The sequence below is a fragment of the Macaca fascicularis genome, chromosome 14, assembly GCF_037993035.2.
Source record: "Macaca fascicularis isolate 582-1 chromosome 14, T2T-MFA8v1.1".
Lineage (NCBI taxonomy): Eukaryota > Metazoa > Chordata > Mammalia > Primates > Cercopithecidae > Macaca > Macaca fascicularis.
Window position 1 is genome coordinate 118615667 of NC_088388.1, and position 142779 is coordinate 118758445.

Sequence of the window (142779 nt, forward strand, 5' to 3'; positions counted from 1 at the left end):
ATGGAGCTCCAGTGGGGGCTTGTGGCCCAGGGTTCTGGATTGGGCCCAGGTAGAGGAGGAGAAAGGTGGGTGCCCTATACCTTGCAGGACCTGGCTGGGCCACATCGGAGCCTGCAGGGGCTGACTCACCAGGCTGACTGTGCCTGCCCATCCATCACAATGGGGAATGAGCCCTCCGTGAGCCTGAGACCTGCAAATCATAGAAATTAAGAGCAATTAGAGAGGGAAGCAGCAGCCCCTGGCAGCACTTCCGGCCACAGAGGCAGCTTGGCAACTTTATGGGATGTTTCCTCCCATTTTGTGGTCCAGCTGGGAGACAGAAACAAGCCAGCTCAGCACAAGGCCCCCTCAAGGTGCTTCAGTGCAGCTTGAAGGTGGGACCTACAGCCCCTCCACAACCAGCCGTCTGCCCTGCCTTCCCATCCTGGGGCCTTTTCCCAGCCTCGCCCTGAGGGTTCCTTTCTGTCTGTGCACTCGCTCTGTCCTCTACACTAGACCTCTGGAGAGCTGTGTCTGGGGACCTGCAGGAGGGAGAGAAACAGCCAGGGTCACCTTGATGGGTTGTGGCAGGTGCTGCCTCCACTCCCGTGTTCTCTCCCTCCGCTCTACCTTGCCTAGCCCAGCTGGAGGGGTCTTTCCACTTCCCGGCCAGGGGCAGCTCTTGAACAAACCTTCTTCTTATTCCCCCTCCCTGCTAGGGAAGAGGTGGCTAAGCTCATAGAAAGCATGCAGGCCAAAGCGGCGGAGACCCCCATGGGTTTCAGGTGGCGGTGCCAGGATGGTGCCATTGGTTAAAAGACAAAAGCCAGAGGAATTCTCTAGTTTCCCAAGTACTTTGCTGCCTTGAATCCTTACCCCTTGCCCGTGTCCTTCACCCCACGCCCTTTCCTGAGCTGTGGTGAGAAGGACAGAGAAGGGCCTGGGAGAGGGACTGGCTCTGAGAAGGGCAGAGGTGTCTCTGGAGTTGGGGTGGGGGAGGGGGAGTGGTATCTGGGACAAGGGAGAGTCGTGGTCTGCACCCTTCTCTGGGTGGAAGCTATGATATTGCAAGGGTGCCCTTTGCCCCGCTCTGGGGCCCGGTATTTTAGGATAGGCCCACTGTGCCGGATCAAGGTCCCCTGGAGAGAGAGACCCGAGTGGAGTGGAGGGGCTTCTCTGCTGCTCTCCACCACCCTTCCTGAGGCCTCTGAGCTGGCCATGAGCCAACCCTTCTCCTTCTCCTCTTCCGCCACTGTAGGTGGGGCAGCCTTGGACTCTCAGCCAGACCTGAGTCTGCTGCAGAGGGCTGTCTCCTGATGGGGGCAACAGGGCTGGGTGAAGGGAGACGGAGTGGGACAAGGCTGTGCCCGTGCCCTCACTAGTGTGGGCAAACTGAAGGGGGAGGGGTTGGCAGACTCCAAGGGCAACCTAGACCCCTGTATCCTTGGAGATGGATGGTCAGTGAGGCAGCGCGTGGAGCAGCAGGCGCCACCGGGGGTGCAGGGTTGCTCCACCACAGGCTCGAGTCCGTCCTGTCCTCCCCTTGGGCCTCTGACTGAGGGCTGCTAAGGCCGTTCCCAGTGCCACCATTCTCTGACTCTCCTCATGGTGACTCTGCCTCACGTCTCATCTAACTGGCCTTGGGTAGGTGGCTTAGCCTCTCCGTGCCTCAGTTTCCTCAACTGTAAAATGAGAATAACAATAGCACCTACCTCATAGGGTTATTATGAGGATGAAATGATTTAAATATATAAAGTTTATAGACTGATATCTGTCACGTAGAAAGTGCTGTAGAAGGATTAGCTATTATTATAGTCACTCATGTTATTTCAAAGACCACAATCAAGCAGACGTGGGTTGGAGTCCTAGCTGTTCCACTTAAAAGCTCTGTGACCTTGGGAAAGTGACTTATCCTTTCTGAGTCTGTTTTTTCACCTGTAAAATAGGTGTAGTAATAATCACAACACTGCATGAAGTTGTGGTGATAGAATGAGACACCTGGAAACATTTGCTGAACGAACTGTAAGGCACCTTGGACAATCCATTGCTTCATCTTCCTGGCTGGGGGTCAGATTGAGCACAGTCTCTACAGGAGGTAGTGGGACTCCTGAGGGGGAGCTGGGATCTTCAGGGTGGCCAGATTGTGCCAGGAAATCCCACAGGGACAGTGCCTGCTCTTGATTGGATAACGTGAGGACTTGGAGCAGGAATCCTGGTTCTGTTCCCAGGCCACCTTGGGACCCAGAGGTGGGGCAGTGGCAGGTGGCAGATAGCATGTAGGAGTGTTGGTGTTGCCTGGGCTTCTCACACTGAGGGTGTGAGCAGACACATGCTGTGGCCAGGCCTGTGAAGGGCACAGGCTGGGCTTTGTCCCCACTGGGTGCCTGCTGATGCTGATGGCACCCTCAGGATAGTCAGACCTGGCAGGGACATGCGTCACCCCCAAGAGCTCCTCCCTGACCTGCAAATCTCAGTTAGTGCCCTACAGGTCCTCAGGGCTCTGCATCCTGGTTTTTGTAGCTCTCGTCACGGTTTGTTATTTTTACACGATTAGTGAATGTTTGTCTCTCCCACAAAAATGTAAGCTCCATGAGAGCAGAGGCTGCATCTGGATGGTTCCTTATGGGATCTGGAGCCTGGAATTGACCCTGACATACGTGCTCAATACTTTCTTGATGACCGAGTATATGACAATAGCAGCTAGCACTTGCTTAGTTTTTGTTACATGTCAGCCATTGTTCTGAGCACTTGACATACACATATAAACCTCACAATACCCCTATGAGGTAGCTATTGATATTGTCGCTATTTTACAGATGAGGAAACTGAGCTACACAGAGGTTAAGTAAATTGCCCAAGGTAATACAGCCATCAGTTGGTGGAGCTGGGATTTAAGCCAGGCAGTTTGGCTCCAGAGTCCATGCTTTTAGCCGTTGTGCTCTACTGCCTCCTTAGAGGAATGAAGGAACGAATAAAACACTTTATTTATTTATTTATTTATTTTGAGATGGAGTCTTGCTCTGTCACCCAGGCTGGAGTGCAGTGGGTGATCTCGGCTTACTGCAATTTTCACCTCCCGAGTTTAAGTGATCTTTCTGCCTCAGCCTCCTGAGTAGCTGGGATTACAGGTGCGTACCACCACACCTGGCTAATTTTTGTATTTTTAGTAGAGCCAGGGTTTCACCATGTTTGCCAGGCTGGTCTTGAACTCCTGACCTCAAGTGATCTACCCTCCTCAGCCTCCCAAAGTGCTGGGATTACAGGCGTGAGCCACCGCACCTGGCCCACATTATATATTTATCATGTATGCTGCTTTCGACAAATGAGTTTTGGGGAGGGAGCGAATGGTGTAGCTCCTCTGCATTAGACCACATGGTGGTGATGAGCAGGACACCCCTGGCTCTTGATCGTCTAAACAGGGAAAGGAAGCCCATGAGGAGCCCTTTGGAGAAAGTCTCCTTCCCATTCCCGTCTCCTCCCAGTCAGGTGCTGAGCAGTATGGGGTGACTGTGCACTCAGATATGTCTAATCTGGGGCTGGTTGTTGGCTCTCTCTTTTCGGAATTAAGGAAGTGCAAGGGGACGGGGCATGGGCACACCATCCCCTGAATTCCCTTCCTGACCTCTGCCTCCTGTGTCCCTGGAGGTGCTGCTGATAGGGCAGGGGCTTCTTTGTCACTGCAGGAGAAGACTGAGGAGGTGAGTCTACTCATCTGGTCCCTGGTTCCTGTCATATCGGTCCCCAGCAGTGCCTGCTTCCCTCTCTGCATCCCCCTCCACATTTCTCTTCCTAGCTGCTTGGTTCCTGGACCTTCAGGATTTCAAGAAGATGCTGCTACCTGGGAAGCCCCTGGGAATTTTTAACAGAAACTTACCCTCTTGGAGCATGACTTAAAGAGACCAGAAAGGGAAGTACCTACTTTGTGGTTGGCACAATGCCAGGGGCTTCACATTTGTTAACTCATTAGCTCATTTGATCCTCACAAGAACCCTATTCTTCTTCTTCATTAACAGAAAAAAATGGGGGCTTGAGAAGGCCTAAGCAAGTTGCTCAAGGTCGTGTGGTATAAGAGGCAGAGATGAACTCTGATGTCAGGATTGTAGGACCCGAGGTCTGTACTGGATCCACTGCTTGGGGACAGAAACAGGTGAGGTGGGGGTGGGGGGCTAGGGTTGGAGCTGTACCAACTGGGATGCCATCCATTCTCCCCAAAGCAGAGATCATTGTCCCAGGGCTGGGACTGTCATATTCTGGTGACATTAACCCCTGGGGAGGAAGAAGGAAACTCCCTAGCAGAGGGGTAGGGTGGCAAGTGTGGGAGGCAAAGGCAGGAGAGGACCTGGGTAGTGGCTGGGGGTAGGGGGACTGTTAGAAAAGATCCCAAGGAAGGGACAGTGAGGAAGCCTTGTCCCAGAAGTGTAGGAACATGCTTCTGGGGGTGTCCAGTCCTGTGGGCTGTTGACTGCAGGGTGCCCATGGTCTTCTCACTCTCCAGATTACTGGGGCATGCACCCACACTGCACACATGCACAGACATGCTCCATCATCCTCTGTCATAGCCTGCCATCACAGACAAAAACAGGCCTGCACCGGGCTCACTCTGACAGCCCTTCACTTCCTGGTGCTCCCCTTGGCTCTTCTGTTCCCAGCCTTATCCACATCCGGCTTGTCTCTGTCTCTCTCTCTCTCTCATTCTGTGTGTGTGTGTGTGTGTGTGTGTGTGCGCGCGCGCGCATGTGTCTTCTTCCTAAGCCTCCATAATTTTCTGCTGTCTGTTGGTCTCTCTTAGGTTTGCACAAACACAGGTACCCGATCTGATAATCACTCTGTTGTGTGTCACACACAGGCACCCAGGCATACATAGGCACACACAACCCTCAGTCTGTCCCTCCCTCTGCTCCTTAGCTGCTTGTCTGCTGGTCTTTCACTCCAATCCATGTACAGCTCTGGGGTCTGGAGAACCCCACTTATCTTTAAAGGGTCTGTGCTATTTCTTCTTTTGTTTCTCTCCCCACTGCCCAGTGCCCTCTGCCTGCCTGTGAGTTCTGACTGTTGAGGGGGCTCTAGCAGGCCTGCTACTGACCTCTCAGTCTGTGTAACCTTTTGGGTCCCCTTCCCAGCCTCCATGCAGGCTCTCCCAGCTGGGTACGGAGCTGTGCAGGCCCCCTCCTGGAAGTGGCAGCCGTGGGAGCAGCTGGCCAGGGAATGGCTATGTGGGTGGGGACAAGCAGGGCTGGAAAGGAGTTTGTTTGCCTTGGATTCTTTTCTGTGAAAATTTTTGTCCATTTGCCATGATCCATTGATTTCAGCTGATGTCATTCTGGTACATGGGAGAGACTTTGACATCCATCTAGATCAGGGGCCAGAGCCTGGACTCGGGAGTCAGAAACCTTGGTTCTTGCTCCAGAGGAACCTCAGTTTCTTCATCAGATATATCAGTTTGGAATTAAAGGTCTTTAGTTTAATTCTAAAATTCTGAGCATCTAGGAGACTTCTACTTTAGAGTCTAGCTGCACCCTGATCATCCCAATTAAAATCTCCCTCTCTGTGACTTATTTGTTTATACAGACAACATATGTGCAGACATGCAGACACACACATGCACATGCAAATGCGGCTTTAGCTACTCTGGGTTTTCCAGGAACTTCCTCAACTCAGGTGGGACGTAGCCTCCTTGTGTGTGCTGCAGTGTGTGCTCACTCCACTTCACTCCACGGCACATCGCTGGGTTGAAATGTACCTACTGATGACAGTGACCTAGGACAATGACCCACCTCTCCATCTGTCCCCACACCTCCTCCCCTAAGATTAAAGACCCAAATCCTGAGTCTTGCTCTTGCTGCTCCCCCCTTGGCTGTGAGAAAGAAAAGGGAAGTAGGAACAGCCCAGGAGGGGTGTGGAGTGATCATGGGACCCTGGAATGTCAGGGCTCGAAGGGACCACCTGACTTCTAGCCTAGTCAACAGGTTTCCAAACATTTCACTTCATGTGTGGAACCTCGGCTCTGACCACGCTTACCTGCACATGCAAACAAACACAACTGATTAAAGCCAAAATGCGTGTGTTAAGGTGGGTGGGAGCTTGGCACAGCACGCTCACCCCCATGACCACTTCTACATACCCGTGAGTAAGCAAGCATCCTGCAGCCCTTTCTAACTCTGACAAATACGGCTTAAAATCCGGCCAGCCAGCCCACTGGTTCCTGGTGTAGTCCCCGAGACCAGAAGCATCAGCATCACCTGACGACATCTTCAAAATGCAGATTCTTAGGTTCTGCGGAGTCAGTAATCTGGGGGTAGGCCCAGTGACTCATGTTCAACAGGCTCTCTGGGTGACTCTGACGCACATCCCAGTTTGAGAACTGCTGGTCTAGTACAACCCCCTTGCCTTACAGATGAGGAGTTGAAGCCCAGAGAGAGGTGTGCCTTATCCAAGGTCACAGAAAGTACGTCACTGTCAGGTTATGACTCTGGGCCAGACTGCCTATCTGTGGATGTCTGTGTGGTGAAGCCGTGGATTTTTTCACTTGTCCTTCCCCTTGGCTGGCGTAAATACTCAGGGATCAGGGATCCAGAAGCCAGAAGGTAAGAGAGCCTGGGAAATGCACAAAATAGGGCAGGGAACAGCAGGCAGTGGATCTGGGAGCCACAGCAGATGATCAGCCTTTCACTCCCTCACTCATTCATTACATTTCTGGAGCACCCAGGTGCTGGGGAGAAAATGACAAGAATTCTGGGTCCCATCCTCACCAAGCTTAAAGCCTAGCACTGCCCATCCCTTTGGCCAGGGGCACCTGCTCACTTCATCTGGGGGTAAGGGGGAAACCTTTTGCCTCAGGGAGGCTACACTGAGTGGCGACCAGAGAGGGGCCCCTGGGCCTGGACACAGGGGGAGGGATGTGGAGAAAAGCCAGGTTGAGGGCAGAGACCCAGGGTGTGGTTGGTCATCACTTGTGTGTTATGTCTGGGAGGTCTTCTTGGAAGAGGCAGATTCCAGGAGAAGACACAACTTGGGAAGCAGAGGTGTGTTTGAGCACAGGCCAGCATGAGGGAGGAGGGAGCTTCACGTAGAGGAGCAGCCTTCAGAGGTCCCCGGCCTGAGGTGAGACTGGTGTGAGGCAGGGTGAGCAGGAATGGAGGCACCCAGCTCGCTGGCCCTGCTACCAGTTCTCCAGAAGCCTGGGGACTTCTGCGAATTAGGGAGCGTTTAACATCTCCCGCTGATTATCCGTTGCCTGCTACGGATAGCAGTGGGGAGAGGGGAGAGGGGAGATTGGAGCCTGGCAGCTTTGAAAGGCAATGCTGCTCCTTGACAAAGCCGGCCTGGGAAGGTTTCAAAGACAACTTCTGAGCAGCCCGCACGTTTTATGTTCACTAGATCCTCGCTTCCCAGGCTCCAAAGACAAACAGTGGGATTTAAGGGGTTTCTTCTCTTTTTGGAGACATTGTGTTCCGAGCTGAGCTTTCAGCTGAGGAGGAGGCAGAGCCAGCTGGGCTCCTTGCTCCACCACATCCACAGCCTAAGCAGAGCCCAGCTCCATCTTCTCTGTACACTGGGAGCTTCCCAGGGGCCCCCAGAAGCTTTGCAGCAGCCCTTGCCCCCAGGCTAGGTGACAGGGTGCCCCTGGCCAACAGGGGTGGGCAGTGAGGGGTACGGTCCAGGCACTGCTGGCCTTAAGCTTGGTGAGGACAGGACCCAGAATTCTTGTTTGTCATCATGTTCCCAGCACCTGGGTGCTCAACAAATGTTGACCGAACAAATGAGGAAGTGAAAGGATGAATGAGTGGGTCGATCACTTGCCGGTGGCTCCAGATCTGTCTCCTGTTCCCTGGCCTGTCTGGTGTTGCTGGGAGCTGCATTTCCCAGGCTTCCTTACCTTCTGGCTTTTACATTGGTTCAGCCAATCAGAGGAGGCACTGGAAGAAGGTGGATCGTGGGAGGAGGGGAAAAGCCAGGATATTTCTTCCCTCTGTCTGTTTCAGGCCATGTCCCTGCGGTTATCTGTGTCTCCTCTGGCTTCTGCTGATCAGCCCTGTCCTGCACCGCTCAGCTCCCTGTGGGGGGCCTGCCGTGGCTCCAGTTTCTGTCTGATGACCTCAGCATCGAGGCTCCTAGAGACATTGCCTCCTTCCACCCCCAGGAAGGGGACAACTCCCTGCTGTTGCTAATCTGGGTTGCTCTACCTCTTCTGTCACCTGTACAACCAAATCCCTTGTTTAAATCCCTCTGCTTGAAGGGCCTAGGGTGGTTTCTGTTTTCCCAGTGGACTTGGTGGAATGAAGAGTGAACATACTGCTTGCTCCCTTCAGAAAGAAGATTGTGTATGAGCAGCCTGGCCTGAGTGGGTTTGATCTGCCTGGGCCTGTGAATCTTATAGATGTGTGCAGCCTTGCCCTGGACAGGACACCCCATCCCGCTGCCAGGGCACATGCCTCTGCATGTGAGTGCTGCTCTAGCCCTGGGGACATTGCCCACCTATGCCAGTATTGTTCATTTCCTCTGAGCTTGGCTCTACTGCGTGATGCAAAAATATAAGACGTGGCCCGCCTCACACCCATTAGGATGGCTACTAGCAAAAAACCCCAAAATGACAAGTGTTGGTGAGGATGTAGAGAACTTGGAACCCCTGTGCGCTGTTGGTAGGGATGTGAAATGGTGCAGCTGCTGTGGAGAACAGTATGGCAGTTCCTCAAAAAATTAAACATAGAATCACCATGTGACCCAGCAATTTCACTTCTGGGCATATGCCCAGAAGAACTGAAAGCAGGGTCTTGAAGAGATATTTGTATACCCATGTTCGTAGCAGCATTATTCACAATAGTTAAAACACAGAAGCAACCCAGATGTCCATCAACAGATGAATGGGTAAGCAACATGTGGTCCCTACTACAATAGAATAGTCAGCCTTAAAAAGGAAGAAAATTCTGACTCACAACATAAATGAACCTTAGGACAGTATACCAAGCAAAAGCAGCCAGTCACAAAAGAACAAACACGGTATGATTCCACTTATATGAGGCAGCTAGAGTAGTGGAAATCATAGAGACAGAAAGTAGCGTAGTGGTTGCCCGGAGCTGGGAGGAGAGAGAATGGGGAATGATCATTGAATGGGTATAGAATTTCAGTTTTAAAAGATGAAAAGAGTTATGGAGCTGGAGAGTAATGATGGTTGCACATTATGTATTTAGTACACTTAATAATGGCTAAGATGGTAAATTTTATGTTATGTGTATTTTTGTGTTATACTGTATATACCACAATTTTTTAAAAGTGAAAAAAAAGCATAAGACATGGCATAAAGGCGCAGCAAGATACAAGGAGGAAAAGACCATCTGCCACCTGTCAGACCCTGGTCAGGCCTTTTAGCCTTTATCTCTGTGAATGACCACAATGACTCCGTTGGGCAGATCATCTTATCTGCATTTCATAGAGGCAGAGACTGAGACTCTGAGAGCTTAAATGACCTCTTTCCTCTCTCACAGCCAAATGGTCACTCAGTTCTGCCCATTCCATGTCACACTTGTGTCTCTCCTCACCTGCATGCTATCCTCACTGCTCTGCCCACTGGAAGCACCTGAGTCCCTCGCCAGCCTCGGGACTGGTGTACCTGTCCCCAAGCTCATCTTCTCCCAACCCAACCTCCACACTCGTGCCAGGACCATTTTCTAAAACACAAATTGAATACATACTCGATTGCTCAGCATCCTTCAGTAACCCCTGTTGCTTAAGGAACAAGGTCCAATCTCCCTGGCATGGCAGTCAGGGCCCCTGGGATCTGGGCCCAGCGCCTATCTCCAGCTGTGTCTCTTTGCCTCCCTCCACCTCACCTCCCCCACCCATAATTCAGCCCCACGAAGCCACGTGGAGTTTCTCCATTCACCCACATGCTAGAGGTATGCGTCCTAGCTTTGGGATGAGGTGTCCTGTCCTGGGCAAGGCTGCCACATCTGTAAGATTCCCAGGCCCAGGCAGATCAAACCCACTCAGACCTGGACGCTCATACAGTCTTCTTTCTTTCTCTTTTGTTTTCTCTTGAGATGAGGTCTCACTCTGTCACCCAGGTAGGAGTGCAGTGGTGCAATCATGGTTCACTGCAACCTTGACCTCCTGGGCTCAAGCGATCCTCCCACGTCAGCCTCCCAAGTAGCTGGGACTATAGGCACATGCCACCATGCCTGGATTTTTTTTTTTTTTTTTTAGCTTTTGCAGAGATGGGGGTCTTGCTATGTTTCCCAGGTTGGTCTCAAACTCCTGGCCTCAAGCTATCCTCCCGCCTCAGCATCCCAAAGTGCTGAGATTACAGGTGTGAGCCACTGTGCCCAGCTCAGTCTTTTTTCTGAAAGGAACAAGCAGTATATCCACTTATTCATTCCACTAAGTCACATCTTGCCTTTGTGAGGGCTGTCTTCTTAGCCCCAAGGGCCCTTCATCCCCATATCCCTGGGAAGCTACTGTTTTTTCTTCAAGACCTGGCCTCAGCATCTTTCTCCCAGGATGCCTTGCACAGCTCCCTGGATGGAGGCTGTCTTCTCATTCCTGTTGCATTCATCACACCACGTTGCAATCATCTATTTATATCTTGATTTCCTTGCCTGGACAGCAAGTTCCACGAGGGCAGGAGCTATGTTTTATTCAGTCATTCATTTAAAAATATTTACTGAGCACTAATTTCATGCCAAATACTGTGCCATACCCTGAGATACTTGGCTCATGTCATGGAATATATGGTGTAGTGTGGAGTAATCACACCACAAATACATCTACTCTAGGTGATGAAGGAAAGGTAAAAGATGTGCCATCCCTGGTGTCTGGCACAGGTAGGAATGCAATGCATGCTACTTTTTGGCCTCTGCCCCATCCCTGGGCACCAGTGGATCCTAAAGGCCCAGCAGTTATAGTGCTGCTTCCCCACCGGCCTGTGAGTTTCCTATGGGAGAGACTTCGTCTCTTTGACTCGTGTCCCCAGAGTGTGACACATAGTAGGTGTATGATAAATGTAGGTTGAGATAAAGATGGAATTGCCCCCTTGTGTGTGAGTCAGGATGGGTCTTGCTATCACAAGGAGCCCAGGTCACCGGACAGTGGGGTCAGGGCTTTGGACAAAGCTGCCCTTCCTCGCTCTAAACACTCCCTTCCCCTTACTATGGAAAACAGGAAAACGGGAGTCCTTTCAACTCTGTTACTTACTAGTTGTGTGACCTTGGGTGAGTCATGTAACTTCTCTAAGCCTCAGTTTCCTCATTTGTAAAATGGACGTAATAGTAGTATTAGGTTGGTGCACATGTGATTGCGGTTTTTGCAATTAAAAGTAATACTATGTCATAAATTTGCTATGAGGAGGTTTGTCAATATACAGAAAGGATTAGCACAATGCCTGACACACAGTACCTGCTCTATAAATATGAGCTATTGTTATTTTACTACCGGATTCCCAGTGAGTGCCCCGCTGTCATGCACATGCATCTCCCCGGATCCCATACCCAACCCAGCTCCCTCTGGATGGGCACGCCACCGGAGTCCCGTCTTTTCCTCTTGCTCAGAAGCTGTGGGTAACTGGGGCTTAATTAAGCACGCTTGACTGGGGTGTGATTAGCGGCTGCTGTATGAGTCAGCAAAGAGGGCTGGGGTGGGAGGAGGGTTGAGGGGGCTGGAGAGAAAACAGAGCGGTAAGAAGGCTTCTGGTGTCCGGGGCTGTATTTCCAGGCTCCACAAACATACTTTGTTCAACAACCAAGGGGGATAGAGTGAACAATCCCTCAGTCTCTTGAGTTCCTCTAATAGCTCTCACCAGACACCCCACCTTCGCACTGAGGGCTCTAGCTATTTCGTTGTACGACTCATTCGTTCTTTCCTTCGGCACATATTGCTTGCTTGCTATTGCTAGACATTGTCTGAGGTGCTGGGAACAGTGTAGTGGACAAATGGACACAGGTCATTGCCCTTATGTAACATGCAGACTCGGGGAGGGCACAGATAAGTACACAGAGATTGTGATAGCCTTTGACCTGTGCCACCATTCATTGGAGGGAGCACACAGAAAACCCCAAAAGAGCTCGCTTTTCTTTCCTCTGGGTGTCCTGTCCTGCATAGCCTTCCACTATGCATTGAGGTGATGTGATTTGCTTACCTGTCTCCCCCACCAAACTGCAGGCAGCTTGAGGGCATGGAGCATGTGATGTTTCCTTCCAGGTCTTGGCACAGCACTTGGAGCAAGTGCTCCAAATATTGGCTGGCTGATTGAATGAACCCCAGCTCAGGAAGCAACTGGCTACATGATTTCCTAGAACACAGTTTGGCAAACTGTAGCCTGGGGGCAGAACTCTGCCTGTAACCAGCCTATTTTGTGTAGCCCTTAAGCTAAGAATAGTTTCTACATTTTTAAAAGGTTGGATTATTTTAAAAAATCAAAGAATAATATGCTGTAGAGACGTATGTGCAGCCCGCAAAGCCTAAAATATTTACTTTCTGGCCTTTTGCAGAAAAAGTTTGCCTACCCTGCTCTAGAAGCCTGTCTGCACCTCGCTCGGTTTCCTCATCTATGAAACGCGAGGCCTGAGTTAGATGCCGCAAAGGGGCGAAGCGCTGTGAGTCTGCATCCCACAGTTCCCATCTTTGTCCTTGATTGTCCGTGTTGCACTCATCCCCATATTGCAGGCATCTTCTCTAACACCCCACGCACAGCAGGTGCCCAGGAGATGCCGGCTGGCAACGTGGGGGTGTGGTCACCTCCCTCCCTACGTCTCCCAGGAGGGGCAGAATTGCACAGCTCAGACAGGCAGAATGGAGCCCATGCTGGTCTCTGGAAGCTTCACCGCTTCCCAGTCCAGATCCTCTCTATTTAGGAGATGAAGCATCTGCAGGGCTCTGTGAGGAACCTCAGGGGCGTTAGCGATGCATACGGGGTTATGGTGGCTCCAGAGGGGTTCAGAGCCTGCCTCTGTTGCTGCACAGCTGTGTAAGCTTAGGCCAGTTACTTAGCTCTCTGAACCCCCCATTTCCTCAACTAAAAAATGGGGATCATAATTCACCACCTACCTTCTAGGGTTGCAGTGAGAATTAAGGGAGGCAATTAAACAGGCAGGTGCCTTGTAATTCTACAGGGCGTCCAAATGCTAGTAATGATTGTTACTGTTATCACAGGACATTATGGGGACTCAGCTTTGTTACTTGGTTCCACTTGATACAATGGAACACATCAAGTGGTTCTGTTAAGAAGGATGGTTTTATTCTTGAAGGTCAAAGTGGATTCTAAAGCTGCTCATCAGAAAGGCTCAGGATGAGTGGGGTCAGGGGTGGGGTGTTTGTGGCCCTGAGCTACCTCCTGCCTAATCTCTGCCTGCTCCTTCAGTTGTGAAGGCTGAGAAACACTATGGGAAGAGACTCGCCCAAAGTCTTGAGCCCCTGCAGACCTCAAGGTAGGGAATGGGGCTAGACCCACACGACAGTCTCAGCAAGCACCCCCCACCACCTCTGTCTGCTGGAGGGAGAGTTTGGTCCTGCTGCCTAGCCCCGCTGCCTCCAGCCACCACTCCCTGGTGGCTCCTACTGTCACAGGCTACAGCTTCATCCCCTCACAACCTGGACTGACCTCTGTTTAGCATTTCCTTTTCGTTTCTTTGTTTCTTTGTTTCTTTCTTTGTTTCTTTGTTTCTTTGTTTCTTTGTTTCTTTGTTTCTTTGTTTCTTTCTTTCTTTCTTTCTTTCTTTCTTTCTCTCTCTCTCTCTCTCTCTCTCTCTCTCTCTCTCTCTCTCTCTCTCTCTCTCTCTCTCTCTCTCTTTCTTTCTTTCTGGAGTTTTTTTTTTGTGCAGTGTTACTATCTCGGCTCACTGCAACCTCTGCCTCCCACCTCAGCCTCCCGAGTAGCTGGGATTACAGGCACGCACCACCACACCTGGCTAATTGTTTTGTGTTTTTAGTGGAGATGGAGTTTCGCCACGTTGGCCAGGCTGGTCTCAAACTCCTGACCTCAAGTGATCCTCCCGCCTCGGCCTCCCAAAGTGCTGAGATTACAGGTGTGAGCTACTATGCCGGGCCAGCATTTCCTTTTCAATGAGCCTCTCCTGTATATCATCCCCTTTGTTTTCCACAAGAACCCTATGTGGTGGGAATATTATTTTCTCTATGGTATAGATGAAGATACTGAGGTTCAGGGAGGTTAGGTGATTTACCCCAAGGGAGTGTCCCAACTGGGATGAGACCTGGGCTCCTTTCTCTCAGGGCTTTTTCTATGGCACCAAACTGTCTTTCTTCACCTGCCTCGGTTGTCCTCACCCTGAAATCTGCCTTCTTGCCCCACCTGCACTCCTTCCCTTTGCCCCAGCTGACTCACAGACCTGGGAGAATCCCCTTCTCCGACCCACCTGTGCAGGTGTAGGTGCACGCCGGCCCCTGCAATGTAAACCTCCTGGACCATGGCGGGGCTTCAAGGCTATCCTTTGGCTGGCCCTGACCTTCCGGGATCCTGGGGTAGAGGAGGCTGGGAAGGTGCGAGCCGAGGGCACCAGGGAGATGTCAGAGTCAGTTACTATGTTGCGGACTATTCACGCTGCCTCGGGGGCTTGGGTGTCACACTGCATTAAGTGGGCACTCAGGGCTTACCCCCTCTAGCTAAGAGATTCAGCCCCACTTTCCCTTCCCCCTGCTTGAGACCACTCAGAAGCATTCTCTGTCCCTGGGGATGCAGTCAGGGCCTCCCGGATGCCCAGCCTTTGGGAGCTGCCACTCCAAAGGGATGAATGTTCAATGTTGGGGGCGGGGATGGGATGCCTTTTCCCTCGACAGTTTCATCTGGCCTCCCCGGGGGACCAGGCTCCTATTTCATAGTTTAGTGGGGAAGAGTCCAAGCCTTAAGGACCCCTGTACGTGGGCTCAGCTCAAAGGTGGTGCTCAGCAGAAGCCCGGATGCAAGGGTGGGCTGCAATGGGGAGAACCTCAGACCTTGCTTCTGAAAGGAGACCCTCCTAGGCCTGCAGGGAGACCTGGCAGCCCATTCCTACCACAGTGGGCCCCACTCCACCTTGCTCATCTCCTGTTTTGTCTCTGCAACTTTTCCCATTTCCTCCGTACACAGCATCAAGTTGAGGCTGGAGGTTGGGGTGGCAAAGGGAGGGCAAAAAGGACCCATGTTCATACCCCTGAGGGAAGGGGTTTTGGGCTCTGTGGGGTGCCCAGCATGCAGAGTGAAGGATGGGAGCTGAGAGCATGAGCCGGGCACAAGCTGAGCCCCAGAGTGCAGGGGCCAGAGCTGCCCCACAGGGTCTGCCCAGCGCCCTCCCTTCTAGCTCTATTGCTCTGGACCTCACGGTTGCCCACCAGGACACAGGTCTCCCCAGTGCCCCCACCTCCCATCTTACACCCTGGCCCCCACAGCATCCACCAGGCTGCCAACACCCTAGAACGCTGTCCAGGTCTCCTCCTTGCTCCAGACCCTTCACTAGCTCCCTGTTGCTGACAGAACGACATCTGAATATTTGAGCACAGCACTCGCTGCCTGTCTGGCGTCATGTTCCCTGTGTTCCTGTGCAGCCCGCCTCTCCCTCCTCCCCACACGAGGGCGGTTCTCTGGCCATGAACTTGTGCTGCCGCTGATGTACCATGCTCCCTTGGTTCTTGAGACCTTGGCCTGTGCTGACCCCTCTGCTGGGATTGGCTGTACCCCTTGGCCACTGAGAAAGATTCCACGCATTCTTTGTCTCTCCTCTGAGATCCACCTCCACTGAGAAGTCTCCCAGGCTTCTCCTCCACTGAGCTGGCCACACAGTTAGGCACATCTCTTTGTTTTAACAATTAACTGCTTGTGGTTTGGCTTTTTTTGTTGATGTTTCTCTCTGACCCTTGAGAGTGAGCCACTGAGAGTGGAAGCCATGTCCTAACCACCCTGGCACTCAGCAGTACAGCAGTAGCACTGTACTTGGCCTGCCCTGTGGATATTTAAATGTTTGGAAAATACATTTTTTAAAATTATTCTTTCTTTCTTCCTTCCTCCCTCCCTCCCTCCCTTCTTTCCTTCCTTCCTTCCTTCCTTCCTTCCTTCCTTCCTTCCTTCCTTCCTTCCTTCCTTCCTTCCTTCCTTCCTTCTTTCCTTCTTTCTCTCTCCCTCTCTCTCTTTTTCTTTTGTAAAGACAGGGTCTTTTGATTTTGCCCAGGCAAGTCTTGAACTCCTGGCCTCAAGTGATCCTCCTTCCTCAGCCACTGTGTGAGCCACCACACCTGGCCAGAAAATGCTTGAATTCACAAACTCAATAATGACTGAAGTCATTGGAGAGGTACTTGAGGAGCTCTTCCCATCCCCCTGGTCCTTCCCCAATGTTCCTGACACCTCCCCATGGGACGTGGGAGACAGGTCTCACAGCGCACAATCCAGGCTGCCCTTAAAAGGGCTTGGAAACCAGATTCAGGTGCCCAGAAGAGAGCAGTATCTCCAAAGTGCTACTAGTTCTGCCCTTAGTCCTGTCTGCATCTTTCTCTGATATCCCTGTGGATAGCATGCTATCCAAATTTCTGACATTTAAGCTGAATCCAGCCTCAGAGCCAGCTCACTAAGCCCCAGTCTGAGGAGCTGCATTCTCTGTGACATCATCCTCCTCGACTGGCTCTTAAACTAGGTCAGGGCCTGCTGGCAGGAGCCGGCCAGCACTGATTGCCCAGCAGCCTGCCATGCGGTTGCAGCTTCTGGGTAGACAGAGCAGCGGGGCTGCTGAAGTTGACGGGGAGGTAACTGGGGGTGGGGCAGGGCAGGAGAAAGTCTAACACTGAGGCCAGAGCAGGTAGAAATGTCTTCCTTACCTCCCTTACTCCCATGAGTTAATTATTAATAGCTCATCAGTCATTCGTCCTTTCACTTGCTTATTCCACAAACAGGTGTTGGATGCGTGCCTTGCGTTAGGCACTGTACTAGGTGCTGCAGTAGGAAGAAGAGATCTTTGTCCAGAGAGGGAGAAAGACATGATGAATCACAAGTGGATGAGCCAGAGGATTCTCGGTATGTCCCAGGTTCTCTGGGCTGCCGGGGGGAGGAAACAATGGAGAGGATGTATGGAGGTCAGAAGGCAGCCACGTCCTGAAGAGCAGGTGCACACACATATGCAGGACCAGCCTCGAAGCCCACTTTTTCCACCATGCCCCACTCACCAGTATGTGCTCTAGACCCTATCTCAAAACCAGAGTTCAGAGACCTCCTCCCACCTCCACTGCCACCACTCTGGCCCCAGCCTCCTTCTTCTGTCTGGTGACTGCAGTAGCCTTTCCGCAGAGCTTCCTGCTTCTACTCTCATGCATTTGCAGTGTATTCTCTGTATGACAGTGAGAATGATCTGGTTTTAAATATGTATTTTATTTTTAGTAGGTAATACATGCCTTTTATAGAAAATAAAATGATTTTTTAAAACTCCAAATAATCAGAAACAGATCGTGTCACTCTTCTATTTAGGATCTACCCAGTGGTTTCTCACCTGCTTAGAACATAAACCAAATCTCCTGCCTGGTCTGCAAAGCCCCACTGTCCTGGGTTCGTCTGCCTTTCTGACCTTGCCTTGCACCACTTGCCCCGCCCTGGATATGGACCTGTCTCTTCCTCAAACAGGCCAGTCTCCTTCTCATCTTCTATGGCCTTGCATGTGCTGTTCCTGCTGCCTGGAATGCTCTTCCCCAGACCCCCGCTTGGCTGTTACTTCTTGTCAATCAGAGCTCAGCTTAATGTCATCGCTTCAGGGAGGCCTTCCCTGATGAATAATCTAAAGTGGTCACCAGACACTCTATCCTATCATTGCATTTGTAAAAATAGCTTTATTGAGGTATAACTGACACACAGTAAACAGACGTATAACACTCCATTGGAGACATTTTGAAATATGCATATACCTGTGACCATCACCACGATCAAGATAGCAAGCATAGCCATCACCCCCAAATGTTTCTTCATCCATCTTTGTAATCCCTCCCTTTCTCTCCACCCACCACCCCCCACAACCACTGATCTGCCTTCTGTCACTATAGATTAGTTTGCATTTAATAGAATTTCATATAAATGGAATTGTACAAGATGTCCTCTTTATTTTGGAGGGTCTGGCTTTTTTCACTCGGCACAGTAGAGATTTATCCATGCTGTATGTGTTGACGGTTTATTCCTTTACATCTCTGAGTAGCACTCCATTATATGGACATGCCACCGTTTTGTTTATCCACATTCACTAGCTGATGAACATTGGGGTTGTTTCCAGGTTTGGCTGTTATATGTAAGGCTGCATGAACATTTGTGTACAAGTTGGTTCTCTTTGGTAAATACCTAGGAGTGGAAGGGCTGTGTTATACTTAACTTTTTTAAAAATTGTGTTTTTTGAGACAGGGTCTCACTCTGTCTCCCAGGCTGGAGTGCAGTGGTGCCATCTCAGCTCACTACAGCCTCCGCCTCCCTGGCTCAAATGATTCTCCTGCCTCAGCCTCCTGAGGGACTATAGGCATGCCCCACCACATCCAGCTAATTTTTGTATTTTTGGTAGAGACAGGATTTCGCCATGTTGGCCAGGCTGGTCTCGAACTCCTGACCTCAAGTGATCTGCTTGCTTGGCCTCCCAAAGTTCTGGGATTACAGGTGTGAGTCACCACACCCGGCCCATACTTAACTTTTTAAGAAACTTGCCTGTAGTGTTTTCCAAAGTGGTTGTACTATTTTACTTTCCCTCCAGCATCCCTATATGTATGAGAATTCCCATTCCTCCACATGCTTGACAAGAATTGGTATGGTCAGTCTTTTTATCTTTAGCTATTCTAATGGCTGTGTAGTGATTGCTCATTGTGGTTTTAATTTGCATTTCCCTAATGACTAATAATGTTAAGGATCTTTTCATTTGCTTCTTTGCCATTTGTATATCTTCTTTAGTGAAATGTCTCTTTAAATATCTTGCCTGCCTGTGTGAAACTGTTTGATTTCTTACTATTGAGTTGTAGGACATACTTTTAATATTTTAGGTACGAGTCTTTGATCAGATATGTGATTTGCAAATATTTTCTTCAGTCTCTGGTGTGTCTTTTCATTCTCTTAATAGTGTCTTTCAAAGAAACGAAGTTCTTAATTTTCTTGAAGTCTAATTTATCAATTTCTTCCTTTATAGATTGTGCTTTGGTGTTGTATCTGAAAAATCTTTGCCTAACTCATGGTCATGAAGATTTTCTTCTAGAATTTATATAGTTTTAGTTTCAGGATTTACATTTACATATATGATCCATTTTGAATTAACTTTTGTATTTTGCATTTATTGCACAAAACAGTTTTGCATTATGAATATATGGTATGCTATATGGATAGTTCTTTTTTGCATATGATGGCCAATTATTCCAGCACCATTTGTTGAAAGGTTGTCCTTTCTTTACTACATTGCCTTTGTACCTTTGTAAACAGCAATTGACCAGACAGGTATGAGCCTATTTCTGGTCTTTCTATTCTGTTCCATGAACCTGTCTGTCTGTCTTGATGCCAATACCACAATACTGTAGTTACTGTAGCTTTCTAATAAGCCTTGAAGTCAGGTAGTATGAGTCCTCTAACTTTGTTCTTTTTCACAGTTGTTTTGGTACCTCTAGGTTTTTTGGATTTCCATATGAATTTTAGAATCAGACTGTCAATTTCAATTAAAAATCCTGCTGGGATTTTGCTTTGGGATTGCATTGAATTTGTAGATCAATTTGGATGAAATTGATGTTCTCACAATATTGAGTCTTTTGATCCATTAACACAGTATATCTCTGTTTTTATTTCGGTTTTCTTTAATTTCTGCAATATTTTGTAATTTTCAGTGTACCTGTTTTGCACATCTTTGGTCAGATTTATCCCTAAGTATTTCATACTTCATGATGCTATTGTAAAAGATATTTTTTAAAGTTTCAATTTTCAAGTGGTTGGTGATGAAATACAATCGATAGGTGTATTACTGGGCCTGTATCCTGCAACCTTGCTACACTTGCTTATTAGTTTTGTGGATTCTATTTGATTTTCTTTAGTTTCCTTTTTTTTTGTAGCCCCACTCCCACCCACTATTGGATTTTCTACACAGATTCTCCTGCCAACTGTCAATGAAGATAATTTTACTTCTTTCTTTCTAATCTGGATACCTTTGATTTCTTTTTATTGCCTTATTGCACTGGCTAAAATCTCTAGCACATTGTTAAATAGAAGTGGTGAGAGCAGATATCCTTGCCTTGTTCCTGATCTTAGGGGGAAAGCAGTCAGTCTTTCACCATTAGATATGATGTTAACTGTACTTTAAAAGGACATAGATGCTTTTTATTGGTTTAAGGAAATTTCTTTCTATTCCTAGTTTGCTCAGAGTTTTTTTTTTTTTTTTTTTTTAAATCAGAAATAGATGTTGGATTTTGTCAAATGCTGTTTCTGCATCTATTGAGGTGATAATATGGTTTTTCTTTTGTAATCTATTAAAATGGCAAGTTATGTTATGGACTTTTTTAAAGAGATGGGTCTTACTGTGGTGCCTGGGCTGGAGTGCAGTGGCTATTCACAGGCACAGTCATAGTGCATTACAGCCCTAAACTCCTGGACTTGAGTGATCCTCCTGTCTCAGCCTGCTGAGCAGCTGGTATTACAGGCATGCAACACCACAGCCAGTTAAATGATTGATTTTTGAATGTTAAATCAATTTTGCAGTCCTGAGATATACCCTATTTGGTTATGATGTATTATCTTTTTATATGTTGTTGAGTTGTATTTGATAAAATTTGGTTTAGAACTTTCGCATCTATGTTTATAAGGGATATCAGTCCATCATCTTCTTGCATCCTTTGTCTGGTTTTGTGTCAGAGTAATGTTGGTCTCATAAAATGAGTTTTTAAGTAGTTCCTCCTCTTTAATTTTCTAGAAGTGTTTGTGTAGATTTGGTATTATTTCTTCCTCAAATGTTTGTTAGAATTCACCAGTGAAACCATCTGAGTCTGAGGTTTTCTTCATGGGAAGATTTTAAGCGACAATTTCAATTTGTTTAATAGATATAGGACAATTCAGCTTATTTTTTTCTTCTTGAGTGAACTTTGGCAGTTTACCATCCCACTATTATAAATTATTTGCACAGCCCTTTGTATTATCTGACAAATTCTTGTTTTCTTAATTAATTACTTTTTATGTGTTGCTCTCCTAAGATTGAATTCCAGAAGAACAGACACTGTCAGGTTTATCTTTGCATCTAGCACAGAGTATGAGCTCAATGTATAATTGTGGAGTGAACAGAGGCTATTTTAATCTTTCTGAGAATACAGAAACGTGGATGTTCTCAGGTAATGCCTGTGAAAGCTGAGGCTTCGAGAGAGAGGTTAAGTAAATTGCCCAGTACCGGATGACCTATGAAGTGGGTCAAACCCATGATCTTGCTTGTACATGGTTTTCCCTCTTGTTAAGTATTTACTTGGTAGCAAAGTATGAGAGTGATGGCTGCAGAGAAACTAGACAGGGCTCTCAAGCTTTAGTGTGCATGAGGCTTACTTGGAGCATTTATTAAATGGGCCAGGAATCTGTATCTTTGACATGGCCCCTAGAAGAGTTTGATGTACATCATCAAGAGACCACACTTTAGGAAGCTCTGACCCAGCCTGTGCAAAATGCAGGGGAAGGGAAAATGCCCCTCTGTTCAGAGAGGGAATGGACATGGTATGGATGGGCCTAGGGTCACTGTAGGGGGTGGCTATGAATTCAGGACCTCAGCCTGAGGTGGGGCATTAGAAGACATGTGCAAACAAGCCCCAAGGGCACTAAATCAGCCCCATGAAGTTCTTTTTCAGGGTCAGTGGCTTATGAACCAATTCCTTTCCCCTGTACCCCTGTTTCTCAAGTGGCTGGAGGTAACGCCAGTGCAGTTTCTCCGCTTTTAATAAAAGAATAAACTGTAGGGGTCTTTCAATCTGTCTTTGGTTAAGCTTTCAGAAACCTCACTGCCCCATCTAGTCCCATTCCTCACTTCTTATCTGACTCCATGGGGAGGTGGGACCAAGATTGAAAGAAGGAAGGCAGGGAAACAGAAAAGTCCTGGGCTACTTACTAGGGGAAGGTGTAATTAGTAGCTGTCTCTCTTAGGGGCTGGGGGACAGCAGCCCTCTTGCCATATTCAGTTGATGGGGGAGTGGGTAGATGAAGAGACTCTGGGCCCTGGGAACTGTGCATAGGTCTCCTCACCTCCAGAAGTTTGTCCTGCTCACCCTCAGCCTGTGTGAATCAGTGAAGGAGTTGGGCTCCACATAGGAGGAAGGGCGAGGGCTGGGGGAGATGCTTGGATAAGGGGATAGGTACACCACCCGCACACCCTCATGTGCTCCACCCACAGGAGGTTTCTTTTCTGGAAGCCTAACCAAAGAGAGCTCCCCAGGGCCTCCGTACAGGACATTCCAAAGCCTCCACCAGCTTTCTGCTCCCTGCCCTTCAGTGTCACATTGGCTGACACTCCTGCTGCGCTAGGGCAGAAGTGGCAGGCAGAGGCAGAGAGGGCTTGTGTCCCAAAGGGCAAGCAGAGAGGGAGGGCAGGAGGGAGGACACAGAGGAGGAACAGCAGAGGGCAGGCCTCTGAACTGGGTGCTAAGGTGCTCCACTGTGGAAGGTGGGAGTGGGACACCCTCCTGGAGGCAGTTGACATAACGCCTGGCTTGGCTGTCAGTTGGCCTGGAAGCTAATAGAGTAATTTGCCTGCCATCACCACATTGGCCGGGAGAAGTGGAAGGGCACTTGTCCCCTGGGGTAGTCTCTGCCATCCTGTGTTGGCACTGGGCTGGACAGATGTCATCGCCTTCATGTGGGAAAAGGCAGCCCGCCCTGGGTAGAGGAGCCGCTGTCTTTGTGGCCTAGTCTCAGCAATTAGGGTTGGAGGGAGGGGTCCTGGTTAGCTCCCAAACAGCAGGGATGGCAGAGCACTTGTGCTTGGCGTCAGAGAGGATCCGGACAAAGTCCCATTAGAAGATGCTATTTGGGTGGTGTTTTGATTAGATATTTGTGTTTATTTTCTATGCCTGAGTAAGGAATGACCACAAACACAGCAGCTTAAAATGACATCCATTTTATCGCCTCACAGCTTCTGTGGGTCAGGAGTCCAAGCTCAGGTCACCAGGGTTCTTGCTCAGGATCTCCTAGAGCTGCTGTTCAGGTGTCGGCTGGTCTGTACTCCTCTCTGGAGCGTGGGATCCTCTTTCAAGCTCATGTGGTTGTTGGCAATATTCAGTTTCTTGTGGCTGTAGGAATGAGGTCCCATTCTCTTGCTGGCTGTCATCCCATCTCTCTTGGCTTCTAGAAGCTTCCTCAGAGTTTCCCACCATGTAGCTCTCGCAGGCTCTCTCGCCTGACGGCTCACTTCTTCAAGGCCGCCAGGAGACTCTGTCTCTCTCCATTCAGGAAGGGTCAGTTCCTCTTTTAAGAGCTTTCATCTGTTTAAGCCAGGCCCACCCAGGATAATCTTCCTTTTAAGTGACTCAAAATAAACTGATCTGAGACCTTAATTACCTCACCCCATCATACTCACAAGGCCCACCCACACAGCAAAAAAGAGGATTGTGGTAGAGCATCTACACAAGGAGGCAGGAATCCTGAAGCCATCTTAGAATTCTGCCTATCACAATATTCAACTTCATTCATTCACTCATTCATTCATTTATTTTGAAAGAGAAAAGGGGAGAGAGAGAAAATAGACTACTCTGGAGAGTATGAGAGAGAGAGAGATAGAAAGGAAGAGAGAGAGAGAGAGACAGACAGACAGAGAGAGAGAGAGAGAGAGAGAGAGAGAGAGAGAATGTGTTTGGGTGTTTAAAGATGAGAAGGAGTGGTAGGTACTTGCTCCTTGTTAGCAGAACAGAAGAGCTGTAAAGAGTCCACCTGCAATTCTGTGCCTCTCTGCTCTCCCCTTCCTTGCTTATAATGAAAACAGTTGATAATTCAGAAGTTTTATTATAAACTGTTGCATGGATAGGAGCCAAAAAGAGCATTTGCTGTATGTGCTCATTTCTTACAGGGAATTGATGGGAACCAACTCTACCAATGACTATTGCTGTTGGCCATCTGCTGGGACATGCAAATAGCTTATAGAACCAGAGAATCACAGACTCTTAGAACCAGAAAGGGCTCTGGGGATCTTGTAATCCAACCCAGTCATTGCACAGATGATGGAACTGAGGCCCAGAGAGGAGATGTGAGTTGTGCAAGGTCACACAGCTAGCGGGCAGCAAGTTTTACTGGGAACAAATCAATGCCTACTCATTCAGCAAGCAGGTCTTGGGTGAGGATTAGGAGGGGGCACATGTGTACTAGGCCAGCTCATGTACTTTCCACTATAACAGTTTGCCTCATTACACAGTCTCTGCTTCTCTAATAGGACTGGCTTCATAGAATTCTTAATGTGTAAAATATTAATCAGCATTTGCCTTCCTTGTCCTCTTGGCCATGGGGAGTAGACAGAGGGGGCTGCAGCCTGAGCACAGATGGGGTGGCAGCAGGAGGAGGGGGCTCTGCAGCCTGTGCAATGGCAATGTTTGTGCGTGCATGTGTGTGTGCGTGTGTGTGTGTATCCAACTGAGATTAAGCCCTGAAAGCAGGACTCAACATTGCCTCCTCCCCCATGCAATCACATCCTGCCTGTGACTGTGTCACCTCCATCCCTCCAGCAGCCTTTATCAGTATCACAGATGCTGATTCACAAGATGCAGGTTGTGATGGAAGGTGATTAATGATGGCAGCTGTAGTCCCTCTTACTCTCCCAGCCTCCCTGACCTTGTTCTTCCCCTCCTCTTTCCACTTCCCCTGTCTCCATCATCCTATAAGAAAAGAGATAAACATTCAAGACATGAGGGGAGTTGGGTCTTCCTGGAGCAGCTGCTATGAGCCAGGCACTGTGCCAGGCTCTTTTGTTTGTTCTCCTTTAACAATGGACATAGAGAGATGCTGTGGGATGTCATGGGATGGGAGGAAGGCAGTGTTCTTCCCGTGTCTCCATAGAGGGCAGTGGCAGGCTGATTTCCAGCAGACAGGTTTGCCATCCTTTGGCACACATGTTGTTCATGTTGGTTCTGATGTGTATGTTGTCAGAGTGCCAGGCTTCAGAGTTATACATGGACTTGCCCTCTGAAGCTGGGCATGCTGACAACGTGCAAATCAGAACCAACATGAACAGCATGTGCCAAAGGATGAGACTGTCAGGAACCCTAGCAATCATTCACTTTACTAGCAGGATGAGATGGAGGCCCAGAGGAAACTTGACTTGCTCAAGGTTGTGCAAAGCTGGCCTCTCCTGATTCCCATTCTAGAGGCCAGTCTCATATCCAGCTTCCATTTCTCCGGCTGCACTTTTACTCTACTCTGGAAGCAGGCCATGGTCACTGAGCATCTCAGAGATGTGGGGGTGATAAGGGCACAAATCTTTAGTGAAGGAGATTTAAGCCACAAGGACAGCCTCTCCCAATACCATCTCTGAGCAGCTTTGCCCAGTTTCCTCTCTAAGTGATGGGCCTTGTTGTTATCATGACTGGAATGGACTGCTGCCCTACTGACTGGGTCAGGGATGTGGCAGAGCCTCTGACACCGAGGCGACCTCTATATGATGGGCTATTTCCTCTGTCCCTTTCATTGTGTCCATGTGTGCCCATGTGTGTGCGGTGGGGTGGGCTGCAGAGTGTGTATGGCTGAATTACTAGTATACAGGCAGAACTCCAAGCCCAATTTCTGATTTGTAAGATATGACAGTGGGGTCTTCCCTTCCCCTTGTATTTTTGAGACGTCCAAGAAATCATGTAAATGAGTGACAGACTCTAACTCAGGAGGACCCACGGGTGCTTTTTCCTGCCTCTGTCGCTTCCTCTGGATCAAGCTGGAAAGCTGGGGAGAGGGCAGAGCCCAGCTTCTGTCATCCTGCCATCTGTTGCTTGGTCCTTCAGTGAGTTTGGTTGAAGGAGAAATTAGGTCAGAGGAGATAGGTCCGGGAACCCAGATCTGGCAGATGTGAGAATGTGGGCTATGGTCCGTGGGCTCTGTTTTCTTGAGGCATATTGGGTTGGGTAGCAGAGTCAAGCAGTATTGCTCTCCTTTGGAGAAACCAGTCAGCTCAGTGAATTCAGCACCCTGGACAGAGCCTAAGAAGGCAGGGAGGCTCTTCATGCCCTTTGGTGCCCCCACCAGGCTGCAGGCCTGGTGGTCATGGATGCCAAGGCCCAGAGTTCCCAGGTGTGGGCCCCCAGACTACAGAGAGTATTGGGCTTTCAAGACTAGACTCTCAGAAGACTTGGCTGGCTAGGACTGGTCTGCAGGCAGGAGGGGGTATTGGGGGTTGGTCTGTTCCTTTGAGGAAGACTCATGGACTTGATGCCAGGGCTGAAATGGCTGGTCCTGGGTCTGGGAAAGTCAGTGCACAAGCACAGAAGTCTTCTGCCTGTTTGACTATCCCCCTGGGAGCTCTTTGAGGACAGGAACCCAGTAGATCTCACTGCTGTTCCCCCCACAACTAGCAGATGGCCTGGCCGGGGGCAGGTGCTCTTCAATGACTAATTGCTGACTGAATGTTGAGGAAACAGGCCACAGAGAATGAAGTTTGGATGAAGCTGGTTGGGGACAAAGCCAGGCCCTTTGACGGGCCCCCATTGAGAGATATCCCCCCATTCCTTTTCTCCTGTCCTCACCAGCAAAGTCCTTCCCCACCCAGCCCAGTTTTCTCAGTGCACTTCACTCCCCCATGCCATGAATGGCCCCCTTTTGACATTTGCCTATCTCTGCCCTTGCCTTCAATGCTTTCTCCAAGGCCATCGCCCCACCCCTTCCTCACACTGCCGTGAGCCATCTGTCTCCTAAACATCCGGGTGCTGACTCTCTGACCCCTTAGAACTAATAGGGATTTTGTCTTTGTTCCACAATGGGGATGCCGTAGTTAAAATGGTCTTCTAAAAATTTAATAATATATTTGATTTAACCCAATGTATCCAAAATAGTGTCATTTCAATGTGTGTTCAATATGAAAAATGTATTAGTGAGCCAGTTTACATTATTCTTCTTAGAATCCATGGTGTATTTGCTACTTGCAGCCTATCTCATTTCACAGTGCTCCAGGAGCCCCAGGTAGGGTGGAGGGCATGTTTAAATAGCTTTTGGCTCTGAGAACTTGCCATCTGAGTGCGTGGCACACAAAGGGTCACCCCTGGCCTCTTTTCTGGGTATCAACAGCTTAGAAAGCCCCAAGAGGCAGAATCTTGGGTTCCTGCTTCATCTTTGCTGTTCCTCAGTCTGTAGCCATCCGCTGGGACTGGTCCTCATTGCTTCTATCACCTGCTCCTGAGAAGGGGATGGGGGATCATTTCTGCTTCCTCTCTGTAGCACCAGAAGGCTCTAACCTGCTATCTCAGGGTTCCCACAAATAGAAGGTGCTATATTTTCTTTTGCATAAAAGATTTTAGCCTATATGGCCCCCCCTTCTACTTGCATCACCCTTTCCTCCTCCCATACCACCCCCCTCCACAAGCTGTCCTAGAATATCGAGATGCTCTCATTCTAATTGCAACTGTGCACCCACTGATGGAACAGGTACCCTGAGTGGTACTGAGCTCTCCATTACTGGAGGTGACCAAAGTTAATACACTCTTGTAGCTGGCCTGACACAAAGAGGAATCCTGCATGGATGAGAAGTTGAGCATGAGAACTTGAGGAAGTCACTTCCCACCTTGAGATTCCATGAGTCCTTCAAGTACCTAGTGTGGAGGTAGACAATGGGAGAGATTTTGGAGAGAATTAAAGCACAGTCTCTGGCCTCAGAGTACATGCAGTTCAGTTGGGGAGATAAAACAAACGTGTAAGAGATCCCTAGAAAAATCTGGGGCTGGCACAATTGCCCCAGGACCCAAGGAGAAACCCGGACAGTGGGAGGGCATGGGAACCCTGGAAATAGCACAGAGTGGAGGCGAAAATGAGTCGTACCCCTCCTTCCTCATAGAGTTGAGTCTGGCCTCCCCAGACACTTCCCAGTGCCCAGGCTGCTGCCTTGGGTCACCCAGAACAGAATCTACACATTACATCTGCAATGGGCTGCCCCACTGCTTGCCACTGCCTCTTCCCACTGTAGGGTGAAGACTCCCCATTGTTTGCTAAGCTCTTCTTATGAGGCTGGCAGCACAGTGTGGGTTTTGGAGCATGTGTTCTGGAGCCAGATCTCCCAGATTTGAATTTTGACTGCACAACTTCCTAGCAGGATGACCTTGAGCAAGTTATTTCAGCTTGCTGTGCTTCAGCCTCTCATCCCCCCAAGTGGGCTGATAATGGTGCCTGCCTCACAAGGGTAGAGTGAGTTAATAGTTGTGCTGGGGACTTGAAAGAATGCTCAGGATACAGAGTCACATGTTTGTAAAATTAAATACAGGACATGACTTTAGCTTCTTCCCCCACATGCTTTCATTGTTCTGCAGAGGTGCTGGGGGTGTCAGTGCCTCCTTTATGGTGGGAGAGCCGGGACTGAGCGTGGAACTTCAGAGGCACGAGGCCTTGACCTCGCTCCTTCTGGCCAATATTCTAGCAGTGCAGCCACATCCAAGATTCCCATGTTTAGATGATAGTGGCCTCATCGTGTTCTTACCGCATCTCAGGCTGGCTTTCAACCAAACCCTGAGTCTGTTTTCCACGTGCAGAGAAACGGGCTCTAGCCCTTCTTGTAACTTGTGCAGCCAAACTTTTTTTTCCCTGCTTTATTTTTATTTGTTAACCTTTATTTTAGGTTCAGGGTTATAACAAATGTGCAGATTTGTTGTAGAGGTAAACTTGTGTCATGGGGTTTGTTGTATGGATTATTTCATCACCCAGGTGATAAGCCTGGTACCCAATAGTTCTTTTTTTCTGCTCCTCTCCCTCCTCGCATCCTCCACCCTTAAGGAGACCCTAGTGTGTTTTGTTCCCCTCTATGTGTCCATGAGTTTTCATCATTTAGGAACATGCAGTATTTGCTTTTCTGTTCCCATGTTAGTTTACTAAGGATAATGGCCTCCAGCTCCATCCATGTCCCCGCAAAAGACATGACCTCATTCTTTTTCATGGTGCAGCCGAACTTTGTAAGAATATAATTGTCCGTTTCCCACTCTCTGCTACTGTGGGACATGTGAACTGCTACCCCAGCCTGTCAAGGTCTTTTTGGGATCCAAGTCCTCCTGTTGGCCATATGGATGGGGTCTTTGTGCCCAGGAGCATCTGAGAATCTACAGACAGTGGGCCACTGTGCTATCCTGCTATGCTCACCATGGTCTTAGACAGGGAGAGGGCTCTGGACTGGGGCAGTGCTGAGAGAACAGACTCGGTTTTTGCAGGTCTTCTCTTTGGCCCTAGTGGTCTGGAAACTTCCTTTGCCTTTGCCAGAAAGCTTTACATCACTCACAGATCTTGTTCCAGTGGGGGACAGCCCTCAGAATGTTCTTGTGCCCTTGAGGTCTTTCTGGCAGATGATGACATGGCCCGTCTGCTTGCCACCTTCCCTGTTCCCAGCTGCTGGGCCTCGACTCTGGGCTGATACAAGTCTACCCTCTTCAGTCCCAACCAGCTCCTCTCTTGATCCTCCAGTAGCTTTTGGGGGGCTTTGAGCCCTTGGCAGAGAGCCTCCCCAAATTCAGAGGACCATGACCAATCTCATCACTGCCCAACAGGGCAGGCCAGGCATGGTGGGGGTAAAAAGCTCAGCTCTTCTCTTGCTGCTTCCAGGAGGTGGACATTACTGGATCTCCCAGGCTGAGCAGCATTGAGCATGCCCATTGCACCCCTATCTGCTCCTCCAGCCCTCACTTAGCCCAGCCATCTGCAGTGCTAGGTGTGCAACTCAGCCTTCCGCAGGCTGTGAGGCCCGAGGCTGTCAGACGGCAGATTCTCATCCCGCCTTCAGAGGTGTTGAGGAAACATGAGATGCACCACCCACCCACACCATGGTGACATATGTGGCTCTTCCACATGCCAGCCTTGGGATGCTCTAGTCTGGACACCCTGGGTGTGGGTACCGATATAGTGACTTCCCTACCTTCCAAGTGGAAGGATCTGGTGCCTGCAGGGTAGCCGGAAGATAAGCAGGGTGAACTGGAGTTTTTCTTCTGCTGCCAGCTCCAGGATCACAGGCTCAACTTGACCTCAGCAGGGAAGGCAATAGCGGGCTTCTCATGCTCAGCAGGGAGTCTTCCAGCTGCTGAACATCTGCAGGGCCCACCAGATACAGAGCACATTTGTGCACGGCATGTCCTTAAGAAGACCTGGACTTGGCATAGTTGTGGCCAGGGGTGTGAGGCTGAGGGATGAAAGGAATGACCTCTCAAGGCACCTCCTCACATGAGGTGCCCAGCTGGTGCCTGGGCAGATTCAGGCCTGAATCTGTCTTGCTGGGGAGTAGAAAGGTCCTGGACAGGCAGGGACACATGCTTCCCAAGATAGCACATCTGCCATCTGAACACTGTTCTGAGGCAGGTTGACACAGATTTATGCTGATACACAAATTCAATAAACACCACTAGACTCCTCCTTCCAGCAGGCAACCTGCCTGGGAGGCTGAGGGCTCCACTGGGGTGAACTGGGACCCTGAGGCCTCTGTGGAAAGGGCACTTGAAGGATCCAGGTTCCAAGGGTAGCATCAAAAATGCCGATGTGGCTCCTGCCTTCAGATGTCCTGTGCGTGCTTCCGAGCAGGCCCAGGTCTGGCTGGGTCACCTTTTGCCCTGTCTGCTTGACTGTAGCTCCAGTGTTTGCAAAATGAGGCTCGGCATTTACAGTCCCTTCCTCTGTGGTCACTTAGTGTCCTGGAGTGATCCCTACCCATTTTCTTGTCCTCTTTTCACCCCACAGAGCCCTCTCAGCTCCTGGATGGGCCGGATAGTGATGACAGAACCATCCCATCCTGTCCCTCTTCTAGAGATTGTCCAGGGGCTCCCGCTCTGGAGGGGTGCAGCGAGGGCAGACCCCCTTGCAGGCCCCAAGCTCTGCCCATCGCTGGACGTTCTCTGTTGTGGGCTGGAGGGGTGGGGTGTGAGCAGACCTCGGAAGTATCTGTCACTCTGCACTCAGCTTGCTGTTGGCGCAGAGAATCTGTCATATCTGTGCTGCACTTCAGTCTTGTCATTTTACAGATAACGTGATGGAGTCCAGAGAGGGAAAGTGACTTGCCTGAGGCCCCAGAGCCGTCACAGAGTGGCAGAAATGGCTCAAAACCCAGGCCTCCTGGGTCTTAGCGTGATAAGCTTGCTGCTGTCCTGGGACGCTGACTGTGCCTTGCTGCGCCGGGAGGGACATAGTTCTGGCAGGGGCTCTCAGGGCAGCTCTGCTTCCCACGAGAACAGGGAAGCAGGCATCTCACTCTATCCAACCCCCTCCACGCTACATCCTGACATCACTGGCCTGTGCTCCCTCCTCGTCTCACCCACGGCACCCGAGCTCTGGAGTTGAGCATCTCAGAGAGGTCTTCGGGGAAAGAATGGGCATGAATTGCGAGGGGTGGGAAATCTGGCACCGTGAAGGGCAGGGGTAGAAGCAGTGCCAGGGCATCGGGGCATGGAAGCCCAGCGTGCTCTGCAGAGGCTGCTCCCCCAATTCCCCTCCAGACTCCAGGGCCAAGAGCTTCAGATGCCACAGCTGCTGCCCTGCCGGGTGCCCCTCGCCTGCCACCACTGATTGCAGTATGTGCCGTTCCATTTTTAACAGTCCTGCCCGGCCCCGGCTGCCTGAGCCGATCCAGAGGCGGGCCCTGCTCTTGATTGCGGCACTAAAAATACCAGCGAGGCCTCTGATGAGAGCAGGGGCTTGGTCTCCCCTTTGCCTGCACATCAGCTCTTTGCTGCCTCCCTGCACAGTGGCATGGGGGGACCCTGGAGGAAGGGGCTAGGGGGCAAGGAAGCTCGATTACTCCTATGACCTTTGCAAGCATCTAGATAAAAGGCAGAATGACTATCCCAATATTTGGAGACATGGCATCTGGGGCCTTTCTGAATGTTGGGACTCCCAGGTGTTTTGTGCTGGGTAGACACAGTCTCATGGTGTTTTGAGATTCCATGTGTGTGGTTTCCTGAGTCTGTGCTGGGGAGAGAAAGCTGGAAACTTTTCCAGGCCTCCAAACTTTTTCCTCTTCCTCACTTCTCATTTCTGGTCAGTGGCCAAAACCTGAGGGTTCTATCTCCTGCATAATCCCTCCCACATACTGTCTCCTTTCCAGTCCTGCTGCCTCCGCCTGGCTCTGACCTCTGCCTGAGCTTTCCCCTAGCTGCTAGGAGCCCCTCCCATCGCCCATACCTGTGCATGTCACCTGCTGCTGTCAGGATGATTTTCTAAAGCCCAGCTCCCATCAGCCACTGCTCCAGTCCAAAACCTAACTCCTTGGCCCAGCATATAAGACCCTCTATGATCTGACCTTGGCAGGTTGCTCTAGTCTGATTTTTTTTTCTTTTCTTTTCTTCTCTTTTCTCTTCTCTTCTCTTCTCTTCTCTTCTCTTCTCTTCTCTTCTCTTCTCTTCTCTTCTCTTCTCTTCTCCTTCCTTCCTTCCTTCCTTCCTTCCTTCCTTCCTTCCTTCCTTCCTTCCTTCCTTCTTTCACAGGGTTTTTCTCTCTCTCTCTTTCTCTCTTCCTTTCTGACAGGGTCTCGCTCTGTCACCTCAGCTGGAGTGCCTTAAAACCGATTGAGTGACCTCCCTGGGCCGGTTGGAAACAAGGTAGGGTGTCCAGGCCCTTGCCAAGGTATCTCAGGTTTCCCATCACTGGGCATGGGGGTGCTTCAAGGGAATGGCACCCAGGATCCACCCCTTGTTGGATTAACAACATGTTCACAGAAAGGGGGATGAGTGAATCTTACCAGATGGGGTTCCCTGGCCTGGGGGTAGTTGCTTGTCTGACCCAGGCAGGGTATTTGGGGAGCTGCTGGACAATATTCAACTATGTAAGCACTCCACTCCCCAGCCCTCCCCTCCCGAAGTGTGAGCACGGACCCTAGAATGCCAGAGCTGCCAAGGCAGCTCCCTCTTGTTGACATATGAGAAAATGAGGCCCAGAGGGGAAAGGAAATCTTTCTTTTCTTTTCTTTCTTTTATTTCTCTCCTTCCTTCCTTCCTTCCTTCCTTCCTTCCTTCCTTCCTTCCTTCCTTCCTCCCTCCCTCCCTCCCTCCCTTCCCCTCCCTCCCTCCCTCCCTCCCTCCCTCCCTCCCTCTCTCTCTCTCTCTCTCTCTCTTTCTTTCTTTCTTTCTTTCTTTCTTTCTTTCTTTCTTTCTTTCTTTCTTTCTTTCTTTCTTTCTTTCTTTTGTTCATCTCGCTCTGTCACCTAGGTTAGAGTGCAGTGGCACAATCTCGGCTCACCGCGACCTCTGCCTCCCAGGTTCACGCGATTCTCCTTCCTCAGTCTCCCAAGTAGCTGGGATTACAGGCGTACGCTATCACACCTGGCTAATTTTTGTATTTTTAGTAGAGATGGGGTTTTGTCATGTTGTCCAGGCTGGTCTCGAACTCCTGACCTCAGGTGACCCGCCCCCCCCCCCCCCTTAGCCTCCCAAAGTGCTGGGATTACAGGTGTGAGCTGGCTAGAAAGGGGATTTTCTGAGTCAAAGAACTAGAGCTACAGCACAGGCCTCCCAGGTGCTTGTCAAGTGGATCTCTCAGCCCCACCCTGCACCATGGCCTCCTGCCTCCTTCATTCCCTCATCCAGAATCTCCTCTCCCACTGAAATCCTGCCCATTCCTCAAGGGTTTGTCTGTCCCGTGAACTACTAAAGCCCCTTTCTGTGTATCCTTTGGTAAGGGCTCTCCACTTCCCATCTCCCATGCTGGACTGTGAGTTCCCGAAGACAGTGACTGCATTGGTTTCAAGCGTGTACCCAGTTCAGTGTCTCCATGCATGTTTCCAGGGCTGCGTGCATGTTTCTGGAAGGAATCAATGAATAATCCAAAAGTCTGTTCCACTGAACTTGGATTTGACGGCGGGTGTGGTTCCTCCTGTAGGAATTCAACCTGCTTTAAGAACAGATGATGCAATCGCAGGCAGTAAGAGCTGCAGATGCCTCCCGTCCCCTTCCACTGGCTGTTAGCATCACTGCCCGGACACTGCAAACACCAGCCCATAGAGGGCTGCCCTTTCTGTGAACGTGTTGTCTTTCCTGCTCACCTCTGCCCCGGAGGGACGGGGAGGGTAATTATCTGCCACGGTGTGAAAACTTTTATTTCTTGCTGCTGCTGGGCTTCAGCCACAGGGAGCGTAAGATGGAGCAGAGATACCAGAAGAAAACATCAGCACAACAGTTAAGTGCCACATTTTGTTTCTTTGGATTCCCTGGGTGTAAAGAGTATGTGTATGAATGTAGCACTTTTAGCAGAAGGTCCTCCCTGGTGGTGTTGAGAAGAGGCCATGGTTCCCACTATCTCTTCCGCCTCCTTCAGGTCTTAGGCAGGGAGGGTCTCGCAGCCTGGAGGGAGCAGCAGAAGCCCTCTTAAGCTTGCTGAAGGCCTGGGGGATTTATCAGAAGGATGCAGGAGTGCCTCGTGGGACCCATGGCCAGAAAAACCTCCAGGTCTCAGGGCAGCTGGGAGGCTCCCGAACCCAGTGAGCTGCCTTCCCTCCCTATTCTTCCCCTGCCGAGGCCACACTGGGTCTCGTCCCTGCTGCTCCCTCTGCTCCATTTTCCTGCCGTGCTCTGCAGATCTGCTTTCTTTGCTTACTCATCAACATACGGTCCTAAAATAGCTGCCTGGGCCTCCCCCAGTCTGCCCTGGCTGCCTGACCTCAGCTTCAGGCCTAGCCACAGACTGACTCCCCAGCCCTGAGCCCCTTAGTTCTAAGATCTTAAGACAGAGTATCTGATTGGCTGTTGGTCACCAAGAGGCTGTCTCCTGCTGGGGCAGGTGTCCATGGGTCCAGTTGTCTGAAGCCAGCAGACAGGGGCAGGTGGCCCTGGGGCTGCCTCCTTGGGATGGAGTTTGTTGGAAGGAGAGGCTGGGCAGGGAGGCCTCCCCTCTGCAGCCCTAGTGTTGCCCAGGCCCACTAAGATCTAGTGAAAGACAGCATCTTCGTCTCTTTTGTGCTGCTATAAGAGAATACCTGAGACTGGGTAGTTTATAATGAACAGAAATGTGTTTCTCACAGCTCTGGAGGCTGAGAAGTCCAGGATTGAGGGGCCGGCATCTGGTGAGGGCCTTCTTTCTGTATCATGCCATAGCAGAAGGGCAAGAGAAGGAACCCGTGCCCAAAGGCCCTTTTAGTAAGCCCTCCTATGGGGGTGGGGCCCTCATAGCCTAATTACCTCTTAAGGGCCCCAGCTAATAACACTGTTACCTGGAAATTAAATCCCAACATGAGTTTTGGAGGGGACAAGCATGTAAACCACAGAAGGCAGTTTCCTTTTCAGACCCAACAGTATTGGCAAGGGTATACCTCAACATGTTCCTACAACTCATACCCGGGTGGACATGGGGCCCTCCTCCCCCTGAGCTGCAGGCAGAGTGGCCCCAGGGCCAGAAGTGTGCAGTACCCCAATTCCTCCCCCACCCCATGCTCAGGCTCAAGTGAAAGCAGCCTCCTGGGATACTTGGCCCCTGATCCAGGGTAGCACAAGTGGCGTGATGATGAAGGCAGGAGTTGGGGACTCTAGCTGGGGTGAAGAGCCCTCCCGGGTGCTGTTGGAAGGGCCTCTAACATGCTGGTCTTGACCTGCAGGCTGTCCCCTGGGTCTGCTCTGAGCTCACCTATCTGAGGGCGTTTAATCCTTTTGTGGTGATTTAAAATATGTATGTAAATTACTTGATGTTCCCTTTAAAAGACAGAGCCAATTCTCCTTCCTTGAGTGTGGGCTGGACTTCGAGGCTCAGTTTTCACAAATAGAATAAGGCAGAAGTTATGGCATGTGGCTTCTGAGACTAGGTCATAAAAGGTATTGTGGTTTTCTCCTGGCTCTGTGGGAAGCAGCTGCCCTGTTATGAAGACACTCACACAGCCTCCTTATGAAACCTCCCTGTGGTGGGGAACTGAGGTGTCCTGCCCGCCGCCATGCGAGTGAGCCACCTTGGAGGTGGATCTTCCAACCCCTGTTCCGCCTTCAGATGCCTGCAGCTCTGGCCAATTTCTTGACTGTGGCCACATGAGAGGACATGAGCCAGAACCACCCAGCCAACATTCTCTCACAGCCTGTGACTCACACAAACTGAGATGACAAACATTTCTTTGTTTAAGCCAGTAAGTTTGGGGGTAATTTGTTACACAGCAATAAATAATGAATGTATCCCAAACCTGTTTGTTTTCCCCAGGTGTTTGGCCATTTGCAGGAAGGATTTTAACTCACTTTCCACTTTCTGCTAGGGGGAAACCAATGCCCGTGGTGGCTGGGGCCCACACACCATTCCCCTGTTTCATAAGGACCTGGGAGGCTGGGAGGGGGGCCGTGTTACCACTTCCCCCTCCAGTGGGTGTCATCCTCCACCCTTCTGGCCCTGCAAAGCAGGGGAAATTCTCTGTCCTAACCCTAATGCCAGCCACAGCCTCAGCCCTATCTCCTAGTCACGTGTGTTATCTGAAGGACTTCAGCTGTGTTCACCCCAAACCCTTTTCTTTAGTTGAAAGAAAAGGGCCTCAGCTCTTAAAGCCTCCACAGAGCCTCAGAGGTTCCTAGGACTGCTGGGTTGCAGTCCCGATGGATCCTAGCAGTACATGGCAGAGCGGAAGTCCAGTGGGGGAAAACATAGATAGAAGTCAGAGGGCTTTAGTTATGCTGCTCACGAGGTCCCATAGAAATTGCACAATTTCTTTTACCCTTTTGGGCCTCTGTTATCTCTTCTGTAAAATGGGGCCAATGGTATTTGTCCTGTATACTTACAAGATTGCTGTAGGATCAAATGAGAAAATAAATGTAAAAGTGTTTCATAAACTATGAAGCACTTGACAAATGTGAGGATCAAAAACAAATGATTACAGAATGGAAGGTTTATTCATCATTTGATCTAGCATTTTGTGAATACTTGCTATGCACCAGGGCTTCACATGCATTGCCTTATTTAATCCTAACAAGCTATTGCTGACAATGTGCTATTATTTCCATCTCCCAGTTTCGGATTAGGAAACAGGGCTCAGTGAGGTGAACTGACTTGCTTGAAGCCCATGCACCCATTGCCACCATTCCTAACCTGGGCCCTGACATGAATGACTACTCCTTGAAGAATTTAGAGAAATGGTGAGGCCCGTGAATAGCCCTGGGCTCTGGCCCCTGAGTTCCTCTCCCTGCCTCCTCCATCTGCCTGGCAGCTCCTCACCTTCCTAAGCGTTTCCTTGGAGGCAAGACCCAGCCAAACATGCTTTATTTTGGGTGTGTCTTAGGGGAGCAGGAGCAAGATGTCTGCATGGCAAGCAGCAAACTGGCTCCGATTCTCTCAGGAACCGTAAACCGAGCCCTGGTTTAGATGTGGTTTAGAACTACAGGAGGAGGCCAGGTGCGGTGGCTCACGCCTATAATCCCAGCACTTTGGGAGGCCAAGGCAGGTGGATCACCTAAGATTAGGAGTTCGAGACCAGCCTGGCCAACATGGTGAAACCCTGTTTCTACTAAAAATGCAAAAAAATTAGGCAGGCATGGTAGTGCACACCTGTAATCCCAGTTACTCGGGAAGCTGAGGCAGCCGAGATTACACCACTGCACTCCAGCCTGGGCGACAGAGCCAGATTCTGTCTCAAAAACAAACAAACAAACAAACAATCAAACAAAACTACAAAAGGAGATCTGGTCAGTGAGAAGTTAAAAGCTCAATTTGTGGCAGATAAGTTCTGGGAGATGGTCCCAGAGAGAGGTCTGTATCCATTAGCACTTGTGGCTTTGCAAGGCCTTAAGACCATTTCCCTTTGAGGCTGAGAGCTTGCCTCTCCCCGCCAGGCTTTTTGTTTAGGGATAGGGGAGTTGCTTTACAAGTCAGGCCACACAGGAAGCAGTCCCAAGCCTCAGTTGGCCTCTTAGAGATGAGCGAGTCCCACCCTAAATGGGCCCTGTCCTGTGTACGGTCCGCTCCTGTGTGCCCCCACCCCCACCTTAGTGAGCTTAACTTGCATCAAAAAAGATTTCTGAGAATCTCCCCCCCGACGTGCTTTTCCCAGGTCCAAGGTGCCCTGCTTCTGGCCTCATCCTAGTGCTTTGGGATGGGGTGGAAGAGCCCGTGTCCCCAGGATCATCCTGCCCCTTTGTGTTTTGCTTTTCCTTGTCTTCTGGGCCGGTGCCACCCTCTCTCTGGGCAGTTCTTTCTCGGCCTTGGAGCTGCACACAGCTGGGGTGGGGGTGGAGACAGCCACTGTTGCGGGGCTTGGGAATGAAGGGGTCTTTTTAACAATGATAAAGGCGGCGATGGGGCAGGGAGGGGGTTGGCGACATTCCTTCTCTCTGAGCCTGAGAAATGTTTCTGGTTTTTGCTTATAGCAATTCTCCCTGCCTCAGCATCCTGAGTAGCTGGGATTACAGGCACCCACCATCATGCCTGGCTAATCTTTGTATTTTTTAGTAGAGACAGGGTTTCGCCATGTTGGTCAGGCTGATCTTGAACTCCTGACCTCAGGTGACCTGCCTGCCTTGGCCTCCCAAAGTGCTGGGATTACAGGCATGAGCCACGAGCCCGATCCCAGGCAAGTGTTTTTCCTTGGCTCTGGGAGTACCTAATTGCCTCCCCCTACTCACTGGGGGCTGGAACATTTGTCCCCCTCACGAAAGAAAGGTCAAGAAGCTACCGAATTGCCTTTTCCCCTCCTCTTGCCATGTGTCTCTGACGGTGAGTCATTCTCTTTCCTCTCCTTCTTCTCTGCTTCCCTCCCTCTCCCCAGACACTGGATCTGGGGTGGGATCCCTGTCCTGCCTGGCTGTCCGGGCCTCTCTCTGCAAGTTGTAGGCTCCCAGCTTCCTCAGCAGGACGTGGAAGCCCCATCCTGAGCCTTGGGGCTCAGCCTCCCTTGTTTAATCTCCTAAAATGTCTACATGGCAGCGTCTCTGCGTCCGGTACTGTGCTAGATTCAGGAGATGAGGGGCATGATTCCTGCACTCACAGGGCGTACAGTTGAGAAGAAGGGAGTACTAGCAAACAGTAAATCTTACAAGCCACTCTGTAATTAACACCGTGACGTGTGTTATAAGGGAAAAAGCGCAGGGATCTTTAAGAAGGTGTGAGGAATACCACATGTAGACTGGGTGGGGGATGCTTAGGAAGTCCCCCAAAGAATGAATATTAAGATGACACCTGAAGAATGGAAGAGTGGGGAAAGCATTCCAGGGAGAGGAACCAGCACGTGCAGAGGCCCTGTGGTCAAAAAACTTGACACTTAAAAGGAATAGCAAGAAAGTGTGTGGCTGACGGGGGAAAGGGAGGGAAGATGAGGCTGAAAGGAGAGGAGGAGCCAGAGCATGCAGGGCTTCGAAGGTCAGGCTGGTGGAGCTCAGGATTGATCCTAAGGGCCAGCCTGGCAGTTTCATTTCTTATAGCATTAGACATGTACTCACCATATCCAGCCATTCTACTCCAAAGTATTTACCCAAAAGAAATAAAAATCTATGTACAAAAAGACTTCGGCACGAAGTTCAAAGCAGCTTTATTCATCAGGGGCTTCAAACTGGAAACAATTCAAACACTTATCAACTGGCGATGGACAAAGAAACTATGGTGCATCCACACTGAGGAATACTATAGAGTAAGAGGAAGGGACCCCCTTTCCATGCATGCGTGACACATGCAGCAACATGCAGGAAGTCCAAAATGTTATGCCGAGTGAAGGAAGCCAGACACAAGAGGGTACCTGCTGCATGATTCCATTTGTGTGAAATTCTAAAAAGGGCAAACCTAATTTATAGGGATAGAAATCAGTGGTTTCCTGGAGTGGGGGATGGGGAAGGATATAAGGGATCTCTCTGAGGTGATGGAAATATGATGGGATGGTGGTTACACAGGTGTACACGTTTGTCAGAATTCACTTTCTATACACTTAAAATGGGTACACTTTATTTTATGTAAAGTATATGTCAATAAAAGTAATTTTTGAAAAATGCACTTTTTCTCTTCTGCAATGAAGATTAGTTTCTATTACTCAAATAAAGAGACACATCATTTGAACACACACACACACAATAAGACAAAAATGGGTTGTGATTAGTATGTGTGTGTGTTTTCTTTTCTTTCCTTTCTTTCTTTCTTTCTTTTTTTTTTTTTTTAAAGAAAAACACCCCTTGCCTCTGTCTGGAGACAAAATTGAATGGGAACAGGTGTGAAAGTGGGAAATTATCGCACAAGTCCAGGCAAGCCAGGATGCTGGTGTGGACTCCGGTGATGGTGTGGATGGAGAAAGGGAGACAGGAGGAACTGCTGGGACATGGAGCTTCCTTCCCTCTGGTCTAGGGACTGTCCTTGGCCTTCCTCTGGGCTCAAGGTTGGAGACTGGTCCCAAGTGAGAGCAGGGGCTGCAAGGGAAGGACTCACATCCTGCCAGGCGCACATCTGTGGGTAGACACGCTCCCAGGCCCCTGTCCTTGCACTCCTCGAGCCCAGGCAGCCAACAGGCACGTGGGCCTTGCCTTCCCTCCTGCTGCCACACTTGCTGGCTCCCTAGCCCAGTCACACCTCAGGCTTTTGCAGCCTGGAGGACTTGGGTTTGAATCTGACCCCCTCCCTTGTCAGCTGTGTGGCCTCAGTCAGTGGCAGTCCCTCGAGCCTCATTTTCCTCATCTGTAAAATGGCAACAACAGCCACAGTGCCTGCAGGGTGGCTGTGTAGATTGGCTGAGCCAAAGGGCAAAGGTAATTCATACCGTTCCCGCATGTCACAAATGCTAGGCCTGATGATTTGTATTTCACATTTACTCTCACTTTCACTTGCACTCCAAAATTAGCAGAAGGTGCAGCAGGAAAGGGTAATTCATTTCTCTATAGAATCAATCACTCACCCGAAGCACCCTCTTCCTGTCCTGGGGTCCCCACACCTGCTCTAGCCCCACCTCCCTTCTGGCCGGACCCTCCTGGGTTTGCCCAGGAGCCTCTCTCACCTTGCTCGAGTGGGCATCAGCCCACTCTTCATCCTGCGCTCGTGCAGGCGGACAGGGCTGGAGGCGCAGAGCACAGCCCACCCATGGAGGGCCTGGCTCCCTCGTCAGCCCATTCTGCAGGATTGCACCTGGTCCTCAGGAGCCAGGCCCGCTCCCAGCCCTCCTGGGAGGCCGAGGTAATTGGCTCAATTAATCAGCTCAATTAGCACCTTCTGGGTGAGCGAGCAGCTCAAAGCCTGCCCAGCCTCAGTCAAGGGTGCCCAGCCTGCCGTCAGCTGCCGTGTGCCAGAACCAGTGCTGGGCATGACAGTAGGGGCAGAGGGCTCCCTGCCCCTCCCTAGCTCCGACCAGCCACTGGGGTAGGGGTCAAGCTACCAACAAGAGAGCACCTCAGCTCTCTGTCCTTGCAGAGGGCTCCCCACCACTGCCTGTCCTCGTCCCCACCGCTCCCCTGCCAGTCCCTGCCAGCTCCTTTGTCCTGTTTGGGTCCAGCAGCCTCCTAGGCTGAGTCCCCAATCTCTGCTGGTCTCTGCTCTGGGACCCTTATTGTGCATTCAGAGGTCAGCTGTGGTGGGAAAGGTAAACCGCTCATCCCTGATTCCTGTTCCCTGCCCCATACCAGATGGATTTACAGATTTTTTTTTTTTTTTTTTTTTGAGACGGAGTTTCGCTCTTGTTGCCCAGGCTGGAGTCCAATGGCGAGATCTCGGCTCACTGCAAGCTCCACCTCCCTGGTTCAAGCAATTCTGCTGTCTCAGCCTTCCAAGTATCTGGGATTACAGGCGCATGCCACCATGTCCAGCTAATGTTTGTTTTTTCAGTAGAGATGGGGTTGCACCATGTTGGCCAGGCTGGTCTTGAACTCCTAACTTCAGGTGATCCACCTGCCTCAGCCTTTCAAAATGCTGGGATTATAGGCGTGAACCACTGTGCCTGGCCCCAGACCCTTTTTTTTTTTTTTCCCAGCCTTTAACTTATTGGGTCCGCCCACAATCCTTTGAGGAAGGTGTTGTTGATATCATCATTAAGTGAGGTTCTGGAAGGTGGAATGACCTTTCTGAGGTCACACAACCACTCGAGCCTTGACAGGAGAAGCAGTGAGCTCAGCTCTGTGCCCTCTGTCTCTAGGGGTGAGGGAACTCCCTACCCCTCACACAGATACTACCAGGGACCCCCAATATCTGCTGCCCCCCAACATCTCACACCCACCTTTGCTAGCCATGTTTCTGTCACAGGCCCAGCCCTTCTGTGCCTGGACGTCACCCCTTCACAACTCCCCACACCCCCTGCTACCCTAGAAACAGAAGCCACAGTGTCTGGAATGCCAGCATCAGACAGGAAGCTCCCTCAGCTCTGGCGGAGAGGGGGCAGCGTGCAGGGAGTGGGTGCAGAGCGACTATGAGGTGGCCAGGGTTGGCTGGAGGCCCTGAGACTGCAGTGGGGAGCTTGATTCTGGCTCTCTGGGGGCATCTGGGAGCCTGTGTGGAGAGTGGGGCCACCTCCCGTGAGGCCCCTAGAAGCGGGGGTTCTCCACGATGCCAAGCACAGGGGCAGTGGAAGAGGGGACCTGGGTGTCTGACGTTTCCTTGGAGAGGCCCCGAGGTGGGAAAGGAAGAGGGGAGGGCAGGGGCTCGGGAGAGGGGAAGAGGCGGGGATAATGCTCCGGCTTTCACTCATTTCAAACTCCATTGCTTAGCACATTGAGCAACAGAACAGGGCTTTGACTAAGATCGTTGTAGTGGTTTGAACAGGTGGCCCCCCAAAAGGTGTATCCATATCCTAATCAAAGAACCTGTGAGTGATGTGGCCTTATTTGTAGAAAAGATCTTTGAGGATGCGATGAAGTCAAGGATCTGGAGATGGAATCAGCCTGGATTATCAGGGAGGACCCTAAATCCAATGACAACAGTCCTGTGAGAGACACATGGGGGAGAGGTGGGGAAGGCTGTGTGAAGATGGTTCTGCAGCCTGCAAGCCCAGCAACGCCTGCAGCCCCAGGAACAGGAACAGAAGAGGAAAGAGTCTCCCCTAGAGCCTTGGGAGGGGGTGCAGGCCTGCTGACACCCTGATTTTGGACTTCTGGCCCCAAGAACTCTGAAAGAATACTTTTCTATTGTTGCAAGTCACCTTGTTCGTGGTAATTTGTTATGGCTAAGAAATAGATGCAATCATCTTGGTTTAACAAAATAAGAGTTTCAATTCTATAAAGAAGTTTGAAAGTCACTTATTTGGTCCAACCTAAGAGCCAGAGGGGTAACTGGGCCACACCGGGAGGCAGTGGCAGAAGCAGAAGCAGAGCCCACCTCACACCAGGCTCCCTGGAGGTGTGCGGGGTGGGTCACAGCCATGCCTGAGTTTTGATGCCCTCAGCAGCCCCTTAAGGGGTGGGCTGGGGGCTTGGACCATTTCCCTCTGGGAGGGAGCATGGAGCTATTTTCAGGGCCGCCCTGAAGAGTTTGGGTGGCCTGTTTGGGGTTCCTGACCCGACTTTGTCTGTAGCAGGGCCCTGCCCTATGACATGGGTGCCTCAGATGCTCCTCTGGGACTCCCCTCCTTTCTGGGGCAGTTGGGGAATGGGCCAGGGCTGGGAAAGGAAGATGCAGAGCCTTTCTGAAGATGGTGACACATGCCTGGCCTCTGAGGCCCTGCTGTGCTCTCAAGGTTTGCAGCCCCCCAGATTCTCGTGGTGAAACCCTAAGCTTCCATGTGAGACATCAGGAGGCAGCTCCTTTGTGGGGTGATCACGTCATGAGGGTGGAACCCATGGATGGGATTAGTGCCTTTGTAAAGGGACCCCGAAGGGATCCTTCCTTTTCTCTGCTGTGTGAGAATGCAGTGAAAAGACACCTGTCTATGAACCAAGAAGTGCGCCCTTGCCAGACACTGCATCTGCTGCTGCCTCGGTTTTGGACTTCCCAGGCTGTAGGACTGTGAGAGATGCGTTTCTGTGGTTTATAAGTCACCTAGTTGGTGGTGTTTTTGTTCTAGTAGCCTAAATAGACTTGGACAGAGCTTTTCCATTTGTGGGTGCCTTCTCAGGGCGCCTGCCTCAGGGTTTGTGTTCTCCGCATCCCCTGCCCCCTCCCAGCGTAAGTACCTTACCCATCCTGGAGCCCCTGCCACTCACAGGGCATCTGCGGCCCCCGGGCTCCCCGGCCACCTTCACCCCCCGGGCTCCTGCGAGGGGTGAGCTGGGATCCCAGTTATGCTGTACTGGGGGTGGTTCTGGGGGATGGAGGAGGAGGAGCCCACCCCTACTGTGCCTCGTGGGTGGAGATGCCTGTGTCGTCTTGCTGTATATCCCCATTCACTCTGTCTTCTCCCAGAGGCACCTTTCCTAAACAGGCGGTCTTCTGGATTGGGAAAATCCAGGGTTCCCCAAGCAGTGAGTGAGGTGGTGACTGTGTGCCCTGGGCTGGGGTCAGGAGGGCCGCCAGTTCTAGGTAGTGGACAGAGCACTGGACCAGGAGCCAGGAGTTGTGGTCTCAGCCTGCTGGGTGACCCGGGACAAAACATTGTTCCTCTCTGGACCTCAGTTTCCTCCTCTGTCGAATGGGGAGGGTGGCATGGGACTGGGTGGCTTCTGGTTTCTGAGGTCCCTCTTGGCCTTGTGTTCCATGGCTTAGACCAGGAAGAATGGAAAGTACTCCTGGGGGCCAGCCCAGTTCTCACACTCTCCCCATCCCCACAGCCCAGAGCCAGGTAGATTTTCTGTGCTTCACGCCGGGCCTGGCTTGGGGAAATTGGGCAGAAGCACAGGCCCAGTGCTAATGGGAGCTGACTTGGAGTGAAGACTGCATCCCATGTGCTCTTAGGGGGTTTTATCCCTGCAGCCCTGGATCCCCACACATGTGACTCTCCCCACGCAGAGAGTTAGAACATTAACAACAATAGTAATAACCATGAAAGGCATGTCTGGATGTGCCAGGTTCTTCACAATCTCGAATTCTTATAATGATGGTCCCAAGAGATCATGGCATCTCCATTTCTCAGATAAGGAAACAGACTCACAGACATTTGACATCTCACATCACAGCACACATCAAATAGGGGGATGCTGGGAGGATGCGGGGGCCTACTGGGGCCTGGAGTGCCCCAGGGGAAGCTGCCTGGACCTCTGGTCAGCACCCTGCATAGAGCACTCCCCACCATCCTCACTGGGTGGGCTGAAGATAGACACAGAGAGGAGGAGCCAGGGCCTCTGCCTGGGGCGAGAGGGGAGACGGGGAACAAAGGGCAGAGAGGGCAGACGAGATACTTTCTCCTCCGGGCACCTTTGCTGAACATGGCAGCCGGGACCCTCCATGGCTTTCGCATCTGATGACTCATGACTGGCTGCAGTGGTGACCCCTTAGCAAGGCCTTCTCTCCCCTCTGAGTGGGGCAAAGATCACAAGTCTGGCCACTCCTGTCTCTGATTCTGGTTTCCGCATCCAAAGAGGCCCAGATGGCCTCTCAGCCTCCTCTCCTGAATCACTAACATACAGCTGAGTCTTGGAGGTCTAGGTACACAGCCAGGGAGATGAGGTGGGCTGCCCCATGTGCTGGCCTTCATCCCCGACTCTCCCCACTCCTTGGCCATGTCTCCTTTATCCAGAAGAGGGACCCTGGACCCCAGACTGCAGAGAGACTGTGACCCCCAGATGCTGGCTGCCTGGGCAGGGTGGAGCCAGGGGCAGGCAGTCCCCAGGGAAGGAGCAGGCAGACCCTGCAGGGCGAGAGCCAACATGGGCAGGGGTGATGACATGGGCCCTGGAGGTGAGGTCCCCTGGGGTGCCCACAGAAATGGTCCCCATGTGTCCCTGCTCTGCCAGGTGTATTCTCCACCCTCAAACTGCTGCTTCTTCCCAAACTTCAGAGATCTGCCCCAGCATCAGGATGAGGAAGCAGAGTGGCGAGCTCTGCTTGGTTTCTTTTTTTTTTCCCTTCACTTGGGGGCTGGTTGGGTGAGTTATTTCTCATCTCCTTGTGTCCCCAGGGCTCCTGCACCTGGGGTCTGTGGGATGTTGACAGCTCCTTCAGTTGCCGAGGCGGCCTGGCTGAGCTCATGGCGGCATTGGGAGGGCACGCAGGAAGACTCACTTCCTGACTGACTGACAAACAGAGGCGATACCATCTCTCTCATCCCTTCCCCCGGGAGCCCGCGTACAGAGGAGTTCAGCCCGAGCCACCTCTGCCGTCAGACGCACCTCTCTGTCCCATGGAGATAAACTCATCACACTCGAAGGCAGGCAGGGAGGCCCCGGAGGGCTGTCGAGGCTGGCGTGTAGGGGGCACCACCGCCCACGCACCTGCCCGCCTCTTGGCCCTGCTCTGGGTGCCTGGCGGCTGGCAGGGTGGAGGTCTCACCAAGAGCACTTCTCTCCTCTCCTCTGTCCTTCGTGAAGGTCGTGGGGCGATGGCTGATCAGGGAGCTTCTTGTCTGTACTGGAGGAGTGGAGGGGGCAGGTAGGAAGAGAAGGGGGTGAGCTGCCACCCCAGGGAGGGAGACAGAGGCAGATAGCAGCTCAGCGTGCACGGGTCCATGAGGCAGGCCCCTCTGGTCCTCTCTGGATCCCTAGCTGAGGGTCCAGGGCTCTCCCTGGGGAACTGGACTGAGAGGTGACCTTTCCGGGCCTCTACTTGCCTCAACCGAAACATGAACTTAAAATGTAGGACAGCAACTTTGAGCTTTTGGGGATCATGGACCCTTTTGCAATCTGATAAAGGCGACAGACCCCTCCCTATCCAGAGGCTTACAGTGCATGTGTGGACACGGGCGTGTGTGCACACGGGCACTTTGGCCTCCTATCTGTGGGTATGCACAGACCCCCAAAGGCCCGCCACGGTCTCCAGCTCAGTAGTCCTAGACTCCACAGCTTCCGGTCTTGTCACACATGTGGGTGCTGTGTGTGTGCAGCAAGACTGCTCAGGAACCCAGGAGGCTGGGGCTGGCTGGGAGTCTCAGGTTGGCCTGGCCCAGATTTGCTTTTGCTGATGGCAGCTGTGTGTGCACAGGCCGGGGTTGGCATGACTCTGTGGGGCACTGACACTTGCCATCAGGGCTGTCCCCTCTTGCTAGCCACAAATCCTTCCAGCTCCCTCATACTCATTCCCGGTGGCCACACTAAATGTCCCACAGGCCACAGGTGTGCATTTGGGAGGCTGAGGCAGCTGGGGGCTTGTTGGAACTGTGCGGAAGGAGGGGCTCTCTATGGGAGCTAGATAAGTAGTGTGGGGGCTGTTACCATCCTGGGTGTGTCCCCAGCCCTGGCAAGACAGAGTTTGCCTGGGCTCCCCCTGTCCTGCCCTGAATTAGAAGATGACATTGCCGGAGAGCCTGGACACTTTGAAAAAGCTCCTGGCTTTCTGAGCTGAAATCTGTCCTCATCTACATCATCTGTCTAATCTTTTATGAAGGGACAGTAATGGAAATGCTGTTAGAGAACGCCTGCTGGGTACCATGTTTTTGTTTAATTCTCACAGTGACACTGCAAGGGAAGCTGACCCGGAGCCCAGGCACAGAGGCAGGGAGGGGCTTGCCTGACACTATTTGGGGCAAGAGTCAAACCAGGTCCATCTGATCACAACACCAGTGTCCTTAGCCGTGCACTGTCCCAGGAGCTTCTGTGGGGACACCAGGAAATGACTGAGGGAGGCCACACTCGGTCACCCCATAAGCTAGTGCCATCACACAGATGCCGACAGGACAGCAGAATGATGGCATCAGACTGAAGCTGGAACATGAAGGCAGATGCCCAGCACTGTGTGTGCATGCAGTGGGGTTCGTGCACACATGCACAGAAACACAGACACAAGTGCATATCTGCATGTATTCTTGTGTTTGCATATGTGTGTATGGTGTGTGTTCAAATCTCACTTGAAGACTAAAGAAAATGTTAATACCCAATTCTACAACCATATATGGTGCTGCAGCTATGCCCTCTAAAGAGGATGGAGAGAGGGCTGCCTGGACGAACTCTGGGGAGGCTTCTGGGAGGAGGCGGTGCTTAGGCAGGGTGCCAGGAATTGGTGAGGATCAGGGCTGCAGTTAAGAGTCTTTTTGTGCACGACAGAAAGTGCATCCAGCAAAGCCCGGCTCAGGGCCCTTCTGGCTTTCATTTCAAGCTCCAGCTTTTTGTTTGGCTAATCCAGATCCTCCTCTTCCTGGGCCTTGTGTGTGGGCACATGCGGGCAGGGGCTGGGGTGAGGACAGGCATGCTTCCAAGTTGGATGGAAGCATCCCTTGGGGTGCTGCAGTGGTTGAGGCTCCCTGTCTGGTCCTGTCCAGACCCTTCTGTCCTCTGACAGCCAGAGAGTCTGCACATCCCTCACTAGGCAGGATGGGTGGGGCGGGAGGGACGCACGGAGCTCCCGCAGTGCAGGCTGCTGCCCCGACGCCTGCCCCACTCACTGTCTAGGCACCCTTGACCAGCTTCCTGCTGTGGGGACCCTGCTGCTCACTGTGTGTGAGGGTGAGTGTGAGTGAATGAGAGAGAGAAAGAAAGAAACGGAAACAGCTTGAGGGCATCTTGGTGTGGAGACCCTGGATGCGAGAAGTGGCTGACATGGAGGCTGGACGGGGGCCCCTGCCCTTTCCATCCCTTTCTCTGGTCTGGACTGAGTGAAGGTTGTGTGGGGACCCCCTTGCTTGGTTGTACCTCCAGAGCCAGGATGTACCCGAGAAGGTAGCTCATGCAACCCCAGTCACCAAGCAGGAGGGCCCTTTACCCAGCCTCCCGTGTCCCTGCTCCCCTCCCCTCCTACTAATACTCCATAACCTCTGCATACAGCCAACTGAGGGGACAGGAGGCCTCCTGTGGAGCTGAACTGAATCCCACACGCCACAGCCCAGGAAGGCTTTTCCCTCAGAAGGCACTGAGACCCCAGGACTAGGAGCAAGAGTGCGAGTCTCCTGTCTCCCCCATCTCCTGTGGCTGCGCTGGAGGCTGGGCTGGGCTGGGCTGGCTTCCAGCTCAGTGGGTGGCTGAGAGTTACTCAGCTTCATCTCTATGAGCAAACAGCAGTGGCTCAGCAGGGAGGGCAGAGGGGGGGCTGGCCCACCCTGAGCTTGTGTTGCCAAATTTGTTTGTGTTTATTTTGGTTCCTCTGCATGACATGGAAACAAATGTGCTAGGTCCCCCTTGCTCTGTCAGCTCCTCAGTGGGTGGTGACAAGGAGTGCTCAGGCCCGGCCCCTTTTTCATGGAGAGATTCCCTCTCTTCTGCCCCGTTTCCAGTTCCCTAAGGAAAGGTTGGGGCTGGCCAGGCATGGTGGCTCATGCCTGTAATCCCAGCACTTTGGGAGGCTGAGGTGGGCAGATCTTGAGGTCAGGAGTTCAAGACCAGCCTGGCCAACACGGTGAAACCCATCTCTACAAAAATACAAAAATTAGCCAGTGTGGTGGCGTGCACCTGTAATCCCAGCTACTCGGGAGGCTGAGGTCGGAGAATCACTTGGACCCGGGAGATGGAAGTTGCAGTGAGCCAAGATTGTGCCACTGCACTCCAGCCTGGGTGACAGAGCGAGATTCTATCTCAAATAATAATAATAATAATGAAATAAAAAAGAAGGTTGGGGCTGCAGTGCAGGGATGGGAGAAGTCATGCGGGTGGGGCAGAGAAGGGGTGGAGAAAGTGTGCTGGCACCCGGAGTCAGAAGGCCGGGGTTTCTTGCTAGCTCCCTAGGATTTTGAATAACAGGGGCTACCATTTAATAAGCACCTACTAAGTGCTTCACATTCATTCACTGAGACAGACTTACTATTACAAATACCTACTTTCAAGCTTGGTCCTGGGAGTACAGCAGTAGCAAAAAAGGAAAAAATCCTTGCCCTCATGAAGTGTATCTTCTATGGACCCTATGACACAGATAGGGATTCTCCCCTCATTTTCCAGATAAGGAAACTGAGGCTCAGAAAGATACATGGTTTGCTGGAAATCACTCACCATGGTCCTCTCTGGGTTTTGAACCCTCTTTAGCCTCCGTTTCCTCCCCCTGTAAAAATGAGGAATCAGATGAGAGGAGCTCCAGGCTTCCTTCTACCTCTAATTGTCTATGCGGAGGGGCTGAAATTTGGAGGGAACATTTTCTGGGGGTACAGATGTGTGCCAGTGCTTGAAGAAAATGGAGGAAATGGCTTGGCACTGGTTTGGAGTGGGCGTTGAGCCTGGGACACGGCGTAGTGGCTTGTGCTTTTGGGGGCCAGGCCCTACTGCTCTGAGAAAGTCCTCTCATCCTTGAATCAACAACAAAATTCTCCCAGAGAAGAGGTTCTACCTTTGTTTTGAGCTCCTGCATTCTATTCTGTGCACCACATTACCCCTTAGCTAGGAGGGCCCAGGCCCCTGGTTCTTACAGTTAGAGAGAGAAGCTACAGGAAGGATGTCTGCCTGGGCCATCTCTGCTTCTTATCCCCAGCCTCCAGCTCCAAATTCAAGGTCCTCTCCTTCCCGAATTGACCTGGTGTGGGGCAACTGGCAGTGAAAGGCCTTGTTAGGAACCCCCATGGGAATGGGTATGTTCTGCTCCCAGGGTTCTTCCAGCCCTCAGAGGCATTAAGGACGTGCGGGGAGGCTCGCACCCTGACTCACTTGCATCCACCAGGTCCACAGCTGAGCAGTTGATGAGGGGCACAAGGGCTTGGGGAGCTCATAGACATGACTTGGAGGCTGTGGGGAACCATGAGGAGAGAGGTGTGGCTTTTCCACCTGAGGGATGAGAAGGCCGGGACGCTGAGTGGGGAGAGTGTGTGGGGTGGCAGGGGGCCGGCAAAGGGAAGGCTCAGTGCTGCCCTATTCTGGTGGCCCCAAGGCCAGTACAGAGCAGACGGTCTGAGCTCCAGTGTCAGGGTCAGACTGGAGCAAGGGCTCCCTGGCTAGAGCGCTCCTCGTGCTGAGCTGGATGGAGCTGTTCCTGGAAGATTTTTAACATTGGCTTAGCCCTGAACACCTGTGGCTATGAAAGCGCAGCTCGGCTAGGGGAAGAGGGCTGGCATTAGTGACCCCTGCTCCTTTCTGACCTCAGGTTTCAGGATTTTGCCTCAAAATACGATTGCCCACTTATTAGGAAGGACCAGTATTGGGAAGCTACTTCCATGGTGACGGGGTCCAACGACCTCTGACTCCCTCCTGTGCAGAGAGGGTCAAAGGGTCATTTCACCTACTCCTCTGCCTCTGCCTCCACTGCCCTCCAAGGCAGCCCAGAAACTCACCCACTTTTCCAAGCCCCCCACCCAAGCCTTGCCACAGCTCTTCTCCTACCAGCTCTTCCATTGGGCAGTTCTTCTTCAGGTCTGCCTTGCAGCAACACCAACTAGTTGGGAATCCCCTGGTGAGCCCAGCCCTCCCCGCCCTTGGGGGCCTCGGAAAATGTATTGCTTGCGGCAGCATGTCAGTGGGTTTGGAGTGGCACGGCTGGGCGGGCCTGACAGCAGAAATTGGAAGCTGGCTGCTATTTGACAGGTATATTATTCCCGCTGCCCTCGATTTATTTACCAAACAGCATGCGGAGCCCCAGAAAGCTCCCGGAAAGAAGGAGGGAGTGGAAGTGGAGGGGGCTCTTCAAGGGAGGTCAGGTGGCCTCCGGGCTCCAACATTGGCAGTGTGTAGGGAAGAGGAACAGGGAGCCAGGTGGGTGTGGGAGACTGAGGCCCCCAAGAGAGCTCACCCCAAGTTTCTCTGTCTGGCTTAGAGCTGCTGTGGGGCTTTCCTTCCAGGCCCCAGGAAGAGGGGCTTCCCAAGCATCTTGGGTCCAGGGCCAGGGCTTCTCGGTCAAAGTCAAGTGAGGGGCTGTGTCTCAGAGGTGGTTTAGGACAGGACCCTGCCACGCCTAGTGTACAGGGAAAGAGAGGGAGGTGCTGAGGAGGGCAGGGACTTGTCAGCAGGTGTCTGGGAAGAGTAGAGCGGCTGTGTGTGCTCTGTAGGTGCACGTGCCCATGGGCACAGCCAAGGGCTGAGTGAGGTCTGAGATTGAGCCCGTGCTCTGGTTGCCAAGTAGGGCACACGGCACAGGGCTGTGTTGACCTGAAGAAAGCGCCTCTTTCCATTTGGCACAAAGGTGCTGTGTAGGCCGGCGACCAGCCATGAGGATAAGCAGAATATTCGAAGCCACACGGACAGGCATCCTGGCCCATCTTGGTTCATACAACCCATGGGACCCCGGAAAGGGCCCCCGGCTGCTTTGAGCTTTCCTTTCCTTGCAGTAAATGATAATAATCAAAATGCCACATCTCAGGGCTATTGAGAGGAATAAATAAGATAATCTGCGTAAGAGCGCTTTGTAAGCAGTAAAACATATAGCTTTTTAAAGGGCATGTAAATGAGTACTGAGAAAAGGCAGCATGAGCATTGCCGCGCAGTCAGTGCTGGATGGTGAGTCACCGGCTGTGAGGCTGGGAATGTCTGAGTGTGCTTGGCAGGTCAGGTGGGGTGTGTGTTGGAACGTGGGTGTGGGACTGTCTGCCCAGATGTGGATTTGCTCTAAGTGAGATGAGGAATGTCATCAGAAGAGTCCTTGGCTGCTGCGGGTGGATCTGGGAGTGTGCGACTGGTATCTGAGTGTGACCACAGGCTGGTGTGCACGTGTGTGCCAGTGAGGGTGTGAGGATGGGTGCCTGACTTTGCAATGGGCATGGTGAGATTGTGATTGGGCATTAGGAAGGCACAGGCCCGTGGATGCAAGTGAGTCAGGGTGTTGGGGTCAGTGTGCAAGAGCGTCTGCAGGGTCAGGCGTGTGTTAGTGTGCACATGTATGGCATGCACACAAGCGCACACACGCACACACACATACCTCAGCACAATGAAAGCAGGCTTGGCAGTGTCAGCAGTATGCCTCCTACCTCTGAACCTGATACAAAATTCATGGAGCATCGGACTCTAGAAATGTGGAGATGGAGGGGGAGGGAGGCCCCTCTGGAACAGTGAGTCACAGGACAGTGCAGGGCTGAATGTAAAATACCTACCTCCCCTGATGAGCTCTGAGGCTCAGAGAGGCTGCTTGCCCATCTATTTCTTCCCAGCTTCTGGTCCGGGGCCTTCCTTGGGATATCATAACAATCCATATTCTGCAACACATCAATGGTGGAAGTCTAGCTGCCCTTAGCCGGAGCAGAGGCTGGGGAGTGGAGGCAGGGGAGAGAGGGAAGCACTGGAGGACCCCAGTGGTCCCAATTCAAACAGGCCTCTGGGCCCCATCAGATGAGCAGGTGAGGGTACCAGGGCAGTGAGGCACCAAGGCATCTCTGGAACAGTGATTCCCCCATGGTCTGGGGATCGCAGGGGTAACTGGGAAGCAGCACCTTGAGTTGGGCAGCTTCCAGGGACCTCAGACAAACCTCTGTAGGCTCTGAGACTCGGTGGAAGGTTCATCCATACCTGCCATTGGCCACTTTCCCATGACAGGGCGGGGCTCCTGGGCCTGGCAGGTCAGGAAGGACTTCCGGCTCCACACCTCATCATTGCTCTAATGCTGGCATCCAGTCTCTGGCTGTGGATCTGGCTGGGTTGTGGGGTGGGGCTGGAAGGGCTCCAAGACGAGCCACGAGTGCTGACCCCTTTGGAGGAAGGCACTGCGGAGGCTGTCAGGGGCATGCAGCACACCAGCTGGGAAGGAGACAAGAGCCCACAGGGGCAGGGGCCCTGTCATGTCCATTTACACTCCATGTGCTGGAACTCAGCCCTCTGGGGAAGAGGAATGCAATGCCAGAGAGGCTGGGGCACATCTGTCTCCCCAGTTCAGGCCAAGACACACTCATTGCTTGAAGCCCCATGGCCCCGTTCCTCCTGGGTCTCCAGATCCAGTGGTTCCCTGTGTCCTCTCCCTCTGCCTGGCTGCTGGCCATAGAGGCCACCCCCAAGCTTCCTGTTGGGCTTGACCTGGGCAGTGCTGTGTTTGTCTCTCTTGCCTGTCTCTGAACCCGCCTGTCTTCCCCCACCTCTGTCACTGCCTTTCCCCCTGTTTCTTAGCCATCATCCCTGCCTCTCTGTCCCTGCCCTCATCCTCCCCTCTCCTCCCTCTTCCCCTCCCCTTTCGTTTCTCCCTCCTTTTCTAATCTTGTCTCTCTCTGAACCTGAAGTGCTTTGGCATTAAATCCCATTCCCCATCCTCTCTTTAGATCCTCCCTGAGCCTCGCAAGGGTGGTAAATAAAGCGAGAGAGAGGCCGGGGAGCCAAGAGCCTTAAAGGCACTGCCTGCCTGCAGCCCTTGTCTCCTGATGGGGACGTCAAAGCCCCAGAGAAAAAGGGACTCCTGGGCCTCATGCCATCATGTGCACACGCACACACATGCACACACACCATGCTTGTGTGAGGAGGGGGAGGAGGGGGAGGAGGCCTTCAAGTGGGAACAAAAAGAAATCAAAGTGCTCCCGGTGCTTCGTATACATCAGGCTCTAAGTAGGTGGAGGGGAAGCAGAGGAGGGAGGAGCTGGGGGCTATGGGTCACACACGTGGCAGGAGGACTCAGCACGGCAGGCACCTGGAGAGATCAGCCTCCAAGCTCCTGATCCTGAGGCTGTCAGCCTGAGATGGAGGGGCTGGGACCAGCCAGGTCGACCTGAGCACTGCTCGCCCCCAGCCCCCAGACTCCTTGTCTGAGAACTCAGAATACTTCAGAGCGGGCCCTGCCTTCCTGATTACTCCTGCCATCCCCACCCTGTATGCATGCCCCGTCTATGCGCCTGCCTTTTTATCGCACCCCACTGACATAGGATGCAGTTTCTAAAAGTCTAAAATACACAAATAAACCTCCCCCCACCGAACACACACAACTTGGGAGTCGGACAGTCAGGCTGGACCTGGCACGGGCTGCCCACAAACATACCTGGGGAGCCCAGTGGACAGCTCCGCTCCCCTCTCTGTTTCTGGCCACGCAGCCATCTTCCCTTTGGGAAGTCAGCTCTCTGGCTGTCCTTTTTCCCATCCTGTCCTAGCCTTTTCTCAGTCGTGTTGGCCCTACCTTCCTGCTCCAGGGAGCAGGGGAGGCGCTTGACACAGCCTGGCCAATGAGAGCTTTCATTGCCTGGCCCTGCGGATTGGTCCAGAGTCAGGGAAGTCAGCTTTAGGACATTTGTTGGGAATCTGGGGGAAGGGGCTCTCTTTCCCCTGGCATTGCTAAGCTGGTGGAAATATACCTGAAGCTGCTTTTTCACCACTCAGGAAGACTCTTCCTGAGAATAAAGTCAGCACAGGACAGCAGGGCGAAGCAACGGAGAAAACAGATACTCAGTAACCTTGATCGAATACAACCATGCCTGAAACAATAAAACCATATTTTTTTCCTTGACTGTTCACTTATGGGAGCCAATTACTTTTTTCTTCTTGCTGAAGCCAGTTTGACTTGGGTTTCTGTCTCTTGCAAAGTAAGGAGTTAACTAATATAGAGAGGCGACTACATTTCTTTGAACTTGAGTTTTCTCATCTGTAAAATTATCTCCCTTATGAATTCTAAAAGGACCGACTGAAAGCACTGAAGGATGCCTCGCAGGCCTGCTGTAAGGAGCACAGATTATTTTCGTGCAAAGCCTTTGGCCATTTCTATCTCACATGGTCCTTTCATGAACACTGGGAAGGTCTTAGGACTGCGATCATGCTGTCCCACTTTCAGAGGAAGAACCTCGGAGTCAGGAATGTTACAGGAGCCAGGGAGCTTCTGTTAGCCCTCAGATCACTGCCATCCTCTGTCCCTGGTCTCTGCCCTAGGGAGCTGATCTGCTCGGACTGAGTCCACCAGACCCTGTGTCTCTGGATTCCCACTGGGTTCTGTCAATGGGAAGCCCCAGCACGGGATCCAAAGATTGGAGGAGAAGTCAAGGCATTTCTTCCCCCATCTCCCTCTCCTGTGGTCACCTCAGGCTGGCCAGGTCCATTGACTGGAGGTCAGTGCTACTCATGTGGTGGCCTCTCTGGGTTCTGGTAACCACTCCCTTCCTTCAGACCTTGAGGTGTTAACAGCTCTGCTTCCACATACACCCTGCCAACACATTTATAAAACGTCCCTTATTAAACTCTTTCTGATTTATATGATTCATGTGAGTCATTGATATCCCTCGGAGACTGACTGACATTGGGTCGCCCGATGTCATCAGCTATCTGAATCAAGTATGTGGGTTTTGCATCCTGTGTTTTTTGAACTCCCTGGCATTGCCCACTGCTCCTGGGACATCTCACAGTCACATCTTCCTCTAAGGCCCAGGTGAGCCACATTCTCTCCCCGAACCTTTCCCAAGTCCCCATCCTCCTGCCTCGTCCTTGTCCAAACCATCCTCTCCCGTCCCTCTTTCCCTCTGTACTCTGTTCATATCTCTGTCTATGGGTGTGGGTGCCTGCCAGATGCCTGTCTAACCTTCCCCAGGTGCAGGGGCCATGAATAATTCCACCTGTCTCTCCAGTGCCCAGCACCATTGCCCTCAGCCTCTCACTGCCCAGTCTGGGAGCTGGCACATAATAGATGCTCAATCTGCCATGAGCATCCATTCATAGTATACGAGTTGGGTGAATTCAATGATAGAACCTAGCGTGACTCTCTGTAATGGGGCCACAGGAGCCTCTGCATTAGCAGTGGTCTCTGCCCGGAACACCCTTCCTTCCTGTGGCTGCCCAGGGAACCCCTCCTCATCCTTCAAACCTCAGCTCAAGCAATCCCTCCTCTGGGAAGTCTGTCCTCACTCAGAGGTCTGGCACCCGTGGTGCATTGGATGGTTCTCCAGTCGCTCTTGCCTGGCTCTCTCCCATGTGTCCAGGCACCCCGAGAGCAGGCTAACTCACATCAGTGCTTCACACAGCAGCACTGATGTGAGTTAGCCCTGCTCAATTCATGTCACCGCTCCTTTGCTAGGGGAGCGGTGTGGCTCATGGAAAAGTGGCATGTGGATCTGGCCACAACTCTGACCGGAAGCCTGACCTTGCCTGACCTTTCTGAGCCTCAGTTTGCAGGTATTGCCGGACACTGTGCCTGGTGCATGAGGGTGATCAGTGGATGGTCACACAATGAACAGCTGTGGCCATTTCTTTTACTTAAAAAGATCTCCTTGTCAGGGTATGTGGCAACCCCTAATGCATCCATCTGTGGTAGCTCCTGCTTGAATGCTGGGCTCACTGGAAAGTGGTCTGCCATGATAATGTGACCTTGGAGAGCAGCCAGCATTTTCTCTAAGAGCAAGAGACACTGCTCTTGTATCCAAAGAGGAAGGTCTGGGACAGGTAATTGGAACAAGGAAGTCCCCCTTGATGGCAGGGGTGGAGCTGGCGCCTGCCTTGTGAACGACCCTAAGAGCCACCACTAATTGAGCATGTCATGTGTGAGCCCTGGGCTTGGGGTTTAGCTCTCATGGCACTGTTACGAGTAAGTATTTTTGTCTCCACTTTCCAGAGGAGGAACTGCATTTTAAGGTGATGAAGTAGCTTACTGAGAGCCAGGTCCAAATTCCAACCTGGCTCTAATGCTTATGACCACAGCTGAAGTGGAAGCAGAGGAGACCAGAGGGGGAGACCCTGTAGGCACCACCAACCCCGACAATGAGCTACTGTGGCTTGTAAATCCAGTTACCTGGCTACCTGTGGTTCCGTTGTGAGTGTGCCTGTGGGCCCCTGTGTGGCTGAGCTGTAGGGACCCAATGGGAGGTTCATGTGGCTGGGTGTGGGCTAGAGTTACAGTGCAGCAGGCCCAGCCTGAAGCCTGAGTGTGGGTCAGCTAGAGACCCCGAACGGAACGTGAGACTGGGGCACAGAGCTGGGGTCTCTGCTCCCCCCCAGGGCCAGGCAGCACAGTGCTAGTGGCCCCGGCGCCCATGTGGCCCTCCTTTCCTCTCACTGCACAGCCTCATGCAGGGCTGGGCTGGAAAGGGAAGACTCTCAGAGCACATGGGCTCAGTGTAGAGTTGTAGACTCTACCCTAAATGTTCTAATGACAGAAAAACCACACCTTGGACCTCACCAGCCCTCCAAGCCTCCTGCCCTGGTAGCAGTAGAGAAACGCCAACACACGCCCGCATGAAGTACAATGATGGCAAATGGCCTGTTCTTTGCTCCCAGATCCATGTCAAACTATACAATTATAAATCAAATGCAAGTAAATTTCTAAATTATGTGATATTTTAGTTCTTCTGTTCCACATTGAGCTCCAAGTTGGTTCTGGAGGAGGAAGGAGGAACAAAGAAGTCCAGGGCTGGGGAGGCAGAGGCTGGGCCTGAGCCTTGGGTTCCCATCCACACGCTCCCCTAAGACGCTGCAAAAGCACCTTGGGCAGCACAGAAGCATCTCCCTCTCTCCTGGGTAGCCCAAGGGAGAGGCTCTGCATCCCATGGGTAATGTGGTATTGACAACTTGCTTCTTTCTTCTCGGCAACCAGCTCAGTGTATAACCGATCAATCTGCAATCATAGCTGTTTTCCAGCCTTAACACCATCACCGGCACTCACTCAAGGGCTGGTGTGGGGATGGTGGCGCCTGTTTTCCCACCTACCTTCCACGATGAGAGCTAAAAGTGGGAGAAGGTGGAGCTGGGAGCAGTTGAGGTATCTAGGGGTGTTCCAGATCCTCTGGGTAAGAATCTCAGTAGGGGCACCTGGGTGTTTCAATGGCTCACAAAGCTTCTGGGTGATTCTAATGAGGTGCGTGGGTGTGACAGGTGGGGAAACTGAGGTTCTGAGAGACGCAAACTGCCAAAGCCCCTGAGCTCAGTGGTGGGCCATTACATGAGTGATGGGGTTAGATGGATTCCTGGAGGAAGGTTGTTTGAGCAGGGAATTCAGGTAGGAGAGGGGAGGCTTGCAGAGGGAGAGGGCAAGGTGTTCCTGCAGGCAGAAGGTCCAGAGTGAAGGCTCTGGAATGGAACTGAGCACATTTAAATCTCTACTGGAGAGGAAATGAATCCATGGAGAGAAAGACGCCCCAGTACCATCCTTGGTTTGTGCTCCAGAGACGAGCAGAGATGCTGAGGGAAGCTGCCCCTCTGCTATGCCAAGTCCAGAAGGGCTTCCTGGAGGAGGAGGAGGAAGGTAGATTTCAGGGGCTCGATGAATGGCAGACAAGGTTCAGAGCAGCAGGCAGAGGGGAGGCAGCAGTTTAGTCTAAGGAGAGGCCACTGGGGGTTGTGTTTGGCATAAGAGCATCAGGAGTCAGCAGATATTCCCAGGAGTTCCAGTTCTGCCATCGTCAGCTACTTAATTATACATGCCTCAGTTTCCCCATTTTACAAATGGGCATAAAAATACCAGTTCTCTGCCACGCACAGTGGTTCATGCCTGTAATCCCAGTACTTTGGGAGCCCAAGGCAGGCAAAATGTCTGAGGTCAGGAGTTCAAGACCAGCCTGGCCAACATGGTGAAACCCCATGTCTACTAAAAATACAAAAATTAGCCAGGTGTGGTGGGTGGTGTCTGTAGTCTCAGCTACTCGGGAAGCTGAGGCCAAAGAATCGCTTGAACCCGGGAGGCAGAGGTTGTAGTGAGCCAAGATGGTGCCATTGCACTCCAGCCTAGGCGACAGAGTGAGACTCCGTCTCAAAAATCAAAAACAAAAACAAAAAACAAAAACCAGTTCTCTGTCAGGGTGCGTGTGAAGAGAAAATGAGGCAGTGTAGGTAAAACCGCTCTTGAACTGGCAATTGTCATGTAAACACAAGGGGTCTGGGTCTCGAGTCCCACAGATAAGGTTTGAATCCCGGTCCTGCCTCTTCCTAGCTGTACAACCTGCAGACAAGTTACTGAAGTGTTGTCATCTGTAACATGAGGATAATGAGCCTCTGCATCACAAGATAAACATGTGTGTTCAGTGAGAGAAAGTGTCCCTGGCACTTAGCAGCTCAACTCACATCACTGCTCCTTTGCTAGGGGAGTGGTGTGACTGGCGGAAAAGTGGCGTGTGAACCTGGCCACTAACCTAACCTAACAACCCTAACCAGCAGCCTGACCTCGCTTGACTTCTGTGAGCCTCAGTTTCTGTGTGTGGAAAATTGGAGTGCTAATGAGAACCTCAATGGATTGCTGTGAGAATTTAAAACGCTGAGCCATCCTAGCCTGCTGGAGGTTTTTAATAAATGACAGGGGCGGCTATCAGCCCATATGGCCAGATACAGGCAACGATGGATCAATGGGCCATACAGCAAAGGAGCAAGAGATGTGGGATTAGAAGTGGGTACATCTCTGACCACCAGGGGCTGACCCTGGCCCGCCCCTACTCCCACCCTAGAGAGCAGCCCGGGATACACTCCGGTCTGGACCAAGGCCCCGGGCCCAGCCCTGAGGCCAGTTTCTGGCCTCCCCACCTGGCATTGATGGATGCCCAGGCGGACGACTGCAAGGGCTGCAGCCAGGATCAATACTCTAATCAACACCGCACGGGCCCCACCAGCGTTTTCCCTCCACCCCAAACTAGGGGGTGGGGACAGGTGCAGGGAGCTGCTGAGAGGACAGATGCACTCCAATGCCCAGTTCTTCACTCAGTGAATAATGGAATCAGTGGGTGAGCAGGAGGAATGGGCTGGGGAGGACACAGGCGGGGTTGCTGAGGACCTCTCCAGTGGCAGATGGGGGCCTGCGGTGCCCCCCAACCCCGAAGGCTGCCCAGGCCTGCGGAAGACGCATCAGATAAGAGGGCAGGCTCGGATGGGGGACAATGCCTGCTTCCCAGACCTTCTGCCAACACCCAGTCTCCGCTGCATGCCCTGCCCCTTGGCTCTGACAGCTCAGCGTCCTTACCCTGTCACCTTCCTCCTTCAAAGCCTTGCCCCAGATCCTATATCCGGGGCTCCCATGCACACTTCAGAAACACCTTTCCTTCCCTGTAGCCCTGCAGCATGAGGGGTAGGTGGGCTGGCCCTGGGCCACGGCTGGGGGCTTCTGTCTGAGTTTGCTTCTATATGGGGTTCCAGTTATTCCTCCACCCAAGGTCGAGAGCCTTCTGTCTTGGAGCTGACTGCTCTGCTCCCGGCCTTGCCAAGTTGGTGTCTAGGTCCTGCTGGCACTCTTGCAGCCATGGCTCCGTCTTCCTGCTGGCTTGCTTGCCAGGTGCCAAACATCACTCTTCCAAGTGGCCACCACAGTGCTGCATGCCCAAGGAAGAGCCAAGGCCCCTTCCACTTTTCCTTAGCAGGTGCAAGGAGAGGTAGAAGGGGCCTTGGCTGCCCTCCTGCCCTGCCCCATGAGCTCTTTGGAGGCAGCCTCTATTGTTAACTGGGCTCTGTACACACTCTACCATGTCCCCAAAAGGAAGTCTGGGCATCTCCCTTCCCAAGCTGTCCCTGGTGCTGACAGGTTCACAGGCTGGGAATCCCGCCTTGCAGGAGTCACACCATGGGAAAGGCCTGGTCCTAGTTATGGCTCTACCAGGGTTAAGCTGTGTGACCTTGGCTAAGTCACTTTATCCCACTGAGACTCACATCCCAGCTATACATGGGAAGGAATCCTCTCTGCCCTCCTGGCCCCACAGGGTTACTAAGGGCAGCAAATGTGATAATGTTTCCTAATAGCCTGCAAAGGCACAGCCCGGTGATGGGGACGGGGCTCTAGCTCTGGCTGCTGACTCCAACCTCTTGATAGCAACCCACCAAGCCCCATGGTCTCTTCGCATGGAAGTGTAGGAGTAAGAGACTGGAAGGATGCGGGGAGACTTTGGGAGAGGTCAAGATCAGGAGTACCCTTGGATCAGGACTCCAGGAACCAGACTTCATCTTCTTTTGCCATCTGTCATCTGGTGCAGGCCTGCACCATGCAGGCCTGCGTGGTGCTGAGGTCAGGACTCAGGGGTAAGGGAGGTGTGGCCACAGAGTCAGGCCAGACAGGGTGGTGTGTCCGTGGCTGTCATGGGCTGCCTGGCTCAACGCAGCTCCTCACTCGGCGGTAAAGGCCACTCCTGGCCAACCTCCTTTTCTTCTCTCCCCACTTAACTAGAGTGTCATAGTCAGGAGAGACCCCTTAGAGAACTTACAGGTAAGATTGCTTAAGCCCAGAGAGGGGAAGGGACCAGCTCAACGTCACACAGCAAGTGGGTCCCAGGACCCTGACTCCAGGGCCACTACTCTTTACAGTAGACTTGTGGTTTGCAAACTGGGTTTCTGGGGGCCCCAAGGCCCTAGGGATGCCATAGGCGGGAGGGTAATCAGGGCTCGAGTGATTAGGGCTTTGTTCCCTCCATCCTGTCTCCATCTTAGCCAGAGCTGCTCTCTCCTCTTCAATTAGTATTTCACTTCCAGGGAAAATGTATGAAAAACAGAGTTGTGTTGCAGAAAAACAGTGGGAAAATGGCTGTGTTGCACCCTACCACATCCCTGCAACTGACACCCAGTGCTCCCAACCTTACCCCACTCGGCCCTTCCCCCATCAGCTGTCCCTTGCAGCCTGTCCTTGTCTGCTTCCTGAATGGTTCTGAGCTCTTCTTCCAGGCCACATTTCTGTCTATGCCTCTGTCTAAAATCAAAGTCAACCTTCTAACTAACCAACCCTAATGACTAATCTCTGTTGAAGAGATCGCAGGCGAAGGCCTTCTTAGGTATCGATTGTCTTTTAAGAGTGACCTTCTGGAGATAGTGCCTACATTCATTTTAAAGGCCTGGGGGAAGTCAGCTGGGTAGATGCTTCTGGACAAGAGGCCTTTTGGGGTTTCTTCTCCCTATACTGTGAACCCCAATGCCTGCTGCCCTCACTGAGCCTCGGTGCTGTGAGGAGAGGGGTAGGGTGGTGGGTAGGGATAGTGAGAGGGACCCAGGCCTCGGGGCCCACTGCCTGGCTTCTCAGCCTGCCTCACTCTGACCTTCAGCAAATGCTGTGCCTTAATTCTCTGCTTGGAAATGGGGCTGATTGTAGCACCACACCCACCTCCTAGGGTGGGCTTGAAGATCAGTGATGTCATTCACGTGAAGCCCAGAGAACAATGCTCAGTAGAATTCGTGCCCAGCTGTGTGGGCTGTGATTGGTGGGGTGGGAGCAGAGGCAGGTGATTGACTCTCAGCATCCCCCCATTTCACAGATGGAGGAACGGAGGCTCAGAGGAGGTCTGTAAACCTTCCCTGGAGCCAACCCTCCAATCACCACCGGGTCCCACCTCTCTGAGCCATCCCTAAAGGTGCCACAGGGCTGCCTGAGTCCAGCCTGTTCCAATGTCAGACTCACACCCAGGGTTCCCTGCAGAAAGCATCTGCTGTCTCCCCAGGTCTGCCCACTCTTCCTGAGCACATGACACCCTCCCCAGTCCCCTCTCCTATCTCTCCTCTAAGCCCTCTTCTGGAACTTTGTTGCTGAGACGCTGCATCCCTCCATCTGTTCCGTTCCTCCTCATTTTGGCTAGAGGGCCTGACCTAGTTTAGGGGTGGCTGGTTAGGGAAGGCTGTGTGTGTGTGTGTGCACACTCATGCTTATGTGAGAGTGGCAGTGCACAGACAGGAGCAGGAGTGTGTGTAGATATGTGTGTGTGTAAGTGCGTGTGTACATGGATGACTTTCTGGGGGTGTGTATAACAGGGAACAGATAGTGGGCTGTAAACAGTACCAGACCTGGAGGCAGAGCTGGGGCACCTTTGCCAGGCTCTGCTGATTACTAGGCATGTGCCTGTAAACTAGCACAGAATCTGGCAGGACTAAGCGCTCAGTAAGTGTCTCCTGCAGAGTCGAATGTGCTCCCAGTGTGGGCTCATGAGTGCAGTGTCCTGGGCAGGCCAGGGCGGGGCTCTTTTCTCCTCCCAGGGCAAAGTGTCCTTGACAGCCTGGCTGTCTGCGTGGGCTGCTGTCTGTGACTGTGGGGGGTGGGCACCTGAAACTTTCCTGGCCAGTGCCCAGTGTGTGGACTTGTCCTGGACATGGAAGCGCTCCTCTGCCTGCCTCTGGTACCCTCTGTGGGAGCCACGGTGGAAACGGCTCAGGCCTCGGGCTCTTACGGGCCTGGAGACAAGCCCTGCACTGACCAGCTGGGGGACCCTGAAGTTGCCTAACTTCTCTGAGCCTTACCTTCCTCTCCAGCAAACGGAGGCTCATTCTGTCTGTCATGATGGTCTCTCGAGGTTTTTAAGAGGATGCAATATAAAGAAAAAGGCCTTAATAAGTGGGGACTGTTGGTTCATGTGATCTGTCATAGACCTGATGTGCTGCTCCCATGAGATGACACATGTCAGCTCCTTGCACAGTGCATGGCATGCAGCAGGAGCACCACACAAGCAGCAGCTTCTAGTAATTACATGGCCAGCTCTCCTCCTGGGGAGGGGGCACCACCCACCGTGCGGGTGAACTTGGCAGACTGCTCCGTGGCCCATTAGCCACGCCCAGGAGCAATCTGGGGTGTTCTGTCTTCCAGGGTCCCTTTGTCCCGGGCAAATTGGCCCCCGATTAACTTCCCATCAGGAGTGAGGTCAGCCTGTCTTTGGGACAAACTGGTCCCCACTACTGTCTGGGGCATTGGTGGGGCTGGGTGCCTGGGCTAGGGGAAGAACTGTGCAGCATTTGGCTTTGAGGGGTTAAAGTCAGCCTTTGGCCTTCACCTGCCACCTGGTGTGATGGAGGAGACTGGGTTTTGGGGGCCAAGGGGCTTGGTGGGAAGCACGTGCTGCTGTTGGCTGCTGGCTGGAGGTGCTGGTCTGGAAGGGAAGAGCAGCTTGGCCTCGGGAAGCCTCGTCTTATTCCCACCCTAGAGCGGGGAGCTGGAGCCCAAGGTGGGGGAGTCTGTGAGTCAGAAGAGCTCTATCACTGACACACACCGGTGTCCACAGGCAAAGATGAGGTTAACTGGGCATCAGTTTCGCCACCTGTGGAAGGGGGTGAGCCCCAGCATTCTTGTTAGGATCCTCAAGGGCTGAGAAGACATCAGGCACAGCAGACTCCTCTCCAAATGGCAGGTGCAGCGGCCCTGGTCATCCTCTGGGCAGTGTTCCAGTCTCTTGCCTTGACAGCCACGTCTCCTGTGGTGCCTTCCACCCGCCCTCCCTTGTCCTGTCCTGTTGAGGGTCCTGGGCCACCAGCCTGTGGCAGGGAGTGGCAATAGGCGGAGACCCTCTCGGCACTCTCTGTGGCCGCAGCCAGCCCTCCCCGGATAACCCATTTCTGCTCCATTAGAGCAGCCTGTGACATGTGTGTGAGGGTTCCTGGTGGGAGCAGGAGCCCCCGCCACAGAAAACACGCAGAAAATGAAACACTCAGTTTCTGCCTAGCCCAGGTAATGGCCGTTATGTTCTGTATTATCAGCCATCAGAGCATGGGCTGGGATGGAGAAAGAGCCCGTTCCTCTCACGGCCTGTGGATAAACAACCCAGCTTGTGGCAAATAAAATGGGAAAGTTGAAATATTGAAATACAGTTGCCGTTTCGTTCAAGTTGGATATTAATAGCTTCAGGGACAGGCTCAAAAAGAAGGAGGGTGGGGAGGAGAGGGAAGAAAGGGAACCGTGAACACCATTAACATCCAATTTCCTCAGAGGATTGGAACCCTTTGAGGCTCTGGTCCTAGGAGCCGGTGGGAGGGGCGAGGTGCTACTGTCAGAAGGTACTGACACTGCAGCTTCCCTTTCCAGGAGGCAGCTCCTACTCATGGGGTGAATGGGGTGAGGATGCTGCTGGGACAGGGAGGCCTGGGCACCATAGGGGCACCTAACCCCCCCCTGGCATCTCACAGTGCCTGGACACGTTGGCGCCAGCCACTGCTCCATGACACACTGATGGCACGTTGCTCCCTGGCCATCCCACAGATACTCCTGGCCACAGGCATGACCACACTTGTGTAGCACCATGTGACCTGCCCGTGTCCCCTTTACTGGGCTGGTGTGCTCATCCACAGCTTCCCTTTGTGCAGGGACCTGTGCGAGCCCGGGAGGTTACCTCCAAACCCTCCTTACTGCAGCCATCACCCAACGACTGGCCGACTCGAGCGTACAAAGGGCTGAGCCCCTTGCCGGAGTGGGGAGAACTTTCTCAGCTGATTAATGCCCCAGAGTGACACATGCATCAGGTTGAGGATTGACTGCCCTGAGCCCCCATCGCTGCTTCCCTCACTCCTTTACAGGTTTTGCTGAAGAGAGCTCCTTCAATAAGCCACACGCCCCCAAATCTCTGCCTCAAACTCTGCTTCTAAGGAGCCCAGCCCTGAGAGCAGCTGGGTGGCCTGGGGCAGGCCACTCCACCCTCCGAGCCTCAGTGCCTCCATCTGTGAAACGGGAGATAACACCAGACCACGGGATTGCTGAGACCATCCCAGGAGACGTTGTCGGCAAACTTCTTTGCCCTCTGTTGGGGACTTGGATTAGTGTCCCCTTGCTGCTGCAACAAATTACCACAAACTTAGTGGCTTAAACAACGCACATTTATGATCTTCTAGTTCTGGGAGTCAGAAGTCCAAATGGGCCTCGCTGGGCTCAAACAAAGGTGTTGGCAGGGCTGCATTCCTGCTGGAGGCTCTGAAGGGGAGCCTGGTTTTTACCTTCGCCAGCTTCCAGAGTCTGTGGTTCCTCGGCCCTGTGGCCCCTTCCTCCCTCTTCAAAGCCTGTGAAGTCCGCCCAGGCTGCAGCACTTTGATTCTGACCCCCCACTCTTTGCTTTACTTATTAGGGCCCTTGTGACTACCCTGGGTCCACCTGGCTAATCCAGGATAATCTCCTCATCTCCAGATCCTTAATTCAATCATATCAGCAAAGTCACTTTTGCTGTGGAAGGTCACATAGTCCCAGGCTCTGGGGACCAGGAGGTGGATGCCTTGGGAGGGACTTTCTTCTGCCTACCACAGAATGCAGTAAGCCCAGGTCAATGTTTATTTATTTCCTCTCCTCAGGCATGCTACTGCACCCCTTTGAGACTATTTCTACCTCTTTAAAGACTATTGTGAGGATTACTGTGTATAATGGGTGTAAGGGGATTTGCAAATGGGGCTATGGAAGGATAGAGCCTTCCAGCTTCCCAATCCCTCCATAGGGCATCCTGTACTGATTCTGCACCCAGCTGTGCCCTCCTCTCTCCTGAAGCTCTTCTCCCTCTGTCCTGTGGCCAACATTTTCTGGAAATGCCTTTGTAGGAGAAGCAGCTTGATCTGCTCTTGGCAATGGGGTCAAGAGGTCAGGCCTTCCAGGCCTGGTTGTGGAGAGGACTGAGGGGTCCAAGCCCATTTCTCACCCACCGCTTGCCCAGATCCTGTCCATCTGGTGCTACATTTTAGGAAAAGAGGGGCATCAGAATGGAGAGGAAGGAATTGCCGCAGAATGACTGTGTTCTGTGGAATAAGGAAGCACTCGGGACTGAGTTGCTGGTCTTGGCAGGATCAGAAATTTGGCCTGTGGCAGCCAGACTTCTGGTATCTTCTTTGTTTATTCTCTAAAGTTTAATATAAAAAGGCAGCCTGTGTTCATTGTGCTGATGGGAAGAAAAGTGAGGGGACTGGGTTTGGGAACATGGGGGACCAGAGAGACAGGTGACAAGGGAAGGGTCCAGGGGAGTGGGACAGCAGAAGCACAAGTGTGGTGAGCTGGGCAGGGTGTCCCCTCTTCCAGACAGTTGTGCCCGAGCCTCCCCTACTTGTATCAGCCTATCATGGTGGTCTGGGCAGGCCTCTGCACGCCCTGTTGGATGGGGAGTCCCCGGAGAACAAGGGCGCTGTCCTATTCCTCCTGTGTCTCAGCACCCAGCACGGGTCAGGCACAGCAGGGTGCTCAGTAACCACTAACAGAAGCACTGACCCCACAGGGGAGTGAGGGGCTGTCTATGCCTTCACCACACCTGCTGCCCTGGTAGGTCCGTCATGGCCAAGTCTCTGTAACTCCCTGGGGACAGAGCTCAGCCTACTCTAGGGCCAGTCATATACTTTTTCTTGGAACTTTCCATTTGTCTTGAAAAGCACAGCATGAGTATTGGCCAGGGAGATGGAATATTTAAGGTCAAGACTGTACTCTTAGAATCCTCTGACAGACCTTGTGTGAGTCACTTCCTCTTTCTGGACTTTATTTTCATCATCAGTTAGATGACACTTTGGTCTGAATCAGTGGTTCTCAAATTGTAGCTAGCCTCAGAATCACCTGGAGGGATTGTTAACCCAAAGACTACTGGGGCCCACCCAGAGTGTCTGACTCAAAAGGTCAAGAATGTGCATTTCTATTAAGGCTCCCAATGATGCTGACGCTGCTGGTCCAGAACCACACCGAGCATTATTGGTTTTTAAGTGCTGGGCTGGTTGCATCAGGAGTATCTGGGAAGTTTGCTGAGAAAACCTTGATTCGTGGGCTCCACCCCTAACAACTAGGACTCCATTCTTCTGAGGGTAAATCTGCATCTTCTTAACGAACTCCTAGGGTAATTCTGATGTGAAACCCCATTTGGGAACCCCAGGCTGCATGCTCTCCAAAGTTACTCCTGGTTTTTTTGGTTGTTTTTGTAAAACAGTTCTATTGAGGCATAACTGACATAGTGCATATGGCACACACTTAATGTGTTCAATTGGATAGGTTTTGACTTATGGATACTGTTGTGAAGTGTCGGCACAATTAAGATACTGAACACATCCATCACTCCCCAAAAGTTTCTTCGTGCCCTTGGCTACCTTGCCTGTCTGCTCCTCCCCTCTCTAAAGTTTTTAACCACATGTGGTTCTAAACTGGGCTGATGATTTCCATTCTGAAGGTAGGAGTGAGGGTATGAATGGGGAGGCTTCCCTTCTTAGGCCCCGTGGGAGGTGTGCACAGCTTGGAAGCATCTCCGTAGGGAGAGGGTGGTGGTGGGTTTGGGGAAGGAGGCCTGGAGAAGATGCTTGATTGGCAAGGCTGGGAGTTTGGTCCAGTGATCAGGCTGTGGGGGATAATGAAGGCGAGAATTATGTTGAGAAAGGGGCCCCTGTCCCCAGGTGAAGGTAAGGAAAGGCAGGAGTGGTGCTGAGCTTCAATGGGAGCAGACAAAAAGGGCCCAGGAAGAGGAGGAGGCACAGTGAGGAGAGGGAGGTGGTGACAGGGTCCAGGCAAGAACAGGCCCAGTAGACTAGGAAGTAAAATTTTCCTGGCAAGGGGCTCTCAGATTTACTTCCTTCCATTCAGGCAATTTAACAAACATATATAAAGTACCTATGAGGTGCCAGGCACTGGGCTAAGCCTTGGGGAATGCAGTCTCCTATAGGAGACAATATAGATACGGACACTGTCAATCAATGCCATAATTGCTATGGTAGGAATAGGCACAGAAGAGCTGGGGCACTGCTGGGCTGTGTACTCACAGCCTGGAGGTTCTGAAAAGACATCCTTGTCATGAGTTTTGTGCAGGTATGAACATCCAATCTGAAGATGTTGAGAGATAGCTCCTCCATCACAATAACCACCGCCCCAGAGTCTGATGGTGATGGGAAGGCAGTTTGAACCCTCGGGAGTTGAAACCAAAACCATATTATCTGGTGGATGTGATGAGTAGCACAGGTATTCAGGAGAGGTGGAGAGGTTGAGATACTTGGGCATCATCATACAACCAGGAGACTAGGGACATCCCTGGGAAGAAATGGAGAAAGACTCCTAGAGGGGATGAAACCTTCTGACTGAAGATCCTTTCTTCAGGGCCTCCCTGCATGGGATTTGACAATCCTCTGCATCATGCTGTGTGTGTGTGTGTGTGTGTGTGTATGTGCATGTGATGTGTGTGTATGCGTGTGTGTGTGTATGTGTGATAAACCATATTTCAATCTTTCAGCCATTCATGTTTCATTCAATGAGTCAGCTAATTCATTTATCTGTTGTAAGCGAGACACTCTGCTGGGTGGGGTACAGTAGTGAACAAGACAGGCAAGTTCCTTACCCATGGTATTCCTACTATTCTAGTAGGAACCTGACTCTTAAAAACTTTCTTTAAAGAGCCAAAGAAAGGTGCTTTCGGTGGACAGATTTCGGGACCCACATTATATACCCTCAGGCAGAGGCAAAGGGAGATTTTGAAATGATGGTTGTACTACAATATTCCCTCTCTCCCATGCTGTCACTACATACACATGAATTGCATTGTTATTTTTGTTTGTTTTTGTTTTTGTTTTTTGAGACGGAGTCTCCCTCTGTCACCCAGCCTGGAGGGCAGTAGTGCAATCTTGGCTCACTGCAAGCTCTGCCTCCTGGGTTCAGAATTGCCTTGTTATTAAAACGGAAATTGGTTGCCAGTGTTTCTCCAAGTGTGACCCAGAACAAGGAGACTCACCTGGTAGCTTGTTCCAAAGGTAGACTTTGGGACAACTCTCCTCTACTCACCCCACCTTCACTCACTGATTTGGAATTTTGAGAGGGGCCATAAGTGATTCTAGAATCTGAACTTAACAACAAGTCTCCAGATTATTCTTGTTAATGGAAGCTTTTAATTGAAGGCTATGTACATGAAGGTGCATATTTATAAATGTGCAACTGAATGGATTTTTGCAAGGTGAGCACACCTGGAAAATCAGCATCTGATCCAGAAACAGAAACATCTCGAGATCCCAGAAGTTCCCTTTGCCTTCTTCCAGGCTTTCCCCCTCCTCCACCAAGGGCAGCCGCCATTATGACTTCTAACTTCATTTTGTCCCCCTTTTTAAAAACTTTATATAAATGAAACTATACACTATGTAGTCATTTGTGTCTGGCAAAATTTCCCTCAGCACTGTTTTTGAGATTTATTTATATTGCATGTACTTGTAGTTTGTTTGTTCTCATGGACGTGTAGTATTCCTTTGTATGACTATACACAATTTATTTTTCCATTCTTCTGTTGATGGGTATTTGGACTGTTTCCAGTTGGGCTATTATGAATAGTGCTGCCATGAACATTCTTGTATAATATTTTGGTGCTCATATGCATGCAGTTCTGCCGGAGTGGGATTGCTAGGTCAGAGTATATGCTTGTGTTCAGCTTCAGAGATGTTGTCTGTGGTAGCAGCCTCTATGATGGCCCCCAGTGCTCCCCTCCTTTTTGTCTTCACATCTTTGTGTAATCTCCTCCCCTCAAGTGTAGGCTGGACTTACTGACTCACCTCTGACAATAGAATATGGCAGAAGTAATGGGACGTCACTTCTGAAATTAGATTAGGAAAATGCTGTGGCTTCTGTCTTGTGTGCTGTCTCTTGCTTGCCCACTCTGAAGAAAGCCAGCTCCTATATTGGGAGCTGCCCCATGAAGAGAGATGCCCACATAGTAAGGAACTGAGGGAGACCTCCAGCTAACAGCTTAAGAGGAACTGAATACTGCCACCAACTATGTGAGTGAACTTAGAAGCTGACCTTTCCCCAGTCGTGCCTTCAGATGAGACCACAGTTCTGGCTCACAGTTTTGACAGCAACCTCATGAGAAACTTCAAACCAGAGGTACCATGCTTGGCCTGCTGCATTCCTCACCCACAGCAACTGTGAGATAATAGGTGTTTGTTGTTTTGAGCCACTCAGTTTTGTGGTCATTTGGTACATGGCAATAGATAACTAATATACAGCCAAACTATTTTTTTTTTTTTTTTGAGATGGGGGTCTCACTGTTGCCCAGGCTGGAGTGCAGTGGTGCAATCACAGCCCACTGCAGCCTTGACCTCCTGGGCTCAAGTGATCCTCCCACCTCAGCCTCCTGAGTAGCTGAGACCACAGGTGTGTGCACCACCATGCCTGGCTATTTTTGTTGTTTTATGTTTAGTAGAGACAGGGTTTCACTATGTTGCCTAGGCTGATCTCAAACTCTGGGCTCAAGCAATCCTCTTGCCTTGGCCTCCCCAAGTGCTGGGATTACAAGTGTGAACCACTGTGTCCAGCCCATAGACTCTTCCGAATGGCTTGTTCTAATTCATAGCCCCACCAGAAATGACAAGTTCCAATTTCTCTATTTATTTGGCCACACATGGAATTGCCTGCCTTTTTAATTTTAACCATTATGATGGGTGTATGGCAATATTGTGTCTTGGTTTTCATTTGCCTTTCTTTGATGGCTAATGAAGTTGAGCACCTTGTGTTAATTAGCCATTCAAATATCCTCTTTGGTGAAGTGTTCCTTCAAGTCTTTTGACCATTTTTTTAGTGGGTAATTTATCTTTTTCTTGCTTGCAGGAATTCTTTTTATATTCTGATTATGAATTCCTTGTTGGACATCTGTATTGCAAATATTTTATTCCGTTTTGTAGCATGCTGTTTCACTCTCTATTTTTAAAGTTATTTTGGAATATTTTCAAATTCACTGAAAAGTTATGAGAATAAAAGTAGTACAAGAGTTCTATTATAGCCTTTACTCAGATTCACCTTTTGTTACCATTTTACACCATTTTCTTTATTATTTGCACCCTCTTTCCACACCTTTCTCTCTCTCTCTACACAAACACACACACACACACACACACACACACACACACACACACACACAAGTTTTCTGAACCATTGCAGAGTAAGTTGCATACATGGCAACTCTTCACTCCCAAATAGGTCAGTGTATAAATACCTATTTCTTAGGAATATTCTCTTATGTGACCATACTACAGTTATCAGCTTCAGTCAATTTCACATTGATACAATACTTTGATCTGATCTCCTGCGTTCCAATTTTTTTCAGTTGATTTAATAATGTACTTTATCATTTTCCCTTCCAATACAGAATCCCATCTAGGATCAGGTATTGGACTTAGTTGTCATGCCTCCTTAGTCTCCTTTAATTGGGAACACATCATAGCCTTTCTTTGTCTTTTATGACATTGACATTTTGAAGAATGCAATCTCTCCCCCACTTCCCTTTTAAATAGAACATTCCTCATTTTGTTTGTCTGATATTTTATTATGATTAGAGGTAATACTGCATTGCTGAATGGAATAATATATAAATGATATGTCCTTCTTAGGGTCGGACACCTGGATCCACACAATGTCCCTCATGACTGATGTTAATTTAAATCATCCTGTCAAGGTGGTGTCCCATTTATCCATTGTAGAGTTACAATTTTTTCCCTTGAAACTAATAAGCAACCAGTGGGGATGTGCAGGTTGAGACCATGCAAATATTCTGCTTCTCATCAAAACGTGCTCTGGATTTAGCATCCACTGATGATTCTTGCCTGAACCGATCTTTACTGCGATTGTCCCAGAACGATGATTTTTTCCAACTCTGGCTGTCCTCCCATGGTTGCCAGTTGGCCATCAGCTTTACACTGGGAGCAGGAACCTTCTCTTTGAAGATTTCTTAATTTTAACATAATCTAACTCATTGGCTTTTTTTCTTTCTAGTGAATGCCTTTTATGTACTGTTCAAATTTTTTTTCCTACCACCATCTCTTGAAAATATTCTATGTTTCCTTGTAAAAGCTTCATTATTAGGACTTTGACACTTAGGTCTGTGATCCATCTGGGATTTTTTGTGGTTGTGATAATGTGGAATAGGGGATGAAGATAAACTTCTCTCCATGTGGAAATTCAATTGACCTAAGTGTCTTTATTAACAATTATTATTTATACAAGAAATGGATGAATGACTTTCCCCTTTCAAAAATTCAAATGATTACAGAGAATGCTAAAAATCCCTTTGACTCTCTCTGCCCATCTTGATCATATACCCCTCCCTGCAGGGGGTAACTCAGAAGTAACCACTGTTATCAGCTTTTTACATCCTTTCGGACTTTCTTTAAGCATTTGCAGACATGCATGCACCGTGTTCTGTTTCTCCCCACCCCTCACAGTGTATGAGTCATTCTGCAACTTGCTTTTTCACCCAGCAATATGACTTGGTAGACTTTTTGTGTCGGTACGTATAGACCTCCATGTAAATGGTTGCACTGGATTACATGTTATGCATGTCATATGTGATACACTGGGTCTGACCCGGTGGTCTGCCACATGTTTGCAGCTTGCTTAGTCATTTGTGGATTTTAAAGTTGGTTCAAATTTTCTGTTTTGTTACCCTGATGATTTTTACGCACACTGTGTGAACCACTTGCTGGGTTGCACCGTTATGAAAATTGGGGTGGATGGGGGATAAGAACTTGAGTCTGGAAGGCACTGGGCTCTTCCTAGATTAGGAAAACAAAATGGCTCAAAGAGTCTGGGTGACTTACCCAGGCTCACACAGTTAGTTAGTGGCAAAGCCGATCATGACACGTGCCTTGGGATGCCAAGTCCAGGCCTCTGCTCTCAACATATCCCTGCCTAGGGCCCAGCTGACCTTCCCAGCCGCCCACATTCTGAAGCTTCCCTGTCCTCTTCTGGCTTCTCCTCCCCGTGGAGATGGGCCTCCGATATGGGATGCCAGGGGTGTCTGCTCACTGCTCCTTCCTTACCGCCGGGACAGGGCACTTACTCACCTCCCAAGGCCCTGTGGTCTCCTCTCAAGAAGGCAAGATGGCACGTCAGTTCCAAAGCCTACCCCTCAGCCTCCCCTCCTCTCAACCGGCATTTATCTAAAACTCCACCAGCTTCCAAGATCCCCCTGTAGGACAGACAAGAACAAATTTGGAAGCCAAAGAAGTTGCAGCCCTTAAATCACATGTTGGGCCAAATAATCAAAGAATCTTCCCCAAATTTGTCAACGGTGGTGCTGGGCCTAGCTGCTCAGTAATGACTCTCACTTGATGACAGATCTTGAGAAAATGCGTTTTGGAAGCAATCAGTATATGCTGAATAGGACCCTATTTTACAAGCATTTTATCTACTCTTAAGGACATGGGAGATGAGGAAAACAGATAAGCCTCTCTATTAATATTGATTAGACCATTATATATCTGAGAAAGAGATTTTAGTCAGAGATGATTGCATCTCACCAGAGCAGCCTGTCTTCTCGAATCGAATCATTTAATTTGCCGCTCAGAGCTTGGGGGCATAGGGAGGGGGACACATGCATGCTTTGCTCCCCAACACTGGGCAGAAAAGGCAGGAAAGGGATGCCCAGTGACAGGGCACTTATATGCTTTCTCGCCAGCCCCACAAGGAGCTCATTAAGAGGAAGCGAAAAAAGGAAACAACAGCAGGAAGGATTGAGGTTAGACTTCAGGAATAAATGCTGACTTCTAGAAGAGTTCAGAAGCTGAGGCCCTTTTCTGGAACAGCTTTATGGATGAGGTCATGAACAGGCCTTTTTATTATTGATCACAAAAGAAGACTGGTAAACATTCAAAATGTTCAACCTCACTAAGAGTCAAAATAATGCAAATCTAAATAATCAACTATTATTTTTGCCATCAGATTAGCAAACATTGTTTTTAAAGCATCATGCCTGGTGCTGGTGAGGATTTAGTGAAACTGCATTCTCATGCATTGCTGGCAGAAGGGGAGGTGAGTGCAACCTTTTTGGAAGACAATTGGATGATATTTTCCGAGAACCTACTTTTTGACAAGCACTAGGTTAGAACCTGGGAGGATAGCATTGCCTGAAACTAAGTCCTTGCCCCCACAGAGAGTGCCATTTATCAGGGGAAACTTGAAATGAACACATCAAAATGCAACTAAATATTTACAAAATGTAAAGAGCGTTAGAAAGGATCCGGGTGTGGGGGCTCACGCCTGTAATCCCAGCACTTTGGGAGGTCAAGGCAGGCAGATCGTCTGATGTCAGGAGTTCGAGACCAGCCTGGCCAATGTGACAAAACTCTGTCTCTATTACAAATACAAAAATTAGCTGGGCCTGGTGGTGCACACCTGTAGTCCCAGCCACTCAGGAGGTTGAGGCAGGAAAATTGCTTGAACCCGGGAGGTAGAGGTTATGCCACTGCACTCCAGGCTGGGCGACAGAGCAAGACTCCATCTCAAAAAAAAAAAAAAAAAGCCTTAAACACACACACACACACACAGCTGAGGGGAGAGGGTGAGTGAAGGGAGGTCAGTGAAGGCTTTTCCAAGAAGGTGGCTTTGAGCTGAGTCACAAATGCTAGAGAGGAAACAAGCCACAGGAAGAGAACAAGATGTCACTGGCAGATGTAACAGCAAGGTTACATCTGCAAGGGTCCTGCAGTGGCAGAGATTTTTGGTGAGCTGAGAAGAGGCCAGAGAGGCAGAGTGGGTGAGGGGAACATGGCGGGAAGCAGCAGGAGAAATTGGCGGATGGGCGATGCATTGCAAATGCTGACCCGCCTGGGGTGCTGGGGGCCCTCCTAGGTTTTCGGCAGAGGCAGGACACACAGTCTGCCCTTACTGCTTTTTTTAAATTTTTTTTAAACTGCCGCCGTTTTGTAAAATTATTATTTATTGTTATTTTAAAAACATATAACATGAGATCTGCCCTCTTTAAAAATATTAAGTATACAGTATAGTATTGTTAACATGCACAATGTTGTACAGTAGATCTCTAGAATCTTTTCATCTTTTTAAAAAATTATTATTTTTTTAAGTTCCAGAGTACATGTGCAGGATGTGCAGGTTCATTACATAGGTAAACGTGTGCCATGGTGGTTTGCTGCACCTATCAACCCATCACTTAGGTATTAAGCCCAGCATGCATTAGCTCTTTTCCCTAATGCTCTCCCCTGACCCCTACCATTTTTTTTTTTTGAGAAAGAGTCTCACTCTGTCACCCAGGTATGTAGTGGTGCAATCTCAGCTCACTGCAACCTCTGCCTTCTGTGCTCAAGCGATCCTCCTACCTCAGCTTCCCAAGTAGCTGGGACAATAGGTGTGTGCCACCATGCTTGGCTAGTTTTTGTATTTTTTTGTAGACACAGGGTTTTGCCATGTTGCTCAGGCTAGTCTGGACCTTCCTGAGCTCAAGCAATCCTCTTGCCATGGCTTGCCAGGGGCAGTTAATAGAGTAAGCAGGAAGGACAGGTTGGCGCCTATGGCAGCAGGAAAGGTGAGAGGTGACGGGGCTGGGATGAGGGCTTTGGCAAGGGATGTGCATCAAACACCTTACAAAACTCAGGATGAGCAAGGCCACTCCAGGAGATAATCAGATGCATGCAGCAGTTTACATACACACGGAATTCATTACGGGCTTAGTTATAGAGACAAAACCCTGGAAACAACAGAAATGTTCACCGCGAGAGGGTTGGTTAAATGATGGCGCCCACAGACAAGGGCTGCCATGTAGTTATGGGAATTGTTGGTTTAGAAGAATATTGAACAACACAAGAAGATGTTTACATTGTATCTTAAGTGAAAAAAATCAGGACACAAACTCAATGTATATTATGATTCTGGTTGAAAAAAATGATGTTTTTCTATCTAAAATAAACACGGAAATGTCAGTGGCAACTCTCTGGGTGACCTATGGGTTATTTGAATTTTTTCCTACATTTCAGTGTTTCTCAAATGTCTACAAATATCTACTTTTATAATTAAGAAAACAGTTATTTTTTACGCCTGTCATCTCAGCTACTCGGGAGGTTGAGGTAGGAGAATCACTCGAACCTGGGAGGCAGGAGTTACAGTGAGCTGAGATCACACTACTGCACTCCAGCCTGGGCGACAGAGTGAGGCTCCGTCAAAAAATTTTAAAAAGCATAGTTATTTTTTAATTAATAAAGTAAATCTGTCTCAAAGAGGCAAGGGTCAGGTGCGTGAGTGGGAAAGGAAGGCGTGTGGAGGAGGAAAGGGTTAGACAAAGTGAGTGTTAAATCTGCATCTCCTCGTAGACAGAGCTCCCCGTCTCAGTTTAAGACCCTCCTGCCCTTGAAGAAGCTTCCTAAAACCAGCTCAGGTCTTCCTCCTCTGTTCCCCTGCCTCTTTGCATGTTTCTGGAAGGCTTCAATAGTAGGAGTATTATGCACAGCCTGCCTATGGTCAGGCCACTGGGAGGCTGAAGAATGCAGATGCCTGGGCCCCAACCCTGGGGGTTCCCACCCTGGGACCACCCCCCTCCACCCCTAGTCTTCTCCATCTCACTAAGTGCTCAACTCTCTCAATAGAGGCCGTGAGCGTGGCTACTGGATTGTGGATTCTGGAGCCAGACTGCCGGGGTTGGAATTCTGGCTCTGGCATGGCCTTGCTGGGCTCAGTGCCCTCAACTATGGTATATTTATAGTATGTAATATGAGTATAGTAAATATATATGTATATTATATAGTATATAATAAATAAGTATAATATATAATATTATATATACATATATATTTTGTCTTTGGTTTTGATAAAAAAAATTCTGACAAATCAGAAATGGGAGTTCAGGGGTGGTGGTGAGGCAAAAGAAGGAAGCCATGGGGTGGGAGCTGTCAGAGGTGGGGCCATTGGTGTCTCCTTTACCCCTACCCTGATGTGTCCTCTCCTGAAGGACAGATGGTCACATTTTGCAGTGGGGAGTCCTCTACCACGTCGTTCAAAGTAGGAGGAGATGTCTGTCTCATCAGTCAGCTCACTGCGATCGACCTCAAAGTGAGCCTGCATGTCATTGAGGATCTTGGCATCGTTCTCATCGGACACAAATGTGATAGCCAAGCCCTTGGTGCCAAACCAGCCGGCTCTGGCCACCCAATGCAGGTAGCTGTCAGAATCCTTAGGCATGTCATAACTAAAAGCAATGTTCACCCGCTCAATGTCCATTCCTCGGCCAAGTAGGTTGGTAGCCACAAGAATTCACCACTGAAAATATTTAAACTGCTGATACTGATAATGCCTCTGCCCCTGGGGCATCCCACGGTGGATGGCAATGGCTGGGAAGTTCTGCTCCACCAGTAGCTGGGCCAAAGCAATGTGCTGCTGCACAGACTTCACGAAGATCCTCAGCTGGTTGAACTCAAGGACGTTCAGAAGGTCAAAGAGCTTCCAGTTCTTCTGGTTGTACTTCAGTTTCATGTAGTACTGCTGCAACCCATGCAGCATCAACTTCATCTCATTATCCACAAAGATCTCCATTGGATCTTGCATGAACTTGTGGCAGACTGGACGGATCTCTTTGCTCCAGGTAGCCCTGAACATCATGACCGGCTTCTCATTGTGCGGTCATGCAAAAAATTTCCTGGACATCCCAACACATGTTGAGCTGTTCAAACATCTTATCACATTCATTCGAAATAAAGTGTTTAATGTGTTTGAGGTTGAGGCTCTTATTTTGAGCCAGGGCTAGGATACGGCCTGGAGTCCCCACGATGATATGTAGGCAGTTCTTCTTCAGCACCTCTTCATCCTTCTTGATAGACAGACCGCCAAAAAACACAACAACCTTGACACTGGGCATGTATTTAGAGAACCGACCATGGCATGGGAAGCCAACAGCACCTATTCCCCAGAGTGAAGGAGAAGCGGATGAAAACATGCATAACCTGTGCAGCAGCATCTGATGCACGGCCATCCCCTGTAAATGGTAGCTGTTACTACTCTTCCAGTTACTCAGGTTGAAAACCCAAGGGTCATCCCTTATTCCCCCTCCCCTCATTCCAGCACCCTTGCCACCAGCCCATGCAGGTCCCTCCGTTTCTCAGCCCTGCACTGCCTCCCCAGTCGACGCGACTGTCCTCTCTTGCTGGCACTGCTGTCCTTGTCTCCTTTCAGTTCAGCCTCCTCTCGCCAGCCAGAGGGAGTTGTGAAGGTGAAAACTGAATTACGCTACTCCTCTGTTGGAGTTTTGAAGAAAGCCCAAACTTTTTACCATGGCCTACGACAAGGCCCTAGCGAGTCGTCTTACAGGAAAGAAATAGAAATTTAAACAACGAAACAGTTTTTTGCCTTCAGATTAGCAAAGATTTTTTAAAATAAAAATAAGACGCAGTGTTGGTGACGATGTGGTGAAACTGCACTTTTAGCCCGAGAACCTCCTGTTCCAGCATTTTGAGGTCAGGGAAAGATGTCTGACAACGGGACTGAGAAGGAGTTGGAGAGGGGAGAACCAGGTCAGTAGAGGTTAGGGAAGCCCAGAGGAGAGAGTGTTTCCAGAAGGAAGGGGGTTCTCTTGGGTCAAAGGCCACTGAGAGGTCAGAGAAGATGAGGACAGAGAAGTGACCATGGCTTGGGCCACAGTGATTCCAGTGGAAGGGAAGAGGGAAGCCATATTGCCACAAAGGCAGAGAGAGAACCCCACAAGTGGCGACAGCAGTGTGTGTGCATGCACGTGTGTGTGCATGTGTGTGTGCACGTGTGTGTGCGCATGTGTGTGCGTGCATGTGTGTGCGCACGTGTGTGCATATGTGTGCATGTGTGTGCGTATGTGTGCGTGCACATATGTGTACACATGTGTGTGTGCATGTGTGTGTGTGCACGTGTATGTGTGTGTGCACATGTGTGTGTGCATGTTGGTGGTAGCAGCTGCAGCAGTCGAGGAGATGGTAAGGAGACAGCAGCCCAAGGAGAAGTCGGGAAGGTGAGGAGTGCTCTCTGGGAGGTGCAGGGAGAGGGTGGGTTGACTGACAGGGTCCTGAGAGCCTGGCCGAGGAGTGGTAGGAAGTGGGAAGGAAGGAACTTCAGGAAGCGGCAGGCTTTACTCGTGTCCCAGGGGGAGCCCAGCTTAAAACTCATTAGAAAAAAACAAAGGAAAGCACCTGAGTTTGATGAGTTTGGTTCTAGATGGCAATTCCTCCTGGAGCCTTCTTAATTTCCTTGGTAAATAAGATCGCTTTGATCACTGCCTTAGAGAAAACTTAATTCTGATATGGAATGTCTTGAGTTTGTATCAGTTTGAGGATTCTCCACGGTAAAAATGAGCTGGTGGTGTAAGGACCCCACAAGAGGAGAAGACAAACATCTCTCTCTCTCTCTCTCTCTCTCTCTCTCTCTCTCTCTCTCTCTGTGTGTGTGTGTGTGTGTGTGTGTGTGTGTGTGTGTGTCTGTCTGTCTGTCTCCTAGTTCTAATTAGAACTAGCAGGGCAGGTAAGGGTATTTTGAGTCCATTTGTTGGGACAGGGCAGTTGGGTAAGGATGGGGTTAGGGACTATTGTTTGGAGCTCAAAGACAGTAAAATGCTTTCAGTTTTGGGGTCTCAAAGTGTGGGTTATGGGGAACAGCATACAAGAAAACCCCTTTCCTTGCCAATCTGAATTCCACATTTCCTTTCAAATCCTGCTTAGAGTTTGCCACCTCCAGGAAGCCTTCCCTCCTACCTCACCTCAGTCCTGGCTATGATTGGTCCCTTCTTTGAGCCTAAGTTGGCCTGGACAGATTTGTGTCATTGGATCAAGGGTGGATGCTCACACTGCAGCAACTAGGGGAAACTCCCTCTCTCTGGGCCTTGGTTTCATCATCTGTTCTTCAGAGTATGATGGTGACTCTGGCCCTTGCAGTCTCTGGTACTAAGGGCACCCAGGGAGGGTGAGAGTAGGCAGGGCAGGGAGAAGCAGCAGACACCCCTGTTATCTACGGGATGTTATGCTAGGGCTTTTTCATCCATTACTTCATTTAACTTCACAACAATCCTATGGATCTGGAACTATGACCATTCTCATTTTACGGATGAGCAAATAGAGGCTTAGAGATGTTAAATGATTTGCCTGAGGTTGGTCTGACAGGAAATGGCCAGGTTGCATTAGACACAGTCACCTGGCCTAGGCAGGGAGGCCTTGCCAGGAACCTGGGGAGGGGCCGGGCGGACCCTGTGGCACATTCCTCCAGGGTCAGCAGGAGCCTCCGAGAGGTCCCCTGCCTCTCTGATCTCTTGCTCTACTGACTGTGTGCTGTCTGTCTTGGAAACTCCTAGGGATCGGAATTACACACTGTCTTTTCTCTAGGTCAAGGACTGAAAAATAAAATTCTTACAGGGTCAGGCAGTAATTAAGTGAAGTGGGCAGAATAAGTGCAAATTCGTTTGTTGCCTGAGTGGTGGTAAATGCAGCTCCTGAAGAGCACTTGCTTCTCAGGGATGGCTGCTTCTCAACTCCAGCCAATTGTTACCTCCTGGTATCAGGGCTCAGTGTTATCAGAACCTCTGATCTTTCAAGAGAAGCTAAATTTCCTGATTTTTAAAAGTTGGTCTAAATCTGCTGGTTCTGAGCAGTACTTTAAAACAACAAATAAATACATGAATAAAATACATTAACAGACTGAATGCTGCTCTGCCAGGTGACAGTTTTGCAACCTCTGAAGCCTGATTTCATCTCTGCCTTGTCCAGGCAAGCTTGGTTGAAAGTCTCCTCTTCTGTGGTTGCTCAGGAGGTGATGCTGATGCCTTTGGGTAGGACCATGGTTTGGTGTTTGTGATGAAGTGGGAAGAAGTCTCCCAGAAGTCTCTTCCCTTATCACTCCCCCATCCCCACTGCCCCCACAACCCTCAAGCACACTTCAGTACTTTCCAAGAGTGAGGCAGGTATTGACAAGAGTGGGTCCCAATTTCAGACCTCTTTGAGTAGTTTTCCAAATGAACTTTGAACAACAATGTGAAATGGCATCCTGACAGGAATAGCAGCCCCTTGAATTTATGTCCTCCACCCTCAAAGTTCTCTGAGGAGATTAGAGACACAGTAGCTGGGGTGAGGTGAATGTCATACACACATTCTAAGATGACCAACACATAAGGGAACAAGACACTATGACCAAGTACCAGTAGAAACAATAGACAATAGAAACAGAGTCATGCAGGCTTCAGATATTGGAATTATTAGACATAGACTATAAAATAACTATGCTTACTATGTTCAAAGAAATAAAAAACACCAGCTTGAAAACTTCAGCATGGAACTGAAAACTATTAAATACATAACAAATTTTTAAAAAAGGAATTCTAGAACTAAAATGCAATAGCCAAAATTAAGAACTTGATGGGTGAGTTTTAAAACAGATTAGACACAGCTAAAGGGAAAATTACTGAATTGGAATTAAGGTCAGAAGAAACTGTTCAGAGTGTAGCACTGAGAGAAAAATAGATGGAAAATACAGAAAAGAGAGTAAAAGACAAGGAGGACAAAATGAGAAAGCCTAGCATATATTTAATTGAAGTCTCAGGAGAAAGAAGAGCGAGAGAAAACCAGGTGGAAGAAATATTTAAATTTTCTATTACAGAGGAAAGACATCAGTCTATTGTTCAAGAAGGGTTCAGTGGTGGATTGATCTGTACCAGACACAGGAGGGCTCAGCCATTCACTGGCTCAGAGGGGTCAGAAATGACTTGCAAATCACTGAGCCTATATGGGAATTGAGCCAGAGGTCTCTAGCTTAGGAGAAATGGGAGTTGAGGGAGTAATAGAAGTGAAGCTTTCATTCATTTACTTCACTAATTTACTAATTGATTCATTTGTTCACTTACTTACCAATTCAATGTCTATTATTTGAGCACCTAAGAGGCTTGAGTCACTATAATTGGCATTTGATCAGAAAATGAAGAGTCTTCATTTTTTTTTTTTTTAATTTTTAGAGACGGGTCTTGCTATATTGCTCAGGCTGGTCTTGACCTCTTGGGCTCAAGCTATCCTTCCACCCCATAGTCTCAAGTAGCTGAGATTACAGGCATGCACTACTGTACCCAGGTGAAAGTCTTAGTTTTAAAGAAGATGTTTATCCTTGAATGAGGCAAGATGTTTAGGGAGTTTAGTGTCTAGGTGCCCAGAGGCAACATGGCACCTGGAGCCTATGATGATGGGAATTAGAGGCTGGTTTGGGGACAAAGGTAGTTTGATGGGAAATGATCAAAATTAGTGTCTATGAAGATGTTGGCCCATCTGTGAAGATAGCAGTAACTCTAGGAACAGGTAATTTGGACTCCAAATAAGCAGTTTTGCTACTTTGAGTGGAATTGGTAGGATTTTTGAGAACCTGACCAACTTAATGTTATTTTCATTTTATTCATTTTCAATAAGATTTATTGTAATAAAAGGAGCCTGCCTAAACTATACTAAAAGGAAGAGTATGCTGGTATCAGTTACAGAGAAAGGTGACACAGCAGTCCTGTAAAGGCAACATGTGGGCATTAGGGAGGGCACTCCAAGGTACATCTTCAGGGGACAAAGCCAGGACTCTGAGCAGCTATCCCACCTGGCGGCTTGGGAAGGCTTAGAACACTTGAGCCACATGTAAACTTGGCCACTGGCACCCTCTATGGCTCTCTCTCAACTTTTCGGGCTCTTAGACCCCTTTGAGGTTGTGATGAAGCCTGTTACCAGAAAAGCACACTTACAAACAACAGTGCAAATTCAGGGGATCCCTGAATCCTAGCCTAAAATCCTTCAATCTATTCACCCCTTTATTGTAATTTGGGAAAACTGAGGTCTTCACTGGTAATGGTTGTTTAAATTCATGCAGTTTGTGGTAGAGCTAGGGCTCTGTTTCAGGTGTCTTGCCCTCTGGTTTGCTGCTTCTCCCACTCGCTCCTCTACTCTCCCCCTGGAGCTCTCCCTGAAGGAGTGGTGCTGCTGTGTTTTGTGTGAGGCAGCACTCTCACAGGACATGGTGTGGGGGAAGGTCAGCTCATCAAGTTGCATGGGGTAGAATAAGGTTCCTGTGAGGTTTTGGGGGAATAATAATGGGTGGAGGGTCCAGGAGGGGATACCCTTCTGGAGGAAGGGATCCTTCTCCTGCGGGACCTGGGAGTACTAGCTGCTTTTTAATCCAAAAGGCCCTAGAGAGTATGCGAAAGCACTTGGATAGACTAGGGATGTGATAAAAGTGTTGTTAAAGGAAGCTGATTCCTATAGTCATGTTCTTCCCTCTCTCATAGCAAACAAGTCTCCAGGGCGACCCAGTGCTTGGGAGACAGCTCAGATTCCCAGTGTGACCTTAGCCTTGGTTCATCCTTCCTGAAATTCACCATACTAAAGCTTTGGGGGCAGGTGGAAGGCTCTTGGAGACCCCAGTTTTGTAGGACAGATTCCCCTCTGATTTGCTCTCCTCTCTTTTCTGTGTTGCTCTTTCCTCTTCTCTTCCCTGTCTGTTGCAGGGAGAGGACAAAGAGGAGGTAGGGGCACAAGCACCACCCACCAGACTCTCATTTTTTTTCAAGAAAAAATTATAATTATGAAAGATTTCACCTTTGGGTCTAAAAATAACACAATGCAAATGCCTCTGTTCCCCCAGTCCTCTTCCCTCTCTCTCCATCATCGTGTTCCCTTTCTTCATCAGCACCACTAATCGACTACACTCTGGGGGAAGGGTGTTCGTGTGGAAGCCATTGGGATCTTCAGCAGCAGACAGGAGAAGTGAGGACGGGGAGGGGAGAGGCGAGGTGTGGTCAGAGCCAGGTGCAGCTGGGAAAGAGGGAGGCTGGAGTACGTGGAGTCCACGGCTTGCTCAGACCAATGTGCACTGTGGGAGAGGCAGTCAAGCAGCCTCCAGCTCTTGCTGCTGAATGTTGAGCAGTTTCCCGGTACATTTAGCTGGAGGTAGCCTTCTCCCTCTTCCCGGTGAAGTTTGATGTGGAGTTTATTGATTCCATTTGCCACAGTATTTTCCTTAAATATTTTTTGAGTCTAATGCACACCGTATGCACCCATAATGGCTCTAGCTAGCCTTGTTTTTCTGCAGAACCAATAAAGCAATTTGGAGATGAAATTGAACTCAGAGGCATTGGGAGAGGGTGGCTGGAGATGTGCACAGGGAAGGAAGGATGAGTTTGAGATAAAAGACCCAGGTGGTGGAGAGATTCAGGGTTGGGGGGCAATACAGCACTGTGATGACAGAGAGATGGGAAGGAATGGAAAAAAGAAAAGAAGTCAGGCAAGCCAGGGGATAAGGCAACACTAGAGGGGGAAAAGGGAAGGAAAAGAGAGATTGAAGAGGAAAAGGAAAGACCAGGAAAGATGAAAGAATATATTATAGCCAGCCCCCAATTTTGTGTGACCTTGGGGATATGGGCGAGTTAAGTCTATGGGTGATCTTCAAATTACTCTGGAAGTTCTAAGTCTAATTATAATTTCTTCTCTCACTCACCCAGCCTTTCATGAGAAAAGCAAAATAGACATCTGTGTTGGACTGCAGTGTTGTCTGCTTCGCCAGCGTCCATTCACTCCTCTCTCACTGCATAGCAACCCTGTCACCTGAGCAGGACTCAACTTCTGGGTTGGTCCCTAATGGGCTAAGCCAATGACAGTATTCTTACCTTTCCTGGCCCCAGTGATTGGGTAAGGAAAAGGCATATAACCCAGCACCAAGCCAATCAATGCATAGGATTCTCTTGGCCATGGTGATTGGCTTGAGAGCTACCTTGTGATGTTAGTTGGTCCAATCAGAGAGAAAACTGGGATTTGTGGTAAAAGCTGGGAGTAAGAAAAGCCTTTTAAACCTCCCTGGTTATGAAAAAGGAAGCTTGTGACCCCAGAGGTGCTAGCACACATTTTGCTATTGTGAGGGAATTCAATCTGAGAATGGGCCTGATACATTAGAAAAGGAGAGTGGAGAGAATCACAAAGAAATGTAGCCAAGGTTTATGAGACATTACCAACCTCTGGGTGAAACCCCTCCTGAAGCTGACATTTCCCCTGGGGATTCCAATTTCATGAGTCAGTAGATTTCCTATTGTTTAAGTAATTTTGAGTTTGATTTTCTGTTATGTACAGTGGACAGTATAATATCTTTACATTTGATTCCTTCTGTTCTTTGAGCTACAGGCCTCATGAAAGCTTCTGCAGATTGTATCTGCAGGCTTGCGTTGGGCAGGGTTCCAGGGGAAGACTGTGCTTCAGATGAATTGCTCTCCCAGAAGCTTAACTTAGTCCCCAGGGTCAGGCTGGTAGGGGAAGGGAAGGAGGGAGGAGTAAAAGGCCAGAGATTCCACACCCTGGAAGGCCAGGCCCTTTTCACTCAGCTGGGCAAACTCTCCCTGCTCAGCCCCGAGTCAGTCTTCAGAGCACTTTTCAGCTCCAGGTACAGTTTCCCCAGCCTGGGATCCAAGACCAACCCTCCTGGCCTCATGTTCCACTTCTCCCCTCTGTGTACTCCACTGCCAGCCAGACTCAAAGCACACCACCCCTCTCCTCCCCTGCACATCTGCCACTGGGGGTCCCTTTGCCTGGAAACTCTTACTGCTATCTGTTTGGATGTCACTCATGTCTCAAGCCCTGCCTCAGCGCCACCCCTGCAGCCTCCCCTGACTTTAATAACCCACCTAACACCCTCTTCCTCCTGCGGGGGCTTCATCTGAATCTGTGTGAAGTGTGGCTGGGTAGGTAGCAAGAGAAAATGTGTAGTTTGAAAAGTCCTAATCAACATGTCTATTGTTTTTGTCCATAAACTGCCAAAAGTTAGGTTAACAACTGTTCTGGATTAATGGAATTATACTTCAGACAGCGAGGGAAAGCATTACTGGGGTCATAGGCTAAAACAAATGTTGAGAACTCACGCTCTAATTGATGAATCCCCTTCTCTGTTCGACCTTCTAAGGGCCCTTGCCCCTTTCTGTAGCACTCTCTGGGCCCTGCCTGACGCTGCAGTTATTTGTATATTGATCTTGCTCCTTTGCTGGGTCATAACCACCACTGACTGGCAGGGCTGGGAGGGCCTTGGGAGATCACCGGATTCAGGGATTCACTACCTGTTCTTCACGAGTTGCACGTCAGCAATGGTTCACCTTTGCAGTGAGCTCCTAAGGTTATTTTAGAAACTGAGTTTGAAAGCTGTCACCCCTCACCTTTCTTTTATATTCAAGAAAGCATAAAAGAAACTGAATGATTCTGGAACAAAGAGGTCATTGCGTGGCTTTTAAAAGGCCTTCGTGAAACCATGGTCTTGACAGCTTAATTTGTAGAGATAAAATGCTTTTTGTTACATTTATGAAACAACTCTTTGCATCAGCAGAGCGAAGCTTGGAGGCCTGGGCATAGCTTTAAGCTAGGGCTTTGTGTTTGTCCGTTTGCATTGTTATAAAGTGATACCTGAGGCTGGGTAATTTATTTAAAAAGCAAGTTTATTTGGGCTCAGGGTTCTGCAGGCTGTACAGGAAGCATTTTGGGGAACCCAAAGGGAACCCCAACAGCAGGAAGGGGGAAGCTCTTCCTGGCTTCTTGGGAGGTAGGGGAGGCTGTGAGCCTCCTTATTCCTCGATGTCAACCTCACTGGGTCAGAGCAGGGACAGATGAGAAATAAATGTTCCCAGGTAGGTGTGGGGAACCTGAGAATATTGGGGTGTGTGGACTGCCTCCGATGTGTGGCCTGAGATGAAGACAAACCTCCCAGAGAAGGTCCGGGTTTGGCGTAGCCCTGGGTCAGACGTGGTGCAGCCCTGGTTGAGGGAGCTGTGTGGGGCGGTTCTTAATCAGTGTTCCTGGTGCCAATGCCCTGTATCCAACACAGGAGAGGATCTGGGAGTTCCACATGGCCCAGAGGGGGGATCACAGAAGTGTGAAAGAATTGTGGACAGAGAGGCCTGGAGTTAGGATGAGGAGGTCACGTGAGGGCAGGTGGTGGGAGCAGCTGGGATTTCCTCCGGGAATGCTATCTGATGTCAGAAAAGATCAGGTACAGCCAGAAGGCAACGGGTTGGACACCCAGAGACAGGTGGCCCAGGGGAATATCTCATGGAGGCCGACAATAACCCAGAGGACAGCAGGTGGGCTAGGGGCCCCGTTCCACCTACTTGCCCTAGGGGCCCTGTTCCACAAACTTCCCCCACCCTGAGGCCGTCCAAGGAAGGAGGATGGAAGAAATGGTGCTAAAAGGGACTTTTAAATGGAATTACTGTTCAGTGGTGAGTTGATCACCATCCCCTCCATCCCTTAAGACCCCCACACCCACCAAACTGTCAGCAGGGATGGAAAACCTGGATCAAGAAGTCGTCAGCAATGGAAAATAAAGTAACTTTGTCTTACCCATCCGAGTTATTGTGTGTAAATTCCGTCCCTTATTGCGGTAATTGTAATTTCGATGAGTGATAAGAAAGAGACACTCCAGGTGTTGTGAGAACATGTATTGGGACATCTGACCTCATTTGGTACCTCAGGGCTGCCCAGAGGAGGAGAAGTTTAAGACAAATTCTGGAAGATGCATATGTATAGGGGTTCATGGGAGTGCAGAGGGACGGCAGTGTTCCAGGAGTGGGTGACCCTTGCTTCTTTATCCTATATGAGAACCCCTCCAGAGTCCCTGGGCTGGGCTGCCCTAGCCAATCTCCCCATCTCCTGTCCAGGGCCAGGAGCAAGGGGACTCTTCCCAGAGGCCCTGGAGGTCTGCTGGAAGGGGTAGATGTGAAGACAGCCTGGGCTGAGCCTCTGGCAGGAAGTCTGACAGTTGGTTGTCCCTGGCCTTTCAGGCAGCCACAGCCCCGATGCCTTTGCTAACTGAGCAGGGTTGGGATAGGAGAACTCCCAGCCCCCATGTCCCCTGCTGGTCCATATGCCCTGCTGCTCAGCCGGGAGCTGTGCGTGGTGTTGGCTGCTCCGCTTAATGGTCGGGAAAGGAGGCAATCATGTCCCTTCCATCTGCCGGCTGAGAGCCTGTGCAGAGGAAGCCCATTAGCGGCCCCTACTCGTGTGCCAGGCTCAATTAGCCTAAGCGGGAGCAAAGGGCAGCATGGGTAATAAAACCTGCAGCCAGGCAGCATGGGGCTGGGGATCCCTGGAAAGGCTGGGGACCTAGGAGAGACCTGAGTGGGGGAATAGATAGCATTTGGAGGGATCTGTGAGGGTAGACAAAGAGAAAGGCAGGTATCAGCTGTTTCCTTCCTCCTGCTTTGAAAGAAAATGTTCCAGATTGGAATCAAAACCGCAGGACCAGAAGTTCTCTTTCATTGAAAGCATCTGGACCCAGGCTGAGTGAAAGCAAATGGACTCCAGTTCACGAGGGCAGAGGAAAGCGTACCAGGAAGAGGATTCTCAGACTGGAGGGGCAGGGATGGGGATGGAGACAGGAGCAGCGCTGCCAGTGAGCTGGCCAAGGACAGTGGGCGTGGGGAGCTCCGGCAGCACAGTGGTGGTGCTTCATGTGGGGTGGGTGGGAGCTGAGGCCACAGCCTGGGGTTTCCAGGGAGCACAGGGACCCCCTAAATAGACCTTGCAGAGCCCCGGGGTTGGGAATCCTGGAAAAGGATGGGGCCTGGCTATTGGGGAATAGCCCACGATTCTCCCCATCTCTGGTGGGCAAGACAGACAGACAGAGGAGGTCTGGGACAGGGGATCCTGTAGGGAAGAGTGGAGGGCCCAGGCCCATGAGAGGCCCATCCTCGCCAGTGGGGCCTGCAGTGTCTCTGGGTTCCTGCGGCTCCTCGCTCCGCTGTGCTCCCCTTGGTTAGCCGACCAGACTCAGGGATGAATTTTCAGAGCGCAAATCTGACCATGTCATTTTCTTTCACAAAACCCTTTGGTGACTCCCGTTACCTTTAGGTCAGTCAAAACTTCTTAGCATTCCCGCCCCCTGCCTGACTCCATCCTTATCTTCCTCACACTTGTGTGCCATTCTACCCTAGCCAACTTCGGCCACTTGCAGTTCTGTAAACAAACCTTGCTCCTTCATGCTACAGGCCTCTGCCTAAGCTGTGGCCCTTCCGTGGAATTCTCGACTCTACTTCTTCCTCACCCTTCCATGCTATTTGCCACTCAAGAACAAGCCAAATGAGTATCTCTTCTTAGAATCCTTCCTTAGCTCCTCTTCATCCTGTCCTTGGGAGAACTCAGACCTGGGACAGGCTGGATATGCCCAAATCATAGTCATGGATTGCGCTCCAAAGTGTGCCGGCTCCTACATTCCCCACCTCGGTGAACAGCTTCCCCATGTACCTGGCATCCAAATTAGAAACCCCATACTTCTCATTCACCCTCCCCAGTTACCCTTGGTCCCCACCGCATTCAACTAGCCATCAAGTCTCGTCATTCTCATTCCTAAGGATGGCCCAGGTGGGGTCATCTATTTTGTCTACACCCTGCAATTTTCCTCACGAGCACTTTACTGACCATCCTGAAGTTTCGTGACATTTCCAGCTGTCTGCCTCCCTTTCTAGACTGAAGACTGAAGGATCAGGAGGGCTGGGCTGTCTATCTGGGACACCACGTGTCTCCAGTGCCCCGCAGCACCTGACCTGTGTAGGAGCTCCACGTTTCTTGGGTGAACCATGCATGCCCTTCACAGGGTGATTGTATCTTTCAGACCTCCAAAGTGCAGGCTTGGTCTTGTCACCTGATTACCCATCCTTCATCCTTCGGATCCCAACCCAAATGTCACCTCCTCCAGGAAGTCCTCCGTGAGCCCAGGGTTAAGTCAGCTCCCTGGGTTACACACTCCACAGCACTAAATGACTTTCCATTGCTGGACTCACCCGAGAGTATTGTAGGTGCACACTTACACCTACACCTTACACTTACACCTAGGTGATTGTTTACAAGTGTCTGCCTTCTCTACCAGGCTGTGAGCTTCATGTGAGCTTCTAGGAAACTTGTTTGTTTTGAGTCACTCTTGTACTCTCAGTGCCCGAAGACAGTAGGTACTGCATAAATCTTTGGTGAATGAATGGACAATCCAAGAGTAATGGATGAGAAAGGGATTTGCAAACTGTAAAGTTCCAGTGTTCTCCACCTTTCTGAGGCCCCTCTCATGTAACATTGGCCCTCCATGTGGGTGGGTTCTTAAATGTTGTGTGGTGGGGCGGGGGAGCATGGCAGACTCTCAGTGGGCAAGGACAGGGCGTGTGTAGTTTAGAGACAGCCCAGAGTAAATCTGATACTTTCCCCTCCCCTGCATACATGTTCTCTCTCTTCTTTTCTCTGTCTCTCACATCCAGGGACATTGAATTGATACAGGTTTGTGTTGCTGTTGTTGGCAGTGTGTTTTACACGTTAATTCAGCATGTCTATCTTAGAGTATAAACTCCCAGAAAGAAGGAAGTGGGTCTACAAGAGTCTCTGTGAAAGGTCTGAGCACTTAAATGGAGTTGGAAAATGAATCCATGACTAGCTAGTAAATTGTGTGTAAAGCCCTTTTCATGTGGGAGGTGGGAAGTGTGTGTGTTACTGTGGCAGAGGCTGGGGGAGAGCATTCAAAGACTTCCCCCCTACAGATGGATCACAGCAGGAAGGCTGAATGGAGGAGGTGAAACTCCCCCAGTCCTCCCCATGTTGTCTCTGCTTTGGGGAACAAGTGCAGACGTAGATGCAGGGGTCTCATTCTTCCCAGAGTCCTGATGTTGGACGATACTTTGGACATTGTGACTCAGTTTCTCTTTTATAGCAGGAATTCTTCCAGCAGCCTCCTTGGCAGATACCACATAGTCAGCATTGGAAGGGGCCTTAGACATCGAGGTTTGGAAAGAACCAGCTTAGTTTGAACACTCCCAGAGTTGGGGAGCTCACTACTTTGTCCAGTAGCTCATCCCACAGTTGAATATTTTTCATTGTTAGCTCTTTTTCTGAGCCAGAAAAAGAATTTCATGTCCTTATTCATGTACTTATTCATGTCCCTCCTGCTTCTGACTGAAGAATAATGAGCCTGATGGCTCTCCCAGGGGCACCTCTTCAAGGCTGTGATGCCTCTCTGGCATCGTCCTGGTGCGACCTGCACTTCCTGTGGCTGGGCCCTCCTGGATCCTGGATCCATCTCCCTCTTTGGAGGACAGGGTGGGATGAATCAGTGGGTCTGGCCGGGCGCTGAAGGTTCCTGTGTGGAGCCTCCCCTCATTGTGTCCTCCCCCCAGATCAGGAGACTTTCTCCTGTGGGCTCTCCTCCCCCTGCCCCAGGCTCCAGCGTCTGTCACCCAGCTATGACTTACCTAAATGTGTTAAACCCAGAGGACAGGAACATTTGATTGCTGGGGAAAAATACTTCATTTTTTCCTAACGCCTTTCAAAAAATGAGTCATGATTGGTCTAAAAATAGTCTGTGGAAATCAGAAGAAACAAACACACACACAAAATGATACTAAAATTCAGAGTACCTAATTATAGGAGAAAGGAAATGGTTTGGTAGAATTGGGATTCCAGTAATGTTTTCATATTTTCTTTGAATCAAACATCATGCAGGAAGAGTGAAATACATTTGGCATTGTTAATAAATTTTCTAACCTAGAGACTCATCGTCCCTCTACCAAGCTATTTACAATTTCCATGAGCATTTGAGTTTGTGGTTTTTGGACTTACTCCCCTCTCTGCTTTTCCCCGGGCAGCCCCTGTTGACCAGCATAAACCTCACAAGTGGCATGATCAATCAGGCGGCCTGTCATCATTGCTCAGTCCAGACACTGAGCAAGCACCTTGGGTGAGAAGAGCTCCGGAGAGGGCACTAAAGAAAGATTATTTCTGACATTTAAGTCTTTAATCCATCTTGAATTAATTTTTGTATAAGGTGTAAGGAAGGGATCCAGTTTCAGCTTTCTACACGTGACTAGCCAGTTTTCCTAGCACCATTTATTAAATAGGGAATCTTTTCCCCATTTCTTGTTTTTGTCAGGTTTGTCAAAGATCAGATAGTTGTAGATGTGTGGTGTTATTTCTAAGGCCTCTGTTCTGTTCCATTGGCCTACATCTCTGTTTTGGTACCAGCACCATGCTGTTTTGGTTACTGTAGCCTTGTAGTATAGTTTGAAGTCAGGTAGTGTGATGCCACCAGCTTTGTTCTTTTTGCTTAGGATTCACTTGGCAATGTAGGCTCTTTTTTGGTTCCATATGAACTTTAAAGAAGCTGGAAACCATCATTCTGAGCAAACCATCACAAGGACAGAAAACCAAACACTGCATGTTCTCACTCATAGGTGGGAATTGAACAATGAGAACACTTGGTCACAAGGTGGGTAACATCACACACCAGGGCCTGTTGTGAGGTGGGGGGTGGGGGAAGAGATAGCATTGGGAAAAGTACCTAATGTAAATGACGGGTTTATGGATGCAGTGGGCCAGCATGGCACATGTATACTTGTGTAATGAGCCTACATGTTGTACACATGTCCCCTAGAACTTCAAGTATATTTAAAAAAGAAAAAAGAAAGATTATTGAGTGGATGGTTCATGAAACCGCAGGAAGAAAAGCAGCGATCACTAGGAAGCATCTTGGGTTCACCAAGTGCAAGTCCCACCACAACAAACTCCTTTCTCTGGCCGCTGGGTTTTCTAGACTGGTAGACATGTAGGGCACAATGAACATGGCATATATGGATTTCAGCAAGGCATTTTGTAAGGACTTTGACGTAATCCTCAGGGACGAGATGGAGAATTGTGGATTAGACAGTAATAGAGTTAGATGGATTAGCAGACCAAGAGCAATATGAGCCAACAGTAGGGTGAGGCTGCCAGGAAAGCAATGCAATCTTGGACTATATTAATCGAAGCACAGAGAGCAGAAGAGGGGAGATAATGGCATGGCCCTCTGTCTTGGCAGTGGTCAGACCACATCTAGAGACTTGCATTTCATTCTGGGAGCCACAATTGAGCAAGGACATTGACAAATGGTATGGCATTCGGAGTAGGGGTCCTGGGATGCCCCAGAGTCTTGCTGCCATGCCAGACAAGGAGTGGTTGAGGGAGCTTGGGACTTTAAACTGGAAGAGAGAACACGGAAGTGGATCCTGACAGCTGTTTTCAAATATTTAAAGGTCTGCCGTGGAAGACTGAGTGGAAATATTGGATGCAGTGTTAGAAACTCAGCATTTGACAGCCAGGCGGATTTTGGCTTGGTCCATAGTACCCCAACAAGAAGTGGGAGACTCTGAGCCCTGTAAGAGCCCTGGAGGAAAAATTCCATGTGGTCTTGGCCTGATGCATCCTGTTCTACAGTTTTCTGTCTTACCAAAAGTAAACCAATAAATCCTGTGCTGAGCCTGGAGGAGGATGGAGGGGTACAGTGGTGCATGGGACACTGACCTCAAGGAGCTTCTGTTTGAGTCAGAGTTGGATAAACAAACAACTGTTATTCATATAAGGATCTGTTTATAGGAGGAAGGGCACTTGATTGTAGGAAAAGAGGCCTGTTTACTGGTTCCTGTTCAGCTGCTAATTAGCTGTGTGACCTTGGGCAAATTATTGCATCTTTCTGTGTGTCCAGTTTCTTGTGTGTCAAAACAAATTTCTGGGGTGTGACCCTCGACCTTTGCAGTGCACACTAACCAGCTAGGAAACATGTAACACGCAACCCCGGCCTCACTATATCAGCAGTCCTGGGGCAGGGTGGCCCGGTGATTCTAACACAGGAGGCTCACGGATCACTGGAAGACACTGACAGAGTAAAGAAATAACATGGCCTTTATGAGAAGTTTTCCATTTGTTCTTCAGAGTGAGGAGGTGGGCTGGCAGACAGACTGACCAGTTAGGAGGTGTCCTAATCTGTTTGGGCTGGGCAACTTATAAACAACAATTTATTTCTCATGGTCCTGGAGGCCAGGAAGTCCAAGATTAAGGTGCCAGCAGATTCAGGGTCTGACACTTGCCTACTTCCTGGTTCATGGACAGTGACTTCTGTGCCCTCACATGCGGGAAGGGGCAAGGGAGCTCTCTGAGGTCTCTTTTATAAGAGCACTAATCCCATCACTGTGGCCTCCACCCTCATAACCTAATCACCCGCACCTCCTAATACCATCACCTTGGGGGTAAGGATGCCATCATATGAATTTTGTGGGGGAAATAAACATTCAGTCCATTGCAGGAGGCTACAGCCCCAAGCTGAGGAGGAAGGAATGTCAGCCAGACCCAGGGCAGTGGAAACCAAAGCACAGGGAAGGGTCTCATTGGAGAGCTAGAAGTAGTACATCATGGCACGTGGGAAGAGGAAGGGGACAAGTGAAAGATGGCTCTGCATGATGAAGCTTTACAACTGGTCTGACAGATAGGCTTTCTTCCTTGGAGGTGGGAATGATGAAGGACCACAGCCTGGGACCACAACCTGGGACTGGAAATTCTGACCACTGATCCGGTACCTTCTGGGGAGGATAGTCCCCGCTCCCAAACTTCCTGGCAGAGGGCACAGGTTTTTCTCTCACCATGAGCTCAGGGAAGTGGGGACCTCCGAGGAAGAACCCTAGCTGAGTAGGTTCTTGCCCAAGATGGTTCCACTAGCTGGAGTCTCTCCTCTCCCACCGCCCTCCCATCCCCACCTCACTCCCTGTCTTTCTTTCTCTCTCCCTCTACCTTCTTTCTGTTCTTTCTCTCTCCTCCATTCCTTCTCCTTCTCTTTCTTCCTCCCCTGCCTCCTCCAGGCAGCAGCAGCAGGGAAATAATGAGGTTGCCCAACTGGCGGTGCACGCACCATCAGGGTGTAGAATGAAGACGGATGACTGTAGCTAAGAGACAATTTGAAAAGGGATAAATACAGGCAACAAGTTATTCACCACGGCAATTTGTAAAGAGCGTTAAAAACCTGCAGATGGGTTGTTTCACATCATCTCCTTTTCCATTTGCAGGCTGACAGGCCCGGGTAAACGACAGTGATGGATGGCTTCTAGCCGGGCCCCTTAATCTACCGCTCTGCCATTGATTAGTTTGGCTCGCACTGCACCCCGGGGTGGTGGACGTGACCTGTCTCCCGGAATCGAGAGCCTGAGCTGGGCCTTGGACTTGGAGGGGTCTCCGTGGGGAGAGGGGGTGCAGGGCTGGTGGAAGAATGGAGTGGGGAGCCAAGGGGCTGCCAAGGGTTTGGCACCAGAGACCCAGAGGCTGGCACAGAGCAGCAGGAGGTTTCTGCAGCTGAGGATTTAGTTGATCACGCGGAGATATCAGGACAGAGAAATAGCAGAGGTTGGGGATCAGAGTACAGCCCTCCAGCCCCAGCTTCCAGGAGACGCCTTGCCCCGCTCCATTGTGGCCTCATCATGCTGCCCAGCAAGGGCTGGTGCTGAGCCCTCAAGGGCCCTTTTACAGACTACTTTTTGACTCTGTTTCCCAAGATCCTACGTGCCTTGCTGTGAATGAATCAGAAGGTAACATGGCACCAGTGTTATAAATGAGAGGAAAGAGTCCCGCGGAGGAGGGGGTTATCATCATCTGGGTGGGGGCTGGTTCCAGGCTGAATTTAGGATGTCCAAAGTAAAGAGAGTATAGACAGAAAGCCCCTAGAGATGATATGGAGGCGGGAAGGGCACAGGCTAGCAGGCTGCTGCAGAAGGGATCAAAAGATTACGAGGCATCAAAGACTACAAATTTAGGGCAAGGTGAGAATGCACAATTCCCTGTAGTGCCTAAGAAATTAGAGAGAGAAGAAAGATTTGAGGAATAGATATGCTGCTGTATTGGAAAAAGCATTAGAGTAGGATTTGGGGGACTTTGGTCTTGCCTCTGCTCCCCAAATAGCTTACTGTAGGGTGCTGAGCAATGGCAGAAACCTCCTTGGGCTTCTGCATCCCGAGTTTAAAAAGAGAAATGTGGAAAATACTAGCAGCTCACAATTGTAGTGTGCTTTGACATTTACAGAAGTGCTTTTTTTTTTTTTTTTTTTTTTTTTGAGATCATGACCCCATTTGATCCTCTTAACAATCCAGAGAGGGAAAAAGGTAAGTATCACTGTTCCCATTTTAAGGTTGAACAAACAGAGGCTCAGAGAAGTTAAGTAACTTGACCAAGGTCACACAGCTTATAAATGGTAGAGCCTGAGCTCCACCTCCACCATACCATGTGATCACGTGACTGTGCGACTCCAGTGCTTAAGAGAAATGGAGCTAATGAAGTGCAGATTAATCAAACTTCAAGCAAACCCTTACCTAAGTTTTAATCTTTAGAACAAAATACGTTCTTGTAAAAACTGGGAAATCATTGCCCAGTGGTCCATGAGTCTCAGTGCTCCTGAAATCCCTTGTCTTGCCAGAAGGATGATGAGAATACAGATCAGGATTGGTGTCCTTAGAAACGGACTGAACACAGAATGAGGTGACCAGTCCTGGGGTCGGGCACCCTTACTGTTTGCTCCCTATTTGAAGTCTCACTATTCTCTAAAATCTGGTTCAGGGCTCACCTCCTCCTTGAAGACCTCCCTGACCACCACAGCCACAATGAGGACTCCTCCTCTGGGAGCTCACAGCCTGCACTAGTGAAAGCAACGGTGGATCACACACTGCTTGTATTGCCGGTCAGGCCAAATGTTCTGGGAGCTGCTTAATAAATGCAGCTGCCTGTGCTTATGTTGGAGAAAGTTGGGATCAGGGGCTTTTATAGCACCCCCCACCACACACACAACCCAAGCATTGACCCTGACAGAGTGAGGATTAATGAGTTGAACCCTCTCTGGGCATCTAAGTACCTGTCTGCCCTTGAACAGGTCACTTTGCCCTGCATACATTTGTGGTTCTTGCCTGTAAATTATAGGGGTGATGGTGTTATAGAAAAATGACCCAGGTCATTGGCTGTCAGCCCTGGCTGTCCATCAGAAACACCTGTGGAGTTTCTAAAATACAGAATACTGGGTCTGATTTCAGCCCTACTGAATCAGAATCTCTCGAAAAAATGGCCTTTTAAAAAAAGCTTCACAGCTGATTTCAGTGTTCATCAGGGCTAGGAAACAGTGACCTCCAAGGAGAATCCCAGCAGCTGTCATCAATTGAGTCCTCCTGTGCTTCGGGCGCTGCGCTAAGCCCTTATATGTGCCTTATCATGTTTCACTGACTACAACCTGGCTACTTTCTGAGGTCGGGTCCCCCCAGGAAACAGACTCTGAGATAGAGTGTTGTGGGCAGGAAGATTTCTGGGGAGCCCTCCCAGAGAACAACACCTGTACGGGAGTGAGGGACGCAAGATTGGACAGAGAGAGCAGGTGAACTGTGTTCAGAGCTGTGTTGTAATTAAGCGTAGTTAAAGGCCTTAGCCCAGCCCAGTGCTGAGGCTGGGATAGTCTTTCCATCAAACAGAGGCAGCAGAGCCAAGCCTCTGTCTCTCGCGTGGACCAGTCTTCTGGGACAGGCTGCTTTTGGGTACCTACCCTGAGGGAGGATGCCTACCGCTGGGGAGGGCAGCTCCTTTCTGCCAAAGCCTTCCTGCAGAGGACTCCACTTCGAGCCAGCAGCAGGCAGTGCCAGGCAGCTGCAGGACGCACCTGAGAAGGCATCTGCATGGCTGACCACAGCATCCGCTAGGTTATGACACCTATGGATGGAAGTGAAGGTACGGAGATGAACTTGTCTAAGCTCACAGCATTCATATGGGGCAGAATTGAGATCTCAGCCTAGGTCAGCTCCAAATCCTATATTCTTTTCTCCTGGTTCAAAGCCACACAATTCTATCGGAAACATTTGCATACAAATTGAAACACTAGTTCCCTATCCATCCATCCTTCACCCAAACACACACACAGACTCACACATGCCACGTTAAAGGGAAGCTAGAAGGGCCAAGCCTAAAGTCGCAGGAATAAGGGACTAAAGAGATTAAATGAAGATGTGGCAGCAATGGTAGGACAAGCCTAGGTCTGCCAAACTCAGTTTTGTTCCAATATTAAATGTATCTTAATAAAAAGTATTTACTACTTTGCCTTAGCTCGCACACCACAGCAGGATTGACTGTTATTCTTCAGAATAACATGCTTTAACATTCGTGTATTTGCTGGGCCATCTCCAAGGGCATTTGACAGTGCCCTCGGAAGGCTGCCAGGGCCTTTTGTCCCACTGATGGGGGCACATGGCCTGATTCCTTCTGCTCCAGGTCCCCCTCTCCATGCCCTGGCCTGAGGGGCGATTGGGGAGTTTAGGATGGTTGACAGCCAGCTCAGGTCCCCTTGCTCAGCCGTTGACAGGGGCTTGCTGGTCCCTTGTGTGCAGGCCTGAGCAGGCTGAGTCTCAGCCCAAGATGGCGGTGACAGGGCTGCACTGGGCGTTCCCATTTGATTCAAGGCCTCTGAAGGCAGAATGGAAGAGGAAGCAGCTGGGAGCAGGGGGAGGCATCAGCTGGCCTAGTGCAGACACCAAAATAGATGTGTGGGTTGGTGGAGAAGGCAGGGGCAGGGGTGTGAGCACACCTTGGTGAAAGCCAGCTCCAGGGGAGCCAGGAGAGGAAGAGCAGGGCTGGGTGTCGTCTAGACAAGGCCTGTCCCCCCTCAACCAGCAGGACACTGTTGGGGTCACCAAAGGCCTGTGCGTTCGAACACTGGTCCCTGCTCACTCTCATCTTCCCTGTTCCCTCACCCTTCTTTATTCACTCACTTGACCCAGCATGACAAGGGGCTATGAGAGCAGGGGCAGGTCTGTTGGAATCCCCTGAGTCCTCATCACTCAGCCCATGCCTGGCATACAATACTGAGGAAGTATTTCTTAAATGAGTGGATTTCCTCATTTATTCATCCACTTTCATTCATTCAACTATTCATTCACTCTTTCACGAAGCACTTGAGTCTTCTAAAGGCACACTGGCAGCTCCCAAAGGCATTTAGAGGATGAATATTTGCCCCTTGGGGTTAAAACCTGGTTGGGGAGTTTAGGATGGGCTTGGGCATGAGGGGCTCAGAGGTGTGAAGTGAGTGGGCCGCTCAGCCTGAGAGTCGAGGCAGGGGTGAGGGCGATCACTGCCAGCTGGCCTGGCCTGGGAAATTCTCCTTCATGAAGCTGGCCACAGCAGCAGGCAGGATTTGGGGAGGAGGAGGGGAAAAGGGCAGCCCAGGTAGGAGTCAGGAATAAGTGGGAAGAGGCCATAGATCAGGTGAGGCCAGGAGGGGAGGATGAAGCACCTTCCCTGGCTGGCCTAGCAGACGAGAGCCTTGATCTCTGCAGACTGCCTGGCGAACTGCTTTCTTAAATCTGTCTGGGCGTGGACTAGGATTGGATGTGCTCACCCAGAAGCGGCACGCACCAAGCAGGGTCTGTTCTGAGGGCCTCAAAATGACCTAGAAAGTGATTTTGAAGAATATGCATCCCAGAATGAGCAGGCCCATGGAGAGCCAGGTGTCACTGGCAACCAGTCATCACACTGGGCTGTGACACTGCCTGAGAATGACTCATGGGCGACCAATCAGAAAGCAACTTTGGAGTGGATAAAAATGACCTCCTCCCAAAATGGAAAAGAAAGCTTCTGGTCACTCAGACCCACCCCCTGGCTCCACCTCCTGCCCCTGCCCCACCCTGTCCTCACCTATCAGGCAGGGATGAGCCTTTACATCCACATAGCCACTGAGGTCCTAGGAGTGCCAGGCACCCATGCTGCTGTGCTGTGGAGATCTAAACCTCTCGCTGTCTTTCCACTCCCTGTCTGGGGGATTCTAACCAGCCACCAACTTCTCATGGAGGAGGGTCTGTGGGGTCCCTGACTGAGCCTGCTGGAACGCACCTGCGTCTAGGTGAATTCTAACTGCGCAGGTGGGCTGTGCGGCTCATGTCCTCACCCCCTTCTCATCCCTTCCACCTTCTCGGGAGGCCAAGTCACAGGGAAGAGGGTGGGAGATTCAGACCCCTTCACTCCCGCTAGTCGGCAGCCCTCAAAAAGGGGCAGGTTTCTTCGTCGACCTCTGAGAAAATGACTGCTTATCCCCAGTGAATAGGAGAAGCAACTGGGCGTGAGCTCCAATTCCAGGCTCCCAGGTAGGGGTTTGCAAAGGGCTGTTCTCTATCCCGGGCCCCTGTTTGGGTCTTTCCAGGATTCACGGACAGGGTGGCCCGGGGAAGGAGGAAGCCTGAAATTCTCAGGGCACCCTACTGCAGAAGCACCTGCCTAGGAGGAAAGGGGCACTGTTATTCTCTCTCCACCAGAGCCAACCCCATCCCCCACTGCCCTTTCTCTTCCCTCCAACCCTATCCACTAACTGAGACCCAAGTTTCCAGCAAGGGCTGAGCTTGCCTGGTCCCCTGAGCAGTCAGGATTGTTGCCTGGCTGTGTTTCTTCCATAGGAGGTAATCTTGTCATCGGGCACACTTTCCACCCCCAGGGAACTCCCTGGGCCCTTAGCCTGAGGGGAGGTGGAGAATTTTATCACCAGAGCAAAGGCCACCCACAGCAGGAGGGGAGAGAAGGGGAAGGGTTTCTGGGACACACAGCTCCGAATAGCTTTGGCAGTTTTGAAGGTCACTTTTTTCCCCTTCCACCAAAGAATTTAATTAGGCTTCCATAAAGCAGTTAGATTTAGGAGCAGAACATTTTTAGCTCCCCTGCTAGGAGTGCTCATGAATATTGAAGACCAGGGAAGAAGGCAAGAGACAGGAGCGGCCAGCTCACACCCCTGCCTTGATTCCCTGGGGATTGGGACACTTGGGCACAGGATGGGGGCAGCTGGGTTCCTGGGTTGGGGGGCCCATGCAGCCTCCAGCAGCCCTGTGTTATTTAGCATTGGGGGTCACATCTTCTTCTGTCAGTCAGGACCTGGGGAGGAGCATCCCACAGTGTGGCATGGATGGTGAAGGTAGGGTGGTGCGGGCCTGTGGGCACAGGTGGCAGCAGAGTGTGCCGGGTCTGGAAAGGCCACTGAGGACCCACTCCAAGCCATCCCCTATTGATCCCACCATCCTGGGAAGACAGGGCTGTTTGCCGTTAGCAATACCAAACACCAAGGGCAGGTTTTGTTCGGGGGAGGGGGTTCCTGCAGCAAAGGGAACCTCCCTTCTCCAAAGGGGGCATGGCTGGGTCACTTCAGAGAGCAGAGGGTGATCAAGTCAAATTGACTCCAGAGGACACAAAGATGGACTCAAACATGCCTTCTAGAGGTGTCTGGTGCAGCCCAGAAACAAGACACGCTTCCCAGAGGTGTCTAACAAAGCAAGTGGACAGGCCCAAACATGCTATAGACAGTGGGTGGATTCCTAGGTCCAGAATGTGGGTGGGTGGGGAATGGTAGAGAGAAAACTGCTCCAGGGCTCAGAGCTGTACACTGGCAGCCTGAGAAGCCTCCTCCAACAGGTCTGCTGTCAATGCCAGCTGGACCTCAGCTTCCCAAACGTTCCTACAGTGCGTTCTGCCTTCCAGGCACATGCCTGCACATGGTCCCACGGGAGCCTCACTCACAGTATCCTTGAGCAAAAGATGGGGAAACTGAGGTCTTGTGGATGTCATCTCTGGTGCACTCTGGTTTCATCCCTTGCCTGATGTCATGGAGCTGATAAACAGTAGGACTGGCTCTTGAACCCAGATTCTGGGCACCCACCCAGTGCATTTTTGACTCAGTAGACACAGTTCTGCTCACAGACAAGGCGAAGACTCTGGTAATATGGCTTTAGGATATGTCAGGGGGAAGTTACCACTGTATCTTACAGGGGTAAGCCCGGGCTGCTATCGCAAAACATCCCATACCAGGTGGCTTAAACAACAAACATTTATTTCTCACAGTTCTGGAGGTCTGGCAGTCCAAGATCAAAGTACTGGCTGATTCAGTTCCTGGTGAGGGGCCACCTCCTGGCATACAGATGGCCGTCTTCTCATGGCAGAAACAGAGCACGAGCAAGCTCTCTGGTCTTTTCTTACAAGGGCACTAATCCCATCACGAGGGCCCCACCCTCATGACCTCATCTAAACCTAATCACCTCCCAAAGGCAAATACCATCACATTGGAGGTTAGGGCTTCAACAGATGGATTTTGAGAGGGAAACCATTCAGTCCTTAGCTGTCTACTAGATCCCAACCCGCAGGCCAGCACTGATTCCTTGTGATAGCAAGTAACACCCCTGCCCCCAACCACCCTCCGCAGCAGGAAAGTGAGGCTCAGCGAGGGGTCAGGATGCAGGGAGCCTGATTCACATACATGTTTAGCTTTATTTAGTCAGCAAATCCTGAGCACTCACCAAGGCCAGACACCGTGCCAGGTGCTTAGATCCTAGAAGTACAAGGAACCCAAATGATATGGAATGGGAACACAGTACATCTGTGAACCTGGAAAAGGGGGAAGGCTTCCCAAAGGGATGGCATCCAAGTTGTTGGTTCTGTTGCATGAAGTTCAGGCCCAGCACTGGTGGATGAGGCGAGGGGAAGGGAGGCAGCACATTTCTGGGCTCAGAGTTGGGGCTGTGCTCCCGGGTGGCTGCCTCTCCGTCCTGATTTTACTCACCTGCCCACAGGGGCCCTCCTGATCCCCAGCCCATGTAGCATGGCAAGAGCCAATGGTTGGGTCACCGATCCAGGAGAGGAGAGGGCTGTAGGAAAGATGGCTGGTTTTCCGGAGTGCTATTTGTGAGTTCAGTTTTTTGGTAGTGCACCGAAGGCCCATGCAGTAATAAATCTGTCCCTCTGCTGAGGTTAGATTTGAACCATTGAGCAGTGTGTGCAGGGAATCTGAGCCGTCCAGGGGCTGCCCAGCTACTGCAGCCCAGTGGGGCAATGGTGTTGCCCAACCAGTTCAATTTTTTATTTGGGAAATTGAGGCCTCACCAAGGTCTTGGGATGTATTACTCGTGAATGTCAAAGAGAATATATTTTACCCTTGGTTTCTTCATGGCCTTGCTTTGTGACCTGGAGCAGAATTTCTACCCTCTCTGGGCCCGTTGTCTCTTGATGACAGGATGATGACAAGAGTGCCAGCAACACCTGCTTCTGAGCACTTGAAATTTTTCTGCAGTCTTGGTTTCTTCATCTCAGTGAGGCCTTGCTTCCAAGCAGCCCTGCCATTTGGGCTCAGGAGCCTGAGGAGCCCTGACGCTCCACCCAGGTCTGTATTCAGGGCCCCACCTCTCCTCTCAGAGGCATGTGTGACCCTGGGCTGGAGGCTTGCCCTTCAGTGTTTCCTCCAGCTCCTGAGCCTTCTGGGCAGACAAGGGCCACAGCTGCAGCTATGGACATCCCTCTGGGTGATGTCGGGAGATGCCTACAGCTCAGATTTGCAGAGAGCAAACAGACCTCCATAGCACAGAGAGGCCCTTTGCCCACCTGGGAAGCTGCCTGTGGCTCCTATCCAGCCCTCCCCATCTGCCCTCCCCTCTCCTGCTCACCAGCTGCGCTCCCTGGCCATCCGGCCGTCTTGTCTATGGAGGAGCCCATGGCTCATGCTCCCAGCCTTGTCAGCTTGAAATTAAAGACTTGCTCCACGGAGCTGGTCCTCTCCAGAGACCTGCACTTTGATTATCCCCTCGGAAGGAGCAGCTGATTTGGTTTCCGCGTGGTGCTCCAGGGAGTGGTGTTGGGAGGCAGGAGAGGGGGAGGGAAGAGGCAGAGGCCTGAGGGGCTGGGGCGATGTTTGCCTTCTGGAGCACAACACCTTGCAGAGCTGAGGAACTTCTTCAGCAATGCCAGGCGTTGCCAGGAGCAAACTGACCTCGTGTTTTTCAATGATTATTGTGCCGGCTTGAAGGAATATTGCTGCAAAGTGTGTTATGAGGTTGATTAGAATGGACTGACTTGATGATCCTAAGAGAAAGCCTGGGTGTGGTGGCTCACGCCTGTAATCCCAGCACTTTGGGAGACCCAGACGGGTGGATCACGAGGTCAGAAGTTCAAGACCAGCCTGGCCAAGATGGTGAAGCCCTGTCTCTACTAAAAATACAAAAAAACTAGCCAGGTGTGCGGTGGGCACCTGTAATCCCAGCTACTTGGGAGGCTGAGGCAGGAGAATCGCTTGAACCTGGGAGGCGGAGGTTGCGATGAGCTGAGATCACGCCACGGCACTCCAGCCTGGGTGACAGAGCAAGGCTTCGTCTCAAAAACAAAACAAAACTAAACAAGAAAGAAAGAAAAGAGAAAGTATTCCAGCATCTATGTGTTTGTCAAGGAGGCTGACCTCCCATCTTTGCCCTGGTCTTTGCATTTCTGAAAAGTTTCTTTATAGAGTAAACACAGTTCAGTCAAGAGCCACGTCCTCTCCCCACCCATGTGGTTCATACCCCCAAGAGGTGGGAGGGTCTTGCTTTAAGGTACAGTGAGGAGTGGCCGCAGGTGCTTGCTGCTGGGCATGTGTGTTTTGAGTGCCTGGCTGTGTTTCTGTCTGTGTAAGTAACACAGGTGTCAACCAGGACTTATAATGCTGGCTGGAACTCCCTTTTCACATCCTAAGGAAGTTCAATGTTTTATCCTGAGATTTCTAAGAATTTCCAGAGAGGGGTGTGAGCTTGAGTTCTCATGAGGGTCTTGGCTCCAAGCTCATGCTCGTGCTGAATTTGTTCAGGTTGTGGATACATTTCCTCTGCCCCACATACTGGTCCACGGCTGCAGTTTTGACTTAGATGTAGGATTCAATCTCTCCTTCACATTCTACCCCAAAACCATTCCCATAAGGCGTTAACATCAGCGTCAGACTGGACTGAAGGGGTGGTGTGGGACAGAAGAAACTGTTTTGGGGGGTCAGTATCTGTTGAAAGGTGGGGAAAAATAGCACATATAAAAGCATGAGAGACAAAAATATTTGGATTGAATCGATATAAAGCACTTTTTAAAACATCTTAACAGCGTATTAAGGTATAATTTTAAAAAACTGTCCATATTTCAAGTGTTCCATTTGCCAAGTTTTGACATCTAGATCTAGATCTCTATTTAGATATACACATATAGATATACACACATTCCTGTGAACCTGAGTCAAGAGGTTCCTCTTCCCTGACACGTGGCTCCCAGCCCCAAGAGGTGGGAGGGCCTCACTTTAGGGTGCAATGCAAAGAGGAGAGGCTGCAGGTGCTTGGTGATAGGCGTGTGTGTCAACAAGGGCACCATCCCCAGAAGTTTCCTCCTCCCCTCACCCTGAGCAACCACCGATCACTATGAATTGGTTTGCGTTTTCTAGATGTTTCTATACAAATAGAATCGTGCAGTCTCTTTTTGAGAGAGAGAGGTTTCATATCTCAAAACCTGCAAGCAGTTCCATGTTGAATATTTGACACACTCATCCTTAGAAAGTCCTCTGCCTCTCTCTTCCCCCTTGGTTCTTTGCAGCACCTACCCTGCTGGGCTTTCTTTCTTTCTTTCTCCTGCCTCCATGTTTTGTCTCAATTTTAATGCAGAGCAGTTCAGCCATCTTTTTGTTTCCTTGACTTTTGCTAATCCATATCCTTAGAGGCTTATCAAGGTAATTTCCTGAACAAAAGACACTTCCTTCCCTAAGATCAATTCCACTGCCAGCTGTTAGGATAATGTTTTTTTATCCTCTTATGCACTGTGTGAGTGTGTGCACTTGTGTGTAAGTGTGTGCCTGAATGTGCACTGTCAGAGAGCATGTAGGAGTGTTTAGTCTGTGAACATCTCGGGGTATAAATGTGGGTGGGGCAAAGGAGGGTTATTTTTTTTAAACATTTATTGGTGCCTACCTGTACCAGAACTAAGCTAAGTGCTTTTCTGTATTATCTCATTTAGTCCTCACATCAAACATGTGACAAAGGAATAATGATTTACTTTAACAGATGGGAAAATGAAACTCAAAGAGGCTAAATAAATTGTCCACAGACACACAGCAACTAAATGGCAGAAGCAGAGCTAAACCTGAGTCTTTTGGGCTCCAGCCTCAGTGCTCATTTCTGTGCACTGGGAATGACGAATAGGTTAACCCTGTGCCATCACCAGGTGATTGGGAAGGGCTGCCTGAAGAACTACTTTGGGAAAGGCAGCAAAGCTTAGTCTGGGCTCACCAGAAGGAATGGCATGATTGATTAGTGATGTCTGCCATGGATATGGGTGTGGAAGTGCTGTGTGCATGTCATCCTTGCCTTATACCATGCTTCCTTGTCCTTCCTGTAATGAAAAAGTGAGTTATTATTCCTTAGCAACAGGTGATTTAAAGCCTGGGTCTCTCTAGGAGCACTCACAAGGGTGCTCTAAGTTAGCTGGCCCTATTGGATGGCTTAACTCCAACAGGGTTTCCTCCACCCTCGGTCCTCACCCTTGAGGAACTGTCCAGGGGCTGCTGGTGTGAAGGGTCTCCTCATGTTCTTCTCCAGCCCTTTCTCTGCAGGCCCCTGAGGCTGCCCTCTTGTTTCTCTCTCCAGCTCCCCTGCCATTCCCCTAGTTCAATCACCATCCTCTCTCATCTGCCAGAAGCCACCTTCATTCTTCCTTCCCTCCCTCCCTCTCTCCCTCCCCTGCTCTTTCTCTCTCTCTCTCTCCCCCTCCCTCCCTTGCTCTCTCTCTCTTTATCTTTCTTTCTTTTTGAGACAGGGTCTCTCTCTATCACCCAGACTGGAGTGCAGTGGTGCAATCTCAGCTTACTGTAACTCTGCCTCCTGGGCTCAAACGATCCTCCTGCCTCAGCCTCCCAAGTTGCTGGGACCACAGGCACATGCCACTGCTCCTAATTTTTGTATTTTTGAAGAGATGAGGTATGCCATGTTGCCCAAACTGCCTCCATTCTTGCTTCCCTATGGCCCATTCTCCTCCAGGCAGCAGGAAGTATCCTTCTAAAATGTCCTGAGATCCTGCCAGTTGCCCCCTCAGACCTCCTATCCTACTAAGTATACACTCTGACTGCTCACCATGGAGCTCTCCAGAGTGGGCCCTGCCCTGCTCTCTCAGCTTGCACTGTTCTCCCCTTGCACAGCACCTGGGCCACTGGGCACTTCTCTTCGCAGTTTGAACACACCAAACCCAGGTTTGCCTCAGACCTTCATGCCTGCTTAGATGCCACCTCCTGAGGCCAGGTTCCCCTGCTCGCTAGTACTGTTACTTACTCACTTTCCTGCACAGAACTTATCACAAGAGTACAATATGCCAGACCACAAGCTCTCCAGAAGCAGGGATTCTGTCTGTCCTCATTCTGCTTGGAGTCTAGGACAATGCCAGGCACACAGAGAGCACCAAATGTCTATGGAAGGAATAAATTCAAAGCGTTTTGAGACAAGCTTCCCCAAATTGCTTGCGAATCAGAGGAAAACATAATAAATAGAAGGCCAGGCTCAGTGGCTCATGCCTGTAATCCCAACACTTTTAGAAGCTGAAATATGAGAATTGCTTGAAGCCAGGGGTTCTTTTAGAAGCTGAAATATGAGAATTGCTTGAAGCCAGGGGTTTGAGACCAGCCTGGGCAACAAAGCGAGGCCCTATCTCTAAAAAATTAAATTAAATTAAATCAAATTAGGCTGAGTACAGTCACTTACTCCTGTCATCCTGACACTTTGGGAGGCTGAGGTGGGAGGATTACTTGAGTCCAGGTGTTTGAGACCAGCATGGGCAACATACTGAGAACCTGTCTCTACAAAAAATAGAAAAAATCAACCGGACATGGTGGTGAGCACTTGTGGTCCCAGCTACTTGGGAGGCTGAGGCCGGATGATCACTTGAGCCCAGGAGGAAAGGGCTGCAGTGAGCCGAGATCGCGCCACTGCACTCTAGCCTGGATGACAGAGAAATATCCTTTCTCTCTTTCTCTCTTTCTCTTTTGTGTGTGTGTGTGTGTGTGTGTGTGTGTGTGTGCACACATATATGTCTAGGTGACCTTGGGCTAGCTGTTTAATCAGCTTGGGCTTTGGTCTCCTTATTTGCAAAATAAGACATGGTGCTTGTCCCACACACACAACAGGACAGAGGGCTGGTGCCAGGGCATAGGAACCACTGTACCTAGGCTTGGATCACCATTAGGCAAATCTTAGGAATCTGCCTGGGGGTGGGGGCCAGGATCACTTTATGTTCCTCAGTACCTTTGGTCTGGTTCCAGGTGTTCCAGCTTTGGACCCCTGAGCTGCTTCTGTCCTCCTTCCCTGCCCTGGGGCAGAACCAGGGCCTGGAGTAGCATTTCTCACGCCTCAGCCAATCTCCCTCTTCACTCTCCCTGTCCAATTCCCAGCTTCAGCTGAGAGTTTCTGTCTCCTTCATGTGCAAGAGACCATTCGTGGGCATCTCTGAGAGCTCAGATCAAAGCTGCCTGGCGCTGGCACATCCAGCACTGTGGTGGGGGAGGAGGGCTGGGTTCTGTATATTTAGGAGAAGAGTCATCACCTTCCTGGAACCTGAGGAATGGAGTTTCGGACCCTTAGGCTCACAACCTGAGAACTTCTGGGGTCTGCCCTGCAGAGCAGCTCGGTGGGGGCACATCCCCCCTCTTCCCAGGGTCACCTCTATTGGCCCCATTGCCCACCACCTCCCACCCATTCCTCCTCTCTCCTTTGATGGGAGGAGATAGATTTTACATCACAGAGAGGCTCCCATTAGGAACTGTAGATGGTTCTGTATCAGGCAAGAATGGCTTTCTTCTGGGGGGCTTCCCACATACTAATGGTTTCTTCTTTCTTGATTCTGTTTGTTTTAGAGACAGGGTCTCACTCTGTTGCCCAGGCTGGAGTGCAGGGCACAATCAGGGCTCACTGCAGCATTGACCTCCTGGGTTCAAACCACCCCCCACCTCAGCCTCCTGAGTAGCTGGGACTGCAGGCATGCACCACCATGTCTGGCTTAATGATTTCTTCTTAAACGACCCCTCTTTGAGCAATAGTCTTTGGGCCTTGGAGGATTCCCCGGAATGTGATCTGGAGAGACAGGCTGGCTCAGGGAGTGGGTCCACAGAGCCCTCATCGCTCCCTGAGGAGCAGCTCTGCCTCTGTGGCCTGTGAGTGGGAGCCAACGCAGCCTGTGGCTAGGTGGCAATGGAGTGTCAGAGACTTGAGGTTCCACCGGGGGACAGGGTGACTGTGGGCCAGTCGTTGCCCTATGTGGGCCAGTCGCTGCCCTCAATTCCGTCTGCTGGTAAATGAGGGGTTGGAACATGAGGTCTTGGGATTATGTGTGGCCTAAGAGACCAAACCCCACCTAGAGAGACGGTTCTATCGATTGCTCCTTGTCTGACTCAGGTGAGCTGCTTTTTGAGCAGCGCTTGCAAGGTGAGGACGTTGTGGCTTCTTCAACTCCCTGGTTCTCAGTGTGGGCAGGGCTACTCTGACTTGGCAGCAGCCTCACTGTCACTGCCACCACTGTTACTCTTCGCTACAAAGCCACTATGCACTAGCTGTTTCCATGCCTTCCTTCCCTCCTCTGTGCAGTAGATAAAATCCACTTTCCGGAGGATGATATTGAGATGCAGAGACATAAATAAAGTTGGGAATAACCAAGCCAGGGTTTGCCCTGATGCCAGGTCCCTGCTCATTCCATATAATGCCAGATAGGACCACTCGTCCCCAGGGTCTCTGCCCCGCTAGTCTCAGAGACCCTGCCACATGGCAGGACTTCGCATAAATGATCCACAGTGGGTAAACAGATAAGACTAAGGGGCTGCCTTTCCCTAGACACCTTTGAAGAAAGGACTGGCAACTCCCTTTGCCCCCTCCGGGACAGTGGGTCCAAGACCCTAGTGTTGCAGAGACACAGGTGCTGCAATGGAAAATGTTGTCGAAGAGCAAACTCGCTGGCAGCTGTGATGTGTTCTTTGAGAAGGTCAAAGGGCTAGCGAGACAAGCATGATCCAGAGATGCCGTAGGGACAGGCCTGAGCAAGGATAAACAACATGTTGGTTGGTGCAGCCGGGCAAACCGAGAAAGTGAAAGTAAATAAGCAGACAGATGCTGTGCGCAGGTACCAGGGGACCAAGCTGCAGCAGGAGGGCGCCAGGGCAAGGAAACTTGCCTGTGGAAAAAGGTGGCATGTGATCAACTAGGACAGGTATGAAAGGGGGTGGGACAACTTTCTAATGCTTTCTCATTGCTTGGAGACAAAGGAAGATGGGGTCTCTGAGGCTGGTTAGAACCATTCCCCAAACCCCTACAGCTCCCAGATCCTTGTTCTGAAAAGCCCGAGAACCAGAAATAGCCTGTGCCCCTCTTGGAAGCAGAGACAGGGTCTCTAGCCACCACATGACAAACACAAACTTCAATATCTAAAGGCAGGGGATAAAGAAGGCACTCAACCAATCAGAAGCCAATCAACCAATCAGATGTTTCTTTCTAAGGCAGCCTTGCAAATAAGTACAAAATGTACCAGCCTAAAAATAAGTCTTCCTCTGCCCTCCACTGTAGAGCAAGAGGGAGTCAAAACAGTGACATGGGCCTTCTTTGCCTGGTGGAGTTTATGGGAACTTAATAACATGCCAGGGTGTGGGTCTGAGTGCCAGCCCATTCTGCAACTTTTGAGTTTGACATTGTGATGGCCAACATAGTGTTTCCAAAACATTCCTTAGGACCTCAGCTAGACACGAGAAAGACCAGGGAAGACAGACTAGAGCCTTTTTAAGGTGACACCAGAGTTCCCCAACAGGGAGGTGTCACTCAGGGGTCTCCAGGGACCTCTCCAGGGACAGCAGGCTGGGTGTCAGCTGAGGCAGGAATCCATCAGCTGTAGATCTCAAGAAAACACCTCCATCTGATTGCACTGCCAGTTCATTTGTATCCATTTAGTGTCTCCTCAGATACTGGGATTTATCTTCATTAGGGAGGGAAAGAGACACTTTTTCTGATGAGATCTGTGGCATTCCTTCACCTTCATCTTGTCTCATTCCAAAGCTGGGACAGTGGGTGGGGTATTTTGCAGAGATCCCAGCGGGAGATGTGTCCTTGTCCCTCCCTAACAGGAGTGAAGAGTCTCTGGACAAAAAAGCTCTCTGGTTTCAGTGTCTCCAGGGCTTTTCCTACGTGGAGATGAGGAAACCTTAGAAGAAGCCAAGAACTGTCCAGCCCTTGGCCTGGTGGCTCTGCCTAGGAGGCTATGAAAACATGAGTGCCCAGTGTCCCAGGGAGGGCAGATCTATTAACTATCTATTGCTGTGTAACAAATCACTCCAAAACGTAGTGCTTAAAACTCCGACAGTCATTGGTTACCTCTCACAGTGTCTGGTGCTCTGGAGCAGCATGGCTGAGGCATTTAACTTAGGGTTTCTCAGGAAGTTGCAGTCAAGATCTTGCTGGGGCTGAAGCTATCTGAAGGCCTGACAGGGGCTCGTGGGTCCAATTCTAAGGTGGTGCATTCATACGGCTGGCGAGTCAGTTCCTCTCATGTGGGCTCTCTGCAGGGCTGCTTGAGTTCCCTCCTAACATGGTAGATGCTTTCCCCAGAGTGAGCAATCCAAGAGGCCAAGGCAGAAGGTGCAATGCTTTCTATGACCTAGCCTTGGAAGTCACACCCAATTACGTGCACTGTATTTTATGGGTCACACAGTCCATCCCTGATCCAATGTGGGAGGGGACTACGCAGGTCTGAATTCCAAAAGGATCAATGAGGGCCATCTTGGAAAGTGGGTACCATGGCAAAATGCTTAAGGTAGGGGTGGCATCAAGATTGAGGTTTGCCACAGGATTGAGAACTCCAGGGAATAGGGGTAATGGAAAGAGCACCGACCTTAGAGTCTGAGAGACCTGGGATTGAAACTGAGTCACTTACCAGCTGTGTGACTTCGGGCAAATAACCTGATCCCTCTTAGCCTCCACTTCCATATCTGCTAAAAGGATGTGATTCCTGCATTATATACCTGCCCAAGGCTTGACTGAGGGTGTTCAATGCATGGTCAACCTCAAGTGATCACCCCTTCTTTCCAGGGTCCTATCCTCCCCACGCCAAGATGAACCCCACGAGCTTTTTGGTCACCTGTCATCCACCTTCTGGGACGACTGACCGGGGCCAGGGGATTCATAAAAGGTTCCTGGCACCTCCCCAGGAAAGCCCCGTGGAGTCCCAGGGGCTGGGGGCAGAGGAGATATGTCTTCTTCCTCTCCTGGTATGGTCAAAATGCCTTAAGATGAACCCCAATTTCTTTCTCCTTTGCCTGTTAGGTGAGCCCCCCACCCCAGGTGATCTCAGGCCCCTTTTCCACCATGCAGCCCTGGTTAATCCATGGAAGGAATGCTAATGCCTGCAGAAGCAGCTGCTTACATATTCCTGGAAGAAGCTGCCAGGCAGTCAGCCCCAAGTGAGGGCACTGCAGGCTGCAGGGGTTGCAGGGAGAGGAAAGGGCAAGGGAAGGAGGTGGGAAAGAGTGGAAAGGGCAGACTCCAGGCCCCAGGGCCTAAGCTTGTGCCAGGCAGCAGAGGTGGAAGGAAGTCCATGGGCTTTGATTTCAGGGACCCCGGGCTCTAGTCCTTCCTTTAGCCCATCCATTCAGTGCCCTGTGCCCTAGGCTCTGCAGAAGGTGCAGAGTTCTGGGCACTGATCATTCACTGATCCTAGCTCCAGGGCCCAGCCACAAATGATGCCAGCCTTTGCAGAGAGCTGCTGGTTTCTGGGGGACCTCTACATCAAGGCAGCTTGGTGTGCACCCGGACCCTTGCTCTAGACTCATCCAAGTTCCAGTGGTCCACATCAATGCCTCAGCAATGTTAGTGCATGCTAGAACTGCTGCAATTCTGACCTATGTCTTTGGGAGGGTATTTGTAGTAACCCAGAAGGCTCCATTCAAGTCTACTTGACATACTTTTCCTGAGTTCCTCCCTGGTGAATAAGACCTAGCCTGTTCTTGCAGAAGCCGGGGATGCAAGTAATTACCATTTTGTACAAAGAATTGTGGGAACTCAGTGAAGACAAGAGTTAGCTCTGCTCCAAGCTACTGCAGGCATGGGGCCTACCAGGGGACGTTATCCCAGAAGGGATGATATTGGAGTTAGTCCTTGAAGGATGAATAGGAGTTTTCCAGGTAGAAAATAGAGTGAGAGGTGGGGACTAGGCAGGCAGAACAGCATAAGCAGAGCAAGGGCCTAGGGGTGTGGAAGGAAACCATTAATAGCCAGTCCTGTGCATCTGCAGTGGGAATTTTGTGGTTCTAAGAGAGTAGGCTGGGGATGAGGCAGATTGGAGCGAGGCTGTGAAGGACTCTTCCCCAGATGAGCTTCATCTCCTGTGTCGGGGAGTCAAGGGGAACCACAGGAAGTGTCTAAGAAGGGGAACGCAGCACAGTCCCAGCTCTGCTTTAGCACACCCAGTATGAGGAGGGCCTGGCTCCAGCTCTCTTCTCCCCTCCTCCTGCTGTCATTATGTGCCTGTTCTCGGCCACCACCCAAACTTACCCCATCACAGAAGGGCTGATGGAGCTGCACTGCCGAGTTAATATAAAATCCCGGCCTCGGTGCTACACCAGCCCAGGAGGGAGGCAGCTGTAACAAGAGAGGAAATTATAGATAAGAGTGGAGAAATGGCCACAGCAAGATGAAGGGAAGGCAGGCACTGGCAGAAAACAAACCAAGGTGTCAAGACAGAATCAATAACCATCACCGAGAAGAGAAGAAGATGGGATTCATTACAGAGAGGGTAAAACAGACATTACCCAGCCTGCCCACGCGGCTCGCTGCACAAGTGGAAGAACTTTCAACTCGGCAAGTGCTGACGGTGGAAATACTTGACAACACAGCAACTTAGGGGAGAGGCAGGGAGGGAGGGAGACAGAGATGAGGAGGAGCAGAGAAAGAGACATACGGGGAGTCTGAGAGAGACAGCGAAGCACACAGAGGAAGCTGGGATCAGAGTCAGATGGAGGTGTGGAAACTGGCAAGCACGGGCTTGAGCTGGACTTATTTCGTCCTGGATTATGAAGCCAGAGGTACAGGCAGACAGGGACCTCTTATTCCACAGGGAGCTAGGACAGACCTAAGACTGTTGAAGGCATGGAAGCCAAGGAGGAAGATAAAGGCACAGAGAAAAACAGAGCAGTCTATCCAAAGATAACTCATGTCTTCTTGGTTGAGGGACCGAGAGCTGAGCAGGTTGGCTTCAGCGCCACGTATCCTAGAAGGGGAGTGAAGAATCTGACTCACAGTGAAGGACACCAAGTGTGAACTCATGTGAATGTGTGCAAAGGAGGGGAGCCCCCGTCCCAGGTCAGGGTCTCATGGTCCTTCTCCCCCATCCACCCTCCTACTTGGGCGGGAAACTCACACTAAACAAAGTCTTCAGACCACCTGAACTGCGAAGGGGAAGATGCTGCCAGGTTCCAAAAGGGCTGGATTCCAGGACAGTATCCTCTGCAGCTGGACCAGACAGTAGAGCAGGGTTAGGATGAGGGGTCGGGGGCAAAGCTTTTGGGGTAGCATCCAAGATGCAGTAGCAAGTATCCCGACGGGTGGGTAGAATGATAGAGGGGACAGCAGGCAGCCTCAGAGGTGGCGGGGACGGGGGCGGGGTCTGGTACTAATGGCAAGATTCTCAGACCCCCCTGGAGAGTGGATCTGAGACTGGCAGGGCAGAGGCCCAGGCCTTGGAAGACCAAGGTTTTGGGAAGGTCAGCAAGATAGGCAATAATGTAGACACTATGTTGTGAGTCCCAGCACCCCCTAGACCAGCACTGGGGACCATGATGGGGTAATCCAGAACACCAGGGTAGAACAGCTAAGATCTCCCATCCCTAGAACTAGACCTGGGCATAGGACAGACCTTCAGGTGTGAGAGGAGGGGAGAGTGAGAGGTCCCAGCCTTGGGAAGAAGAAGGCTGCAGAGGCCATGACCCAAGCAGGTACAGGGACTTGAGACACCACCCCAGGGTGCTGAGGCTGGCTGGCTGAGTGCCTGCGGAACTGAGAGCAGGGCAGCTGTGGGTAGGGGTTTGTGCACACTAAAGATCAAAGGATCCAAGAGGCAACTCTGGCTGGAACCCTGTTCCCCCACGCTTCCTGTCCCCAGGAGGTGGCACCTGATATGGCTTGCTGGGAGGATCCTGGAAGCTGCACTTGGTGCCAGTGTTAAAAGCATGTACCTGTCAGGGCCAATCTGAAGTGTGAGCAAGATGCGAGCTGGGAGAGCATCCAGGCCCTTCCTGGTATACTCACACTGGGAGAGGATGAGGTCCTCAGGCAAGGACTTCTCTGTTCAGTCACGGCTCTCCCAGGCAGGGAGGCCAGGGAGCAATAATGCCATCAGCCAATGGTGACCACAGTACACTTACTGCGTGCCTGTCACTGGGTGCAATCCTTTATATGCTTTATCTTATTTGAGCCACACAAATAATGTTATGTCCATTTTAAAGAGGAGGAAACAGTTTCAGAGAGGTGGTGGAACTGGACCAAGGTCACACAGCTTTGAAATGGTAGAGCTAGGATGTGAACCCAGGCAGTTTGGCTCCAAAGCTGGACACTTCACCTCATCATGTTGTCTTTGCCTAAGGGTGACCCCCTAAATTCTTCAGATGTCTCATTCTCAAAAATGTCTGTGGAAGGCTCTACTGAGCTAGCCTGGTCATATTCCAAATTCTCCAGGTCTCCAACGCCCAGCGTATGGCTTCTCTGCATAGGCTCGGGGTGGCAAGCCAGCTTCCCCTCGGTGCTCCAGGTCTCCCCTCTCCTGGGTAGTTCCCACTCCCTGAAAGGAGGCTGCAGGACTCTATGTCCCCGTGAGAGTAAGGGCCAGCTGGAAGCAAATTTAGTGAGCCCCGAGTCCCTAACCCATCTCTGTCTCTGTCTTTCCACCTGTGTCCCACCTGTGTGTCCCTCCCACAAGGCCGTGCAATTCCCTTCATCCATCCTTGTCTTGGTCTCTCTCCTAGTGTTCTGGTTCATCCTTCCTTTTGGTCAATCTTTCTCTGTTTCCCTGCCATTGTCCGCTGTGTCTTTCCTCCATGTTTTGCCCCTATCTCCCTGTTTTCCTTCTGTGGTTTCTGCATGTCTAGATCTGACCTACCTCCTCCCATCTGTGGTTTGCACACACCTTGCAGAAAAGCCATGGCTTTCTGGGGGTGATTTACCTGGCAGAGCTTCTAGACCCTGGCATATCCTGCAAGATGCCCTACTCCCATGGCCAGCACCCTTCTTGTTTCCTGATCTGGGCCCAGAGCTGGTGAAATTGGCAGGGGCAGCCCAGCCAGAGCAGGTGGAGGCAGCAAAGCCATGGACTCGCCGGAGGAGCTTTCAGCGGGGTTAAGGGCCTTTAAAACAGCCCATCAGCATGGAGCCAGCATCCTTGGCCTTTGGAGTGATGGACTAGGAAAGAATGGGGGGTAGTTTAGTTGACAGCATGTTGATACTAACACAAATCTCGTTAAAATAATGAATTTGTCAAGCATAACCATGTCTGCCCCCTTAACAGTTTAGGGTGCAATGCCTGTGCCCCTTTATGTCCAAGCAATAGCGATGCTGAAGCCCAGCTTCCAACCCATGACTGCCCTGAGATGGCAAATCCAGACACACCCTCCCGATCCTGGGCCCCAGGAGGCCCTGGGCCTAACGAGTATTTGGAGGGGCAGGACCAGACTTGCTGGCACTCAGGGCCCCTGCTTGTCTGGTCCCTGTCTGGACTGCTCCTCCTGAGATGTCTACATGGCTCGCTCCCTCAACTCCCACAAGTGCTTTGCTGGCATGTTGCTCTTGCAGCCTGGTGGTCTCTGGAAAGACCATTTAAAATTGACCGCGACCTGGCCATCCCTCCACTCCCCATCTGCCGTGCATCTCCCTCCCCTGTTTAATCAGTCATTGCTGTGTCCTGACACCTGCATGTAATGGTCATGGGGACAGGGATTTCTGTCTGTCTTACTGTACTCCCAAACCTCCAATGGTATTTGGTACATAGTAGGTGCTCAACACAGACTTGTTAAACACTCATTTGCACCTGGGTTGGGAATTTTGGTGTACCACAAGGAGGGTTTTGCAATCTCTATCTGTTTTTAGACATGTTTACTTTTCAGAACGTATCTCCTTTTGTGTTTTTGATTTCTAATTCACACTCAACCTCTTATTCCCACTCTGTACTGTTTAGGATAATATAAATGATAATAAAATGTGGGAAATAACCTAAATATCCAGTAACAGGGATTAATTGGAAACATACAGAGTCTTACAAAACAGAATGTATAATAAGATTCTATTTTTGTAAACTAAATCTGTAGATATATAGATATTTATTTCTCATTATTTGGCAAGACTTCTTTTTTTTTTTGAGACACAAGTATGGACATTAATAGCTACCTGGTGAAAAAAACAGCTTCTGGATTCATAGAGTTTAGGGAATGGCAAAGTTTAAATGGGCTTCCTAACTGAGGCTCTCTCTAGAGCTTTACATTCATTTACAATGAATACTATAGTAAATATTCATTACAATGAATACTACAAAGCTCCGAGAGTAGAATGTACAGCATTTTTTGAAATTTGACCAGGTGCGTTGCTGCTGTTTGTGTTCTTGTTTTACAGCTCAATGGACTGAAGTTCTAGAACCTTCTTTGGGAAGTGGTAACATGCACATGCTGGGAAGAAAGCAGAGGTGCAGGTGCCCAGGTGTTCTCAGTGGCTGTGTCTGAATGGGGGCTTACACTTCATGTTCTTTGTGCTTGTCTGTATTTTCTATAACGTGCATTTTATAAGTTAAAAGAAGCACAGCTGGGCGCAGTGGCTCACGCCTGTAATCCCAGCACTTTGGGAGGCTGAGGCGGGCAGATCATGAGGTCAGGAGATCGAGACCATCCTGGCTAACATGGTGAAACCCCATCTCTACTAAAAATACAAAAAAAAAAAAAAAATTAGCCGGGCATGGTGGCAGACACCTGTAGTCCCAGCTACTCGGGAGGCTGAGGCAGGAGAATGGCATGAACCCGGGAGGCGGAGCTTGCAGTGAGCCGAGATCGCACCACTGCACTCCAGCCTGGGTGACAGAGCAAGACTCCGTCTCAAAAGAAGCACAACCCAAAGACAAAACTATAAAAAAAATCTGGAATTTTTCAAATTGGGGTCCTCCTCTCTTCTTTTTAAACATTTCTAATTTGTTTTCAACCTGCTCGACTCAGCTTTCTTGGCAGTGTTTTTATACTTTTTCTATTTTGAAAATTAGTTGTAAATGAACTTTTCCAACCAAGAGCTCGTGCCTTTTTTTTTTTTTTTTTTTTTTTATGACCAGTTAATTATCTTGGCCCAATAGTCATTTCTGGACCAAATCAAGCAGAGAGATGGGAGGAGGGACTTGGAGTGGGAGGTAAGAGAGAGAATAAGAAAAGATAAGGTAGGAAAAAGACAGGGAGCAAGACAGGGAGAGGCAGAGACCAGAGAGGTGAGATGGAGTGGGAGGAAGAGAGCGAGCGAGGAGGAGAACTCAGAGACCAAGAACTCAAAGAGAACTTGGAGCAAATGAGAAACAGGATGAGGAGGAGGGACAATCACCAAACACTCATTCAGCCCTTCCCATGGACCAAACGCCAGGTGAATGGGGTCAGGACGCTTGACCTCGCAGAGATTGCAGAGATCACAGCCAGCGGGGGGAAGAGGGGTAATAAACCATTTCCAAAGAGGTGTTCGTGTTGTAATGCAGGGAGCCCGCAGAGCTCTGGGCCAGCTCTCCAGCACAGCTTGAGGGTGCGGCGGGTCACAGTGCCGCTGCAGGAGCCACTCTCTGATCTGCCCTTTCTCCCAGAGGAGAGAAGCTGGGGCCTTGGCTCCTGTGTTTCCACTGGAAAGGCTTTGGGGCTGCCCAAAGGGCACGAGCTCCCTGGGTGGGGGTGGGGAGGGCTGGGCCCCTTGTCTGTCTGGAAGATGCATATGTGTCATATGCGTCGTGCGCAGGAAACGTACACTGTTTTTGCAGAGACTGTTTGTTATAAACTGACAAAAATATATTTTTTTTTAAAGAAATGCTCTTACAGAGCATGCTTTTCATAAGACTGAAAAATGTCAATTGCCTACACCAGAAAATATATATTATTACTTCAACGTGGCGACTAGTGGAGATTACGCAGGGGCGAAAGCAGCCCCCATCCCTACGCCTGGACGCAGCCTGGGTCAGGAATCTGTGCATTCGTTTCCTGCTGCAAGCCAGCAGCAGGGATGAAAACGGCCTCTGGAGGCCCCTTTCCAGCCTGCACATCCTTTAATCTGCACGATTTGACAGTGGCCAGTGCCCAGCCTGGGCTACACCCCCGCCAGGCCCCCTGTCTTCCTCCTGCCCTCATCACAGTTTCTGGGCCGCACTCCTGGTGGGAGGATGAGCAGCCTGCGGCTAATCCCCGATTAATATTTCATGCTTCTGATGGAGGGCCTGGGAAGGGAGGCTCACTGAGGGCTGAGTGTGGAGGGAGAGCTGGAGAGGTCCCGGAGTCGCTTCATGCCTGAGGATGAAGGAGGGGTGTTGATGAGAATGGGGAACTGCAGCCTCTCCCAGAGACCACCCCAGGCCCAGGGAATCTTCAGAGGCCATAAGGCAGCAGCTTCTCCTGCTCAGCACCTGTGGGCAGAAGGGAGCAGGATAAGCGAGGGAGCCGCTTTCAGCCCTGCCCAGCGCCTAACACCACCACCTCCCCCAGGAGCCCCACGCACCAGCTCTTACTGACCTTCAGAGTTTACAGTCCAGACGGAAAGGCAGGTGTTAAACAAATGCACAGAGCAATAAATACAAACCTGGCAGGGACCTTGCTCTGAGGAAGTAGAGCATGTCACAGAGGAGCCAGGTGAGAAAGGGAGGGTTTGAGCTCCCCGGGGAGGGGCAGGCCTGTGCACAGGCCTGAGATGAGGCACGTAGCTTAGGGTCCAGGCTCTGGAACCAGATTTCTGTCTTCAAGTCCTGGCTGCATCATCCCCCATGACCTTGGCCAAGTTCCTTTTCCATACCTTCATGCCTCAGCTTCCCCTTCTCTCAAGTGATCATAATCGTGTCTACTTCACTGGGTTACCAGTTAGGAGTAATTGAGCTCATGCAGGTAAAGCTCCTGGACTGGTACTCAACACACAATAGGTTCTCAGTAAAGGTTAAACAGTAGCACAGTTATTGATATTATTTTACCTGCCAGGAGGAAAATGTGAGCCTAAGTAGAGGACCTGCCCCCTGAAAAACGGGGCTGGAGACACCTGCTCCTTCTCCCCTTGCCTGGTTCTCACGGCCCCTTTCTGCTTTGGGCGGACCATCAACTGTACATGGCCCAGGGACACCAGGGAGGACGTGTTGGAAACGGGACGAGGGCACAGCGCCCACCTTCCCGTCCTGCCCGAAGGAGCCCCGGTCGGCAGCTTGTGACAGATGGCAGTGCTTTGAACGACGACTTCAATTTTAACTATTTTCGATAATCCAGCACCCAAAAGCCACATACTTTAAAACTGTCCCTGGATCATAGATCAGCCCAAAGAGATCAAGTCCAGCTCAGTTAATAACCTCTGGAAACACCATCAATCACTGGGAGAGCCTCTCCTTAGGGCTCTCCATACCAACTCCTGGCAGAGATGAATGAATGGACCACTGTGCTTGGCAGTGGCTCTGCCTCTCGGGCTGCTTGCATCTCGCCTTCTTGCACTAGAACTTGGACTTTTTGGAGCTGACCCCAGAGTGGAGATAGGAGTCAGGCCGCTGGGCAGGAGCAACTGAGTGGCTGTCACTTGGAGACAGGAGGCTGTCTCTGCCTGCCCTGCTCAAGGGAACCCCTCCCCTTCTTCCTGATCTCTTGTGGCCTGGTGGCCTCTGTGGCCTCAGGTGGGCTGGCCACAACCCCAGATGGCCTCAGCTCCTCCTGCGGGAGCCCCTCTAAGAGTCTGCTCCCTGGGGAGCCGTCACAGGAGTCATATGGAGAACACAGCGTGCTTGAGCAATACCTGCTTCCCGTTGGGTGGGAGCTGCCACAGGCCGACAGCCACGCCTTGGACAACTTTGTTCCACAGAGGTTGGGCCCTCCCCTGGAAGCTGGCTGACCAGGAACTACATCCTGCCTGAGGGCGACACCCTGAGGCCTATGAGTTCCTCCTTCTGCTGGCTGTCATACCCAGCCCTGCTGCCTGCCACTTAAGTACCCGGCCCACACACCCAGCCTCCTAGTCTGTCACCTCCTGCTTCTCCCTTCAGTCCTCCCTGCACACCCTGCCAGAGGCCTCCCTGAAGCCTGATCACATCACTCCTGTACCTAGATCCAAGCTTCCCGGCCTGGGGTTCAATTCCAAACCAACCCTGCCAGGGACACTGTCCCTGTTATTTACTCTTCAGCCCAAACTCTTGGCTCAGGCCCAATGAATCATTCCTCCTTCACCCACCCCACCTTCTGCATTTCAGCCTTTACTCATTACATGCATGAAACCTCCTCTCTGTCCTCTCCACCTATTATAAATCCTACCCATTCTGTTTTTTTTATTTTTATTTTTTATTTTTTATTTTTTTTCAAGACAGAGTCTCTCTCTGTCACTAGGCTGGAGTGCAGTGGCGCAATCTCGGCTCACTGCAACCTCCGCCTCCCGGGTTTAAGCGATTCTCCTGCCTCAGCCTGCTGAGTAGCTGGGACTACAGGTGTGCGCCACCACGCCCAGCTAATTTTTTGTATTTTTAGTAGAGATGGAGTTTCACCATGTGGGCCAGGATGGTCTCGATCTCTTGACCTCATGATCCACCTGCCTCAGCCTCCCAAAGTGCTGGGATTGCAGGCATGAGCCCTGAGCCCAGCCTAAAATCCTACCCATTCTGTAAGTCCCAGTTGAAGTCTCACCTCCTCCATGAAGTCCTCCTTGACCACTCCAGTCCCTACTTCTGGAACTAATGGCATGCACTGTCACTAATATAGCCCTAGGCACTGGGCATTGGCAACTTTGTATTGCTAGGTTCATGCTTGACTTAGAAGCCCTGACTTACATGTCTTTGAATCCTGCAAAGTTGTCCTTTTCTTTGTATCTCCCACCCCAGACCTATCTTCGCATGTCCAGGTATTTCCCAGGCTTCAAAGCTGCCTCCTTTGGAATCCATGCTCTTGGGAGGGTGATGGAATGAGATGAACAGCTCAAGAGGCAGGAACCATGCTGTCCTCTTCACTCCTGTGTTCTCAGTGCCTCACACCCAGCCTTTTGTTCAGAGAGCAGATGAAAGTTACTGGCTGGATTGGATTGCTTTGGACTTCATCTTCACCTGCTCAACAGCATGTGTTGCTTTCTGCCTTATGTTATAAATCATATTCTCACTCTCAACATCTATAACCTACTCAACATCTTGTTTCCCCAGCAACATCTAGGAAGGTACCTTGCTGCAAATGCCAAACACTTGGATGAAAGCCTGGATGAAGTCTTCTCCGGCCACCCTGGGAAGTGCTCTCTGGCCTATGGTAACCTACAGGTGGAACTTGAGGTATGTTGTGCTACCTGGGCTTGGTAAACAGCCCCTCCGAGTGTGTATATACCTCATTTTCTTTATCCACACATGCAGGTGGACATTTAGACTGCTTCCTCATCTTGGCTATTGTGAGTAACATTGCAGTAGAATATTACTCAGCCTCAAAAAAAGAAGGCAATCTTTTCACATTCAACAAAATGAATGAACCTTGAGGTCATCATGCTGAGTGAAACAAACCAGTAACAGAAAGACAAATACTGTATGATCTCACCTATATGAGGCATCTAAAGTAGTTAAACCCACAGGAGCAGAATGTGGAGTGGTGGTTACCAGGACCTGGGAGGAGGGGGAAATGGAGTTACTGTTCAAGGAGAACTGATGTTCATAGAGTCAGTCATGTAAGATGAGAGAGTTCTAGAGATATAGATAATTGTGCTTATTATTAATGATAACGTATTGTACACATAAAATTTTGGTGAAGAGGGCAGATCTCACGTTATGTGTGTTTTTCATAATAAAATAGTTTCTAAAGGAATTAAAACTATATACATTAAAACGCTCCCACACTGTACCCCTCTGGCCCCAGGATTCTTCTTCCCCTAGTTCTTTCTGCCCAGAACCACCTGAAGACTGGCAGCTGAGTGTTCTGAAAAAAGCTCTAAGCTTGGGGGAGGGAGATCCAGATTTCTTGACTGTACTCCTTATTGACTGTGTGATGCGTGCAAAATACTTAAATTCCTTTCCCCACGTTTCCTTATCTTTGAAAATGGAACACATAGAAATACCAGTCCTGGCTACCTCGCAGAGTTTCTGGGAAAATCTAATGAGCTCATGTTTGAGGAAGCACATTGTGAATAATAAAACACGATGCAGATTGCTATTATTATTCCAGCAAAGTTTCTGGCCAGATGGAGGCTGGGGGGTCAGAAGCTGCAGTAGCTCTTTCTGTTTACTCATTTGAATGAGGAACCATTAAGGTTGCTATAGAAAGTGGTCCTGGAACTTGAGCCACCTGGGGTGTTGTGCTTCCGTTAGGATTGGCTTCAGCTACCAGTGACCAACACAAGGGGGGCTTCTATAGATGAGAGTCGAGATTTCTCTCAAGTGAACACCTGGAGGCAGCAGGGAATGTCAGGACTCCATGATCCTGCCCACTGGCTGTTCCGCATCTCTATGGTGTAGCTCTGTCTTCACGGTTCAAGACAGCTGCCATCATATCCATGTCCTGGGTGGCTTCATGGGGAAGAGACAAGTAAGAAAGGGCAAAGGGCACATGCACCAGCTGTGTTTTAAGGAAGCCTCTTGGAAGTTCTGATGCAATACTTATATTTGCACACCATTGGCACTTGGTCACATAGCCGTGCTTAGCTGCAAAGGAGGCTGTGCAGCCTTCCTCTGGTGGCCACGTGCCCAGGGAAGTTCTACTGCTTTAGAAGAAGAGACAAATGAATATTGAAAAGAAACTAGCATGTCTGCTGTGGGATGTAGGGCAGTTGGGAGGGGAGGAGAAGCTGGGCAAAATTCCCCTGTTTTTCGATTGGATCCTAAAGCCCTTCGTGACTGTGTTTCTTTGAGCCAAAGACCTGACCAGAAGGTGACAGTTTAGACACTTGGTGTCAACAACTTCCTGCCATTCTCTCCCTGCCCACAGGCCAAGCAGCCACCTGGATGCCCCAATTTCAGGACTGAGAGTTTAGAAATGAGCAATTTCACTGTTTTCCTGCCTCCAAGGAAAAAGTGGCCAAATTATGTTTCTTGATAAAGTAGGAAATAAGGTAATAAGCATTGTTTGGACACCTATCTCTAGCTGTCTGTCTGTCTCTCTGCCTTTTATGATGGATAGACTGTGAACTCATAAGGCTACCTGAGCCCCAATGAGTTATGGAAAAGATGCCTGAAAAATCATAGCACCAAGTACTTTACATGTTATCTCCATTTTACAGATGAGGACACTGAAGCACTGAAAAATTAAACACCTTGTCCAAAGTCACACAGCCAAGCTGCAACTGAGCCAGGTGTGAACTTAGTGTCTTGCCTTCATAGTTCCCATTCTGACCAGCACCCTGGACTCCCTGTGTGCACCTGCCTGTGTGTCTTACTTATCACATGTAGCTCTTTGTACCTCCCCCTCTGCCTGCCTCGACGGCTCCAAACCAGTCCTTTTTCTAGACCAGAAAGTCCTTTCCCAAGTCCTGTATTTTTCAACATTCTTGTTACAATTTGCTTCCCCCACAAAGCCTCCCTTTACTAACCCACTTGGTCTGGCCAGTGTGAACCCCTCTGTTGTCCCCTTCCACACTGTGTCTATCACTCTGCCCAGCAGCAGCTGTTGGGCCCTAGTTCACATGCTTCAGTTGTAGGTGTCCTATGTATTTTCATGTGTCCCTCTCCTGTCTTCCCACCCTGGTGGGTGTCACTGGGCTGCAATTACGGTGTGAGCTCTGGTCTCTCCTCTCTCTGCCCCACACACATCCCTGCTCTGTGTGCATCTGCCTCCTGTTCCACCCCAAGGACCACACTCCTCTAACCATCCTCTCTCTGCCTAGACCTAGAGCCCACTCTGGCCTCCCCCTGAGCCCTTAAAGATGCTCAGGTCATCCCATGTGGTGAAACAAAGCTCTTGACCACCAGGATTCCTTTCTGGTTAATACCCTCTCCTTTTCCTCCCCTTGCTCAGTCAAGTGAACGAGTGGTCCATACTTGCTGTTGCTTTTCTGCTGTTCCCCATATCTCCTCAACCAACGTAGCCTGGCTTCTGCTCTTGCATGACAGCCTCGCATCCAGCCAAGGAAGCCATGGGTGGTCGCCATATGACACACCAAATGGGCCCTCCTCAGCCCTTGTCTTTCTGTTACTGCCCCTGGCATTTGACACTGTTAACTGGTCCCTTCTTCTGAACAACTTGATCCTGCCTTTATTACCATGACACCCTTATCTCTCGGTTTTCTTTAAACATCCCTCACCAGTTTTTCTTAGTCATTATTTCTTATTCTCTTTTCTTACATGTCCACACTCCCCAGGGCTCTGACCATTTTTCCTCTTCTGTTCTCATGCTACACCATCTTTCTAGGTGATTTACTATACACCTATTACTTTAAATGACACCATCATGCAGCAGATCTCCATTTCTGGTGTGCTGCTGAGACCCACACCTGTGTATCCAGCTGCCTGTCGGCCACTTCCTCCTGGATGTGCATGTCATCTCAACCTTGGCATTTCTAAAACCAGCTCCTCACCTTCACCCAAACCTGCTCGGCCTGCTGCATTTCCTTCTCAGTCAGAGGCACTAACAACCACTTGGCCATTGAGTCAGGAGCCATCTGGTTCCCTCCTGTTCCCCTTCCCCCTACTCAGTCAGCCTCCAAGTCCTACCAACTCTGCATCTGCATCTGAATTTTTTCTCCATCACCCCCTACTTCCCGAGTGACGACATGAAGTTCCCAGGTCACCCACTGTCCCCGTGGTTGTCCCTCTCCATTTCTTTTTCCACCCAAAGTGACCCCTTTACAAATTCAAATTCAAACCTTCACACATTCAGTGAATGTTTCTTGGGTGTCTCTTAGGCTCTAAGCATGACACTTATGTCCTAAGTGTTAGCAATATAGAAATGAATGATACAAATAGACTCTTTCTTCCTGATGGAATTTATCTTCTAGCTGGGGAGGTAGGGGTGGGGGAGAACAGACAGCAAGCAAGTGAACAAGTAATTCTATGTCAGGTGATGGTAAGTTCTAAGAAGGAGAATAAAGAAGGATAAGAGGATAAGAAGTGACCATGAAGCAGTGCTGTTGTGGAAGGGCTTGGAAAAGATGTCTTTCCAAAGGTGACATTTGAGCAAAGATAAAGGAAGTGAGAGGGTGAGCCTTGTGGGTATCCGGGGGCTGGGGGAAGAGCATTCCAGATGGAGGGAACCGTGTGCTTTCTGTGTTTGAGGAGCAAAGAGGCCAACATAGCTGGAGAGGAGGATGGACAGAATGAGGGTAGAGAAGTGGTGGGGAGGGCAGAGGACAAAGGATCTTGTAGACCATTTTGAGGACTTTGGCTTCGACAGTGAGTGAGGTGGAAGCCATCTGAAGGGGGAACAGAGGCTGGCAGGATCCAACCTTCACCTTAGATAGGTCACTCAGGCTGCTGCTGCAGAATAGTCTGCAGGAAGATCAGTTAGAAGGCAGGTGCAAGAATTCAGGTCACACGGGATGGCAGCTGGACCTGGGCCACAGCAGTGGAGTGGTGAGAAGGGTCAGATTTGAGGGATGTGTTTTGAAGGAGAGTTGATGAGGAATTTGTGACAGATTGGATATGGAGTACAAAGAGAGAGGAGTCAAGACTGATTCCAAGGACTTGTGGCTGGACAGCTGGAACTGTGGAGTTGCCACTCTCTTATATGAAGAAGACAGAGGAAGGTTTGGCCAGTGGGCAGGGAGAGTATGGTTTGGACAGGTTAGGCTTTGGAGACCTTAAACTCAAATGGGGATGAACTTGGATACTCAGGGGAGGAATCGAGGCTAGAGATGCGCCCGGCTGCTGAAAGTCCCTGAATGGCCCCCCTTTACCCTAAGGTCAGCATTTACCCTGAGAGAGTGGGGTAGAAGAAAGGGCTATCCCAGCAAGAGAGAGGGAGGGAGTTGGAAAAGTCAGAGGATCAAGTAAAGCCACTAGGAAGCAAAATCCAGCACCAACGAAGGGAGTTGCCATAGGTTATCAACACCACAGGGGGCAAACGCAAGCATAATATTAATTTCTATTTGTCTAACAGTCTCAGCTCGGTTTTTGTGACTTCTGGAAAGCTTTTCCCACCTCTCTAGGTAGGTTAAGTCTCTCTGTTACAAGCTTTTATAGCACCAGGTAGGTAGCACTTGCCATAATTTACACTAGATGTTTATAATTTTTAAAAAATTACATTGATATTATGTTTGATATTTGTAAGTTACCATTGCATATTTAATTATTGGATTCATGTTTGGCTCCTCTATTAGACTAAAGCTACATAAGGGCAGGGACTATTTCTGTCTTGTTTTTTTGCTGTGATGAGAGAATGAATGGATTCTTGAGTGCCCAGAGCCTGGAATCCCAGAGGCAGAGGGAGAAAATCAGAGTGGTTGAGGTCAGAGGCAATTGTCTGGAATTCATGTCGCAGTGCAAGACTGGTTTTTATGGGTCAGCCAAGGAGGAGGGCATGGGTGGGGATGGGGTGAGTGGACAGAAGGCCCCAGGCATGGCACTCACGACCCTCCACGGCCTGGCTCCTTCCTGCCTGCCAGCTTCATCTCACCCCTTCTTTTTCTCCATCTCTGCATTCATCTTTATAACCCCCAATGGACTGCTTGTAGCTCACATATATTTGCTATTTCACACCCCCAGCCATTACTCACACTCTTCCCTCTCAGCCTTCTGTTCTCATCCACAGTGAATTATTGCTTATCTTTCAAAACTACACTCAGATGTCAGCTCCTCCAGGTGGCCTTTCTTAATCCCCCCAGACTTTCCCTCTTTCTTCTGCTCTACACATGACAGGGTCATTATATGTAAAGTAACAGTCTGCTCTCCAAAGGCAGGGGCTGTATTCCAGTCATCACTACGCCCCCAGCACCCAGCATAGTGCCCAATACAGAGTAAGCGCTTAACAAATGAGCAAATGAGTGATGAATGAATAGCCATCTACCCCAGATTTCCTGAAACAGTATAGATGTCATCTGGCCTGTCCCATCACCCCCTACATCTATTCATAGTTGTCACACCATGAGTCCTAGTTTTCCTCCTGAAAATTGTGGTCACTGCAGAATAGTGTACTAGTTCCCAACCTAAAGTCCTTGGACCCCCAGGGAAAGCAGTAATAAGTCTCGGAGAGCTTCTGTCGATGTCTGAAATAGCTCACAGAAATCATACTGTTATCTGCACTCAGGCTGCACAGCCTAACTAAAACATCAGGTTTCTCTGCTTTTAGCTGGGATTGTGTCGACTCGGTGGCATGCTAACAATGGTTATCTTGCGCGATGTGGGAGTGCAGATTGGCTGGGAATGACATCATAGGAGTCCCTGGGGCCGTTGGAAGAAAAAACAATAAATGGGGTCCTGGGAAGTTAAAAGGTTAGAGCCATGATGATGGGGGATGGAGCTCTGGGCTCAGAAGTAGAAGACATGAGAGCCAGGCATGGCATCAGTTGAGCGAGCCAGCCAGCTTCTCAGGAAAGTGGGAATAATCACATCTACCTCGAGGATCAAATTAGGTCAAAACATCTCCAAAATGGTGCAGCACCAAGCGAGGGACAGGTTTACGCCTAGCCTGGGAGGTCCTCAGGGGGTACACAGGCAGCGGTGGAGGGAGAGGACGTTTCTGGAGAGATAAGCTATTTGCTAAGTTGGAGCGGGGTATATGGAGAGGAGAGGAGTTGGGTGGGAGTTGGGGCAGTCGGGGCAGTCAGATGGGCACCAGATGTGAAGGGGCTGTAAAGTTCATGCTAGGAAATTGAACTACATGGTCCTTTTGGTATCAAGAAATTCAAAGTTGCTATTGGCCCTCAACTAAAATGGAGGAAGGGACTAGAAGGTATGGATCCTAATGCCCCTGCCCCCATGGGTTTGAACACGGACTCCATGCCTAGCCCACCTCCTTCAGTGTCACTGTCAGCCTGTGTCTCTGAAGGTTCCAGCCCAGCTGTGGCTTCCCGCAGGTGGAGCGCCCTTGAGTCCTGGCTGCTTGAGAGTATGCATTCCTGCTGGGCGATGCTCCCAGCAACTGGCCAGGTCACTGGGTCCAGACCTTGGCACCATGGTAATGAGGGCCAGATGGACGCTGAGCCAGACAGAAGCCTCTGTGGGCAATGGGAGCCCTTGGTGGGCGCGTGACTGCGTTCCGGCTGAACCCCAGAACAGGGCCAAGGTAATATTATACTTGAGGGCTGCCACCTCTGCCACCACCCCCACCGCCTCCCAAGCTTCTCCTGAAAAGCCTCCACTCCTCAAGATCAAGGGAAAATGCTCCCTTCATGGGGAATCTCTGCCCTCCCCAAGTCCCAGCTTGGAATTAATTCATCGCCTCTCTGCGCTCCCATTGCAGGTGTTGCAGACACCTCTACTTCCTACTTATTTTGTTGGGCTTCACATTTTGGTGATTTCCTTTCTTGCCTGTCTCCACCAGGCTGTGTGTGAGATCACCTCTCATCTACAATTGCTCTCCCGGCCCGATGCCAAACGTGACTCCTGCGGCGGGGGCCCCAGAAACGTTACTGACCCAGGGAGAAAGTGTCTTTGATGGCCGATTCTCATGCCCAGTTCGATCCTGCCCTGGTGTTCATTTGTCTGAATTGAGTGCCCCGCTGGCCCCTTTGTGTCCTCTCAGTGTGAACAGGGATAAAGGTTGAAACAGTACCCAGAGGGCTCCTTGAGAGAGAGTTTCCATCAAAGCATCCAAAGATATCTCTGGGGAAGACACAACGTGGAGGCAGCCACAGAGAAATGAATGTCCTCTCACTAAAATTTCCAGAAAAGGAGATGATGTCAGCGCTGCCCTTAGGCCCTGTTTTGTACCTATCAGATTTTTGGAGACAGAAAGCCGTTCGAGATGGCTTCTCCCCTACTCAGCCCATCGGAGTCGCCAAATTGCTCTCTCCTCTCCACCTGGAGTCAGGGGACCCAACAGAAGCCTAGAGCGCTCCTTCAGCAGGGGGGGAGCCTGTCTGCCACCCCCTCTGTGGGTAGGGCCAGTTTCCCGCCTGCTTCTGCTGGTGACCGTGCTGCTCGTTTTTTTAGCAAACAAGGGAGTGCCTGGCAGCTGCTTTGTCTCCCTGTGGCCCCTCCAAGTCACTGCTCTGGAAAACACTTGCCTCTGTCACCAGGCTGCACCTGTAAATAAAGCAGAAGATAAAAGGGGCCTTTCTGTTTTTCAAACTGTGATAGGCACATCCCAGCAAATTACCTTCATGTTTTTTAATAGAAGTAAAAAGGTTTGGGTGGCTTGCGTTGCCTGATACAGAAGCACTTTTCTCTCATTCAAGCCGCCGCAGATGGGATAATGAACGCATTTTTATCTCCGTCTCTAAACAAAACACAAAGAACCTGGAGTTAGACAAACTTTCATTTACGGCATTTCGAGGACAGAGCTGGGAGTGGTGAAAAGCTCTTGGTGCTTGGGAACTGAAGGCGGGGGTCTTGTTCAGGCTAGAAGCATATTTGCATCCTGTATGCGGAGACCCACTACTGTATTTCAATCTCAGTTTATTTATCTACAAAATGGGGATAAGGGACCCTATTTCCAGGTTTGTTGAGAAAAGCCCTGGCCCACCTTGGCTGCATGGAAGGCATTCAATAAACTTCGCTGAAGCGCATCCTGGCCGTTACCCGGCTGTTCATACCACTTGGCCAAATGTACCCACCAAGAAGCAGCCATTCAAGGGCCCCCTTCCCAGTGAGGAGAAGCCTGGGGTCGATCTCCACAGCCTGCTGGACACATGCCTGTGTGTCTGGCCACGGGGGCCCCTGCCATGCCCTGCAGCCCTTCCCAGGGACATGGAAGTTGGGGTGCCTCCCTCCATCAGCCCCACCTCCAGGCTGTCACTGCGCCTCTCTCATGCTGCTGTGCGATTATTTATCCACATATTTCTCCTTCCTCAAAAACTAGGAGAGAAAAACCAGAGGGCAAGTCTCATCCCCTGTGGATGTTCTTATCCCCAGTACCCTGTGCAGTGCCTGGCACACAGTAGGTGTTCAGAGCACATTTGTGGGTGAGTGAGTGGCTCAGAGAAGCTCGATCCTCACACGCCTGGGCTGAGCAGGGAAGCAGGCTCCCAGGAAGCAGGAGGCTCCGCAGCCCAGAGCAGTGCTGGGCCCACCCCTCACCCGGGCTCCCCACCTTCCGTGTGGCTGGACTGGGCCGGGCCTGTGCCCGTGTGTTCCCAACAAACCTGGAAATAGGGCCGATACCGATATTTTGTAGATAAAAATAAGTTTGTGAAACTGGTTTTGTAACCCTTGGCTCCTCATCCACCTCAGGGGTATAAAATTACCACATGAGAGGCTCAAGAGGCCTGGAGGCTCCCTCTGCAGTGAGCTGTCTGTGGATAGAGGGGACTGCCTCCCACCTCCTAACCATGAGGGAACCTCAAGAGAGCTTGGCTGAGGCCTGAGAAAGTTTAAAGGAGAACTAGACTGCCCGAGAAGGCAGGGCAGAGAGGGCGGGGGCCCCACAGGCTTCTCTCCCGGAGTTTGGCGGGGCAGGGAGGGAGTCTGTGTCCTGCTGGCTGGGGTGGATCTCCCAGAGGGATGCCAGGAACTCTGAAGGCCTCATGCCAAGGCCAGAGGCAGGGGCATGCCCTCTTCTTCAAGGCTGGAGAAGGTGGATATTCCTCAGCAGCCTTGCTCACATCAAGGGAGGTACAGGTGAGAGAACCCACACAAGCCCAGGGCAAGAGATAGACTTGGCATGTGGAATCTGCCAGGCCCAGAGGGCACAGGTGCCCTACCACCATCCTACAAGTCAAGGAACACCTGCCCTGGCCTGTATTTCTCTCCCGGCCCCACCCTGTCTGACCTGAGGGAGGGGGCAACGAGTCCTCCCCCTCCTCAAGGTTCCAACTTGAGCCAGCCCAGGCTGGGGGGGGCGGTTTCAAATAGGATAGGATGGAGGCTTTTGCTAGAAGACTGGCTTGGGTCTTTTTTTTTCCCCCCCCCGTTTTAAATCTGACAGTAACCCCCAAAGCTATGAGATATTCCAAAGAGGTCCTCCAGTGATCAGGAAGGAATGTGCTGGAAGGGGCTATGGCAAAAGAATGCACTTACATCCTGTTTGTGCCCAATCGAGTCCAGCGCTGCCAGTGGACGGATTCTATTTGGATTGGAGCTGTGTGCCCCTGGGAGCCTCAGCAACTCCTGAAGATGTGTGCTAAGGCTTTCGGTCCTCAAGCCGCTGTTCCTCATCTGGCCTAACTCTGAGTTTGGAAAGAGAGGAAAGAGGGCCTTCTGAATTCATCCTAATCAAGGTGTAGCACATTTGAACTTCATTAGAAGATAAGTCAGACACCAAGAGAGTTTAGAGGGAGAGGGGCATGTCCATTTAGGCTGCTCCTTTCGTTATTCCTACCTGGAGTCACCTCCCAGCATGAAGTGGCTTTTACTAAGAGAGAGGGAAGGACTGCTGGAAGATTAGGCTTTGAGTTGCAACTTTATTATTTATTTTCTTTTAAATGTTCATTTTAAATTTTATTTTAAATGTTCATAATTGCTGGATAATCCAGAGACATGATTGCCTTTCTCTTTGCATGTGGAAAGGCCCCCAACTCATTCAAACACCAAAAGCCCTTCTCTTTAAATCAACCACAGCTTCACCCCTTAAAGTTGTTCCAGACATTGAGATCTTGCAATCTTTATTTACTGGGTTAGTTTAACTCCTTCGGGGCTGCTCCTTCCTTTAATTCTCTTCCATGATGAGGAGGCTGTAGGATAAGGGAGAAAAATAAACCGAGAGAGGGCTCCTGTGGCGGGGCTGGCTATTCGCTAAAATGGAAATGTGTTTACGGTGTGAGAAAAAAACGATCTTGGGCAGCGAAGTTGGCAAAAAGAGATAAAGGGGATTTGGTTAGAAGCGAGAGTTAAATGATAGTAAAGGTCTAGAGAAGCCATGATCAATAAATATAAAGTTCAACCTCACTGCTTTTTGCCTCTGAGAAGGACTGAGCCCCGCCTGCCTCCCCCGCCACGGGCCTCGGGCTGCAGACTCTGCTGGAGGATTCGGCCATGAGGCCCTCAGACTCTAAGCACGAAACTCACTCTGTCCGAGAGAACTCTCGTGGAGGCAGGGAGGGGTGGACCCAGCCCTCCTGCTCCTCTTGCCGGTTGCATACCAGACGGGCACTCCGCGTGTTCTGTGGCTGCCCAACCAGCCCAGGGCCTCCAATGGGGGCACCGTCCAGGAAATCCTAAGTACTTGCATTGGACACCCCATTTTCAAGACAGAATGATCTCAAGAAGAAACCTGCTTATTATCACTATAGAATGTAGGGCAAATCATGTGCTTTGCGAACAACAAGTACATACTTTGAAGAAAAAAGAGTGAGAGATTCTCAGAAATGATCTTCAGCTCAACGAAGAACAGATGCCCACTCATTTCCTGCCACCTTAATGCAGGGTTGTGTATGCAGAGGAAACAACACTGGTCTCTGTGTAGACCATCATGGTGGGATTTTGAACCTAGGTCTATGGATGCCCCTCGGTGCCCTTCAGTAGTATCTGCAAGCAGCTTAAGAAAATTGTACACTTGCACACTTGTCTGAGGTTCACAATTTTCTTCTACTCCCAAAGAAGCTTGGGTTCCTCCAAAAAGGAGAACCACCGGCCTATCAGGTGCAATGATGTCTATGAAGATTCTCTGTTATATTTTATTTATTTATTTATTTATTTATTTATTTATTTATTTATTTATTTTTGAGACAGAGTTTTGCTGTTGTTTTCCAGGCTGGAGTGCAATGACACAATCTCAGCTCACTGCAACCTCCACCTCCTGAGTTCAAGCGATTCTCCTGCCTCAGCCTCCCAAGTAGCTGCGATTACAGGCATGTACCACCATGCCTGGCTAATTTTTTGTATTTAGTAGAGAAGGGGTTTCACCATGTTGGTCAGGCTGGTCTTAAACTCCTGACCTCAGGTGATCCACCCACCGTGGCCTCCCAAAGTGCTGGGATTACAGGCATGAGCCACCATGCCCAGCCAATTCTCTGTTATAAATACATATATAGGCCAACAAAGTTATGACTGTTGCAAGAGTAGGAAGCAGAAGAATTTATGTTGCATTACATCTTAGAAGCTGGGGAGGATGAGCAAGGGAGGTATCTTAGTCCATTCGAGCTGCTATGATAACACCATAGACAGGGTGGCTTATAAACAACATAATTGATTTCTCACAATCTTGAGGTTGGGAAATTCACAATCAAGGCACTGGCAGATTCCGTGTCTGGTGAGGGCTCACTTCCTGGTTTATAGACAGCTGTATGCTCACTGTGCCCTCACATGGCAGAAGGGTTAAGGGAACTCTCTGGAGTCACTTTCAAATCCCATTCATGAGGATTCTTCCATCATGACCTAATCACTTCCCAAAGACCTCACCTCCTAATATTATCACCGTGGGGGTTAGGATTCTAACACAGGAATTTTAAGGGTACACAAACATTCAGTCCTTGGCAGGAGGCTTTGCATCCATCATTCATTGATGTGTGTCTAACATGTGCCATCACTGTGTTTTAGATACAGATGACAGTGTGGTGGGAGAGATGGAGATGTGACAAAATGCAGCCCCGTGGAGTAACCTCTATGACTGATGCGCTTTCACCATACAGCCGGAGACACAAGGGAAAAGACTCCATGGGGAAGGAGAGGGGGACTCTGGAGGGCTCCACAGAGGCTATGATGCTTGGGCCAGGTCTTAAAGGATAATTAAGATGAAATCTTTGTTCTTGGGTGCAAGTTGTTGGTTTGCATGAATTTAAAAATAAATGCATGAGAATAAGAATAAATGTAGGGAAAGATTCAGGTGCCCTCTGGGCCAAAGGCAGGGGCTGGAGAAGAGGACTCAGCGATTGATCTTCTATGTCTGCAGGGTGAACCCTGGAAGCACACGCTTGTTTGCACACATGGCTGGGTGTGGGTTCTGGTACCCCTCCGAGAGCAGGAAGGGGAGGAGGACTGGAGAACAGGAGACTTTGCTCAATCTTCTCAGTCTTCCTGTGTCCCTGGGTCCAAGCAGAGAGAGAGAGAAAAGCCTGGGGCTCACAGATGATGGACACGTTTTTTGGAGGAGAACGACAGGCGAATGGCATGGAGAGCAGCAGGAGCGATTTGGGCAGATATTGCTCCCTCATCTCCCATCCACGGCTGCGTCTCGGGAGACAGGGGCCAGTGACCTGGCTGGCCAATAGACTGGCAGTGGTCAGAAGTGATTTTCATCTCCTACTATCTCTGTCTGCCCTCCAGAGGCAGGGCCTGGCCTGGAGGAGGGAGGATCTGAGTAGTTTACTCCTCCCTGAGAAGCATGTGTAAAGGCAGGCCTGGGCCCAAGGAGGAGTAGAGGCAACGTGCTGCTAACCTTCTGCTCCTTTTGGTGAGGTTCAGAAGTCATTTCCCAGGTGGCTTCTAGGAAGCTGCCAATCCCACGCTAACAAAGACAGCTCGAGGAAGGACCAGCTCAGCCCTTAGCTGGCTCAGGGCCACAGGGGAGCTGCTGGCTGCCCAGAGGCAGGGGCAGCCTTTGCTACTTGCTAACAGGTGTGTGGATGGGGACTAGGAGGACAAAGACTTAATCAAAGAGGTTAATAGGGGTCATTGTTCACCGGAGTGCACAGCTCTTGCTAGCACACATAGACATGGGAAGGCAGAGAGGAGAGGAAGGGGAGGGAACTCGTACTCAGCACTATTCCTCCTGTGAGGGAGGGGTCACTACAAGTGTTTGGAAAAGACAGGCGACCCCTGAACCTGGTGTTAGAGTAGCATTTTCAAACTTAAAAAATATATTTTAATGCCCAGTGGATCTGATGTTCATTCATTTCTCCCAGGAGCCCTGCAGGAAGGTATCCTTACCAGTTAGCCCTCTTTACAGATGGAAACACCATGGCACAGAGGGATTACTTGACCAAAGTTGCATAGCTAGCAAGAAGTGGGGGCAGAACTCAGGCTTTGAAGTCTTCTGGCTCCAAAGCCCACGTGCTTTGCAACCATACCATGCCCAGCCCTTAGGGGATTCTGGGAATCCGGAGCCTTCCTCAGGTTCCCCAGGAAGCCCTGGTGGGGAGGAACCAGAAACGTGTGCTTCCTTCATCCAAGGTGGTAGAGCACAAGGTGGGTGAGCCAGAACATACGAGCGGCATGCCCTCAGCAAGTGCACAAAGGAAAACTAAATGTTTACATGTATTTTTAACTATAGGAGGTATATATAGTTATGCTTTAAAAATACACATAGTACTGATAAAGCCTAAGCATTCCCTTTCTCGCTCCTTCCCAGCCCCCTTCCTAGTGGTGACTAGGGAATGAGTGAGGCCTCACAGACAGCTGCCTATGCATTTTACATACACATACAAATAGAAACATGTAGATCTTTTGTTTGTTTTTTATGTAAATGTTAAAATGTGGTACATATGGTTTGCAATTTGCTCTTTTCACTTAAAAATATGACTTGGAGATATTTCAATTCCACTCCCTATAGATCTGCCTCATTTTTATCTGCTAAATAGTATTCTATTATGTATGTATATGTATGCATTTGTATATACATATGTTTGTATATATCTTTAATTATTTTCCCCTCTTGGACATTTGAGTCACTACTAGAAACAATATAACGAAGAACATCTTTGTCAATGCTTTTCTGTAAACATAAAGGAGTATTTCTCTAGGATAGACGTGAAATGAAATTCCTGGCAGAATTTGTTGAGTAATGGTATATTTAATTTGAACAAATACTCTTTGCCAATTTACAGTCCCACAGTGTATCAAACTTCCCATTTCTCCATACTCCCTGGAGCCCTGATTATTAGCAATATTATAGTTTTTACCAAAATAATAATGATTTGAATTTCCCTAATTTTAGTAAGCATTTTCATACTTACTAAAAATTACATATGCTCACTGCTTATTTACGCATCCTCTTCTATGAATTACATGCTCATATTTTTTGCCTGTTCCTATCATTTTGTAGAAACTCTTTCTATATCCTGGATATTGATGTATATGTGTTGTGCATGTTTCGTCTGTTTCTCCCAGACTTTAAATTATTTTTCAATTGTTCTTATAGGGTTGTTTGTTTTGATTAGACAGAAACAATTTTGGCAGTCAATGCATCCATTTTTTTTATTTATGGGCTTTTTGTGTGTGTGTGTGTCCTCCTTAAGAAGGTCTTCTCTATCCCAAAGTTATAAGTGTATTTTCTTCTAACATTTTTATACCTCTCTTATGTAGCTCTTCAGTCAATTTGAAATTTATTTAGTGTATGGTGGGAAATATGGCCCAAATGTATTTTTTTCCAAGTAGCTAGCTTTGGCGCCATTATTGGTGGTCCACTTCTTGTTTATTCCTGCCTTTCCTATACTTTCATTTAGGCTTTCACCTTGTGCCCATGTATCCCTCAGGCTTTAGTGTTGGGCTTTATTGGTTTAAGGGTAAGCCATATACCTTGCTAAACATCAGAGCATGGCATGAAGTTGGTTATGGTGATTAGTTCAGGATCAGTGCACGACCCAGTTAGGGTGAGGGCAAGTTTACTGAGTGCATCTGGGAAAAATATTTTGCTTACTGCTAAAAGATGATCCCTGGAGAAGAGCAGAGACTCCTTCCTTCCTTTGGACATGATGCTTTGTAGATGTGGATCCAGGAGCTGCCATGGCTCTTTTGCCACCATGAAGGAAGCCCGCCTAAGGGGGAGGCTGATGTAAAGAGAGGGTCCTGGCTATGCATGAAACTTCAAGGGATGGAGCCAGGGCCATGGATTAGGGCAGCCTGGAAGCCTCGTTACCTCCTTATCTGTCTTGGCCTTCCTTACATGAGCAATATATTTTCTTGTTATTAAAGCCTGGCTGAGTCAAGTTCTCTGTTACGGGCAGCAGGCAGCAGAGACTAAACTGATACAACAAGTAACTGCTCCTGTGCTATCTATAGATGGTCCAACCCTTGGTCATTAATTAGAAATGCTATTATATACTCCTGTACACACATGATCTGCTTCTTATCTGTTTGTCTATTCTTAGGCTAACATCTTGCTGTTTTAATGACTACAGCTTATGTAATTGTAATATATTTTATGCTGGTTGGGTAAATCCTTCTTCATCATACTTCTTTTTCAACAACTGCCTGGCTATTCTTGTTCCCTTTCTCTTCCAGGTGTATTTAAATTACCTGCATTAAGTTCCGTAAAATTGGGCTGAGATTTTGACAGAGGTTGCTTTGAATTTGGGGAGAATTGACATCTTTACAATGTTGAGATTTCCCATCTAGGAATATTAGATGTCTCACCATTTATTTAGATCCTCTTATTTGATACTCAGTAGAGTTTTATAGTTTTTCTATTAAAGTTTCATTCATATTTTATTGGGTTTATTCCTTGGGACCTTAAAGGCGTTTGTTGTTATTATTTGTTCTTTTTTTTTTTACTTTTAAATGTATCTATTTTTAATTGGTAGCATGGAGGGAAGCTTTGAGTTTTGGTTGTTGCTCTGATAACTCTACCACCGCGCTGCAATCTTATTATCTAACAGTCTGTCATCTCATTCTGCTGGATTTCATAGAAGATGATCATATAATCTGAAAATAATAGTTTTCTCTTCCATCTTTCTTTTTCTTCTCTTAAATCGTGCTGGATAGGTGGGGCATCGCTATATTGTTTCCAGACAGAATGGCAAATGTTTCTAAGGTTTTTCTGAACGTTATATAATTAAGACAGCTTAATTTTCCTTCCTGCTTTGTTGAGGCATCTTTTAAAATGGGAAAAATACATAGAATTTTATCAAATGTTTCTTGATGTTTAGTGACATAACCGTATAGAATTTTCCTTTATCATCCAGTGACCTATTTTAATATGTATTATAATGTTGAATCAGGCTGTGTTACTGGGATAAGGTAATCCCTGGCGAACCCTCTGAGTTGCCTGCCCAGCCGGGCCCTCTCTTTACATCAGCCTCCCCCTCAGGTGGGCTTCCCTCATGGTGGCAAAAAAGCCATGGTAGCTCCTAGATCTACATTTATAAACTGCTTTTGAGATTCTTTTATTTTAATGCATTGCTTATTTTGATATGCTACTATTCTCATGTGGATCTGGGCAGGTGCATTCAGATGGGGGATGAGTCTGTGGTTTTGTTTTTGGGCCCTCCTTGTCTGGTTCTTCTGCCTCACTGGCCACTGCTTCTCAGTCCCTTGTGCTGGCCCCTGACCCAGCCCCACTGGAGCTCAGGCCTCTGCCTCCTCTCCTCCCTCTCCCCAGTCCCAGTTGGTCTCCCCCAGACCTGTGGCTTTCATACCATCTAAATGCCAACAGCTTCCAGATGCCTCATTCAGCCCAGTCCTTGCTCCCAAATTCCAGACCATGCATATCTACTCAGCACATCCAAGACAGGATTCCCACTTTCCCCTCTCAAAGCTGCTCTCCCCACCATCTTTCCCAGCTCCATAAGCCACAACACCATCCTTAGTTGCTCAGGCCCTGCAGCCTTGGAATCAGTCTTAACTCCTCTTCTCTTTGTCTTTCATATCTCACATCCACCCCATCAACAAATACTTTGGTTTCCCTTTCAACAGATGGCCAGTGTCTGACTCTTCAGGACCTCCAGCTGGTCCAAGCTATCACCTCTTCCCTCAGCTACTGCAGTAGCTTCTAACAGTGCTTCCCACTTCCGCGCTCACTTTCCTTCTGCGTATTAGCATGGAGGTGTGGTTCCTGCTCCCTGTATCTGGGCCTCTCTTTTCTGTCCTTGCATCCCTCCATGCGTCTTCTCAGACATGCCCAGTGTGCCTCAGCCTCAGGGCCTTTGCACTTGCTGTTTCCTCTCCCTGGATCTCTGCATGTCTCTACTCCTTCAGGCCTTTGTGCAAAAGATTTCTTATACACCTGTGATCCCAGCACTTTGGGAGGCCAAGGACTGCTTGAGGCTATGAGTTTGAGACCAGCCTGGGCAACATAGGGAGATCCTCGTCTCTACAAAAATAGTAATAATTAGACAGGCATAGTGGTGCACACCTGTGGTCCTAGCTACTTGGGAGGCTGAGGCAGGAGGATGGCTTGAGCCCAGGAATTCAAGGCTGCAGTGAGTCATGATTGCACCACTGCACTCCAACCTGGGACAGAGCGAGACCCTGTCTTTAAAAAAAGAAAAAAGAAAAAAAATCTTATCTGAAGGTCTTCCCCGAGCACCCTACATACAACTGTAATCCTCACTTCCAGCACTCCCTACGTGCTACAGCTCCTATCAGACAGCTGTCCGCAGACGGCTGGGCTCTTGCAGGGCCAGTACCTGCTCCTTCTCTTGCCCTTCCAGGTCCACAGAGAGGGAGGGGCCCTGCTGTCATCCTGTTCTTTTCCCCAAAGCACTTATCTCCGCTTGACATTCCTGTGTATTTATTTGTTTGTCATTGTCTGTCTCCTCCAACTAGACCAGAACTTCCATGAATGCAGAGACCTGCCTATTTTGTGTGCTGCTGTGTCCCCAGCACCAGGAACAATGGTTGTACTTTGTAGGTTGTTCAATAAGAATTTGTTGAATTAAAGAACGATTTTTCTCTTGCATTTATGGGTTGACTTTACTGCCAAACAATGTCATTTGTGTGTGCATGTGAATACTTATGCTTTAAAACTATTTGTAATGAAAACAAAGAGATAATTATTTTTGACTATTTTATTACTTTTTTTCCCCCCGCAGATGCAAAAACTGAAGTCCAGAGAGCCTAAGGCATTTCTTAAGGTTAGGAGTCAGTTGATGGCCAAGCTGGGCTAGAATCTGTCCCCATTGTAGACCTGAGGGACTTTCAGAGTACCAGAGGCTAGGGAGCTGCTGGAGCTGGAAGCTTGGATTGGGTGGGCTAAACAGACCGTATGACCCATCCTCTTTTACCCCGTCTTACTTTCTTGGAGATAAGTGATTAGACAGAAGACGTTAGTAAGAGCATGGCCATAAAAATTGGTTTTGTCATCAGCTATTGACTTTGGGCACTTGTAAAAGGAGTCACTCCTATCTCCTGTGTGCTGGCCACCTGCTGCTTACCTCTCTAGGTCTACTCTCTACCGGCTCTGCCGCTGGCTCCCACACCCAAGGCTCCCCCAACTGGATGGCATCAGTGAGCTCCCTTGCTCTCTGGCTTGTTTGGGTCAAGCCAGTGGGCATCACTGGCAGAACATTGGGGGAGAGAAAAACAGGAAAATTGGGGATTAATTTCCTTAATTCTTTCCCTGCAGGGTCCTCACAAGCTGGCTGCATCCCTGGATCAGACAGCCCTCCCCAGAGACCTCCCCTGCTGCTCTCTGCAGGGGCAGTACCTGCTCCTTCTCTTGCCCCTCCAGGCCCACTGGGGGTGGGGGGGCAGGGTAAGTGCCCTGCTGTTGCCAGGCAAGGACATGGCACTACCTTTGGCTGGTTTCCTTAGACTCCACCCACACCTCTGTAAACATTTCTAAACTCTTTTCATAGTGTGGGGTGTGAGTGTGTCATTGTCCCCTAGGGTCCCTGTCTGCCACCAGGGATGAATAAGGGAGCTAACGTGGCTGGCACAGTCCGGTACAAAGCAGGGGCTTTCCAAGTGTTCATTCCTCTTCTTCCCAACTAGGAGAACAGAAAGGGGCTGTCAAAAGATGTGACCTGGGAGATGAGCTCTCAGTGGGGTCCCAGCCCTGTGGCAAACGTAAGCATCTGCAGATCACAGATGCCCCTCTTTGTCCTCACCCATTTCCTGCAGGGCTGCCATCCATGGGGTGACCCAATCAGATAACCCCAGTGCAGGTGGCTCCTGAACACTGGGGCTGGTCTTAGAGCATGAGGTGTGTGGTGAGGGTGCCAGGTGGGAGGTGGGCAGGGGAGTGCCCAGGGACTTCCTACAAACCTGCTCCTCAGCTTTTCTGTCTTTTAGCACCTCTGG

At 50.1% G+C, this 142779-nt stretch overlaps 1 protein-coding gene and 1 long non-coding RNA gene across 2 annotated transcripts; one reads left to right on the forward strand and one right to left on the reverse strand.

Annotated features, from left to right (window-relative positions):
* Window positions 1-3990: 3990 nt before the first annotated feature.
* Window positions 3991-17372, forward strand: LOC135967148 (uncharacterized). Its single transcript, XR_010581042.2, has 3 exons — window positions 3991-4126; window positions 12459-12563; window positions 16840-17372. It is a non-coding gene; the product is annotated as an uncharacterized lncRNA (long non-coding RNA).
* A 25099-nt stretch (window positions 17373-42471) lies between these two features.
* LOC102116172 (spliceosome RNA helicase DDX39B-like) lies at window positions 42472-79049 on the reverse strand. Its single transcript, XM_045370912.2, is given in 8 exon segments — window positions 42472-42543; window positions 44086-44183; window positions 46307-46384; window positions 50530-50550; window positions 53488-53538; window positions 54758-54961; window positions 78070-78694; window positions 78696-79049. Coding segments are annotated over 8 exon segments (1503 nt in total).
* Between the last annotated feature and the right edge of the window lie 63730 nt (window positions 79050-142779).